Source organism: Zingiber officinale, chromosome 2B (assembly GCF_018446385.1).
Source record: "Zingiber officinale cultivar Zhangliang chromosome 2B, Zo_v1.1, whole genome shotgun sequence".
NCBI lineage: Eukaryota > Viridiplantae > Streptophyta > Magnoliopsida > Zingiberales > Zingiberaceae > Zingiber > Zingiber officinale.
In genome coordinates this window covers 137651099-137795277 of record NC_055989.1, presented here as the reverse complement: position 1 = coordinate 137795277, position 144179 = coordinate 137651099, and the positions used below count along the sequence as shown (strand labels likewise).

Here is a 144179-nt window from a genome sequence, read left to right as displayed (position 1 = left end):
AAGTTTTCTGACGTTCAACTGATCTAGTTGAATGGAGAAACTAATCTAGTTGAATGGAGACATCTTGGTTCATTGGAGGTGCCTCAATTCCAACGAAGGCACCCAATTTAATCGAAGGTGCCTCAGTTTGACTGACGTGGATTCCACTGCTTATCTCTTCGCCAACGGTCTCCAACTCTTTGAGGTGCCTTGAACCATCAGAGGCGCCTTAAGTCTGTTGCATGTGAGGTGCCTTGGAGTCATTGAAGACACCTCAGATCTTCACTTCAACAGGGCGCCTCTAGTCGATTGGAGGTGTCTTGGATGGCCATCTTCTGAGCTGACTATCACTCTTCGCAAGCCTGGGTGATGGTCCGGTTGTCCAGAGTTGAGCTCACTCAAATCCAACTCTGACATTCTCCTTAAGTAGGCTTCCTCCCGACTTCTCGTCCCGCGGATGTCCTACACACATCATTCTCGCTCCACTAGTGTACTCTTCCATAGGTCCTTATCCCTCAGATGCACCGATCCCGTCAAATCCCTTCATGAGTCATCCTTCTAGCTCACTGCCTCTTTTGCTAAACTTCTTATATTTCTAAGTCTCTGTACACTCAGACACAAGGCATTAAATACATAGAATCTAACTTAACTCAGCTAATCAATATCAAAATTAACCCGGACTACTTACAAGTTCTGGATGACTCCGCATAAGATCTCTTTTGATAGTCCTTAAGTCAATCGTCCCTTGATGGAGCTCAATTTATTTCTCCCATATGTCCTTTGATTTAGAAAGGTCAAAGCTTGCTAAGTTGCTTTTGGGTTAGACTGCATTGCAAGGTGGTTGTGGCCTTAGCATTGGTTTGAGGATTTCTTTTAATATCGCTTGTCGATGTCTCAAAGCCTAAGGTTTGACCACTTTTATCTCTTAGTAGATTGAACCTAACTTTGACTATGATTCAATTGTCAATCTTGTCCATTAAGTAGTACTCCATTCTACCCCTTCCAATGACAAAGTTATTGTCATCAAAGAGAGGAGGAGAGGTGGTAATGTATCCTTCCTGTAAAGACATCAAACAAAGTTTCTCTAAGACTTTGAAAGTTCTTGGGTAAGTAGCACAAATAATAATATAATAAAAATTACAATACAAGTGTTTAGAGCTTTAATGTTTAGGGTTTTTAGAGTTTAAGTTTAGATTTAAGGTTAGGTTTAGGATTAGGATTGAGATTTATGTTTAGGATTTATAATCTAGATTAAGGGTTAGATTTATAATTTAGATTTAGGTTAAGATCTCATGCAAGATTCAAACTTAGATTTTAGTTAGTAATGTGAGCATTTTTAGAATAGGTTTATAGGCAGGGTAAGTCTCAAAGGATCTTCTTAAAGTAGTCATGCATCTTAGTCAAAACCTTTCTAAAACAACAAGCTTAAGAAACTTATTCTAAGCCCCAGTCTAACCAATTTAGAATAGGGTGAGGTAGCTTTAGCTAGATCAACTGAGTCAAAATGCACCGGATAGGATAATTCCAACTTAGACATGTACTATAATCTCAACTTGAGTCACTCCATTCCCATGATTTCATGGTGTACGGAGAGTGGGGCCTAGTTGTACACAGCTAGGGCTAGTCACCATAAGTTGGTTACCTAGATTAACAAAAAAAAAAGGATCAGTTTACACTGGATCCATTAATCTATTGTGTGAATACTAGGATGTTCCTAGGAAAGAATACGTTGCAGGGTCTGACTATAATGTTTTGACAATAACCACTACATTTTCATGAGTATTTGAGTGTAGTGTTAAATATGCAAGAGTTATCATATCATAGGTTGAGTAAGAACAAATTGTATAGGAAATCTAATTGTCTAAAATTTAAAACATGGAATCTAAGACTATTGCTCATTGGTAAAATAATGGAGATAGTAGATATGATAATTATAATAAGAATTAATATTTAATGTATACAAGAGATAAAATGAGTAGAAAAGAAGACAAAAATGATAGAGAATTCAGATTTAAAGTTATGATACATAGGAAAGAGTAAAATAAGAAATTGAATAGGTATTATTGTCGATAGTTCGCTAAAAGATAAATTAGTAGAAGTAATTAGAAAGGGAAATAGGATTATAGCTCTCAAGATATATGCACCTCAAGTAGGATTAGATGAAGACACCAAATTTAAATTTTGGGATAACCTACAAAATATTCCACCAAGCGAAATGATTTTAATAGGAGAAAATCTAAATGAGCATGTAGGAATGAAATAATAAAACATTCCATCATGTTTAAAAGTAAGAATAATAAATCACAAATTAATTTTTCTTATGGTTAGAAAAAGAACATTTGTAAAGATTATAAAATCATCTTTAAAGAACTTAACTACCAAACATAGGTTAGTAGTGTTGGATATACACCTCAAGTATAGTATCAATAAAAGAAAATATACACGATTCCTAGAATTAAGTGGTAGAAATTAAAGGATGAGAAGTAAAATATATTTAAGGAATACAAGTACTAGGAGAATTATACGACGACTCGAATATGACATGAGATAAGATGATATTAAAGTTAAAAATAGTAGCCCAGAGTGTACAAAATACGTTAAAGGGACATGCACCTCTAAGTAAAGAATCTTAGTAGTGGAATGAGAAAGTACAAGAATATGTGAAGGAAAAATGAATAACCTATAAGGTATTATATACTTGTAAAAATGAGACATTTATTTAAAATATATAGTAGCCAAAAAAGAAGCCAAGAAAGTAGTGAATGCAACTAAAAATGAAACTTTAGATCACTTCTGTCAAAAATTGGATTAAAAAAAGGAAAAGAGACATTTGCAGAATAGATAAAGCGAGGTGGGGGGAGAGATCTGATACTAGTAAATGATGAGGAAAACAAGAGAGATGGAAGAGGTATTTTTATTAACTTTTAATGAAATATTAGTTGACCAACTTAACTTAGATAATTTAAGTAGATTAATGAGTATAAAAATTTAAATTTTTATTATAGAATTTAAACTTTAGAAGTAAAATAAGTTTTAAATAGAATGCAAAATGAAAAAATAGTTGGATTATATGATATTCTAATAGATATATAAAGTGCCTAGGAAACAATGTATCAAATGTCTTATAAAGTTATTCAACCTGATATTAAAAATTTAAAAATACTTGATTAGTAGAGGGTAAGTACTCTATTTCCCTTGTATAAAAATAAAGGATATGTATAAAATTGTATAAACTATAGGGGTATTAAATTAATGAGTCATACCATGAAACTTTGAGAAAGAGTAATAGAAAAAAGATTAAAGAAGAAGACCGCGGTGATAAAAAATTAATTTGGATTTATGTTTGAAATGTCAATAATATAAGTTATACATCTTCTTAGGTAACTAATGGAAAAGTATCAAAAACAAAAGCAAAACTTACATATGATATTCGTCGATCTAGAAAAAACTTATAATAGAATTCCAAGGGAAATTATACGGAGAATTCTAGAAAAAAGTGGTGTTAGCATAACTTATATTAAACTAATTAAAGATATGTGTGAGTATGTAATAACAAGAGTGAATAATTCAAGTGGATTAATCGAAGCGTTTACCATAAAGATAGAGTTACATCAAGAATCAATTCTACGTCTCTTTCCTTTTACACTAATCATGGGCAAACTCACTGGACACATTCAAGATATAGTACTATGGTGCATGTTGTTTGTAAATGATATTATTTTTATAGATGATACATGTGAAGGAGTAAATGCTAAACTCGAATTTTGCTAAAAATAGTGGAAGTGAAAGGTTTTAGACTTATTAGAATAAAAATAAAATATATGAAATTTAAGTTTAGTAATATTAAGTATAATAAGATAATTGTTAAGATAGGAGATGACGAGTTATCTGGAACTGAGAGATTTAAATATTTAGAATCATTTTTATAAAAGCATGGAGGGATTGAGAGAGACGTCTTATACAGAATACAAGCAGGATGACTAAAATGAAGGAGAGAGTCAAGTATTCTTTAAGTTCATAAAGTACTTCTAAAACTTAAAGGAAAGTTTTACAAAACGATGATTAGACCTACTATGTTATATAAAGTTGAATGTTAGGCTTTGGTTCGAGCACTTGAGCAACAGATAAGAGTTGTAGAGATGGGGATGTTAAAGTTGATGTACAGACATATGAGGATAGATAAGATAAAAAAATAAGAATATTAGAGAGAAAGTTAAAGTTGAATATATTGAGCAAAAATACCAAGAGACACGTTTGAAATAGTACAAACATGTACTATTTAGATAACTAATAAATATTATAGTTAGGTGGTGTGGAACTATAACAAATATTCATATTAAATAAAGAAGAGGAATACCAAAAATATTTAGTTAATAATAATAAAATAAGATAAAATTTAGTTAAATATAAATGATGATATAATAGGGGATAGATTTTAATGACATAAAAAGATTCTTATAGTCTGCCTCACCTAGTGAGATAAAACTTGATTTTTGTTGTTTATTATACAATGGAACATAAATCATAAACACAAGTATATGAAATAGAAATAAGACAACACACGTAGAAGAAGATAAGTTGATTTAACTTGGTTTGGCTTCCCATCAGGATTCCTACTCTAGGTGCAGTAATCCTTTAGGTGGAACAGTCCTGAAAAACACCTTCAATCTTCTCCTTTCTAGAACTATTCTGAAGGTAGAGAAACTTTTTATAATATTTGATGATATAGATATAAGATATATGCATGATAATCAAATACAAATAAGAATGCAATATAATTTAGCTAGTGAAAGATAATACCATAATTGAAGTACAATTGTCTAATCGGAACATTGAGAGGTTAGAGCACTTTTGAGTAGCGTAATGAGTATGAAGCAATATTTGATATCTGAGTTATGTTGAACATGACCTCTTGACCTCTTTTTATAGACTTCTACTGGGTCATTGACGTGACACCTTTCAATCGCTTGGAATAGATTTGATCACCTGGACTCTGCTAACTTAGCTATCAACTTCATCTATGAACATATAGGATCTAGTTAAGCTAGCTGATTTGATACCTCTTCAGTCATTTGGACCTCTTTGGTTGCTTGGAAGCTTGGTTAAACTTCATCTTCTAATCGTGTCACGTCCCAGGGAGTCCCTGCCAGAGAAAATTTCGGTAACATCTCCCCTGTACCGGTGACAATATGAAATTTCCTACAATGCCCTCAGGACCACATATACCTCGGCCAACATGACCGGAACATATGTATAATAAAAATACAACAAACAAACATCCACGCAGTTTAATAGTAAATAAACTAAACTAATGCAATAATAAAGAAAACTCTAAAAAATCCTAATCAGCTACACCCATAAAGCATAAAATCGATATCCTATTCAACTACACCCATAAAGTACAAAACTCCAGCATACATCCGAAAAAAACCCATCGTCAAATAACAAAATCTACAAGATCCAAATGTCAAGCTATAAGTCTGAAATAGGAAAACTCAAACTGTGCGAACTCGTCGCGACGCGCAGTGATGAGGGACTAGCGACTGGAACCTCCTAAACAACCTCAACCTGAAAATAGTAATAATGGGGTGTGAGTCCAACACTCAGCGAATACCTAGTTGACATGCATAGTAAACTATAACAAATAGCAATAAATATGCGTACAGTCTCCTGGATATAACATATGAAAAGTGCAAACTGTAAGGTAAGGAGTAATTGTACTAACCAGAACCTGGGTATAGGGATATCAAGGCCGTCAGACCCAGAGTATCATAAATCCTGTATGCATGTCAAACATATACATCCATCCAATATGCAGTATATAAAGTGCAGCAAACACAAGCAATAAGTGCAAATAATGCATATGATGTCAATAACATGTCCTGGTCACCCTTGACGTCAGTCTGCCATCTCACACACGATGATGAGACCGAGTGGGTAGAGATGTGACAACCGTGCACTCTGCTATCACTGCTCATGATGAGTGGCCGAGAGGACGGGATGCTGTCGGAGTACACCTATCCTCCTACCCCAAATCATAAGTGGGGGAGCTCAATGCTCTCATCTCCCTGAGACAATCCAGTGAAGGGACCCCTGACATGCTACCACGCTGCGTCACGTTACCCATGAGTGGACCATCGGAGCACTGACAGAGCCAGCACTACACCCTGTCTCATATACCACTAACCCGTGAGTGGTGGTGTGTGCAGATCCATGTAACTGGCGATGTGCTCAACAATAATGGAGTCGACTATCGCGCAGCAATGCAATCATACGAGATGGTGCATAACACTAAGCATAGAAATATCCTGAACCTATCTACCTCCATAAAAACAAATATGTACCAAAATACGTAGATCAAATAATATGATCTAGGTACATATGTCAGGTATAGTATCTAACCAGTCTGATATATCATAAAGCATGGTATGCCACTATATCCATAACATACATAACAAACAGGGCATGAATGCTAAACAAGTAACAAACAAAACATGCTCGGAAACAAATAGTAACATGTCGATGCAAATATAAACATATTTAGTACTACTTATTAAAATCTACTAAACATATCAACAAGACATATCAAAATAGATAGGTCAAGGTACCCACCTCCAAAGAAAGGTCTAATCCGGTCCAAATCCGACGTCGAGATACTCGTCTCGCGTCAAAGTCCTGTGTCACCAATAGATACATTTTTATTTAGCTACAACCCAATGAATAGCTAAATAAAATTAGGGTAAAACCCTAATCATATAACATTAACCCTACCAAATTCAACATGTAAACCTAATCATCTAACAAAATCCAATACACATGATCTACAACTAAGCAAATGCTAAATTCATATACCACATCACCCCTTCCTCCTATTTTTTTCCACACAAAAAGGAACGTTCTTGTGGAAATGAGGTTGCTGACCGCACCAGAAAGTCCACAGAACAGTCGTTTCTGTTGGATTCCTTCACTGAACAGAACAAAATGAGATCCGGCAAGAAGATCACAAATCAAACAATACTTGTTAACATCCTAATACCAAAACAATCTACGAATCAAGCTGAACAGAACAGGAAGAAGGTCACAAGCAACTGATCCGAGATCAAACAAGATCCTCAAATCCCTAACCTTCTCGTCAGTGCCTTACCTTGATTAGCCGCCTCCAGAGATCGTCACCAGATCTGGATTCTTGCCTCGGTGCTCTGAGCCCCACTCGACGTCGGTGATCTAGGGCACGGTGGCAACAAAAGTGCGACCACAATGAGGGAGAAGAAGAACCAAATCAAAAGCCTCCGCTCACCGATATGGCAGAGGAGGATCGGCGGTGGAGACGGCTAGGGCACCGGGCGATCGAAGTTAGCGTCGGGTAGTGAACCTAGGGCAGAGGGGCGATCGGCAGAAGAGAGGAAGAGTAGGCTCGGCTTCCTTGACCGAGGGCTTTGTACACAGGGAGAAACGGAAGGCGCGCGCCGGTTTGGGGAAGAAGAGGAAAGGGCACCGACGTCGGCAGTTTTGGGAAGAGGAAGAAACGACGACGGGTTGAGTGAGGCGCGACGCGGGTCGAGGGAAGGAAATGGCGTTTAGGGGGAAAAGAAATAGAAAAGGAAATGTATTAATAAATAAAACATTTCCTCACTTAAACGAGTATCCTAAACAGGCTTTATCCGTACCCATAAATTCGTCCCCTCAAAACCCGACGTACGAGCTTCGAAAATTTTCCAGAAAATTTTTAAAAATTCTGAAAAATTCCCTTATTGTTATTCGCCCTTTTTCAGTATTTTACAAATCGCCTCATCTAGATCGGCTTGATTTGGTCTTCAGGTCGCCCGGACACCTTTCAATCACCTAGACCATCAAGTCGCTCAAACCATCAGGTCACCCAAACCTGATTCCGGTTGCCTAGAAGCCCTATCAGATTGGATCGAGGACTAATTCATTCTAATCCTTGCCCAAAAATCTTTCGATTGCTTGGGCATACCTCTTATGAATCTGATCAGTTAATTTTATGCAACACAGAACTAGTTCACAAATACAATATATATGCAAACTAAACTTTAGACAACTATAGTTGTCCCCTTGACTTCAAAACATCGAGTGATTTCTATGTTAGGCTTGCTCCTAACTACTAGACTACCCTTAACCTAGAAATAGGATGCTTTCCTCATTACCTTATGTGTCAGAAGGTCTCTCATAACTTATCTTGCTTGGTTACCCTCGACTTACCTTGCCAGGTGTTTGGTCCAGTTGCCTTCTAACCCATCGGAGCTTCTGATGCTGCCTAATATTCGATCTCCCTGATCCATTAGAGCTTTTCTTACTTGGTATCTAATCACCTAACCTACCAAGGCTTTCGTTGCCTAGTGTTTGGTCCTACTAAGAATTTTTTTCTTCTACTTGGTATCTAGTCACCTAACCTACTAAATCTTTCGCTGCCTAATGTTCATTAGGACTTTTCTCTTCTTCTTGGTTTTTGGTTATGTGGCGTACTAAGTCTTTCATTATTAAGTTCCCATACACCTACACACTTGACAAATAAATCATATCACACAGAATTTTACTTTATACTCTTCTGCCATAATGGTCAGCATCTAGAGTAGTGGATTGATGTGTAAGATCAATTGAATGATGGTGGGATAAAAGGTATAGGAACCAACTCGATTAAAAAGTTGTTTAAAAGGAAGGTTTGATTTTATTCAATACAACTCTTGGCTCTTGAAATTCATGCTCAATACAAGTGCTCAAAGTTTTCATTCTTTAATTCGTTCTCTAAGCAAAAAGAGGAAGAGTTCTTGTGCTTAAGGTGTTTTTCATTCCTATCTCCTCTTTTGATGTTTCATTAAGCTAAAATTTGTAAAATACTATTGTTAGAGGTTTCTCCACCTTGTAAAAAAAAAAAGTTGTAATCATTAAACCACTAATTCAACCGTGGATATGTGACTATATATTTATGATACATGGCCTTTAGGATGAAACCCTTCGACCCTATTCCAGGGTTTATGGACTTGTAAGGGAGTCATTACTCAAAAATCCTATTATTATTTATCCTTACTGAAGATAGAGGAATCTCATACAAGGCAGTTTTCTCTTACAATAGAAATAAATCAATAAAACCATAAAAGACAACAAACTCTAAGATACTTTATAATTATCTATTTATCTTGTAGATATTTTATGTCATTGTTCAAAGTGGGACCTATTTTGTAAGTCAATTTGTGCCTTATAAATTAAATAGTTTGACCATTTTAAGGTTTTAAATATCTTAAATAGCATGCTAACGCTTCTTTTGTTCAAAAGACCTCATTTGATTAAAGAATATGACCGTGCGTAAGTTGTTTTATAAAATAATTTGCACCTATTTTATAGCAATTTTCTAAGTGCAAACCGATTTGTAAATTAATGTACAACTTTAGACCAAATATGTTAACATTATGAGCCTCCAAATCATAATATTAGTACTTTTATGCCTGATTCGGTCCCAAAACGGAGTTAAATGAGGGTATCGGTGTTGATGATGAGAACGTTGACGAAGAGAGAAATCTAAAGCTTGGAGGAGAGGATCATCGATAGTACCCACTGCCCTGCAAACACCACATATCAAGCATTAGGAAGCGTTAGAGTGAGCACCAGGAAAGAGGTCTCTGACGCAAATCCTCTAACGCTCAAGTTAGAAGAGAGGCCGAGCGAAAAACGATGAAGAACAATAAATATGCACGTAAGTAAAACTGTTGTCTAGCGTGTACCTGACCAACAGAGAAGACCTCTCTTTTTATATTGTCCTTTGTAACCTTCTCAATCATAAGACATCAGAGAATGTCACATGTCAGAGGGTGTCGGGTCAAAGAAAATGTACGACGGACTTCCATTGGGTAGAGGAGGTTCTGTGGTTTGTATGTGGCAGAGTATTGAAATATTCCCTGACGAATATATGATACTTTCTGACAAATTATTGTGATTCTTTGATAATGTTATCCCTCTAGGGATTCGACCGGCTAGGAGATCGACCCGGAGTAAAACTAGGATGGTGCTCAAATAAGCCCTAGGTCCAATCAGCTAAGAGGTCAGCCGAGATTAAATAAGGATCCCTGCTCATGAGAAGTGAAGGGATTAAACCTGGGATCCGATCGGCTAAGAGACCGACCAGAATTAGATTGGAATCTCTACTCATCAAAAGTGAAGAAATTGAGCCCTACAATCTGACCAGAGTAAAGTCAGCCGATATTAGGGGACTAGACTGCATGTCTGGACAGATAATATTTAACTGTCATATTATTTAACATGATGTCATGTTATTTTAAGTATCATTTCCATCCTTTTCATGAAGTCATTCACTATTTCCCGCATCAATACCAAATAAACTATTCTAATAAAAATATTATTGTAAACTTTTTTTAATACGGTAGTTTTGTCGTATGTTTATAATTGAGAATATATTAAAACATGCCTTCAAAATCAAAGAGTTTGACCATTTATCTTGATAAAAATATCTAACCACAAAGTAACTTCCATCTTATAATTAAAAATATTCTCGGAAATAGTAAGCATGATATTCTAGTAAATGAATTATGAAAAATATAATTTTATTGAAATTTTTTTTATGCGTGAAGAATCAATGATTTTTTTTTTAAAATGTTTTCTAGTGTTGCAAGAAGCTCTTGTTGTTTTCATTGTTTTCCCTTTTTCTTCTTCAAAGAATGGAAATAATAAATTTGTTCTTCTTTGAAAGAATACGTGTACGTTGACTAAGTTTGGTAGCATGCACTTTGAGGAAAGGAACACCATGAGTAATGCCTTTGGCTCTTCACCACTATACAACCAACCAACACAAGTGGAATATACCAAGAATAATGATAACTGCATGCCTTTAGGCTTTCCACCACTACGTGCCAACTACCTTTACATGTCTATCCACAAGCCGAGTCGACCATGGATCCACCCAATGCAAAATCAAAGAGCTAGCAATGATTTATTTTACCTAGCAATGCATCCTAGCACACAAGCATGGACCACTCCTTGATATCGATCGATTCATCTTCGCCTTGTCGCTAGACATTACATGTATGCCAATCATGGGATAGACAAAGTGTTCTTCAAAGGCCATTTATAACTAAGCAAAGGTAATGATGCGATTCGTACAAGTGAAAAACACTCGCATCGAGCTAACAAACTCATGTTAAAGTGCTTTATTTTCATATGCGTTTTATATGTTCAAATAAACCGGAGATGTGATGTAGGAGGATTTAAAGGTTTTTTTTTCCTTTTTTGTTAATTTTTTTCTGTTGCGATTAATTTTATCTTTTGCATCGTAGGATTTTGAGTCTATTTAAATAATTATTTAGTTGATATTACAATTAATTTTGGATGAATAATATTTTTCCTTTTTCCCTACTTCTTGGTATTCTTCCGAAACAATGGGTTTTAGAAGATTATTTTAACATTTGTGCTCGAATTACGAAATCAATATGGCTAGTATTATAATTACTATTTTGTCTAGCGTTAGTTGGCAAGAGCCTATCAAATCCCATGGATGGTGGTCATGGTCATGATGGTAAGTTCCGGCTGAAAAAGCCCCACACTATGATCATAATACCCGAAATAAGATACTTGAAGATCTACAGATACAAGTCGTAGAATTAAATAAGCGTCTAATGATGCCAGATCTTAAAGGTCGTAAATTTCTTTATCGTAATTATGTTTCCACTTTTACAAAATCTTATCACAATCACGAAAGTTATGGTTGAGAGGAGCAGTATACAGATATCGAGTTTTTAGTTGATCTTCTTGAATTTTCTGATACATTATAGATCGAGGAATTCATTGATTAACTTAATGAATTGGAGAGAATTTGTATTATAAGGAAGTATCCAATTATATGAAAATAAAGATGGTTTCCGTCAAATGAGCATGCACATAGTGGGAATAATTACGATGTTAGCGATATAAACAAGTGAAATCTAAGAAGATAAAGATGAAGCGTTATTTTCTTTCTTTAGACTACACTCGTACTTTGTTTCAACGACATCGGGCGTTAAGGTGGGAGTACGAGATTATTCAATGATATATGAAGAAAGACACCAAATGTAGAAGGAAGACACCAAAGGTGGCAGAGTTCGATCCTCGGGGTATCACGGTCTGGTGTTAACGTCTCTACCATGCGCTTTCAACTGTGTACCTGCATTTACCTCCCTCCATATCCGTGGGACCGACTCTAAGGGGATACTGATGTGGCAGTGTCCCCAGGGCATAATACAGTTAGGGGTGCATGGTTTCGTGATTGAGAAGTCCAGAGTTCGATCCTCAGGGTAATGAGGTTAGTATCCCGACTATGCGCTTTCAGCTGTGTATCTATATTTATCTCTCTCTATATCAGTGAGACCGACTCTAGGGGACTGCTAATGTGACGGTTTCATTTTTTTTTTTATGGAAGATAATAAATCCATTGATGAAAATATTTCAGGGGATGAGGGAGAAGAAGTTGATGAGAGTGATGAAGACAATAATGACTTGGAGGAGGATGAAGGTCAAACCTCCCATCCTGAGACAATCAAGAAAAGCATGAAATGGATGATAATATATTTGATGAAGATGTCTTGGTAGAAAGGATGATGACAATGAAGAATCTAAATTTGAAAGTGGTGAGTTTGTTGAGCTCGTTGTTGATATTTTTACGCAGGATATGGATCTTAGCAATATACATATTATAATACATGAAGATCTTGAAGAACTGTGTGATCTGGGTTCTACTTTATGACACAGTGATAATTCAAATTTGATGGTGACACCTTTTTTGTTCATGCCCAATGGAAAACTTGCAGCAACTATAAGCTTTTCACTGCTGTGGCCAACTCAGGATGTGCATTATGGGGGGAGAATACGCTCACAATTCCTTGTTTGGCATAGGGAGAACAAACAACGCTCTGCAAGGTTCACTGCTTGGTTCCATACACTAGAAAATTATTTTATCCATGAATTCGAAAAATACCGGCAACAACTTGCATTAACAAATCTTTGTGCTTCTACTGTGGAGTCTCCTCTGACTATACATGTGTTAAAATTTATTTCTTTTTATTAGGATTATTTCCATCTTTTACGTTATAGGATTATTTTTGGATCTATTTAACTAATTGTTTAGTTGATGTTTGAGTTAGTTTTTCGATGAATAATATTTTTCGGCCCTTCAATCTATTTCCCTTTTTTTTTCATTTCTTGGTATTCTTTCAAATCAATAAATTTTAGAAGAGTTTTTTGATATTCATGTTTGAATCATGGAATTAATATTGTCAGTAGGATAATCATTATTCTATCCAGCGTCGTCAAGATGCCACTAAAGTAATGAAGGTCAGCATGAGATTTACTTAGTTATGTTCCTCTTGAATCTCATTGACAGAAGTGAACGGAGGAGGATTTTATTTGGTTGAGACTCCAAAAGTTTTCTAGGGTTTATATCTGTGATAGTTGCAAAGGCAAAAGCTCTAGCACAACAAAGATGGTTTATTTTAGTTTTTCTTAGGCAATGTTTTATTATGATAATAGATCAAAATAAAAAATATAATAAAAAGAAATAACTAATTACATTTGCACTTTCATGGAAGTTAAATTAAATTACATTTAACCTTTAACTATTCATGTGACTTAGATATCTCATCATAGTGCAGACATGCTGATGATCAATCATAGGAAGAAGAATAACATGTTAATCTAGCAATGATATCTATAGGGGAAGGGATTAATAGCGTGCTTGCAAATTAAAATTTATTTATTTAGTTTTTACTATGATCTTAGTAAGGTTAAAAAAACTTATTAGAAGAGGGATCCAGTGATCCGGAGGAGACGGTCAAGATAGGCATTTTACCATTCTCCAAGCGTTTGAAAGGAGTCCAAGCAATCGGAGTTCGTTGAATCATTATCGACGCGGATAAAATGTTGCAGCCAAGTCAGTGCGCTCTAAGCGACCGAAAGAGTGTCAAGTCAATGTTTGATTGGGATTTTACAATCCATTATTCATTATCTCTTCTAAAGTTCTCCTGTTCTTCATGTGATGATGCTTTGGGCTGGTGCTCAAAGTTCAACTGTAACCTAAGGCTTGTAGCTTTTCTTACTTTTTAGTTTCCGTATCTTTTAATTTGTTTTCTATTTTTTGCTTAATTATCGAGATCTTGTTAAAAGGTTTCTTCACCTGCAAAGGCTTTTTGGAAAAAAGATATTAAATAAGAATCCTATTTTTATTTAACTAGTATCTTGCATGCTAATCTTGCTAAGTGTTCTATTAGATCATGCATTCTAATCTTAAGTTTAGTTAATTTGGTTCTAATTAATCAAGTTAGTCTTTACTTCAAAGTATTTATTTTATTTCTGATGCATACCCCTGGTGTGAGTAGACATGGTCCTACATCCTGCAAGCTATCATTTCCAACTTTGATTCTACCCTCAAGTTTGCCTTTTTCAGCCTGCAATCAAATACTAGTTTCTAATCAGTTGTCTAATAACATACTGAGTCAACCGATGTTCACTTATCAACCACACCAGTTGAATAAACATCAATCAACACAATATTAGTCAACTGTTATTGAACATCAGTTAACTATTATCTTGATTCGACAATGTTAGATTTTTAATAGTAATCTTAATGTTACCATTAGGATCACCAGCCGATTGGTCATCTATCACCAATCGACTTGTTTCAACAGTCAATTGGCTAGTTAAGTTGTGCAATCATTCTCTAAGGAGTACAGACTTGTTTCAACAGTCAATTGGCTAGTTAAGTTGTGCAATCATTCTCTAAGTGGTTGTACTCCATCAAGGTGTTTGTTTTATATTGAGCAAAGAGTTTAATTTAGGTTCGCCTATTTTGCTAATATGTGCACCAAGCACAAAGCTCATGGAGCTTGCAACTCAATGTGGTTATGTTGTGGTTGCTGACTATGTGGTTATGTTTCTATGGATCAAGGTCGATTGGAGATCAAAGAAGGTTAATATCAGAGATCCAAGGGGCCAAGAAATAGGAGTATCAAAGTGGCATCTTTGATTAAAGTGATCATAAAAGGTGGACTATATGGTGAATGAGTGATGGATGACATGATAATCGGGCTAAGGGCTTGGTGCATCCGAGGAATTGTGAACCTAACAAGAGATATCCACTTGGAAAAAATAAGGTTGCGGCAACTTTGATGAAGTTTGAAAAGGTGAACAAAGTTGGTGAAGGGTAAAGGATAGCACATGGAATGGGCTAGGGTATTAGTGCATACAAGAGACTAACGATTTGATGGGAAATGACCTTCTGGGTGAAGTAAAGCTATAATATGTAAATTCTCAAGTTACTTATGAGAGTCGAGTGAGTTATATTTTGTGATTCAAGAAGTACTTATAGGATGCGTCTTACGCTAGAAGGGGATGAATATCATATCTTCTTTTTGCTCTTCTTTTCTATCATATTAGTTATGCAACCGTAATAATAATAAACTAATAATAGATACAATAAGAAAAACGCACAAGGTTTAATGTAGTTCAGCAATCCCCTAGGTCACTATTCCACTTATGTCTCAAACGCGAGCATATATTAGGGTTTCCTCCATCTCAAAAACCTTTCGGCGGTGGAAAAACCAACAAGCACAGTCACAAAAACAAGAACTTAAATAAAAATAAAAATGTGGATTGGTTTGGAAGTCCTGAGTACAACATCGCCCGTCCAGGAACTTCCTAGATCACATGGGTAGAACTTGTTACATTTTTTAAACACCAAATGAAGGAGAACTAATTGTCATTGATGCGGGAAGCAAATGCCTCGACTCCCCTTTTATAGAGATCATCCAAGACTTCCATTGCTAAGTGTTCAGCTCCCAGTTAACTCATCATGACTTCCACCATCAAGTGTTTAGCTCCCAACTGACCCACTATGAACTAAATTAGATAGATCATCACTTTAATTGATTTGGTAGATCAAAGTCTAGATTAAACTGATTAAAGCTTTAATTAAGTAGATTGTTTTTAAATTAAATTTGAATTAATTGAATTTTGATTAATTAAAATATTTTTGTTAAGTATGTTTGAATTAATTGATTTTTACAAATTAATTAAACTAAGGTTATCAAACATATCTAATTTTCTATCAAAGTTTGAACTAGAAGAATTTAAATAATGCATATTATCATACAATTCAAATATTAAATTTTTCATAAAATGTAAAACTACTAACTTTAAGCACTCCCATATATATTTGGACTTCCTTTAAGGATGTTGGTTTTTTTGCATTGATGTATCCTTTTACACTTGAAGTACAAGACGGGTTCCTTTCCTTTTCGGGTACCTGTTATGGGTTCCTTTTTGGTCGCCAGTTGTATTGACCGAGTTTTATAAATTAGACATTTATTTGTATGATGTGCTCTTTTCTTGTACTTAAAATATATTATATGTAATTTAAAATTAGAATTAAAATACATATTTTTCCATGCCCTTAAAATATATTATATCTAATTTAAAATTAGAATTAAAATACATATCTTTTGAACCTTAGTTAGGATTCTCCCCCCGACCCTTGATGATTTAGACTTGGGCTTAGGTTTGGCTTGATTTTTAGCTTTGAGGGATTCTCATGAAGCTAGATCAACCGAGTCCAAAGGTCGTGACATATTTAAATCTATCTAATTTGCATAAAATGTTGTTAGCTAAAATATTTACAATTAAATTAATTACCTTCATATCATATTATGGTAGCAACTTTCAGATCATATTAGGGTGGCAACTTTTAGATCATATTATAGTGGTAAAAGGTGAATATCCTCGCCCCCAGCGCCCCCGCCAACCCGTCTCAGGATCAACACGGAGGAGGTAAATCACGGACAACTACTAGCCTTTAAAATAGTGACTAGCACATAAGAGAGACATTTACCTCGGTTTTGCTGAGATTCGAACCCCAGACCTCATGGTGACAATACCTCATCTGAAGAGACTACCTTCAGATCATATTATGGTGGCAAAAGGCGAATATGCTCGCCCCCAGCGCCCCCCCGCCAACCCGTCCTAAGGCCAACACGAAGGAGGTAAATCACGGGCGGCTACTAGCGTTTAGAATAGTGACTAGCACATAAGGGAGACATTTACCTCGATTTGTCGAGATTCGAACCTCAAACCTCATGATGGCAACACCTCATGTGCTAGCCACTAGACTCATCCGAGGGGACACCTTCAGATCATATTATGATGGCAAAAAAGGCGAATACGCTCGCCCCTAGCACCCCGCCAACCCGTCTCAGGGCCAACACGGAGGAGGTAAATCACGGGCGGCTACTAGCCTTTGGAATAGTGACTAGCATATAAAGGAGGCATTTACCTCGGCTTTGCCGAGATTCCAACCCTGGATCTCATGGTGGCAACACCTCATGCGCTAGCCACTAGACCCATCCGAGGGGACCTTTCAGATCATATTATGGTGGTAAAAAGGCGAATACGCTCACCCCCAGCGCCCCCGCCAACCCGTCCCAGGGCCAACACGGCTTTCAGATCATATTATGGCGACAAAAGGCGAATATGCTCGCCCCAGCGCCCTGCCAACCCGTCCCAGGGCCAACACGGCTTTCAGATCATATTATGGTGGCAAAAGGTGAATATGTTCGCCCCAGCGCCCCCGCCAACCCGTCCCAAGGCCGACATGGAGGAGGTAAATCATGGGCGGCTACTAACTTTTGGAATAGTGACTAGCACATAAGGGAGACATTTACCTCGACTTTGCCGAGATTCGAACCCCAGACCTCATGATGACAATACTTCATGTGCTAACCACTATACTCATCCGAGGAAACGCTTTCAGATCATATTATGATCCTTGAGAAGATTGCTTTAATGCGACCTAACTATCATATTATGGTGGCAAGTTAACATCTTGTGTCATGTATGTCTTTATTAAGTAGAAATAAACTTAATTGTGCTAAAAGTAGATTGGCTTGTGTGCCCAAGTCATACTTAGTTAACCAAATAGGATATAGCTTCTATTAGATTCCAAAACAACATGATCATTATGTGAGTCAAACTCATGTTAACTCTTGTATGGAAACTCAAATCTAGGGGAAGTTATAAAAGTTTTGAAAATGAAAAGAAATAAACTCCAGCTAGGATGCTCTTTCATATGTTAATGGCTTTTCACATGTTAATTATTATATTATTTACATATATTTGTTTCTTTTATTTATATATGTTGGTGTGAGAAATATCCGACGATCGAACTCAAGTTTTGATAATGGCAAAAGATTCAAAGTTAAGCTTATTTGTGATCAAACATGTCTGATGGAGATTGCAGGAAAGTCCTAAGTGTTCTTAGGAAAAAGTCCTAGCTGCGGTTAGACAAGGTGAAAACCCTAGGGAGTGGTAACCCTAGGTCCTAGGAGGTGGTAACCCTAGGTCCTAGGAGGTGGTAACCCTAGGTCCTAGGGGGTGGTAACCCTAGGCGAAGGAAAAACCCTAAGGGGCGACAACCTTAGGTCCTAGGGGGCGGTAACCCTAGGTGGAGGAAAATCCTAGGGGGGATAACCTTAGGTCCTAGGGGGTGGTAACCCTAGGTGGAGAAAAATCTTAGGGGGCGGTAACCCTAGGCAGAAAGTCCAGTCAGTCTGGAGGACCAAACTGGCATCAGGTAATCTCTCCTGAGGGGAGTAGGTGAGGACGCGTTCCCCGCAGAGGGAACAGTAGGCGTCGGGTTAACCTAGGGTTTCCGATCGGAAATCCGAAGTCAGACTCGAACAGTCTGATGACTGTCGATCACTTGATGTATCATGTTTATATCTGTTCTAACTTGTCTTGCAGAGTATGTTGTTGTTTTGGGACTAACGTGGCTTGCAGGTACAAAATGAACAAGCTAAGCCTCAGATGAACAGTGTCCGAGGCGCCTCCATGGAGCTTGGAGGTGCCTCGGGTGCAAAACAGAAGTTGGCTGCGAAAAGGAGTTGGAGGCGCCTCGGATGGAGCTGGAGGCGCCTTGGACTAGCCATGGAGGCGCCTCAAGCAGGATAAGCGACGAAGGTTTCTGCGTTGATCCACGCGGCTGACTCGGGAGGCTTGGAGGCGCCTTGGATGAGGTTTGAGGCACCTCCAGCAGTGCATAAAAGGGGTGTTCGAGCAACAATGTATATCATCAATCCAAAAGCTTTCTTTTGACTGTTGACTGCTCAAAAGACGACCCTGAAGTGTTGTAGCTATGCCCTGATAACCAAAAGCTGTTATTCTACTATTCCTTTGTTGTCGGTATAAGATTGTTATTGTTTTACTTGTATTAAATTTCTATAAAACTTTTCACGATTGTTATTGTTATTGTTTTCTACTATTCCTTTTTGTGTAATTGATATGCTTAATTCTTGTAAAAAGTTTCTCCACTTCTACAAAATTCTAAAATGGAGATCTTTTAGTAGGATTTCAGGATTGATTCACCTGACGGATCATACGTTGTAGACCTAGGAACCTTAGAGGAAAGTTGAACGACATTAAATCCTTGAGTACACTTGTGTGGTATTCTCTAATTTTGTTCTTATGGTTATTCCAAATCATATAATAAAATTTTCTCAGTAATTGTTTTGCAACACGTTAACTTAATATTAATTCCATTGCAAATTAATTTTAGTTCTACTACAAATTAGTTTAGTATTGATTTTATTACAAAGTAACTTAGTATTTATTTTATTACATATTAACTAAGTTAAGTAAATCTTTCCGCTGCAAATTAAGTTAATCTTTAAGCTGAAAGTTTAAGTTAATCTTTATTTCATTGCAAAGTTGTTTAATCATTATTCCGCTACAAACTCTGATTGATTTGTTTATTATTTTCTATTTTACTATCAACTCTTAAAATTAAATACACGTAATTCATCTCTTCCTCTGATGTAACTACGATCCTAAACTCTCCCTATCTAATATCCCCCATCTTTAGCACTCTGCTTAGTTTTAACCAACAAGCTCTCATTTTGACTAATTGCCCAAGTATCTCAAAGGGGGTTAGGGATACTAGTGGAATACAAATAAAGTTTGAAATAATATTATAGTCGTAGCTGACTCTGAAACTCTACAATACTTCTAGCATTATTGATTGGACTAACCTTTCTAACAATTGTTGTAGATTAGCCGACTAGTATTTTTAAGCCATTAGACTGCTATTTGAAACTTTCAATAGTCTAATTTCAAAAATACATAAATAATATAATTTTCAAAGAATCATGAAAATTTATAAAGCATTATTTATGTCAAGGAATATTAATGACAAATAATTTTAAGAAAATAATGTTTATTATCAAAGAATGTCATAAAATTAAAAATTATTAAATTTTTAATATTTCACTCAAACTTTATATTAATGACTTCTATCGACAACACTGAGATTTTCAAAAAATATTTTAAAATTAATTTTTAAAATAATTTTAAATCATGATCCTTGAAATGCATGCACATGACTTGTGCATGAATTTTCCCCATGATCGGTCCACGTGTAGTTTATTATGTGTATTGATGATAGTTCATTCGAATGCACTGCGTTAACATTTTGAGCTATAATCATTATCTTAACATTTCATTTATATATATGTGTCAATATACATTACAAATTAACTCTAAGATTTTTATGAGATGTAATAAAGGTTTTTCTTGAGACTAGGTGATCATACAATTCTACTTAAACATCCTTAATTAATACTCCTATATTGGATGTCAAATGATGTCATTTGTTCTTAATTGCATAAAATAAGCATATATAGAAATTTGTTACTAAGCATGACAAAAACCAAAAGGTATACAAGTCATATAGTAAATAAATGCATGTATTCACTGTTTCATGATGGCTAGCATGGCAAGAACAAATAACAAATAATGCATGACAAGTATGAAACCCGTGTAACATGGCATGACATGAAAAGCATCATGGCATGAGAAAATATAGAAGCTTTTGTAGCATAGAATAATCAAATCTATCTATACACCAATTTCTAGTGATGTGTCAAATACTAAATTTGACACATGTGTTGTTTGACTCCCTTGAATGTGTTGTAAACCCAAATTTAGCACAATCTCAAATTTTAAAAATTTGATATTTTCTTCATGTATTTTAGATGTAAGCCTAGAGCTTCTAGCTTATAATCCATTCTAATGTATAAATAAATCTACCCCATTGTGTCAATTTTTTAAAATTAAATCTTCCAAACATATTAAAATGCTCTAGAACTTATCTAATAACCAAGCATAATTCCTTAGGATCCAAAGACCATAAGCCCCTACATGCTCATGAAGCTCGCCCTAAGCTTCCATCTCTAGTCATCTTACTAAGTCCACATGACTTCTTAGCAATGCTCCCCCTAGATGGCTTCTCTATATCATAATCAAATGTCACCTCCTAAATGGAGTTCTTTGGGAGGTCCTTCTAGCATCACATCAAGACCCTTAGTTTTCTAATTATAGTTTCACATATCAATGGACAATGTTAATGATCATTTAATTTTTAAAATTAATTTTTTCTATATATGACTAAGAGTTTATAGTTAGATAAAGTGTTTTGATATATGACTAAGAGTTTATAGTTAGATAAAATAAGTGTTTGAAGTATGCGAGTGCAGATAACTTGAAAGAAGTCCTAATTGGTCTAGTGGACTAGATATTAGGTAGTGAAGTCTTGATAGGTTAGGTGGATTAGATATTAGATAATGAAGTCTTGGTAGGTCAGGAAGATCAAATATTAAGCACGAAGTCTAAATAAGTTAGGAAGACTAGATACGATGTAGGTAAAAACTCTAGTAAGTTAAAGTTGATTGGATACCATACAAAGGGTAAGTATAATAGAGGACCCTCTAATAAGTAAGGTTGTGAGGGGGTATCTTTGTATTTGGGACGTGGGCAGCCCTTGTACATCTAGGTGTCTGACTTGACTAAGAAATGAATAGGTATTTTACAGTCAAAATTAAATTAAATAGATAATTGACAACTAGTTAGCTAATTTATGAACATGTTTATGTGCTTTTTGCACCAATACTTTGTAGGAAAAAGTTATTTTTTGGCAACCGAAAGAAGTTTTCAGGCGACTAAAGCTTCAAGCAATCACAAATTTGGTCCAAGCAATTGTATAATCTAGCCAGCACAGACTCCATCTTGAAGTTAATGTGGCAAAGATAGAACTTCTGTTTGGTGATGGCAGATTGATCCAAGCAGTTGAAACCAATCAGCATATAAAAGAAAAAAAAATGATAATTCTAGTTAGTTTCATTAATTATTTTTGGGAGTGATCAGTCCGGTTCCATGAAAATTTTCCATCGGCTATCAAAATAAATCAAGAAGTGTACGCAACGGTTATCCCAAAACCCCAGCATCCTTTGATTACGCCCCCCATTTGGAAGAAATTTTTTTACAAATACGTCATAGCTAGGGTTCGAATCACAGGTAACTGGATGATAATCTGGATATCCTATCGCGACACCATAGTCCCGAAGACGTATAGAAAAGAGTAGCTTATCTAGAGGGATAACCCACATGTAACATACTTCGGGCAACTAGGTTTGGAGAAGGCTAAATTTTATAGAGGCAATGAGTTAAAAGTTTTGGGGCATGGTAAGACTCAAGAGAATGGAAGAACCTATATATTGGACTAAGTTTGAACTAATCTAACTTATTTAAGTCCATCAATGAGTTTTAGCAAAACTTATTGATGACTTAAATGCTTTTGAAATTTTGAGATTTCACAAGATAAGGAAAATGTAAGAAAACTATTGGTGATATCCTACCGTAAATTAGAGGTGTCTAGGTCCACATATAATACTGTGCTAAATAAAATTAAAGAATGTTGAATTTTTTTAAATCAATAGGGTCATGAATCAAGAGTTTTGGGGCATGGTGAGACTTGGGAGAGTGAAAAAACCTATTGGATAAGTTTGAACTGTTGTCTCCGGGTAGCTTCTGGAGTATGCAAACTGATCGTCGAGGCTAGTGTTCGACACTATCTCCGTAAATGATATTGCTCCGCTACGGTGCTTAACGGATTGTTGCAATTCGTTCCCAAGATACAACGACGACGAACGTCTCGGAATCGTAGCACTCCGACTTCCGAGACCAGCGAACCTTTTAGTAGACTTCTTGGACTCTTGAATGCACAAGATGAGATGAATGCTTGAGGAAGAGAAGAGAAGATTGAGTGAGTATTCCATCATCTGGAGGGTTCTATTTATACTGAACGAAGATGTTGAGTGTCCTTTGGGTGAGTGGATGTGTTCCTTGGGCTGGATCGATCTAGATCATCTATTCTGAAGGGTTGTAATCCTTTACCTTGCACTTCAATCTCATCCATCAGATCTGAGGAGTTGTGACCTTCAGATCCCGCCTATTGTCATCAGCCATCGGATCTGGATCCATTGATTCGATGCTTCATATCAAGTCTCATCTCAGGCCGTCAGATCGTTACTCTTTGCGATCCAACGCTCTAGATCGCATCACAAGAGATCCATCATATCTATTTGATCAACGTTGATCAACGGTAGCCATCCATTCCCTAAGTCAACTGTCCAGTCATCTCCCTTTCCCCACGAGGATGCCGCATAGGCACTGCCACGTCAGGTAAGAGCCTGACACGTCACCCGAGTGCCACGCAGGCACTGCAATGTCACCTGGAGCATAAATTTAAGCTCCTCAATGCTCCTCGCGAAGTGCAAAGTGTGCCTACAAAGCGCCCATTGCGCACGTGTGCACATGTGCACGTGCGCACGTGGCGGGCTCACAGGTGCGAGCACCTGCTCGCCCTGGGCTAAGGGGTCACCTGTCCTTTTATTTTTTGTGTTAACTCCATTAACACATCTTCATTAATAAGTAGAGAATACACATCGAGAATTTCCGATGTGGGACTATTCTCCTATGCACTTTATTAATGAATAACAAATGTTATTTTGGGTTGACTTTAAACATTAATTTCTCATTCACCCTTAATCGGTTTTGAGCAAATTAATAGTCTAAATCTGTCTACGCGAATCGTAGATTTCAATTTTGAAGTCAATTACGACTTTCAACAATTGATGGCTTCCTTCCTCTAAATCGTTTTGGTCCATTTAAGGCCCCAATATCCAACAATCCCCCACATGAATGGAAATTAATGCAATGCGTGCATGCATGCTGACATTTTACAAGAGTCCAATCGATAAGTCACTACATCGGGAGAGGTAGCTTGTGGCTTTGAACCTTCCGTAGTGAAATGCTATCGAGTATACTAGGCTGCGCAGTGAACGTGATGTCTTGAACTGCTCAGTTGTTGGTGTATACTTAAACAATAACACCCACACAGAGATCTATCTCACCTACTTTAGGTTCTCATGGTTGGTTCCGTTTCGGCCATGGATACCATCTTGGATTCATGAGTGTTTCATTGAAGCGGCCTGTCTTCACACTCACATAGGTGACACTTCTATCAAGAGTATCCTACCATACTCCACCTTATCAGGTATAGAAGTCACTAAAAGCATAAGCTTAACCTCACTACATGAGGTAGGACAGCACAAATTCATCCTAGGATTGGGATAGAGATAAACTATCTAATGTACTGGACCACAACTTCTGTAACTTCGTTGTCCCATTGAACCAAGATCTTGGGATCTCCAGTCAATAAGGTTGGGTTACCGCTACAGTCGTTTTTAGTTGTAGATTTTAATCTCATTCCTCTTGATGAGCAGTATACTTGATCTCGACTCAACCCCTTCGTTAGAGGATCTGCCAAATTATCTTTGGACTTAACATAGTTGATTGCAATCACTCCATTCGAGATCAACTGCCTAATGGTATTATGTCTACGACGTATATGTCGTGACTTCCCATTATACATATTACTCTGTGCCCTTCCAATCGTCGATTGACTATCACAGTGGATTAGTACGGCAGGCACAGGTTTCACCCAGCTAGGAATATCTTCCAAGAAATTCCGCAGCCATTCAGCTTCCTCAGCTGCTTTGTCTAGTGCTATAAACTCGGATTCCATAGTTGACCGAGCAATGCAAGTCTGCTTAGTGGATTTCCAAGATACTGCTCCCCCACCGATCATGAATACATATCCACTAGTGGATTTGGAGTCTTTTGTATCTGATATCCAATTAGCATCACAATATCCTTCCAACACAGCGGGATATTTTCCATAATGTAATCCATAGTTCATAGTATATTTCAAATATCTGAGAACTCGCATCAATGCTTTTCAATGGGTGTCATTTGGATTACTCGTAAAACGACTCAGTTTGTTGACCGTACAGGCAATATCCGGACGTGTGCAGTTTGTGAGATACATCAAACTGCCTATTATCCGAGAATATTCCAACTGCGATATGGTCTCACCATGGTTTTTTGCTAAGTGTTGACTTAGATCCATAGGTGTTTTCACTGTAGAGAGATTGTACGCATTGAATTTTTTCAATACAGATTCTACATAATGGGATTGTGTTAAAACTATCCCTTCTGATGTCCTGAGAATTTTAATTCCCAATATAACATCTGCTTGACCCATATCTTTCATATCAAAATTTCTGGTCAACATTTTCTTTGTAGTCATGATTACATCATGATTACTGCCCATTATTAGCATGTCGTCTACGTATAGACAGACAATTACATAGCCTTCATGTGTGTTTTTGACATAAATGCATTTGTCACATTCATTTATTCTGAATTCGTTTGACATCATTACTTTGTCAAATTTTTCGTGTCATTGTTTAGGCGCTTGCTTAAGTCCGTACAACGACTTAACAAGTCGACACACCTTTTTCTCATTTCCAGGAGTCATGAACCCTTCGGGTTGCTCCATATAAATTTCTTCTTCCAACTCACCATTTAAGAATGCAGTCTTAACATCCATTTGATGTATTTCAAGGTCATACAGTGCTGCAATGGCTATTAGCACTCGTATGGACGTAATCCTTGTCACCGGTGAGTATGTATCGAAGTAATTAAGGCCTTCCTCTTGCTTGTACCCCTTGGCTACAAGTCTGGCCTTATACTTGTCAATTGATCCATCAGCTTTATACTTACGTTTTAGTATCCACTTACAACCTAATGGTTTATTACCAGAAGGAAGGTCTACTAATTCCCAAGTATGATTATTCATGATAGACTCAATTTCACTATTGACAGCTTCTTTCCACATTGGAGCATCGGGTCTAGAGAGAGCTTCACTTAATGTTCTTGGTTCCATTTCTGACATGAAAGTCATGAAATCTGGCCCAAACGATTTCTCAACTCTAGCCCGTTTGCTACGACGTGGCTCTTCACTTTGATCGTCAATAGTCCTTTTATAACAGCTAAGTTCGGTAACGTCATTTTTGTTTGAACTTCCGTTGTTATCACTTTCAACGTTTCCCTTTTTATTTGGGAATACGTTTTCAAAGAATATCGCATTCCGAGATTCTATGGTTGTTCCCACATGTATATCAGGAATGTCTGATTTGTGAACTAGGAAACGATATGCACTACTATTATGGGCATATCCGACAAATATCGCATCGAACGTTTTAGGTCCGATCTTTACTTGCTTTGGTTTAGGTACTTCGACCTTTGCCAAGCACCCCCACACTTTCAGGTATTTGTACGATGGCTCGCGGCCTTTCCATAGTTCATATGGAGTTTTATCATTTTTCTTATGAGGGATTCTGTTGAGAATGTGATTTGCCGATAATATTGCTTCCCCCCACAAGTTTTGAGGTAAGCCTGAATTTATCAACAAGGCATTCATCATTTCTTTTAGTGTCCGATTTTTATGTTCGGCAACACCGTTTGATTGAGGTGAGTAAGGTGCCGTTGTTTGATGGATAATGTCAGATTCTGTACAAAATTTATCAAACGGTGCACCATATTCTCCACCTCTATCGCTTCGAATTATTTTAATTCGTTTGTCAAGTTGGTTTTCAACTTCTGTTTTATAGGTTCTGAACGCCTCTAGGGCTTCGTCTTTACTTCTTAAAAGAAAGACATAACAGAACTTTGTGCAGTCATCGATAAAAGTAATAAAATATTTTTTACCTCCTCTAGTTTGCACAAATTTCAAGTCACATAGATCACTATGTATTAACTCTAGAGGAGTTGTCGTCATTTCCACCGAATGAAAAGGTAGTTTCGTCATTTTCGCTTCCACGCACACTTCACATTTGAGTGTTCCGTCAACATTGACGTTTGGTAATAAATTTAATTTGACGAGACGTTTGAGAGTATTATTATTCACATGTCCGAGTCGATCATGCCATAAATTAAAACACTCAACAACATAGCTGGAAGCATTTATTTTATTACCATCAAAATTTCGGAGTACAGGCATTACAACCATTTTGAATAGACCCTTTTCTAGGTACCCCTTTCCTACGAAGACACCATTCTTCGTAAGTACAAAGTTGTCTGACTGGAACACTAGTCTAAATCCGGCCTTGACCAATGCCGCTCCGAAAACTAGGTTCTTACTGATGTCGGGAACATGGAGTACATCAATGAGTGTTAGCTCCTTTCCGGACGTCATCTTCAGAACAACCTTTCCGAGTCCAACAATTGGCGACGTCGTGGAATTACCCATATAGAGCTTCCTGCCATTTATCGGAGTATACTTGGAGAACATCGCTTTATCGGAACAGATATGACGAGTTGCTCCAGTATCAATGAACCACTGCTTCGGGTTGGTATCCACCAAGTTGGCTTCAAATACAACCGCAGTGAGATCCAAGTCCTCAAGAGAGGTTGCGACATGATTCGCAACATCCTTTGGCCCCTTGGTTGGCTTCTTTGGGCGTCTGCAGTCCTTGGATAGGTGTCCTGCCTTTCCACAGTTGTAGCAGGAGCCTTTGAACTTCTTTGCTTGAGCCTTCCTTTTGAACTGCTTCGGCTTTTTGGCGTTCGGCTCGACCAAGTTGGACATTTCGTCTATAGTCCGCTTGGTTCCTCTGGAGTCGGATAACTTTCGATTATCCTCTTCTATTCGTAGCCTCAGGATCAGGTCTTGCAGCCCTATTTCCTTTTGCTTGTGCTTTAGGTAATTCTTGAAATCCTTCCATGACGGAGGGAGCTTCTCAATTACCGCAGCAACTGCGAATGTCTCGTTCAGCTTCATGCCTTCGGCGTCCAGATCATGCAGTATTAATTGCATATCTTGGACTTGAGATGAGACGCTTTTTGAGTCCACCATCTTGAAATCCAGAAACCAACCGACGATGAATTTCTTCAATCCATCATTTTTGGTCTTGTATTTCTTCTCAAGGGATTCCCACAAAGATTTTGCCGTCTCCGGAGAACAATATACGTTATATAACGTGTTGTCCAAGGCGTTGAGTATATAATTGCGGCACAGAAAATCTCCATGAGACCACGCATCGCTAGCAGCCTTACTTCCTTCCGTAGCGGCTGGCGTGTCTTCGTGCAAAAACCGTACAAGGTTTAGCGTTGTTAGATAAAACAACATCTTCTGTTGCTATCTTTTGAAGTCGGTTCCGGTGAATTTCTCCGGCTTTTCTCCGTGCGGAATGGTTGTCGGAATGGCGGTCGGAACGACGGTCGGAACTACGGTCGGAACGGTCGTCGGAATGTCGTTGGTAGCCATATCAGTTTGCAGGAAATATCGTTTACGACTATTGTCTCCGGGTAGCTTCTGGAGTATGCAAACTGATCGTCGAGGCTAGTGTTCGACACTATCTCCGTAAACGATATTGCTCCGCTACGGTGCTTAACGGATTGTTGCAATTCGTTCCCAAGATACAACGACGACGAACGTCTCGGAATCGTAGCACTCCGACTTCCGAGACCAGCGAACCTTTTAGTAGACTTCTTGGACTCTTGAATGCACAAGATGAGATGAATGCTTGAGGAAGAAAAGAGAAGATTGAGTGAGTATTCCATCATCTGGAGGGTTCTATTTATACTGAACGAAGATGTTGAGTGTCCTTTGGGTGAGTGGATGTGTTCCTTGGGCTGGATCGATCTAGATCATCTATTCTGAAGGGTTGTAATCCTTTACCTTGCACTTCAATCTCATCCATCAGATCTGAGGAGTTGTGACCTTCAGATCCCGCCTATTGTCATCAGCCATCGGATCTGGATCCATTGATTCGATGCTTCAGATCAAGTCTCATCCCAGGCCGTCAGATCGTTACTCTTTGCGATCCAACGCTCTAGATCGCATCACAAGAGATCCATCATATCTATTTGATCAACGTTGATCAACGGTAGCCATCCATTCTCTAAGTCAACTGTCCAGTCATCTCCCTTTCCCCACGAGGATGCCGCATAGGCACTGCCACGTCAGGTAAGAGCCTGACACGTCACCCGAGTGTCACGCAGGCACTGCAATGTCACATGGAGCATAAATTTAAGCTCCTGCGAAGTGCAAAGTGCGCCTACAAAGGGCCCATTGCGCACGTGGCGGGTGGCGGGCTCATAGGTGCGAGCACCTGCTCGCCCTGGGCTAAGGGGTCACCTGTCCTTTTATTTTTTGTGTTAACTCCATTAACACATCTTCATTAATAAGTAGAGAATACACATCGAGAATTTCCGATGTGGGACTATTCTCCTATGCACTTCATTAATGAATAACAAATGTTATTTTGGGTTGACTTTAAACATTAATTTCTCATTCACCATTAATCGGTTTTGAGCAAATTAATAGTCTAAATCTATCTACGCGAATCGTAGATTTCAATTTTGAAGTCAATTACGACTTTCAACAATTGATGGCTTCCTTCCTCTAAATCGTTTTGGTCCATTTAAGGCCCCAATATCCAACATGAACTAAATCTAAATTATTTCGATTCATCAATGAATTTTGACAATTTATTGATGACTTAAATGCTTCTAACATCAAAACATTAGCATGAACAAGATTAGGAGAGTACAAGGAACTATTGGTACTATCCTAGAGTAAATCTTAAATAATTTCTCTAAATTGATAGACTTCATGAATCCAGAGTTTTTGAGCATGATGAAACTCAAGAGAATAAAAGGAACATATTGATAAAGTTTAGATTGCAATTAGCTTATCTATTTTTATCAATGAATTTTGATCAAAATTTATTAATGACTTAGATACTTCTGAAATCTTAAAAATTTAGCATGGACAAGATCAGAATGGTACAAAGAAGCTATTGGTGTTATTTTAGAGTAAATTAAAGATGTCTACGTCCAAATATGATATCGTGCTAAAATAAAAAAAGTTAAATATTTTAAATATTTTTTCTAAACTAATAGGAGTCGTGAATCAAGAATTTTTGTAGTATAGTGAGACTTAGCAAAATGAAAGGAAGCTATTGGATAAATTTAAACTAAAATCTAACTTATCTAGGTCTATTAACGATTTGATCAAAACTGATTGATTACTTAGATGCTTCAGAAATCTTAAAACTTTAACATGTATAAGATTAAGAGAGTATAAAAAAATTATTGTTATTATCTCAGAGTCAATCATATGTTTAGGTCAAGATATGACATCATGCCAAAAATAAAGAAAACTTAGGGGTCGTTTGGTTTGCATTTTTCATGCTGTTTTCTGTTTTCATTTTCTGAGAAAATGGAAAACGCGTTTGGTTTACGTTTTCCACGTTCATTTTTAAGAAAATGAGAGAGTGTTTTCTAAGAAAATGAAAAACGCAGAAAAGTCATTTTCTAAAAAATGAAAATGCACGTTTTTCAAAAAATGAAAATAAAAATGGGACAAACCATACACACCCTTAATTTTTTAAACAAATTCTCTAAACTATTACCAGTCATGAATCAAGAGTTTTTTTAGTATGGTGAACTTGAGAGAGTGGAAGGAACCTATTAGGTTTAATTTGGATTGAATTTGCCTTATTTATGAGTTTTGAAAAAAAAACCATTGATGATTTAAATGCTTTAGAGTGAATCAAATTAAGGTGTCTATCTCCAAATACGATTGGTGTCAAAAAAAAAAAATGAATTGTTTTTGAGACTCATAGGTCAAAAGATTTAGGGACATGGTAAAACCTAAGGGAGTGAAAGAAATCTATTGAACCAAATATCTTGATATTCTATCTTTAGAGCACTAAGTTAGTGTTGCTTTTATGAAAACAACACCAAGCTGATAATTTTTTGACGAAAACAATACCAAGGTGGTGATATTGTGATGTTTTGACAAAAGCAGCACAAAGGTAATTTTTAAATTTTTTTAGTTTTGTTTCGCTTTCTTTTTCCTTTTGTAATTAGCTATTAAAAAGATAAAAATAAAATAAAATTGGGCTCTTTCGGTCAGGTTTTTTGGTCAAAAATTATTAATGGATTTAAAATATATATAAATAAATTAAGGAGATTATCCTGAGTAAATAATATTAATTTGACAAAAAAATTAGACGGTCGCTATACTTTTATATTAAAGTTCTTGAAAAAATTAATTTTTTAATACTTTTAATTTTTTTTTTTTAAATGATTAAAACTCCAAAATTGAATATAAAAATATGGATAAATTTAGGGATCCTTACAAGTTTAATGACAATAAATTTTAAAAAAAAACCATATGAAAATTTTTGATGAAATATTTATTTTATTTTATGTTCGTTCAGTCCGATTCAATTTGATTCAATTTTTTTTTAAAAAAATATATTTTAATTTAAAACTAAAATAGATGCGAAGGATGTACAGAAATAAAAATTTAAAATATGGTGTGTCTTTTTAAAAATTATAATAGAGGTCAGTTGCTCTCGTTTAAGAATTTACCAACCTTGCTTCTGACTAATTAATCATGGGAATGAAAATGATCGGTTCAATTTCATAAAATATTTTTATGAATCATCAAAGTAAAACTAAAAATACTCGTAATAAACATCCAACAATCCAATATCCCAACTAATTTGTCATTCTATTGAAGAAAAACACTATACTAAGCCAGGGCAGATTTCAAACTGTTGTTGGATAGGAATGTGCGGCACTATGTCTTCCAAATTTCTTATGCTATTTTTTTTTTTAAAAGTTAAATAGTGCACTGTGCACCATACACTGCTGTTACAAAAGGTTAGGTTTGGCTGCACTGCCTGTTTAACGGAAGCAAATGGTCGAGGGATAGACTTTTGTCGGAATAAGGCTATGTGGCTGCCGCGCAATTGAGGCCACGTGACTTTGTCGGAAAAATCTTCTTCCATGAACAAAGACACACCAGTGGCGGTCTTGAAATTGCACCATCAAATTCTTGGAACGCCGCCTATTTAAACGATTGAATTGTTTTAAAATCCGAGCCAAGAACGGTAGAAGACGACGACCGACTTCAATTCTGCACCATGTCTCGAAAGCCTTGCCTTTTCTCAGTATTCTTCTTCTTCTTCTTCCTCTTCCTCGGGGCCTCTGAGCTGACGAGGCCAGCCAAGAAGAACGAGACGGAGTTCATCCGTTCGCGTTGCAACGCCACGCGGTACCCCAGCCTCTGCTACGCCTCGCTCGCGGGCTACTCTAGCACCGTCCAGCAGAACCCAGCCCAGCTCGCCCGCCTCTCCGCCAACGTCACCCTCTCCCGCATCGCCGTCCTTATGGTCCGCGTCGCTTCCCTCAGCCGGGCCTGCCGCCCTCGCAACGCATCCGCGGCCGCCTGTCCCGAGGCCGCGGCACTGAGGGACTGCGCGGAAACCCTTGGATACGCGTCCGACCTGACGAGGAAGACTGAAGGCGAGCTTGGCGGGCTGGTGGAGGGGCCGGCGGCGAGGCCGGCGGATGCGTCTTGGCGGGTGTCGAACGCCCAGACATGGTTGAGCGCCGTGCTCACCGACGAGGAGACGTGCGCCGATGGATTCGAGGAGGTGGCGTCCGGGAGCCTCGCAAAGGCTGACGTGAGCTGGCGGCTATGGCGCCTTAAGCAGTACACCATCAACGCACTTGCCTTGGTCAACAACCTCGCCGGCACTCTGTGATTTATGCATCGCGCTCTCTCTCTCTCTGTATGCACGTACTTGGTGATTAGTTAATTAATTACCAATTACTGATAAACTAACTAGTCATGTTGGAGTTTATTAGAGAGTCCTTTAATTTATTGCTTCTATGAGTATTATGGTACTTTTAAAATTATATCTAGAAGTCAACAAAAAAAGTTATAAAGATAGTTGTATAATTAATTCCAATACTATAGAAACTCTGTTTATAGTTGAGCGGCCTGTTAATGTCATTCTTGACTTCCCAAAGGTCAATGCCAATGTAAGAGCCTGAGGAGTTGATGTTGTTCCCTCGATGAACAAACCCCCGTTAGTTGGCTCGACAACTTGATGTTTTATAATAGAAACATTTGTTGGAAAAATTCAAAGTTTGATGTTTTATAATATATTTAAATTAATAGATCTTTTGATTCTACATTTTGTAGAAAATGCTAAGTGGAAAGTGACCCAAACTCATCTAGGTCAACATAGACAAGTTAGGTTGACCTAATCGTTATGGTAGATCAACCTAGGCAATCTAAGACAACCTAAAGTTGCTTTAGGATGACCAAAGTGTGTATTGGGGCAACTAATAGAATAGAAATTGGGTAGATCTAACACTTATCATAGATCAACCTAAGTTGTTTGGGGACAGCCTAAGGCTTTGTAGCTTAACCAACATTCCACCATGGCCACTTAGTATTCAATCAGTTTGGCACGCACTGAGAGACAAAATCTTTAGACTGCCAGATTTGATGAGTTTCGATAGCACTACATGATGTTGAAGTGATGGATCAAAAGGATAATTGGTGGAGGGGGTTGAATATCATTATTGTTTTACTTGCAAATAAAAACAGTCTACTCTTATAGCAATCTCGACAAGATCACAAAAAAAATGTTAGCAATAGACGGTTCGAATCTTAATTACAATGTATTATAAGATATTTTCCTTCAGTAGAATGAATAAAAAGTTTAAAATGTTGATGGTTGGACGAGGAGATACTCGTGCTTCCGAATTTGTCTGATGGCCGATTTGTAGGATTAGGTCATTCACCTCTAAAACTAGTTGGATCGACAGCCTGACACCTAGATTATCAAAATATATAGAGAGAGGGGATCATTAAAGAGGAAAGAGAGGTAAATATACTTGTTCACAAAAATTTTTTCTCTAAAAAACAAGTCACATAATGAAAAAATAATACAAAGATAAACATGACAAGAAGAAAATCAAACTAACAAAGCTTGGTGTTTAGCATGGTTTAGTTATCCTCCCAAGGACCCCTACTTCATGATTATGATTCTTAAGGCGGATAACTCTTTGAAAGAACCACTACTTTCTCTTTCTCTGTCAAGATCTAGATGGAGAAACCTCTCATATAATGTCTGTTACAAAGATGAGAATGAGAGTACAAGATATCCTATAATGAGCACTTCTAACAAGAAAGTGGAGTGGAGCACAATGATCACTTAGAGAGCAAGAGATTCAGCTTTGGTTCTTTCTCTCATGTCTTTTGAAATTGCCTTGAGCCCCTTTTATAGACAGATTTTTAAATCTAAATTCTGCTCAAAATCAGTTTTTTCTAGTGATCAATCAACATGATTGCTTCAAAGCAACTTTAATGGTTATCAATCAACATGATTGCTTCCTCTAGAATTTCTATCATTCAACTTGTGTCTTAATTTGACCGAGTACAAAGTATCTCATTAGATATTTGACTTTTCTCGTACAAAGAGTCACTCACTAAAGCAAAATACTCTCCATATTTATTTGCATGTATCTAACTAGGGGTCAGCAATACAGAGTCGTCTAGGTGAATATTATTACTTTTACTGCAACAGTATCTTAGTCTGACATAGACACATCAATCAACTTTAATGATAAGCTACAATAAATTAATATTGAAGCACTAGTCACTTGGTTGGTATAAAACTAGTCAACTAATTGACTGGTGCACATATCAATCGGCTAGTTGGCAAAGAGCTCAATTTTAGCCTTGGTTTGAGTTGACTCATCAGTCGACTAACCTTGCAATCAATTAGATTTAAGTACTAGTCGATTAGCACATTAAGTCAAACAATTCAAAGGCAGAGTTCTGACTAAATCTACTTTCCTTCATTCCCTAAGATATAGGTTCACTCAAACTCTGCTTATAGAGTTTTATTGTGGTGTCAAGAGGCTTTCTAAGCTTTTGGGACTTCTTTCTACTAAGAAGCTCCTCACCTGATCTGGGACTTTGTTATTGTGCATAACATCTGATTCTCAACAACTTGTTGGGATTTTTTTATCCTACTTAGTATTTGGTCGATCTCAACTTGATGGCACTTATATTGCCTAACATACATTAATCTGTTGGAACTTCCATCATGCCAAGTGTCCACTTGGAAATTTTCATGACAAACCTACTTAGACTTCCAGCACGCCAATAGCCTTCTTGGACTTCTTTTGTGGCACCTCCCACTCATGTCGAGCTGGACACTTGACATATATATGAGATCAATAATATTATTTAACGTAAACATTACTGAGACATCAAAACTACATGTAAACAAATGTTATGACATGATTACACCAACACTAGCACTTAAGATCGCTATAAGGGAGAGGTAAATAGCGTTCCTGTAAATAAATGTAATTTCTTTCTCCTTTTTTAATTGCTTAGCAAGGCCACACTCATGGTGTGTTTCTTATGTATATTTTTAATATTATTTTACATACATTTGATTCATAATTTCATCGCTTTTTTATTATTTTTATCTATTTAATTCAGAGAACTGTTCTTTTACATTTTCATTGATAGACAGTAAATTGCATTTTCATTGATAGGCCGTAAATTTAAAACTTAGTTATAGACAAAGATTATAAATTAAATAAAAAAATATAATAAAATAAATCCTATTTACTTAAAACTAACTATCATATATCTTATTTTTAATTCTGCAAACTAAACAAAACATTATAATTTTTATTAGTGTTCCCGGCAGGGGTGGATTTATATGTATGCAGTTGTATGCGTAGGTGGAACATGAACGTATAGTGAAGTGGTGGATGTAAGCGGCTGTATGTGACTGCTCTTTAATTTCAGCTTTACTCATCATCAAATCTGTAATCATCTGTAATCATCAAATCTCTTGATCTTGAAATGAAGTATGATTGCAATATTAGGATAAATCAGTTCCTGTAACTATCTTTTCAAATTCTAATGCTCCTTCAAAAGGAAAGTCATTGTCATTTTGACTTTTGATATGGTATCTCTTCAATTTGTTTCTGCCATAATTTTGTAAATATTGTTCTGCATGCTTAATTGTTACCCCAAATAATTAGTTCCACTGTCAAGTTATTTTAAGTTACAAGCTGAATGAATTACAAAGAGGCAAGCAATCCAGAACCTGATCAGTTTGCTGCGAACTCTAGCACGGAGATATTCGAAACCAAGCGATGAATAGCCAGTCTGAGCCAGGATATGAGAAAGAGGATGGTGACTGGTGAGATCCGTGAAACAATCTATTCAGTAAAGAGTAGTTGATCATAAAGGATGGAATTTGATGGTTAAAAATTAATATGGGAGCAGTTTGGTCTATGTATGGCGACGGATAGGATAACGATTATTCTGTCGGCTAACGAGAAGGAAGATTGGAGGAGAAATTCAAGAAAAAAGAATGCCAAATAAAAAAAAAAAATTCGTCGGATTTACTAGAAAATAAAACTTTATTAATAAAAGAGGAATTAATCCTCATACAACTAGACGTGTGTTATATAGACTCTACACCCTAAGATAAAGAAAGAAAATAAATCCTCAATATATGAACCTCAATTTCAATCTTGTACGGAAAAAAAAGAGATTTTTCTAGAAAAAGAAGTCTCTTGATAGAAATTAAATTAATAGATCAAAATGATGTTATATACTAATTATAACTCAAAATTACTAGGAATACCAAAAAAACCCTAAATACCATAAAAGTAGAAATTACTAAAAATAATAATAAAAACTTCGGAGGCTCGAATGAGGGCTTAAACGGTAGAATTTAGGCTTAAAAATTGGTAGTTACAAGTATCCCTATAATAAATGTAGATTTTCAAATTCTGCACGCGTGGTCATAGATAGAGAATAATTTTGAGTCTTGAGTCAAAAGTTTGACCATTTAAAGTTCAAAGGGTCATATTGGGTTGATCCTATATCAGTCTCTTCGAGTTAAAAAGAACTCACCCTCAAGTTCTTAATAGCCTCATCAGCATTCACTGAATAAAGAGTCAAGTGCTTCACATTAAAGACATCAAACATCTTCAGATGACTAGAAAGGCGCAACATGTATGCACTGTCATTGATCTTTTATAGTATCTCACACGATCCAATTTTTTGATCTTCACCTTATTGTACTCATCAATAGGGGAACAATCATGAGTTAAAATAACCTAGACAATCTTCGACCTCAAAAAGTACTTGACGATGATGATTGTCAACCCGAATTTTGTACTTAGTATTGCTATCCATAATTGCCAGTTTCACCTACTCATGAATGTTCCGAAGATGTTCTGTCATTTCATCTGCTTTAGGATTAAATCATCCCACACGTAGAATAGGGGCTAAGTTCAGAACCCTCAATGAGTTACACCCATACACAATCTCAAAAGGACTTAAACCTATGGTCATATTTCTCGATCTGTTATAGGCAAACTTTGCTTGAGGTAATGCCAAAGTTCCACTGCTTTGTCTTAGTTTAGTTAGACAACTCAAAAGATTACCCAAACTTCGATTCATCACCTTAGTTTGACTGATGTGCATAGATTATATATGTTTTTAGATATTATTTGACGCACATCTACTTGTATGTTATGGTATAATCTATGTTTATTGCACCTTATCCCATTACTATGTTATACTTCCATACTATTTACTCGAATATCTGCTCTTTGTTTGTTTTGATTATCAGAACATGATTTGGAGTGAAAATAGAGTGAAAAGGCACATTAGAGCAACTTTGGAAGAAGACCAGCAACTTGGTCATACCTCCTGGCATGACGGTGTGCCTCCACCCGCGCCACCCACAGGCGCAGCCGTGCCCTATCACCAGAGAGCAACTATGGGCAGGCCATGACAAATGACATAGCTATGCCATTTATCCATAGCTAAGCCATGGTTTAGCAGTGCGAAATGGCACGATCATGCCTCTCTATGTCGTGCGCCGTGGAGTCAGGGTCGTGTCATGCAAAAATAGAGTCATGTTGAATCCTAGGTAGATTGCAGATCAAAAGTAAAATGATCATAACTGTTGGTGCGGGAAGCATCCGACGATCGAACTCATGTTTTGATAATGGCAAAGGATTCAAAGTTAAGGTGTTTTGTATTCTAACAAGTCTACTTGAGGATTTCAGGAAAGTCCTAGCTGCGGTTAGGCAAAGGGAAAAAGCCTAGGAGGTGTTAACCCTAGGTCATAGGGGGTGGTAACCCTATGCGGAAAGTCTTGGTAGGTCGATGTCTTCAGGCAAAAGTCCTAGGGGGTGGTAACCCTAGGTGGAAAGTCCTGGTGTCGTGAACCAGGTGAAAGACTGGACTAGCCGAAGAAGCGGATGTCCAGCAGAAAGTCCGGAAGCATCGAGTGCTGAGCAAAAGTCCAGTCGATCTGGAGGATCGACTTGTAACAGGTAAATCTCCTGAGTGGAGTAGGTGAGGACGCGTTCCCCTTAGAGGGAACAGTAGGCGTCGGGTCAACCTAGGGTTTCCGGTTGGAAATCCGAAGTCAGACCCGGACAGTCCGGAGACTGTCGTAACATTTTTTATTATTTGTGCTGTTATTTTGTGCTAACCTGGTGTTGTAGGATGTTGTTTGGGACTAACATATCTTGCAGGTACAGAATAACGATGATTTACCTCGGATGAACAGTATCCGAGGCGCCTCCATAGAGCTTGGAGGCGCCTCGGGTGCAAAGGATGACCTGGCTGCGAAAGTTCATCGAAGGCACCTTCATGGGAGTATAAGGCGCCTTGGAAGGCGCCTTGAGAAGGCTATAAGGCGCCTTAAAGGGATGAAGTTCGACTAGATCAGATTTGATCCACGCGGAAGACCCTGCAGTATGGAGGCGCCTTGAACAGCCTTCAAGGCGCCTTGAACACCCTTTATAAGGGGGTTTCGACCAACACCTCAGAGAATCAAGTTTCAAGTTATTCCAGTGCTGCGTGCTGCTCAAAACAACGTTTCGAAGTGTTGCTACTTGTGCCCGACGACCAGGAGCTCCGAATCTTCATTTCTTTGTTGTCGGTATAATTATTTATTGTCGTTTATTGTACTTTAACTTGTAATTTTTTATCGAGCTTATAGTTGTTGCCCACCGGAAGCGATCAAGGATCGCGGGCCTTCGAGTAGGAGTCGCCTTAGGCTCCGAACGAAGTAAATCCTCCGTGTTCTTCTCTTGGTGTGTTTTGTTTACTGTCTGTGTTTGTCTTTTCTATTTCTGCTGCATTTACTCGTACGTTTTAAATCGAACGATTCTGATAATTCAAACAATATAGCCGCGAGCGCTATTCACCCCCCCCTCTAGCGCGGTCTTGATCCAACAATTGGTATCAGAGCGGAGTCGTTTTGAATCGGTGCAACCACTATTCAAGACAATTTTCTCGTGGTATTCTCAGATTTTTTTCGGGGTCGATTAGAATTTAGCCTCATAGCTATATTCTAATTCTTTTTCTTGAATCGATTTTCTGCTCAAAGTTGGTCAATACCACTTGAGTTTGTTATTTTTTCTACTTCCTCCCGCACTACTAATCCAAGACACAGTCTTGGAATAGATTTTTTTTGTTTTTTGCTTATTTAGGTCTAAAATGACTCAACAAGAAGGATATAGCACTGTTCGTCCCCCACTATTTTTCGGAGAAGACTTCGGATATTGGAAGGGGTGAATGGAGATATATCTGAAGATCTAGTTCGACACCTGGATGATAGTCAAAACATGACTGCAACTACCAACTGATACAGACGGTAAGCCTACATCCTGCGAGAACTGGGAGCCAACGTTTATCAAAAAGGTGGAAGCCGACGCCAAAGCTACCTGCACCATCCAGTGCGGTCTTACCAAAGAAGAGCTCAACAGAGTCGGTCCATTCTCCTCCGCGAAGGAGCTTTGGGAGAAACTGATCGAACTTCACGAGGGCACCTCGGAAACCAAGGTAAGTAAGCGTGATTTGTTACTTAATAAACTATACAATTTAAAAATGCAGGAAGGCGAGACGGCAAGTTCGTTACACGCTCGAATTCAAGATATTCTGAATTCCCTTCATGGAATCGGGCAGAAGGTAGAAAACAGAGACATAATAAGGTATGCTCTTAACTCGTTTCCAAGGAGTACATTGTGGGTATCAATGGTAGATGCCTACAAGGTCTCCAAAGACTTATCTTCTTTAAAGTTAGACGAGTTATTTTCTGAGTTTGAACTTCATGAACAAACTAATGCACAACCATCCAAGAAGGGTATTGCTTTGGTTGTAGGTACGAGTCGAACACGGGAATCAAGAGTATGGCGAAAAATTGAATCGGAATCAGAAGACGAATCCGACTCAGAAGATTCAGAGGATGAACTGACCAGCGAACTCGTAAACCTTGTGAAGAAGCTCTACAAGAAGAAGAAGGGCTTCAACAAGAAAGATCTGAAGAAGGCAGTTCAGTCCAGGGAGGCCCAACCGAACTCAAAGGTAAAGTTCGAAGTCACTTGTTACGGGTGCAACCAGAAGGGGCATATCAAAGCCAACTGTCTCAACCAAAAGGAGGCCAAAAAGCTAAGAAGAAAGAAGGCCCTGAAAGCAACCTGGGACGAATCTTCTTCAGAGGACGACGACGATGAACTTGATCAAACAAGTCTACTCGCACTGATGGCCCGGGACCAGATCATCGAGAGCAAGTTAGAAGCCGAGTCCGAGCAAAGCCACGGATCCGCATCCGATTCAGAAGGGTCAGACTCCACTGTAAGCATTCCAAGGCTTAATAATTTAGTTAATTACTTACTTCGCAAACTAGCTAAATCAAATCTTAGGATTAAATCACTTCTAAAGGAAGTAGCTGTCCTTAAAGAAGTGGCAAACACTAATTCTTTACCTGGTCAAGCTCAAACTGGAAATTCTACTCATGTTCAAAAACTTGAGGAAGAAAACTCTAGTTTGAGAAATCAGGTAAAAGATTTTAAAAAATATTTTAGAACGGTTTTCTCTGGGATCCAAGAATTTGGACCTAATTCTTGGAACACAAAGAGCCGTCTACAACAAAACTAGGCTGGGATACAAAAGTAAAAAGAAATATAGATCTTATTTATCCTTAATAAACAAACAAGGTAGTAAATTAGTCCAAGCATGGGTCCCCAAGTCTAAATTGATCAATCAAGTTGGACTTGGCCAATACTGGATTCCGAAGGATCAAATACACTATCTCGATAGACCAAATCGAGGCTATGATCCAGGGAAAGCTAAAAGGAAAACGATCTTAAAAATTTAAAATCAAAATTAAAAATTCGAAATTAAATTTTAAATTCAAAATCAAAATTAAAAATTCGAAATTAAAATTCAAAATCAAAATTAAAAATTCGAAATTAAAATTCAAAATTAAAAATTCAAAATTAAAAATTCAAAATTAACTTTTAATTCAAAACTCAAAATCAAAATTAAAAATTAACTTTTAAATTCAAAACTCAAAATCAAAATTAAAAAATTCGAAATTAAATTTCAAAATCAAAATTGTAAATTTAAGATTCAAAAATAGATGGTGGATCCAAACTAGCTGGCACCTCCAACTAATCTACCCGACAGGGTAACTGAACCTAATTTACCCGAAATGGGTAAAACAAGAGTAGATTACCCGGCAGGGTAATTAAGGCTAGTTTAAAAAGGGCTGAGCTTAACTTGAACCACAGTACCGGTGAAGTTTTTGGATGATAGTACGTTAGGGAAACTTGGGCATCGCATGTCTAGGAAGATATGGTTTCGACCTGGTGCATTTGGCCAAGTAGAACTTACCGAAGCTACCCTTAAATGGATCCTAACTAGTTAGACCAAGGATTAGTATTAAGTTCAATGGGTAGGACTATTTGGAAAACCTCGAAGGCATGGTTACTTTAATGAGCTCCGAGTCACTCACCATAGCCCAGAAGTTTATCCAAAGAATGCTTACTTGTTGAACCCAAAGCTAAACCTGAATCTAACACAAAGTTAAACCAGACCCTTAAACTCAACAATAATTCATCTCACAACAATTATAGAATTCCCTGATTGACAATCTAGATCAGGTGAGATGACTAAGAAATTAAAATTAAATTAATTATTTTTATTTTAAAATTATTTTAAACTTAAATTTTAAAATTATTTTAAACTTAAATTTTCAAATTATTTTAAACTTAAATTTTAAAATTATTTTAAACTTAAATTTCAAAATTATTTTAAAACTTAAATTTTAAAATTATTTTAAACTTAAATTTCAAAATTATTTAAAAACTTAAATTTCAAAATTATTTAAAAACTTAAATTTCAAAATTATTTTGAAATTTATTATTTTAAAACTTAAATTTCAAAATTATTTTAAACTTAAATTTCAAAATTATTTTAAAAACTTAAATTTCAAAATTATTTTAAACTTAAATTTCAAAATTATTTTAAACTTAAATTTCAAAATTATTTTAAACTTAAATTTCAAAATATTTTAAACTTAAATTTCAAAAAAAATTTAAACTTAAATTTCAAAATTATTTTAAATTTAAATTTCAAAATTATTTTAAACTTAAATTTCAAAATATTTTAAACTTAAATTTCAAAATTATTTTAAACTTAAATTTCAAAATTATTTTTAAAATTATTTTAAACTTAAAATCTCAAAATTATTTTAAACTTAAAATTTCAAAATTATTTTAAACTTAAATTTCAAAATTATTTTAAACTTAAATTTCAAAATTATTTTTCAACTTTAAGACTATCTAATTTTTAATTATCTTTATCAAAACTAATCTATATCATGTAAGAAATGTGTTGATTAATTCAACCAAAAAAAAAAAATTGGACACGTAGCATATGAAGGTGCCTCCATCTAAGAGGACCCTAAGCCCTCAAGCAGCGGCGGGAAATTTCCCGCCGCCCACTTAAGGCGCCTTAAGGATCCCTTAAGGCGCCTCCAAAGGCGCCCTAAAGAGACCTTAAGGCGCCTTAAACCTTTCTTTTTGTCACGAACAGAAGCATTTTTTGTTTTTGTTCGTGCTCTGCCGCAGGCGATTTCTTCGGATTCTTCCCAACCAAGGCGCCTTCTACCTATTTCCTGCCCTTTAATTCCTAGCTATGCCTCCTAGGTATAATCTAAACCCTCCTTTAATCGTTTAATTCCTACATTCTTCTATAGTTTTGCAATTTTTCCTTGTATAATGTCAACAATAGGAAACGTCGTATTGTGGATACCACACCAGCAAGGGCCCCTTCCACGGACCCGAGATTCCCCTCGGAACAGCATAGGATAGATTTCTCTAGGTTTACTTTTGAGTCAATTAAACCTAGATATATTGGTCGAGAATTTTTGTCCCAATTCTGTCAACCCACTATCGAGATGATAAATCACTATCATCTAGATAAATTGGTTGACTGTACCACTACAGTCAATCAAGATCTGTGTGCTCAGTTCTATCACAACCTTGAAAAAGTTGATGATAAAACTTATTCCACCAGAGTTGGTGGTACTGATCTTCAGCTGACACCCTCCCTACTTCGCACCAGCCTAGAGCTTAGGGAGTCTGAGTGTACATTCTTGTGTTACCCGAGTAGGACCCTACCCTTTGGTGATCCCTATTCACACATTACATTAGACGACATCTACATGCATTTCTTTGGGGAGGAGAGACCCTTGGGCCTGACAGAGTTCAGATCCACTCTTCTTCGAGTTCAGGATTATGCTATATACAGAGTCCTGACAGCTTGTATACTACCCTTATCATCTCGAGACGTCTCGAAGATGCGACCGTCCCATTCGTTCTTTTTGTACGCCCTCACCCAGCGCCTTGACATAGACATAGCCCTCCATATGTTTCATAACATTATCCTTGCATCCAGCACAGTTACATCTGAAGTAGTTCATATGCCTTATTGTCATATCTTGACCTAGATATTCTCCAGCTCTGGGATAGACATCACTAGAGGGGTACTCATCCCACTTACCATTTACGATGAGGTCGGTCAGCGTAGCCTTAGGTTAGCAGGGGCAGAGGTCACTGCCGAGGGGATTCTGGCCTGGAAGGGCCGACCACCACCAGTTGCTGCTCCAGAGGCCGAGGATGCACCAGATGCAGATGAGGAGTGAACTGATTTCCTAGCAGAGGACTTTTTCACAGATCCTTCCACCTCTGTCGGACCCTCCACTTCAGTCGGGCCTTCATCTTCAGCACTACTCTCTGTCGAGGACAGACTCACTCGCCTCGAGGTCCAGACCACTCAGACGCGACGGGCTGTGCTAGATAGCCATCGCTTTCTTCGATCTATGCGATCTGAGATGGTTGCTGGTTTCGCATCTCTCCGAGGTGAGCTTCAGCGTCAGGGACAGCCTCAGCCACCACCCGAGCAGCCTCTAGCCGATCCTCTAGCTGACGACCCACCGGCTTGATTCTGTTTCTTAGATATTTGGGCTATGCCATTCACTTCTTGGATCTGCCTCTCTTACTCATCTTTTTGACTTGTATCCTGGATCTATTAGACTGTTTGGAAATGTTATTGAGTACTTATGTATTTTATTTGAGAGTAGGTGTCTTATCATCAGTTCTATTATTGTTTTTTTTAAATTCTAGGAAAAGCAGTTTTCAAAACTCCATTTTTTTTAGATTGTTCAAAAAAAAAATGAAATAGCCTAGGCTTTTCCCCTAGAAATCATGTTCCCCTAGAATTAAGCCAGAGCATCTCACAAACACTTAGGTTTACCTTGATTGTGTTTGAAAGACATAGAACGACATGAGATGCATAGGAGATAGCCTGGACTCAAGAATGCTTATATCTGTGCATCAATATGAGTCTAGGCGTTAAATACGCAATACACATTAATCAAGTTAAGTCCTCCAGCTCTAGTCAAGTCTATCTGGACGAAAGTAATTTAACTTGACTAACCAAGTGAAAGCTATTGTCCTATAGGCAATCAGCAAGTAACTAAAGGTTAGACAGTTGGTAAAGGATACTCAATTTTCTAGTTAAAGATATTTTGATCTTTAGGGCTCTGATACCTAGTAAATCAATCTAGTGAACATGACTCATGCTTGGACTTAAGGACCAACTAAATTTAAATGAATAACCTCGTCCTAAAACTTAAATATTATTTAAGCTAAGTTCCAATCTTAACTTTCAAACCCTGTTGAACTTAGCTAACCCGTTGAACTTAGTACAATTTTTTCAAAACTTAAATCAGTATCTTCAAAGAGTAACAAATAATTTTTTCTCCTAAGTAAGATATAATCACTAACCTTTAAAATCTATCAAAGAGGTACACTCCCCAACAGTTTTAAAATGTAAAACCTAGTTATTTAAAATGTCTATTATTGCCCATTTTTGATATATGGCAAAGGGGAAGAGTAGCAAAAATGTAAAATTCATAAGAGGGAGAAAAAGTTAAGGGGTAGCATATAGGTTACTTTAGCAAATTTGCTTTGGTCATTTTGTACATCTATACTTAGCAGATTTGCCTGTGTTAAAAATGTTTATCTACTCGTTTGTTTACTTAACTTTGAATTTGAGTTACCATAATCAAAAAGGGGGAGATTGTTGGTGCGGGAAGCATCCGACGATCGAACTCGTGTTTTGATAATGGCAAAGGATTCAAAGTTAAGGTGTTTTATATTCTAACAAGTCTACTTGAGGATTTCAGGAAAGTCCTAGCTGCGGTTAGGCAAAGGGAAAAAGCCTAGGAGGTGTTAACCCTAGGTCATAGGGGGTGGTAACCCTATGCGGAAAGTCTTGGTAGGTCGATGTCTTCAGGCAAAAGTCCTAGGGGGTGGTAACCCTAGGTGGAAAGTCCTGGTGTCGCGAACCAGGTGAAAGACTGGACTAGCCGAGGAAGCGGATGTCCAGCAGAAAGTCCGAAAGCATCGAGTGCTAAGCAAAAGTCCAGTCGATCTGGAGGATCGACTTGCAACAGGTAAATCTCCTGAGTGGAGTAGGTGAGGACGCGTTCCCCGTAGAGGGAACAGTAGGCGTCGGGTCAACCTAGGGTTTCCGGTTGGAAATCCGAAGTCAGACCCGGACAGTCCGGAGACTGTCGTAACATTTTTTATTATTCGTGCTGTTATTTTGTGCTAACCTGGTGTTGCAGGATGTTGTTTGGGACTAACATATCTTACAGGTACAGAATAACGATGATTTGCCTCGGATGAACAGTATCCGAGGCGCCTCCATAGAGCTTGGAGGCGCCTCGGGTGCAAAGGATGACTTGGCTGCGAAAGTTCATCGAAGGCACCTTCATGGGAGTATAAGGCGCCTTGAGAAGGCTATAAGGCGCCTTAAAGAGATGAAGTTCGACTAGATCAGATTTGATCCACGCAGAAGACCCGGCAGCATGGAGGCGCCTTGAACAGCCTTCAAGGCGCCTTGAACACCCTTTATAAGGGGGTTTCGACCAGCACCGTAGAGAATCAAGTTTCAAGTTATTCCAGTGCTGCGTGCTGCTCAAAACAACATTTCGAAGTGTTGCTACTTGTGCTCGACGACCAAGAGCTCCGAATCTTCATTTATTTGTCGTCGGTATAATTATTTATTGTCGTTTATTGTACTTCAACTTGTAATTTTTTATCGAGCTTATAGTTGTTGCCCACCGGAAGCGATCAAGGATCGCGGGCCTTCGAGTAGGAGTCGCCTTAGGCTCCGAACGAAGTAAATCCTCCGTGTTCTTCTGTCTGTGTTTGTCTTTTCTATTTCCGCTGCATTTACTCGTACGTTTTAAATCGAACGATTCCGATAATTCAAACAATATAGCCGCGAGCGCTATTCACCCCCCCTCTAGCGCGGTCTCGATCCAACAATAACTTTGTGCTTGGTTGGAGTTATTGGTTGTTCTTATTATCAAAATGTAGATAACTTCAATATCTATAACTTATATTCAGAGGAAATAGCAAGAAAACATGGTCTAGTAGTGTCGGTGCGCCTCCCATCGATGGTCACGTTATATCCTCTACCCAGGCTACAGACCAAACTTTGAACCACCATAATTTTCGGCTCGATCAGAGACATAGCTCAATCCAAATATTAGAATGTAGATAATTTCAACATCCATAACTTTAGTTGAGAGTAAAATACGAGAAAATCGGGTTTAAGGGGTGGAAAATTTATTTAGACGGAGCCCCGCAAACCTGGCAGATCTGGACAGTTTGGAAGAGGTATAAAAGGATCAAAAAAATACATTCTTTAACTCATCTTGGATTTGGTACTTTGTCCCTCTCCTTGGTGAAGGGTGCTCCTCTTAGAGGGAACCCTAAAGCTTCCATCTTCACTGATCTGTATAATCCGTCCACCTCCAGAGCAAGAAAATCAGTGACGGATAGATAAACATTCATCTATTCTCTATCTCGTGTTTTGGATTGTAAGATGCTTAATTTATTTTTTTTATTGTAAATCTTTGTAATGGAGTAGATCTCCAGATATAAAATATAAGGAGTAATTATAATGTGACATTGATGTATGAACTATGTATATGTCAATTTCCTTATTCTATGATGTGTTAGTTGTTCTATATGTGTTATGCCTTTGTATGTGTTTGATGAAATGTGTAAATGGTGAATGCATATGAATGTGAAGGTTTCGTCACTATGTAGATGAGATGCTTTGGATTGTATGACCAAAGGGCCCTAGTGATAGATGATATCTCTTTAACCGGACTTTCCAAAGTCATCGCCTTGAAATGGGGGTCAAATCTCTACAAGGGATTAGCTAATTAGAGTTTAATGAATTTTTCCCAATCTAATATTGGGAAATGATCTATGTAATATATATTGTATGACTAGGGGGCCCTTAATGACAGAGGGTATCCCTTTAACTAGATTTTCTATGTTACCTCTTTTACTTAGTTGCATTGGAAGTCAACATGATAAACACTCTGGAACGAACTTCACGAGTTCATACCGAGAATTTGGTTAGAATCCCTATAAGTGTGTAGCATGGACATAAGGAGATGAACAATGTATAGGGACATTAACTAGTATTATAGTAAAACCAAAATCCTAGAATCACCCACAAAAAGCCTCTACTCTCTTGCTAACAGACTCTCTCTCCCTTGCTCACTCTCCTTCTCTCTCTAGTTATCTTGCATTCGTGAAATCAACTTTTGATTGTTTAGATAACTTACTTTGCAAAATCAACTAGTGCTTAATCAACTGTCCCTATGGGATTAATAATGTTTTATTACTGACGATATAACCGTGCATTCGTTGATCTTTTATAGTATCTCACATAGTCTAATTTTTTTTATCTTTAACTTATTGTACTCACCAACAGGGAAATTATCATGAGTTAAAACAACCCAGACAAAATCTCCAACCTCGAAAAGTATTTGACGATGATGACTGTCAACCTAAGTTTTGTACCAAATTGCCAGTTTCACCTAATCATGAATGTTCTGAAGATATTATGCCATCTCATTTGCTTTAGGATTAAATCATCTCATACATAGAGCAGGCGCTAAGTCCAGAACCCTCAATGGGCTATGCCCATAGACAATCTCGAAAGGACTCAAATCTATGATCCTATTTCTCAATTTATTGTAGGCAAACTTAGCTTAAGGTAATGCCAAGTCCCACTACTTTGGCTTAGTTCCTGTTAGACACCTCAGAAGATTACCCAAACTCCAATTTACCACCTTAGTCTGACCATCTGTCTGGGGTAATAGACACTGCTAAAGTTTAATTATGCTTCTAGTTTTCCATTTTTCAAAAATTGTTGATAAACTTGGTATCACGATCTGAAGTCATGGATCGAGGTATGTCATTTAAGTGTACGATCTCCTTAAAGTTAAAATGGGCAGTTCAAACATCATCCATAATCTTCTTGTAAGCTACAAAAGTGTGTCAACTTTGAAAACCTGTCAACCATAACAAGGATAAAATTCAAGTTTCATTGGGTGTGGGGTAATCCTAATACAAAATTCATGCAAACATCGAACCAAGGAGGTAAGGGAATTTATAAGCCTGCATTGATGAGCACCCCTTTAAATTGTTGGCATACATAACATTAATCCATAAAGTGGGTCACATCACTAGTTAATTTAGGCCAATAAAAATCGACAGAGATAAGGGTCAGGTCTTATCATGTCCAAAGTGTCACTCATGGTATGTTCCCTAAGAGAGAAATCTGAAATGCACAACTACAATCCACAAAATAGATAATCATTATGTCAAATAAAATTATGTTAGTTTTCATCATGTACCTCTTACAATATCTTTCTGAATGATGGGTCAGCTACGTACATATCTGAAAAAATCTCAAAGCTCGCAACATCGGTACTCATGGTGGTGAGTAATGAAGAATGATGACTCAAGGCATCTGTGACACAATTCAGACTTCCAACTTGGTATCTCAACATAAAGGTGAACTCATGTAAATAAGCCACCTGTTGGTGCAGCAGGGCCGGCAAGAGGGAGATGAATTGCCTGAAAGAAAAATAAAACCTCTTCTCGATCCTTGGACTTAGACTAGAAACGCAATTAAAAACAGAATTAACAATTTAAAGAAATAAGTAAAAGACCACTATTTACTTGGTTACAACCTAGTTAGTTGTTAATCCAAAGTAGTTAAAAAGCTCACTAAGAATCTCCTTCTCTGAAGGCGGAGAAGCCTTTTACATACACCAAAAGCTCAAAAATAACTAGGAAAGTGATTACAGAAGTTGTTGTTCTATTTCCTAGCTCGAGGGATCTTTTTATTGTTGGGTTCGGAGCGCAGCGGAAGACATATATTGATCATGGATCTTTTCGTGGTACATATAGTTTTACACAAAAGTAATATAAAAACATACCTTGAGTCTTCGATAGGTGTGAATGATATCACAGACAGATAGACAGATAAGAGTCCCACGTGTGACTCCTCTAGCGGTATCCATGCGCACTAGATCACGAACTTGATACGATCCATTAGGTGCTAGCCTCTTGGATCGACAAAGTCTTGGAAGCACTACCGATCTCTTCCGGTGGAAGGTCAACGAAGAAGAAGATGACGAGGGAGAAATTGAGAGAAGGAAGTCCTCTCTTGCATTTTTCCGAGGATGGCTACTTATAGCCTCCAAGGAATATGAAGAGTTAAGTTCTCAATAAATTCATCATTTATGATCTTCATTAATTAGGAAGATGAAGAGTTATATGCTCCATAAATTCTTCATTTATAACCTTCATTATGATAACTCTTCAAATTCTTCATTAATTATCATTATAATGACTCTTCGAATTCTCCATTAATCATCATGATTATGGCTATTCGAATTCTCTCTTCTTTGTATCAAATAAATTCATATTTGATCTTGATCTCGACTAGCTTCCGATACCAATGTTCATGTCTACGTGCTATGCGTGTGACCCTCTAGGTTTTATACACGAAGGCAGTGTAAATCCATACACAGACTAAGGTAACCGTCTAGCAACAGTTTTTAGCCACCCAATGCGATAAAATTAATATTAGTCATAAACTGTAAACCACCATGAACCGATTACTATGTAATTCAATCTCTTCATCTAAGCCAATATCCTAATTAATTCGGTACATTATGCATCATTACTAAATTAATTATTTTACTTGATTTTCAAGATATAATAGACTCCTCTTGAATGATAAATCATTCCTCCCATGACCATGGATTTCGAGTCACTAATATCTCTATCAAGCGGCCAGGATGTTAACTCCTAATCCAAGAGAGCGATGAATCCTCTATTGACTCAACACTATTCTCTCTACGTTTTGTCATACACCCAACTACCATATTAATAAGACTGCTTTTAACGACGTCAAAGCACATAACTCCACGTATAGAATAAATGAAGGTCTTAAGTCAAAAGATCAGTTACACTCGTTCATAAGAGGAATAACCAATGATGCTTAATATATGGTCTCCTCTTGAGCGGGTCGTGTCCAGTGTACCTCTAAACTCAAGGCACCTCCAAGTACAACTTAGATATCCATCCCTCGGTCTATCTCGACCTAGTCATACTCAGCATTGATCTAGATATCCATGTCCCCTTTAGATATCTGTCTGATCAAGGACTATTTTCAGATTAATATACCCATTAATCTGTGGGACTTTATCATTAATTATATACATACAGAAAAGTAAATAATCAATGATAAATACTTATCTTTATTAAATAATTATCCAAAAAATACATAAGGAGTGTCTTGGCACATAAATGCACACACTAACATTTATAGCTCCTGGGAATTCTATCCGTAGCTTGAGGGCGTCTCCAAAGGGCTTGGAAGGCGCCTCCAGCGAGGCGCAGTGGATAAAGCTTTATCCACCGCCAACAGTAACTTCTCCTGGTCGAAGGCGCCTTCCATGCTTACGGAGGGCGTCTTCCATGCTCATGGTGGCACTTTCCGCCTAAAGGTGGTAGAGGCACGCGGGCGCCTTGGAGGCGCCTTCAACTCTTGTTAAGGACACCTTAAGTAGTCTTTATCATCTTCTTTCGCTCTTCTGCTGCTCTGATCACCCGAGTGATTGCGACCAACCGAAATAGGGCTCACCCGAACCCAATTTTTGGCATTTTTCTCGAGCAGGCTTTCGCTCCGGTTTCTCGTCCCTTGAACATCGCGTATATTCTTCTCATCCACCGGTGTACTTTTTCGCAGTACCTCGTCCCTTGGATGCACCGAGCCCGTTGGCTCCCTTTCCGTGCCATCATTCTCGCTAGTTGCATCTTTCACTCGACTTCCTGTGCTCCTAAGCTCCTGCACACTTAGACACAAGGATCAAACCAAAATAGGACATAGCGTAATTTGGTTGATCACACCAAAAAAACCATGAGGTCCAACAATACCCACTTGGCATACCGCTTGCTCAGCTTGTGTTGACTACTGATGTATTTCAATGCTTTGTGATTAATAAACAAGATGAATTATGATGTCAATACTTTAACACTAAATAATGACATAGAACTCCAAGTCATAGATAAAATAATTCTTATTGGACTAGGATAACTTCTCACTAAACAAAGCAATTGAAGGCCTAAACTAACTCAGAACACCTCGTATACCAATTCAGATGCATTACAATTGACCTCGGACACTTGGTCAAAATTAGAAAGTGCTAGAACTAGTGCCTCGGTCATCTTCTTCTTGACCAGTTGAAAATTAGTCTCTATTGTTTTAGACCACTTGAAATCTCATCTCTTGAGACATTTGGCGATGAGAGCAATTAGAGTGCTAAAATTTTTGATGAACTGACGGTAGAATGAAGTCAAGACATGGAAACTTCTGATGTTGTGCAGGGTCCTCAACTACGGTCACTCCAAGACCGAGTCTATCTTTACTTGATTTACGTGTACATTATCAGTAAACACAATAAAGCCAAGGAAAGTTACCAATGTAATAAAAAAGAACACTTCTTCATGTTGATGAATAAGCACTCAGTCTTTAACTTTTCAAAAACAACATGAAGGTGATCAAAGTGGGATGCCCATGTTGGACTGTAGACGAGCATGTTATTAAAGTAGACTACCATAAACTTTCCCATGAAATGCCATATAATTTGATGCATAAATCTCATTAAGGTGTTGGGTGTATTGGACAATACAAATGACATGACCATCCATTCATATAGTCCATGTTGTGTCTTAAATGCGATTTTCTATTCATCTCTGGGCTTTATTTTGATCTGGTGGTATCCCCTTTTAAAGTTAATTTTGGAGAAGACCTTAGAACTGGATAGTTGATCCAACACGTCGTCCAAGCAAGGAATTAAGAATATGTACTTCACCATGATCTTGTTGATAACTCAACTGTCAACTCATATACACCACAAACCATCTTTCTTTGGCACTAGTAGGGCTAGAACTGCACATGGGCTCATGTTCTCACAAATATAGTCATTCTCTAGTAATTCCACCACTTGTCGCTATAATGCTTTAGCTTTCTTGGGACTGAGGTGATATGTTGGTCAGTTATGTAGACTTGACCCTAAAATAAGATCAATCTGATGCTGGATATCTCACATGGGTGGTAGCCTAGAAGGAAGATCCTCTGACATCAATTCATTATAATCTACTAGAAGATGTTGTACTTCAGCTAGTAACACAACGTCTATGACTATTGCTTCGTTTTGGCATGATAACAAAGCATAGACAGTGCCTTCATGCTCCATTTTATCTAAAAATTTAAATATATAAAGTAGATTAATATTCTTGGCTACCATAATTGGAATGGTTCCTTCTCGCCGTGGCGCTCATACAATCTTTTTCCCTTGATTTGAAGGGTATATGCATTCTTCTGCCCATCATGAACAACACTGCGATCATACTGCCAAGGCCACTCTAATAATACATGTCATGCATCTATGACCACCACATTATACCAAGCACTATTAAAATATTTGTCAATTGAAACAGACATGAGGCATCGTTGATCTACTGTTACCTCACCATTTTTGTTCAACTAAAATAACTTGCATGGTTTAGAATGACAATCCATTTTTAACTGTAATTTTTGGACAGTTTCAATGGAGACTACATTCTCACAACTATCACTATCAATGATCATTTTGCAGACTTTATCGGCAATGATGCAAATAGTATGAAAAATATTGGTTCTCAACCAATTTACCTCCAAATTGCCATTAGGAGTTAGCAGACTCTTACGAATGACCAATGTCTCTTGGCTGTCACCATAAATCACCTTGTTAGATGCATAGTTTGAGTGTAGCCGAACGGTAGAAAATGACCTTAGCTTCTTCTTCATCTTCTCCAAGTTATCTATTTTGGACTTGCCTTGTTGTTCTGTGAACGCTGCATTTGTTCCCACCATGCTGATGCTCGCCCCTTGAGTCTAATGGTAATCAGCTTCACCTTCATTCGATCTGGAACCTGCTTATATTCAAAGATTCACTCCACTTCGTTCATCTAATTGACAAAACTCTCTGCTTGTAATGTACCAAAAAAATCGAGTAGTTCAACTCAAAAACTAAGGTTTTCATAAGGTTTATCCCGAACGTGATGTTCCTGACTAACAATCTGACGGTAGTAAGGATTCTCAAAGGTAGACTCAGATCCTCAATTTGAAGTCTCTTGACCTTTAAGATTTTGTGCCACCACCATTGCTGTCATCTGCTGGGTTAACTCTACAACTTACCTCCGTAGATCCCCAATTGTCATCATGTCATGGATGATATGTCCACAGTGCTCGGCTTCCTCAATTTGAATATGCCTGTTGTTGTGACCGTGACCACAATGATCCTCCATTGAATCTAATGCTCAACTTTCTCAATCGGATACTGCCGGCTCTGATACCAACTGATGTGGGGTAAGATAGCGATTATCCTACGGGTTAATAAGAGAGAAGATTGGAGGAGAAACTCAAGAAGAGAGAACACCAAAAGAATAGGAAAAATTGTCGGATTTGCCAAAAAATGAAACTTTATTAATAAAAGAGGGATTAATCCTCATACAACTAGACATGTATTTATATACACTTTAGACCCGAAGATAAAGGAAGGAAAGAAATTCTAATATATGAACATAAATTCTAATATTGTAGAGAAAGAAAAGAGATCTTTCTAAAAAAGGAAATCTCTTAACAAAAATTAAAATTAATAAAACAAGATACTATTATAGACTAATTATGACTCATAATTACTAGAAATACTAAATGATCCTGTCCGACAGTCGATGAGATGGAAAGTTGGGGATGTGACACTCCCGCTGGCCGCCTGTAGATTCCGCTCCGATCTGCAACAAGATTACGTCAGTGCCGAGCCAGGGAAGGGGTCCTCGGCGTTGGCCCTCCGACGCTCAAGTCAATCACCGACGATAAAATAGAAGGCGGAGCAACAAGAATGAACAGTAGCGAGAACAATGTCTATCACGTATTGCGTACCTCCGCCGATGCTTGGACCCCTTTTATATAGAACTCCTGCAACGCATGTACACACTTCCCAAGGCGAGCACACTAAAAAGACATGTCGGTAAAGTGCCCCTGACACAGTACCTTAACAAGCTGAGCATATCTCTGAAGTGATAGTGGAAGCTTCCACCGTACGATCTTCTGGTTGTCCATGCCCCGGTGTCAGCGACACTAACTCCCAAAATGATGTTGATGGATATCAGAGAGAGTATGCTGGTAGGCCGAGCGGGTTGGCCGCTTGGTCGTAACTTCACTGTTCCTGTGTCTCATCTGCTCGGTCGACACTCCATTGTATTTGTGTCGGCCGGAACTACATCATACTTATGTCACGTCCGCTCGGCCGGAATTCCACTGTGCCTGTCGAGTCCCACTGCCTAGCCGAGCGGGGTAGCTGCTCGGCCCGGCTTCTGTACACCATTTCTTCTTCCGTCCGACGTCCAATACTCCATTAAGCGTCAGTCATTTGACACCTCCCCGTGTCAAAGGTGGGGTCGGATCGGAACCTTCTCCCCCCGGTCGGAGCATGATAGTTCGACCGACCGATGATATCTGAGCGTTGACCGCCTTGATTTTGACCTCCACCTTGACAGCTATCATTTGCGGGGGTGGGGCCCCTCCTTATCACCACATCACTAAAAATATCCTAAGTACTATAAAAACTAAAATTACTAAAAATAGTAATAAAATCTTCGGAGGCCCGGATGAGAGCCTAAATGATGAAATTTGAGTAAAAAAATTAATGATTATAGGTACCCTTATAATAAATATAAATTTTTAAATTTTGCACAAGTGACCATAAATAGAATCTGATTCTGAGTTTCGAATTAAAAGTTATGATCATTTAAAATTCAAATGGTCATGATGGATTGATTCTACATCAATGCCGCAATGCAGTTGATGTTCCACCATTGGCCATTGCTAGCTCTCTTGTTGATTCTTCAATGTGGTATAAGAGAAACCTTATTGTTGGAAGCATAATTAGCTATGAAGGAAAAAAATAGAAGCTCTGCTTATAAATTTTGAATTAGCATATGCCAATATAGGAAGTCATCCCACTTGTTATCTCTAGGTTGAGGTAAATTCTTGATAAATAATATAAGCTCAATTACATTTATAATATTTTAAAGAATTTTTTAACTTTTCTCTTGTGATAAAATACTAATATTAACTTTTAAAAATTTTATTTATTTTTTTAATTATTATATTTTTATTATAAAAAATTATATATAACATATAATAATTATTTTAGTCGGTCTTGTATTCATCCTTATTGATGACTGCCCTATGGAGTATCATTTTATCTTTTAAGATTCCCTTTGGTATGCATAATAAGATAAGATTGATTGATTAAGATAGGATAAATAATCTCTATTGAGATTTAGATGGAGGTATTATAAATGTTATATTTAATTATTCATAATTCAACTCTTAATCAATTCTATCCAATATTTAATTATTTTTTTAAAAATATAATTCTATTTCATCGTGCATAACAAACACAGCGTAAGAGTATTATTTTTAAAATTATAGCGATTATTTTAAAATATCAGATAAAAGATTTCGGTGCGGTTACGAATCCGACCGTTAAGGGGCCGAGCCGAGCTTTCCGTACATCGCCACCCACACGTGATACTACGGGTGGAACCAAGAAGGTTTTGAATACGTATGTCTACGCTTGCATGTTGCAATGTTCGGAGGGAGAGACAGAGATGGCAGGGCAAGAGAGGATGACGGAGCGACGGTGCCGCGCGTGCGGACCAAGCGAGACGATATTCGTGGGAGAAAGAAAGGCGCGAGACGGACGAAGGCAACGATATTCGCGGACGAGGGTTTGGTTTTCGCCGACGCTCCCTGAGGCAGAGTCGGGCTCTTGCGACTTCTGAACCCCCGCCCATCTCCAACCCTGTCTCGTTGCCGCATTTTGGTGGGTTTCGCATAGCAACGTTTTGATCTTGGCTTGCCAGGTTGGGCGCCCCTTTTCTTCCTCTACCCTTTGATACCACCTTTGACTACTTCTTGACGTCGCCATCTGTGATGGTTTGTCTCTGTGCGTGTGTGCTTTTTTTTTAAAGTTGAAAACATTGATCGTAGTTTATTGAGAATCCACACAAACAATGTTCGATTTAGGAAAAACAAACAAATGAATGACTCAACGTTGAAGGCTCAGCAATCTAGGGTTTGCTTTGCAAGAGTTCAAACACAGGGGCAAACTGATGCACGGATTTGTGGACCTATGGACCCTAAAAAGTAGTAACTGGAAGAAGTTCTGTGAACTGACTATAATCCCTAGTCTTTAGGTGTCCTGCTTTGTCCTTTGTTATGCAACATTTTTGATAGTCTAACCATGCGAGTTTGATATTATAAATAGATCTTGTTGTATAATTTTTTTCTTATTTTATTTACTTCTTCCATATTCTTCTGTCCAGCTGACAGAACATTTGGAATTGCTAATTTTTCTTCATTCTCCTGTACAAGTTCAAGTCAGTAGCAGATGGCCTCTTCTAATAGCAGTGAGAATGTGGTGCAATCCAAAGCTTGTGGGGAGGGAGATACAAATGTGTGGACAAAATCCTCTGAGATTCCTGACAAACAACCAAATAAATCTCCTAATTGCGATGTTAGTAAGATCTTTTATTACTTGAATGATACAATCTTTTGATTTTGTATTGTCTCACACTAGTCTCAAACAGATCAACTGTAGTTTGTGTTAGTTTTTACAATTTGTTTCAATATTGAATCTAATTGATCTTACTTTAGCAGTTCTAAGATGGTTTTCATGCCTGATTGGGTGATAAGTTTGTCATTTAACTTTCCTATCATGTGGCAAAGTCAGATTGACAACATAATGCCTTGTGACTAAAACCAGTGTCTTTGTTCCATAGTATGTTTGTTACTTGCAATTTCATTTTGATATTGAACTCCTTAGCTCATTTATGTACATCAGTTTTCCCCTCCATTTTCATTCTCAATCAATGAATTGAAAACTCTCTCTTTTCATTTTGAACATGGTAATATGTCCATATTCTTATCCATCATTTGTTTGATAATAACTTATTTGACTTCCTATTCTCATGGCAGAATAGTATGATAAGATTGTGTTCATAGTGAAACAAGCTCATTGACTTCTTTTATTTTGTATTATTATTATTACTAATATAGAACATGCTTTTTTATAGGCAATAAACATTGTTGTGAATTCAAGACAACAATAACAACAAGCAAACCTTTATCCCATTAAGTGGAGTCAGCTAGATGGATCCTCCTACTCCATTAGGCTAGATCTACTACAATATCCTTATTTATATTTAAATAAATTTCATCCTTTTTTATCGTTACTGATCAAGTCTTCATTGGTTCATCTTTCTCCATTAATGTGTGTATTTATCATAGTCTCACATTGCTTAATTGGGACATTAATTGGACGCGTAAGTATGTGCCTATACTATCTTAAACGTATCGCTCAAAGTTTTCTCTCAATAGGCATAATCCTGATATTCTTTCTAATATTCTCGTTTCTTATCTTCTCTATCCTTATATGCCAACACACCCACTTTAACATCCTCGCCTCTGCGACTCTTATCTTTTTCTCGTGTACTCATTTCATAGCCCAACATTCAGCTTCATATGACATATCATGTCTAACAGTTGTTTTGTAAAACTTCCCTGTCAGTTTTAAAGGTATCTTACGATCATAAAGAACACCAACCACTCTTTTTCCATTTCAATCATCCTTTTATATCCTTTGTAAAATATCTCTATCAACCCTTCCATTATTTTACAAAAATGATCCTTAAAACTCGTCATTTCTAACATTAACAATCGCCTTGCTATGTTTAATACTACTAAACTTAAATTCATATATTCTATTTTTACTCAACTAAGCCTAAAATGTTTTCCTTTTAGAATTTTCAATCTTATTTGGTCATTGAATGCCACAAAAGACTATATCACTACTGAGCTACTTTGGTTATGCTAGTTAGAGTTTTTTTTGGTCCCTCTCTTCCATTTACACCTTTAATTCTACTCGATAGACTATATCTAGCTATATCTATTCATCTTAACCTTTTTTCCCCTTATTTTATCATTATTGGAGTTCACTAATTGCTCAGGATAGTAGATTTGAATTTTAGCATTCTAATTTCTACTTCATTATCATATGTATTGTTTTCAAATTAGACCCATAACGTATGATAGGATACAAAGTTTTATATCTCATTGTCAATATTAGTCTTCTTCCTCACCAGTAATAATACTTTAACATTGTTGATTTGTATTTATACATGATATATATTGATGCCTGTGTGATTGTATCACTTAATAACTTTGCCTGAATTTGCACATTTTCGTTGACATAATTTCTTGACTTAATTATTCATGTACTTATTTCTCTTAATAAAATACTTGCCACTCTATAATTTGATTTAGGAATGACATTAAACCTTCCTAATTTTGTATCTGGTTACCCTACTAAATTTCCAATTGGCTTATCAATTTATGACTTCTTCTAAAAAGTATCAGATGTGGGGAAAAAATTAAAAGATCTTTCTGAAATTGCATACAGGTTAAAAATGAAAGGCAATACAATCTTATTTCAATTTGTAAATATTATCAGTAAACTAATAATATGACCTCAGTTTCCTAATTATTAGTTTAGTCAAATATTTGAGAATTTTGAAAACTATGATTTTAGTTTTTGATGCTACTTAGCACTTACATAAAAACTTGAATATAGATATCATGAAAATAATAATAACTTCATGTACTGACTGTTTTGGGGCTTATTGCATGTCAATCAGCTGGTAGAATGAAGGTTTTGCTCTTGCCCACAGACACTAAATATTTAAAACTTTTATTAGCCTTGGCTATGAATTATAAGGTATTACAGTACCATTATAGTTGGCCACCTTTATATTATCTGGTATTACCTAGATTAGATATTGAAAAACCTACTTGTTGCTCTGTGTTTGTACAGTGGATTCGTGAAACTACACTGTTGTTTACAATGTGATACTAGTTATCAGGTAATTTTATTGGTCTTGATTGGGACAACTAAACTTGGTCACCTACAATACCTTTAGCTTCCTTTGAATAAGACATGCAAATACCTAATTGTTGCTTAGTTTTGGTATGGTACAATTTTGTTTACTCCACCATTCTTCTAAACTATGATAATATTTTCTTAAACCATTACACATATCATGAGTGGTTGGATAGATGTGATATCACCAACAAGTTGTGTTAGTCCTACTCCTAACTCTTTGGTATCTAAGTATAGAATGTATTACTCTAGTCATGTTAAACATAATAATTGTTCGTTTTTTCCCTCTACTTCTACTCTTTGCTTCTTCCAAAATTCCATAGATGTATTGAGGATAACTTCGAGTAGGATCTAGATTGATCCATCATTGATAATATATTGTATAGCTCCTCTATATTGTTCCAGGAATAGTATTGCTAGTATTTTACATGTATTCAATGAAGCATGCTTTCATCTTAAATGTTTCGTTATAAGGTACAATTTTGTTAGTGCATTGTATAAGCAGTTGCTTCAATAACATGTCATGTCTGCATGCTTTCCTTTCAATCAGACTTTCTTCAAACAAGGTGATAGATAATGAATGCTAGATGTGTTTACTGCAGGTTTTCAAGAGTGGGTATCTCTTTATTTCATCTAAAGGTACACTTCTTTGCAGTTCCTAGCATTTTATTATTTTCAGTTTGTTAATGATGGAGCAAGTTCTTGTACATTTTCCTCAAAAATTCTCATTGAGTTTGTTGGTTTGATAATTACCACAAACATTTGGAAGATTTTTTTAAAATAATTTCTATGTTGTTTACTTCCTAAGTTTATACTCCCAAGTCACCTGGTGCTCTTTGTTGTGCTTTTCTTCTTGACCTCTCATTATCAGAAAATGATAATAGAATTGAAATAATGAGTTTACTTGAATTTGCTATAAAAGGGCAGCCCGGTGGCAGCCCGGTGCACGAAGCTCCCGTCATGTAGGGTCCCGGGGAAGGATCCCTTGTATGCAACCTTACTCTGCTTTTTTGCAAGAGGTTGTTTCCAGGATTCGAACCCGTGACCTTTTGGTCACATGACAACAACTTTACCATTGCTATCTCAATTTTATATTTCCAAATGGGGATGAGATAAACACAGTGAAGCATATTTTTTGTTTTCTAGAAATGCATCATCTGACATTTACTTAGCCCTCCATCTTAAAGCCTAAAAGTTGACCCAGGGGATGGAAGGGGCCAAATTAATTGTAGTAACTCAACTTCTTTAGAAAGTGAACATGTCACCCATAGGAAGCCTTAACCAGTGAACATGTTACCCATAGGAAGCCTTGACCATTTTAGATTGCATGTGTATAGTTGTCACTTTCTACTCAAGCTAGGCCAAATTAATTGTAATAACTCAACTTCTTTAGAAAGTGAACATGTCACCCATAGGAAGCCCTAACCATAGTGAACATGTTACCCATAGGAAGCCTTAACCATTTTAGATTGCATGTGTATAGTTGTCACTTTCTACTCAAGCTAGGCCAAATTAATTGTACTAACTCAACTTCTTTAGAAAGTGAACATGTCACCTATAGGAAGTCCTAACCATAGTGAACATGTTACCCATAGGAAGCCTTAACCATTTTAGATTGCATGTGTATAGTTGTCACTTTCTACTCAAGCTAGGCCAAATTAATTGTACTAACTCAACTTCTTTAGAAAGTGAACATGTCACCTATAGGAAGTCCTAACCATAGTGAACATGTTACCCATAGGAAGCCTTAACCATTTTAGATTGCATGTGTATAGTTGTCACTTCTACTCAAGCTAGGCAAAATTAATTGTACTAACTCAACTTCTTTAGAAAGTGAACATGTCACCCATAGGAAGCCCTAACCATAGTGAACATGTTACCCATAGGAAGCCTTAACCATTTTAGATTGCATGTGTATAGTTGTCACTTTCTACTCAAGCTAGGCCTACATAGAGGCAAGGTTGGCTTGTAGTGCATGGTCTATAATAATGTTAGAGCAAAGTGCAATATAAAATCTAAATATACTAAAATGCATATATCAAAAGAAAACATGACAAACATGACTAATAACATGACTATCACAATGCTACCTAGATGTCAAAACTCTTGAAAGTGACTACAAATTGCAATTTGGTAAAAATGAGGCATGTGCATGAATTTGTGTCTTAGCTGAGAGCTGGAAGGAATAACAACTAAAGTTCATATCGAAGTAATCTCATCTGACTTCTACTTTCATGTATTTCACTGTTTAAAATAGTTCATGCTTCACTTAAGTAGTTATGCCGTAGGTATTCAACCATGGGTTCTCATGTTATTTGATCATGTTATCTTCAAATAATGGTTGGTTACTTAGTTTAAGGGACCAACCTATGCCATTGTTGAATGGATATTATACTAATTTAACTATATATTAGAAGATGTCTCAAGATAGTGCTTATAGCATTAAAAAAGTGGTGTACAAGTACCAACATAAAAATCAACATGCATTATAAAGGGTAAAGCAATTTAAAGCTATGTATCAAATGAAAAGTGACTAGAGTTTCAATATTTTCTTTTGAAAATAACCTCTCCCTATGTAAAATCCCACCTAATCACCCACATATAACTAGGTGTGCTCCCCAAAGTGAGTATCTACAAATATAACTATATGAACAACTTAAAAAGGCTCAACATAAACTAAACACGATGATAACACGACATTTAGGAAATAATTAAAATTTAAATTCAATAGTTCCTGTCCTAGTCCAATTACCCTAGTTCAATCTCCCTTCCTAAATAAGATACACCATATATATAAGCACTAAGATAACCCTATAACAATAACAAAAATATAATAATAGCAAATTCTTACCTTATAACTCTTATTGGTCTAATAACCTGAGTGGGTGTTTAAATGATTTGACGCAATCATACCAAGTTAACTTAAACAAAGTTGCTAGTTTGAAGTAGGTATTGTTTTGTAGCACTAGCACAGAAGTTACAATTATTACTGTAAATTGATTGTGATGAGTGGTTCTTCAGTTTTAAAAAAATAATCTTAGCGGCCACAATTAGTTTAGACTTTGGTAGCAAGGTGGGAGGGAACTTCAAGGAAAGACACACTATCAATGGGAAATAGATAATAGACACAGTGATTCGTGCTAAGGCTTTGGACTGTTGGAGGTGTTTTCTGCACATGATAGTTGAGCACCGATATTACAGCACATGGTGTCGGACACTAGTGTTAGGTGCAATGAAGGCTAGAAGCATATAAGACATCTTTAGTTGTACTAGTGGTTAGGATTAGTGAGGCCAGCTAGAGTGAGATGAATAACGATCATAAATTTCCAAGTGATCATTCTATACTTTTGCTACTAACTAGCAAGACCACACAGACAAGATTAGCACAAAAAAAAAGCAATCACATTTACACAATAACTCACACATGGCATTTTAACTTGGTTTGACAACCCCAGGTTCTTACCCTCTTACCCCATAATCTACAATTTGTTGATGGATCACTCCTTGGAAAGTACTACTAATTTTCTCATGGAGAAGCCTCTTACAATCGTAAGTGAAGCCCAGGAATCACAAAAAAGTTTCAGTGCATGGGAGAAACTCTAATAAGATTTAACAAATTTTATTTTTGTGAGATTTAAAGCCTCCATCGAGCTCTCCTTTTATCAATCTTCAATCCTCCATCATCTCTAGTTGTCTACCGCCCAATAGTTGACTAGTTTGCATCATTAGTCGACTAACTAATCGGCTCAACTGTTTGCCATCAATGGAATCTTGACTTAGTCACGAATAAAAATCGCTGGCTTCCATGTTTGGTCGACCGATCAGCCTGACTTCCATGTTTGCTTCTGCGCAATCTCATTTTTACCACATCTAGGTTCAGTCGACTGATCCATGGGTTCGGTTGACCTATTAGATTGGTTCCTGCAAAACAATGTTAAACAAATACTCCTGCAAAACAATGTTAAACAAATACTCCTGCAAAACAAAGTTAGCACAATAATTTATGATGCATGAGTAGTAAAGTAAGATGTATGGGCAGTAATGGACAGTAAACCTGTCTTGATCTTAACTTGGAAACCTATTGGTTTTTTCAGTTGGATCAGCGACTTAAGGTTGTTCCTTTCCGGAACATTACCTCATCGTTGCTCCACTCCAGTTGCTTACCTCAATCTACCTGCCAAACATTGGTCTTCAGACCTATTTAGACTTTACTGCTTAGCATCGGATCAGCTCACCAGGGCTTCCTCTCGATACTAGGTCCTTTAGACCTACCGAGCTTCTCTGCTAAGCATCGGGTCTTCTCGACCCTCTAGGACTTCTTGCTTGGCTTCCACGATCTGCTAAGACTTTTTCGGTTGAGCAAACATCTTATACATTTAGTTAACTTGTCAGATCACAACAAGACTTAACTTGAACCTTTGACAACATCAAAACTCAGGTTTGATTCGGGTACATCATGCACCAATAAATAGTTGCACCAACTCCTAGCAGCTGTTGCATATTAGCTACATAAGCAACTCACTTTAGTCTCATGCAAGCTTCTTTTATCCTTTATGGATCTCATGCCATCAAGCTACCAACTTGATTGCACCAATATCTACTTTAGCACTACCAAAGTGCTCCTCATCCTGCGGTTCATTGAATGTCATATATCGTGCTTCTTGGATCTTAATTTCCTCCAAGTCACTGAGTATGCCACCTTGCCCATGCCAAGACAACATCAGTCATCACTCGACCTCAATAAGCTACGAGCTCTCCAAACTCCATGTTGATTCCTATAAGTCCCTGCACACTCAAAAATACATATCAAATACATAAACAAGATCTAATTTAAGTCCTTTCCCTATATATATATATATATATATTTGAGGTCATAATTGCACCAATAGTTGCACCAGCTCCTAGCAGCTGTTGTATATTAGCCACATAAGCAACTCACCCTAGTCCAACCTTCTTTGATAATTTATGGATCTCAAGCCATCAAGCTACCAACTTGGTTGCACCCATATCTACTCTAGCACTATCAAAGTGCTCTTGATCCTGTGGTTCATTGAATGTCATATATCGTGCCTCTTCGATCTTCATGAACCTCCAAGCCATCGAGTGTGCCACCTTGCCCATGCCAAGACAACATCAGTCATCACTCGACCTGAATTAACTACGAGCTCTCCAAACTCCATGTTTATTCCTATAAGTCCCTACATACTCAAAAATACATATTAAATACATAGACAAGATCTAATTTAAGTCATTTCCCTATATATATATATATATATATATATATATATATATATATATATATATAAAAGGTCACAATTGCACCTACTAGTAGCTGTTGCATAATAGCCACATGAGCAACTCACCCTAGTCTCGAGTAGCAGCAACAACGTGCTCGAGCTTTGGGTGAAGGTGGTGCATATAGGAATAAAACAAGGAGGGAGAGGATAGGGGAGACTAATGCTCTGTTTACTCGAAAGCGTGGATGAGGAAGGCAAAGAAATCTATAGTGGAAAATTATCGTTGGAGGAAGAGAAGAGAAAGGGTGAAGAAATCCGTTCCTTTGCATGCTTGTGTATTTTGATAGAGGAAGGTGGATACATGTGACGTAATTTTATAAATAAAAAAGGGTGCATGCGTCATTTTTTTGGTACATGGTGTAATTTTGTGAGTTAAAAAGGGTACATGCATTATTTTTTTTTTTGTATATGGTGTAATTTTGTGAATGAGAAGGGGTACATGCGTCAGTTTTTTCATCCGCCGCTTTTCGTCCGATTTTGAGGTGATCGATTTTGGCTCCAAAACTATTCGTTGATGGACTGCGTTTCTTTTCCATCTGAAAATTTCAATGAAGTAAACGACGGAAACTTTTCCACTATATAAACTTTATCTTAGTTTTGCTTTCCGCTCTTCTAAGTAAACTGACCCTAAGGGTGGGGGAGGACTGCCAGAAGAGACCGTAAGACGGAGCCAATCCCCATAGCTTGCCAATAGCTGTGGTCGGGAATGAGCAACTCGTATCAAAGGTTAGAGGGAGATTTCATTGCACGAGAAAGAAAGGAAGGATCTACAGAGGAGCAGAGAGAATGCATTGAGATAAGGTATAAATAATCCTCTAATCTTGATTCATTTTAAAACTAAAAACTAGCTAAGACTAAATGAAGCTTGGTTAAAACTCCTAATCACTAAGTGTTTTTGATGGGCTCCACCTATACTTAAATTGACTTTAAAAATTGGTTCCCAAAACCTAAAATGTGGTTTAATTCAGCTTGAATAATCCTCTAAAATTTTTTAAAAATAATTTGACCCAAAAATTTACATTTGATAAAATTTCGGCATCTAATAATACCAAGATAAACAATGAACTGTGAATCAGATAATGTGAATGTTTCTAATATGAATATTGGTCTTTAGGTGTCATGCCCTGGGGTATAACTTCCACATGTCAGGAGGTATCTCACTTGGGGACATTGGAATAAAAGAGAACCAAGAGCCATATAAGCAGTTATAAACTCAGCATATCTAATAAATTCAATTACACACACACACACAACAAAATTGTGTAAAACAAAAGATGATATAAACCATGGTTTGAAACCTCGTATTGTGTCGGATGATATGGTTGAAACATATTGTTCCAATCAATTACCAAAATTTCATACTACTCGGCACGTAATTTATCTATATTGTTGTGTCAATCATATTAATACTCAATACTACTCAACACATGTAATCTATCTTATGCTGTGTCAATCATATTAATGAATGCCATGTAATATTAGCACTCCACACTCCTTGCATGCTATAAAATATGTCAAGGTGAATTGAAATAATGTGTTATTTTTTGTAACTTTTATGTGCAGTACATTGTCAAAATTGTACTATTCTGGATGGACATAAAGTCCAACGTTAGCTATATAGTTGTGTTCTCTTCCTTTTCATCTTCGTCCTCCTTTTTCCTCTAATTCTCTCTCAACACTATACATTGAAATATTAGTATGGTATCAAAACATTATTGTTTTAGTTAAACTCCAAAACTCCAGCATGATTCAAGATTTTGAACCTTGATACGAACGGAACCAAAATACATTAAAATAAAACCAAATCAGGAATCAACAAATTGAGATTTCTCAGCAACTCGATATATTAGCTGAAACCAAATATGATATCAAAAGAGTATCTTTGCCTACAAAATTAGAGCAAATTTACTATGTGGGGGTAATTAGAAAAGATGTGATATGCATGAATTTGATGTTGTTTAGGAGGTTGAGAAATCAAGCAATCCAAATTTTATGTTACAACTTTGAATTCTCATTTTAGTTGCTTAATGTATATATATTATTAACTATTTTTATTCCTTTTCTTTTAATTATTTGTTAATATTTCGAGTTACTATTGTCACTCTAAAGTATCCTTTTATTAATCACCCGTTAATATAATTTTAATTATAATCATTTAGTCATTAGTTATATATCTATTATTAATGATAAATCTTGAGTAAATCTACATTAATAAGTGAACCATGAGCTAATGTCCTTAGAGTGTAATAACGTTATTTGACGTATGAGCTAAAAGTCCTCATCCATGTTATACAACAATATGCTCCTTTGTACAAATAAATAGTGATCTCAGGTGATCCCTCACTATCACATCCTTCGGATGATGGTTAGGTACATTGGTATAAATTAGAGTTTTCAGTTTTCAATATTTTTTTCTTTATTTAACATCTTTATTATTTTATTTTAATCTTTTTACTATAATTATTCTATTCTGGGTTCATATTTTATTGGTTAGTTAGTGACTAACCTAGATCAACTTTTGAAATGAATTTTGCAAATTTTATATATAGTAATATGTGATCTCTAGGTATGAAGTATATATTATAAAGTCTAGATATCAATGTCTAAGTGAGCATGAATCACAAAAGGTAGAGTAGATTTAACGAAGATATTAACTGAAGAGTAAACTAGAATATCCATTTTATTTTTTAAATCCTAATTCCCATATTGAAACCTCACATATGAATATGAATTTATTTAGCCCCTAATGGTTTAATTATTTTAAAACCCATTTCACTATTTTAATTATTATACTATTGTATTCTCTTTTTTGAAAACAGTTATATAAGCATTCATGTAATCTTTTATCTATTTATTAATGCACAAAGAATATAATGAGTCAAAGATAAAATTTATCCACCTTTATGTATAGCCAAAAAACCCTGAGTGCAAATCAATGTGCTCCACTCAAATTTGTATTGACAAATACAACATGAAAAATAACACACAAAACTCAAAATAAATGTCTAATAATAATGGCATAAAATCTAAAAAATTACTAAATTTGAAAGACGATGGAGCAAATCTTGATCTTGCTACCTGATTAAAATCTCAATTTCTAAACAAGACAACTATTGCTAAAAGGGTAGTCCGGTGCACAAAGTTCCCGCTATGCGGGGTCCCAGGGAAGGATCCATTGTACGCAGCCTTACCCTGCTTTTTGCAGAATGTTTCCAGGATTCGAACCCGTGACCTTTTGCTATTGAATAATAATTTGTTTTTCCATCTTAAACTAGATGTGTCAACCTAAAATAAAAATATGATAAAATAAGTTATTTACCTTTTCCCTTAATCAATGTAATAAGGTACATATTCCATTTATATGAATCGCTCAGGTCAATTAAACCTAAATTAACCAATTATTTACAATATCGACCATACAATTATTCACCAATTCCTACCCCTAATTGACCGATGTATAAACGACGATCTTGTTTAGACCAAGAGTCTTGTAGAATGAGGAAACTTAAGGGTTCTTTTTGGTTTAGGCGAAAATAGCTTGAATAAGGAGCTATGGTGTTAGAAAGATAGGAGGAGGGTTGATGGCTGTGGGCACAAGAAACATAGGAGAGAGGAAGGAAGAATGGTTCCTCTTGGCTTGTTATTAGTGGCAGCTAATGCTGCAGTGAACAAGAACACTTGTTGCATGAACAATAACTTTGTACACATCAGAAGGTGATAGAGGGAAAGAAAAGAACCACAAAAGAAAAAATTTATTGGTGACTAATGTTACTCATAGATGTGGCAGAGGCACAACTGTGATAGGAAATGGGGCAATGTTGCTGGTGTGATGGCTCGAAAGAGTCAGAAGAGAGGAAGGAAATGGTTGGTTTAGAGGTAGCTGGAAGAGGTCAATACGTGATGGAGGGAAGACTGTTTCTGGCTGGAAAAAACAAAGGAAGAAAAAGAAAATAAAGAGAGGAAAGATGACGAAGATATATTGTTAGGTTGGGATAACCGATGCATGGAGGGGAAGAGAGGTGGTGTGCAATGTGGTTTGGAGGGGAAGTGAGGTGGTGTGCAGTGTGGTTTGCATGCGTGGGAAGAAATCACAATAGAGAGAAAGAGAGGAGAGAGGAAATTAAAATTCTTAAATTCCTTTTAAATAAGTTTATTCTATTTAAAAATTTGGTTTGATCATAAATTGGTAAAAAAAATCCAAATCAACTTTGGTTTGAACTAAACCCTAATCAGCACGCCTACCTGATGGGTCCAATTTCACCTCAACTCGACACCCAAATTCCATTTTTAATGGTATGGTTTGATTTATTTTACTGGTTCAAAATTTTATAACACTTTTTTAATATGTGATTTTTTTTGTATTTAACATTATAAATTTCAATATTAATTTGGAAATTTAGTGCTTTCTTAACTATGTCGAGAAGGAAGAATTACTTTTGGCTATTTTCTAGTTGCATTTATTCTCTTAAGTGGTTAATTGATGAGCACCTCAAATGAAACATTGCTATGATTGGAATCCCTTTTTTGCTTAACCAATTGACCAAGACATTAAAAGGGTTGACATGTGCAAATGTGTCAATCCAAGGTGAATTTTTAATTATTTGTTTTCAGGAATTTGACATCATAGTATTTTTGAAGTGATTGACCCACTCAACTAACTACCCTAAAATGCCAATCTCGAGATCTATCATATTAATATGTTGTTTCATATATTCCAAGGCTTGAAATCTTGAGCCGTGCTAGTGTTTTGGTCTTTGACTAGAACAATGCTATTTTGGTGTCATGTCGATGTTCTAATGTATGGTGTTGGTAGTGAATTGGAGGTGAAAGGGGGAAAGATATGAAGAAGAAAAAGATAAATAATTATTTAGTTAATTTCAATATTTGCTTTCCATCTAGATGCTATGATTTTGATGTTATCTTGTAGTATGTAGACAAACTAAAAACAACAACACATTATCTAGTTTTTAGCGTACCAAGGGGTGTTGGATTTTGACATGAAATGATATTCGTCAACATTATTGACACAACAACGTAGGAGATAGTTTTGGTGCTGAATAGTATTGAGTTTCGTTAATTTACGTTTCAACTGTTTTATCTAGTATGGTATGAGATTTCAAAGCATGATATGTTCTATTTTTAATTTCTCTTTTGTAAGAATAAGCTGGTATGTGTCCAGTTATGCTTTTGACATGAGATAACTTTGAAGTTCTCACAAGAGATTTTAGTAACAGTAGTGCTAAATGGATGTATGGCTAGTAGTGCCCGGTTTGACCATCATATGAATGATGCATTATGAAGTAGATGCTTGTGGGGAATCTTTTCATGAGGAACTTCAGGCATAAAAATGATGACATAAACTTGTCCAAGTCCACCAAGTTCTATGACTTACATTGTTATTTTATTTAAAATATAAATATTCATTTTTATCCTCCCTTCTATTTTAGTCCTCCTTCATAGCAATACCTGTAGGTTTAGTTTGATGGTTTCTTTTAATATCTTGGATGCTTAAGATGAACTAGAAGTTTAATTCTTAACACTATTCATTGCTTCAGAATTAACCTAATCTGCAGGAATAGGTTGGACATCATGGAAGAGACGTTGGTTTGTCCTTACAGAAAAATCATTGGTCTTCTATAGAGCTGATCCTGTAAGTATTTGCATATGATCAACTTTATACACCTAATTCTCAGTTCTTTTTCTATGACTTGTTATCATTCTTCCTATCATTTATCAACAATCAACTCTGTCTCCATGTTCTTGTGAGTGAAGTATATTATGCCATATGCTACAGATTGACTCAAAGGACAAAGAAATTTTTTCAAAAAAAGTGCATTGCAATCATGATATGATTAATATAAATTATCAACTCTGAACTTTAATTTGGTTCTTTATATTAACTAAATATGAGATGAATATTCCCTTAAGAAAGCTTCTAAAAAATAATACTATGCCAAAAGCTTTATTAATTGCTCTTCATGTGCTATAAAGTTTTTATCATACCATTTACCATAAATATAATTTATGATCCTATTCTTTAACTAAGTAAATGTCATTTTCTTTCCAACTCTGCATTACTGATTTTTCCTTTTATTTATTTCACTTTATTGAATGCAAACTTAAGCTACAAAGTATTATGGTGATTTTTTTTCCTTTTGTTTATCCACTTTATTGCATGTAAACTTTTTGCACGAAATATTATTTTATACAAGTTTGTAGTGCCAAGTGTCTTGCACGGTGAATAAATCTTTTCTCTCAAGTTAGCATGTGTTCTTTTAGGAACCGTTGCTATTGACATGTTGCAAGAGCTAAGGTTTAAAATTTTGATTCATGCTGAAGTTTTAATCTTTGACTGTCACGATCCTATTTCGATATCGTGTGTGTGTTCCAATGCATGGTGTCGGTAATTGATTGGAGTTGAAGGGGATGAAGCATAGGAAGAAGACATTGTCTGTGTTGAGCATGATTTTAAATCTTGTACTATGTTGGGTGAAGCGGTCCAAATATCATTTTGGTAAATTATTGAAACTCAATACCACTTAGCTTCATCTCCTTCTTCCTTCAACCTCTAATTCGGTGTGTCACCGACACTATGTATTGGAGCATCGATACAATATTTGAACAATATCTTTCCTTTTGATCAAAGATAGAAACTACGATATAACTCGAGATTTTGAACCTTGATGTTGAATGATATGGAGTTTCGTCTCTGAAATAATACGTTTTGACCATTTTGTTTCGCACGGTATAAGATTTTAAACTATGATAGAAGTAGGGGTGAGCATTTGGTTAATTCGGTTAATTTGATATTAATTTTGTATAAATTATTTGTATTATTATTTTAAACAAATTTAGTTAATTCGGTGTTAACTGAAATAACTAATTCGGTTAATTCAGTTATAGTAAAACTTTGATTTGATTTGGTTAGCCAACACTAAATTGGTTTTCGGTTAATTCGGTTAATTTATGTACCGAATTAACCGAATGCTCACCCCTAGATAGAAGTGCATGACATTGTACAGGTTGACTAATTTTGAATGGGAGTAAAGGATATGTATGACATTGTACAATAAGACTAATCTTAAATGAACATTGAGGATCATAGTCATCAATAACAATAATCAAGTCTTATCCCATTAGGTGAGGTTGACTATATGGATCCTTCGATGTCATTGGGCTATCCCCTATTATATCATCTATATTTAAATAAACTTTATCTTGTTTTATTATTGCTAATCAAGTCTTTTTTGATCTTCTCCTTCCTCGTTTGATGTGTATATTTGTCATAGTTTTACATTGCCTAACTGAAATATTTATTAGCTGTCTAAGTACATGTCTGTAACATCTTAAACGTATCTCTCAGAGTTTTTACTCAATAGATGCAATCTCGACTTTCTCTCTGATGTTTTCATTTCTTATCTTGTCTATCTTTGTATGTCCACATCCACTTAACATTCTCACCTTTGCAACTCTCATCGTCTGCTTATATACTCGAGTCATAGCCCAATTTTCAGCTTCATATAACATAGCAGATTAATCGCCGTTTTGTAGTACTTCCCTTTATGTTTTAAAGGTACTTTACGATCACATAAAACACATGACGCTCTTCTCCATTTCAACCATCCTTTGCTTGTATTATATATAATGCATCTCTCTTAAGCCTTTCATAATTTTGCACAAAAGATCTTAAATACTTAAAACTCTCAGTTTTAGATAACTTATCATCCCCTATCTTAACAATTATCTTATTATGTCCATATAGTCTGTCTTTACTCTTTACTCTACTAAGTCTAAAATCTTTTGCTTCCGTTATTTCGAGTTTAACATTTACTCCACGTCTCATCTAACAAAATAAATCATCTACAAACAACAATGCACCTTGGTAGAGTTTCTTGGATGTGTACAGGGAGTTCGTCCATAATTAGCGTACAAAGATAGGGAGTTAGAGCTAATCCTTGATGTAATTTTATCTATATGGGAAACGCTTCAGTTAATCTGCCTCTTTACTATTGTCATTACATCCTCATGCATATTCTTTGCCATAATTAATTAGTTCAATATACGCTATACTAACACCTCTCTTTTATAGAATTCTTTATATAATTTTCCTTGGGATTCTATTATAAACTTTTTTTCTAGGTTGACGAATACCATAGATCTTGCTTTTGTTCTTGATAATTTTCAATTAGTTGTCTGAGAAAATGTATGACTTCTATTGTCGACTTTATAGGTATGAATCCAAATTGATTTTCGGTCACCGTGGTCTCTTTCTTAATTATTTTTCTATTACTTTTTTTTTCAAAGTTTCATGATATGACTATACCCTTAGTTTGCACAATTTTTTATTTTTCTTTTATTCTTATATAAGGGAACTAGAGTACTTACCTTCGATAAGACATTTTTTCATTTTCAATATCAAGTTAAATAACTTTGTAAGTCATTAAATACTTTGTTTCCTAGGTACTTCCATACCTCTATTTGAATATCATCTGGCCTAATTACTTTTCCCTTTTGTATCTTATTTTAATCTTATTCTACTTCTAAAGTTTGAATTATTCAATAAAAATTTAAATTTATATATTCCTTTGACCTACATAAATTACCCAAGTTAAGTTGGTCACTTAAACTTTAAAAAGTTGATGAAATATCTCTTCCACCGTTTTTTTATTTCCTCATTATTTACTAGTACCCTATTGCATTCATCTTTAATACATCTTATTGGGATAATATCTCGTCTTCCTCTCTCTCATACATGTTTCTTTCCCCGTCTTTTGTATCTAATTTTTGATATAAACATTTAAATTTTTTTATTTTTTTTTGCTTTATTCACTGCTTTCTTTTTAAGTTTCTCTTGTTCTTATAAGTATATAATGTCTTATAGGTTGTTCATTTTTTTTTCACTTTCTCTTGTACTTTCTCATTTCACCATCAAGATTCTTTACTTGGTGGTGCATGTCTCTTTGACTTATCGAGTACACTTTTGGCTACTACTTTAATACCATCTTATCCCATATCATATTTGAGTTGTCGTATATTTCTCGTAATACTTGTACTCCTATCATCTCTTTAAATATGTTTTGTTTCTCATCCTTTAACTTCCACCACTTAATTCTAAGAGTCGTGCATATTTTTCTTATGTTGATACTATACTTAAGGCGTATATCTAACACTATTAACCTGTGTTTAGTAGTTAAGTTTTCTTCAGGAATAAACTTGTAATTTTTACAAATCTTTTCTATCCTTCTTCCGACCATAAGAAAGTAAATTTTCGATTTATTATTCTCACTTTTGAATAAGACCAAGTCTAATATCTCTTTTCTTAAAAAAATATATTAACTAATATAAGATCATATGCTATTGCAAAATCCAATCTAGTTTTTCCTTCTTCATTTCTTGTCCAAACCCATAACCCCATGCAATCTATCATATGCCTCATTTTTCAGTCACATGCCCATTTAGATCTCCTATTAAAATCATTTCGTTTGACGGAATATTTTGTAATACCTCATCTAGGTCGTTTAAAACTTAGTTTTGTCATCTTTATCAATCTTCCTTGACGTACATATATGTTAATTTCGTTAATCGTTTTTTTCGTCACTATTATCTTGAGAACTATAATTTTATCTCCCTTTTCTAACTATAACTTCATCTTTTAACGATAGTTCTACAACAATACCTACTCTATTTCTTGTTTTACTTCTTCTTGTGTACCATAACTTAAAACCCAAATTCTTTAACATCTTTGCCTTCTCTCCTACTTATTTTATCTCTTGTACATACAAAATACTAATTCTTTTCCTAATTATTGTACCTAATTATCGTCTATTTCAAAATGTGGGCCAAAATTTATAACACATTTTCTAGATTTTGGAATTTTATTTTCATATCTTTATGTTATTCCCAGATATTTGAGGTCGGCCACATGGGTATTCTCCTCCGTTGAACTCTATTCAAGTCACTTATAATTTGTGGGTAATGATCAACCATGTGACAAATAAAATTAATGCTTATTGGTCTCAACACTTTTATCAACGTTGTCAAGATTTTTCTGTCTTCTATATATCTAATATGCAATGAGTCTGCAATTGCACATCTATTGTGGATCAACTATTAATCCAAAACTTTTTTTCCAATAAGGGCTACTTCTTTCCATCACTAGAGTGCATCGTTTTTTCCAATTGTGCTGCTCCCATTACTTTATATGAGGTTTAACATTGCAGATAACACTTGTGTGCCTGTTTAGGTACTAAGTCTTTGCATCAATCACTAGTCATTGCTAGTAAAGTGGTGATGTATCCAAGTTGATATCTGTTTATTTTATTGATATAATTTGGTTTGGTAAAATATAGAATTACATTTTCAGATGTCCAAAGATAGTTCATGTTTGAGAATAGAAATTATATTTTTCCAGCTAAATTTTTCATGCTTGAGAATAGAAATTATATTTTTCCAGCTAAATTTTTACCTAAATGTGTATTTTAAAGGTTAATTGAATCTTAAAAAATTGAGATTCTTCCTTATAGCATATTTTTTTTTTCATGCCTATGTGTTTCCTGATGTCACAATAAAAGTAGTTGGTTTGGACTTTGAACCAAAGATTCAAACCGCGAGCCAAGATGGGGTTTTGTTCCCTTTTCGATTTGAGATGGTGCCATTGGTGTCATATCAATGTTAGAGGTGTGCTGAAGGAGGAAAAGGAGGAAGGAGAGGAGGAACTAAGGAAGAATGCCGATGTAAGTTTGGCTAGCTAGGATGGTGTTGTTTTGGTGCAAAGTAGAATTGATGCAGAGGGAGGAGGAGCCAACACTTAGGTAGATCACGATGCAATACTTGAAGGTGATCATGATAAGGTGGTTCTGCATGATCTCTAATGCAATACCTATGGTGCCGTGGGATGATGAATGATCAAAGGTGCTCGCATAGAGAAGGGGAAGAAGAGGATTTACATCTTTGTCCCAAGGAGAGAAGGGGCAGGAGAGAACACATGTTGCAGTTGCGAATGCGTTAATGAGTGTCGGTTGTTCAGCATGCTAATCGGTAGGCGGAACTAAATATTTACTGGACTTCAAACAACAATTTAACTATGATTGTGTAGCAATTTTTTTGGAAAATGAAAAGAGGACCTAAACCATTTAGGGTTAATTTTTTAAGCTTCCAATAGTCATGATTTTATATTTCTACTCAGTAGTGCTTTTTTAAATGTAGCTTAGAAGTAGTCTTTCTAAGAGTTTTCTTTTATATTGATGTTAACATGACATGCCCTTGATTTACCATTTGTTAGGCGACCGTCCCTCAAAAAGGAAATGAGACAAATGCAAGCCTCGGTGGTATTGACTTGAATAGTTCTGGAAGGTGGGACTTAGTATTTAATATATGTTAGACTTATAGTCCACTTGTTTAAGAATGTTGCTTTGTTCTTTAATGTGATTGTATACCTAATTCAATGTAAAATCTGCAGTGTTGTTATAAAAGCAGACAAAAAGCTTTTAACGGTGCTTTTCCCAGATGGTCGTACTTTTACCTTAAAGGCAGGCATAATGCTCTACTTCTGTCCTTTTAGGTGTAACAGTGTCACTTTGACTTCATGGTTATTTGGTATCGCAGGCAGAAACTTCTGAAGATCTGTTCGAGTGGAAAGCTGCACTGGACAATGCTTTGGCACAGGCACCTAGTGCTGCACTTGCAATGGGGCAAAATGGGATATTCCAAAATGATACTAGTGAATCAATCGAAGCTTCAGATGATCCATGTACGCTGTTTTTTTCCCCCTTCTGTGGCATGATGCTATACTTTTCTGTGCTCCAAATGTTTTCTATATCATTATTCTGCTTCAGGCTCCCAGCCATCAGACTGAGTGATATCTGATTCATGAAGCTATGATATACATATAGGTCAGTTTGGAGTTTGTTATTGTATAATAATATCAGTAATGACTAATGATAGCACTCCCAAGAACTCTAATGAAGTCATTTTCAATTAATCCTTTCTTGAATTGGTCTTCTAGAGAGGATTGATATATTGCAACGTTTTACTTATTCAAACTTTCTTGTTCACTCTTTTATCCAGGATTTGTCTATGTTCTGGTGAAATAGCTTATTCAACGATCTCTCTCATTTTCTATCTAGATGCAATTATTTCATCATATCACATTTTAGAAAAATCTTATTGTTATTTCTAAAATCTTCATCTACCCTAGGTAAGGCTTGCTCTTTAATATCTCTTATCTAATTTCTCTCTCCCTATCCGGTCTCTCTCTCACAAACACACAGAGAATGAGAATAGAAATGCTCTTTTTGTCTTCTCTTTATCCATTCCTTCTTTCAGATTCAAATCATCATCATGACTAATAATCTGTGTTTGTTCTCTATTTTTTATTAGTTACATGGATCTTATCCTCCATTAAGCTCTATTTAAGGTGATATTAATCAAGTAAATCATTATGGATCTTTGGTCTCCCTCTACCTTCTAAACCTGTAAACCATGGTTTAAAATGCTGAGTCGTGATTTCGGGCATACCGTTCCGACATGGGACTTGCATCGGTATCCTATTGGCACCGCAAGACTGTCACGACCCCATTGTGGCCCTTCGCGGAGGCCATATGGTGCTGCAATCCTCCATGGGGGTGCGGAGGTTGCCATAATTTTTTTAAAAGGTTTTTATTTTTTTATAACAGGTATTAATTATTATATAACTGTTAAACATATATAATAATTATAAATATTATATATTATTAATAATAGTTATAAAATATTAAGAATTATCTTAAATAATTTTAAAAATTAATAAAATATTTTATAAAATAATTTAATTTTTTAATATATATTGAAAATTAATGTGAATTTGAAATAATTTTTTTTGCAAAAATGTAATTCTTAAATATTTCAAATAAATTTTTTAAAAATTAAAATTTTACAAATACATTCAAAAAATAATTTAAGACTTTCAAATACTTTTATAATTATCTTTGAGTCTTTCAAATAATTTTAGATTTAGTTTTAAATTTTGAGAATTACTTATTTTTTAAAATAACTTTCATAAAAATTTAATAGGATTATCTTTTTGAGAAAATATTGAAATAAATTTAAGACTTTCAAATACTTTTATAATTATCTTTGAGTCTTTCAAATAATTTTAGATTTAGTTTTAAATTTTGAGAATTACTTATTTTTTAAAATAACTTTTTTAAAAATTTAATAGAATTATCTTTTTGAGAAAGTATTGAAATATGAAATCAATACTTCAAAATGTAATATCAATAATAAGCATATTTAATAATCAAATATTAATAAAATTAATATACACTTATATTTAAAAATTAAAAATGTTTCAAAATTGTATCGTCACGGCATAGTACCAAAACCATATCATTCTAGTTTGGGAATGAGAATACAGGTCGAAATTTTAAACCATAATGTGAACATTAGTCAGAAGGGAAGTTTTAGCGCAACGATAAAATTACTGTCATGCATGCGACTTAGAATTCATGGATTCAAGTTGCAGAACAAGCTGCCCTTTGATGGAAATATTAGTCAATGTAACAAAAATGTTTTCTTAATTTTTAAATTACTAATGTAGTTATGTATGAAGCTCATTGGATGGTAATGATCCATGTAGCTAATCCCAAATGGTTGGACGAATACATCTCGAAAAGAGTTGAATAAAGAGGAGCACATCATAAGAAACATTTTTTTTTCTCATTGTCTCAATTTTGTTCGTGAAAAGAGACAGGATAGATAGAGACATAAAATAAAAATTTGTAAAACATTACCTAGCGGAGATGAAGATAGAAAGAAAAAGATATCAATAAAATTTGTAAGGCATTACATAGGGGAGATGAAGTTTGTAGAAAGAAAAAGGTTATTATTTCGAAAATGATTGTTATGATTGGATTATGTTGAATGTTCAGGATCTCTTTTCCAGTAATCATGAGGAAAATATGTGATCCAGTGATGTTAAGAACTCTGCATCTGATGTTACCTTTGGACAATGATAATGCACTGTTGATACTTTTTCCTCCTAAACTGAGCTGTTTTATCAAAGAATATTCTTTCCACAGTATGAATTAAACTGTGGAAAGAATATATAGTTAAATTTCTTAATACAACAATCAGAAGTAATCTGCAGAGGGGAAAAAAAAAATTAAATGTAGTAGATGGTTTTTCTTTGTATTTGTTGGATCAGAATAAGACACTGAAGCTGCCTCATTGGTTCCTTGAATCTTCTGTTTTTTCTTAGATTTACCTGATTTCTTTGAGCCATAGTACCTTCTCATTGGTATATTAAATTCTACTGATAATGGCAATCAAGAAGATGATGAGCATTGTCGCATTAATGATTCACCCAATCATGACATTTCTGATGGTGTTGGAAATCATGACCAGCATAATGGCCTTGAAGCAAATAAAGATGATTCCGAATGTTCGGGAAGTGGAACAATTAGTGAAAGCTATAGCAATCCTGGAAGTGATTCATGTGACAATGAGGTTATTTTTGTTCCTCTGTCTTCGTTAATTTTTATTTATCAAAGAAAGGATGCATCTTATTCCATGCTATCTGCATTTTATATAGTCATTTGATTGATAAAATTTATATCAGCGCGTAAGTTTCTTTTCATTGCAGATTTACTATATCCTTAGTTTTTAATGTTACTATGGCTCAATTTGCATTTTGCCCTTTATCTTCAGCTATATGTTCACCCTTACAACCAACTAATGTTTATCAAGATTAAAAATTCAAGTGGATTTTGTTACAATGTTGTATTATATATTGACATAGCTCCAAGACGAACGTGAACCTCACAAAATTTCATATTGAGAAAGAAAAATATAAATCTTATTTATCAAAATCTAAGCTTTAGATGAAATATGACAATACTTTTTCAAAGTCAATTCTATGAAAATTATAAAACTAAAAAATTTAGGAAATACAATTTTGAACTATGAAAATGCATAAATTACCAAATAACTCAACTAATTACCAATAATTCAAATTTAAAAATATAAATATTATTCCTGATATACATGATTTTTTCCCATTAAGAAGAAGTTGACTTCATCGAGGGGAGATCAAGGTCTGCATTGCCTTAAATAGGTGCAAAGTAGGGCTGACTCTCTAAATGGATCAAATGATTGTTGTTTAATTTCTTCAAGTAATTCAAGAGCAAGGTGTCAAAGCCGCCAATGTCGGTCCCAAGCCGGATGAAAAAGGGCAAGGGTTGCACGTTAAATTGCCAACTAACATAGACTTTCAGGCAAATGTTCAATAAATAGATTCAGCAAACTATTGTGCTAATGTTAGGATGTTCCCCGGAAGGAACGCATTGCAGGGTCTAACTGTGACGTCTCGGCAAGAATCATTACATTTTCATGAAAACTTAGGTATATTGTTAAATATGCAAGAGTTCTTATACCATAGGTTGGGTAAGAACCAATAGTATAAGAAAACTAATTGTCATAGATTTGGAACTTGGAATCTAGGAACGCTCACTAATTAAGCAAGGAGGTAATAGATATGATGATTAGGGGAAAAATTAATATTTTATATGTACAAGAAAAAAAATGGGTAGGAGAGAAAGTAACGATGTAGAGAATTTGAGTTTTATGTTATGGTACACACAAAGGAAGGAGTAAAATAAGAAATAGAGTAGATATTGTTGTTGATAGTTCGCTAAAGGATGAAGTAGTAGTAGTTAGAAAAGTAGATAGGGTTATAACTCTCAAGATAATTGTGGCAAAAGAAATTATTAAAGTAATTAGCATATATACACCTCAAGTGGGATTAGATGAACACACTAAATCTAGATTTTGAAATTACCTAGATGTGGTATTACGAAATATTCTGTCAACCAAAATGATTTTAATAGAAGATCTAAATGAGCATGTAGTAATGAAAAATGAGGAATATGATAGGGTGCATAGGGGTTACTAGCTAATACATTTTTTTAAGAAAGTGAAGAATACTTGTTTCATTCAAAAGTGAGAAGAATAAATCGGAAATTGATTTTTTTATGGTTAGGAAGGAGAATAAAAAGATTTATAAAGATTGCAAGGTCATCCCTAAGAAAATTTAACTATCCAACATAAATTAGTAATGTTGGATATATGTCTCAAACATAGTATCAATAGAAGAAAAATATACACAACTCCTAGAATTAAATGTAGAAGTTAAAGGATTATAAACAAAACATATTTAAGGAGAGGGTAGAAGTTCAAGTATAAATATACGATGACTCGAATATGACATGAGATTAGATGATTTTAAAATTGAAAATAGTAGCCAAGAGTGCATTCGGTAAGTCAAAGGGACGTGCATCAACAAATAAATAATCTTGGTGGTGGAATGAGAAAGTACAGGAGAAAGTGAAGAAATTGAACAGTCTATAAGGTGCTTATACTTGAAAGAAGCTAAGAAAGCAAGTTAAGAATGAACTTTTGAATGTTTATAGTGAAAATTAAATACAAGAGAAGGGGAAAGAGACATTTACAAGTAGCTAAAGCAAGAGAAAAGAAGACAAGAGAGTTTATCAACATAAGATATATTAAAGATAAATACAATAGGGTATTAGTAAATGATGAGGAAATAAAAGGGCGATATAATCAGTATTTTCTTCAACTTTTTAACGAAGTCTTAGGTGATTAACTTAACTTAGGTAATTTAAGTAGGTTAAATGAGTATATAAATTTAAATTTTTATCATAAAATTCAAATTTCGGAAGTAAAATAAACTTTAAATCGGATGCAAAATAGAAAAGAAGTTGTATACCGATATAGGTATGGAAATGCATAGGGAAACAAGATATTTAATAACTTACAAAGTTATTCTACCTAAGGTAAGTACTTTAGTTTCCTATACAAAAATAAAAGAGACGTACAAAATTATGCAAACTATAAAGGTATTAATTAAGGATGGAGACCGTGACAAAAATCAATTTGGATTTATGTGTGGAAAGTCAATAATTCTCATGCAACTAATTGAAAAATATCGAGAATAGAAGCAAGATTTACATACGGTACTCGTTGACGTAGAAAAAACTTATGATAGTGGCCCAATGGAAATTAGACGGAAAATTATAGAAAACATAGGTGTTAGCATATCATATATTGTACTAATTAAGGATATACATGAGGATATAATGACAAGGGTTAAGATTTTAGCGGATTGATCGAAACACTTCCTATAAATATAGAGTTACATCAAGGATTAATTCTAAAGCCATGTCTTTCTACACTAATTATAGACAAATTCACTGGATATATCCAAGATACGGTACCACAATGCATATTGTTTGTAGATGATATTATTTTGGTAGATGAGATACATGAAAGAGTAAATGCTAAACTCGAATTTTGGTAGGAAATGCTAGAAGTGAAAGATTTTAGGTTAATAGAGTAAAGATATAATAAAATATATAGAATTTAAATTTAGTAATATTATACGTAATGAGACAATTATTAAGATAAGAGATGCCAAGTTGTTTGTAACTGAGAGTTTTATAAGTATTTAAGATTATTTTTGTAAAAGGATGAAGGGATTGAGAGAGTTGTCTTACATAGAATACAAGAATGATGGTTGAAATGGAAGAAAGCGTCAAATGTTCTTTGTAATCGTAAAGTACCTTTAAGACCTGAAGGAAAATTTTACAAAACAACGGTTAGAATTTTTGTGTTATTGGACTCTCAAGCACATGAATAGAAAATGACAGTTGTAGAGATGAGAATATTAAGGTGGATGTGCAGATATACAAGGATAGATACGATAAGAAATGAAAATATAGATAGAGTGGGTTGCATCTATTGAAGGAAAACTTTGGGAGATACTTTTAAGATGGTATGAACATGTACTTAGATAACTAATAAATGTTTCATTTTGGTAATGTGAAACTATGACAAATGTGTATATCAAACGAGTAAGAGGAAGATCAAAAAAGATTTGGTTAGCAATAATAAAATATGATAAAATTTGTTTAAATATAAGTGATGATATAGTAGGGGATAGAGTCCAATGTGTAAAAGAATTCATATAATCGACCCCACCTAGTGAGATAAGACTTGGTTGTTGTTGTTACAATTTAAGTGTAGGTGTCAAATCTCGTCCTCAACAAGTTAACAAGCAAAAAAGAAGTATCTTATCCCATAAATTGTAGACTTATTCGATCAACTTGGCGCCGCAAGGTACTTCTCTAAACTCAACTAAAGGTTGCAATAATGGCAATGCAGATAGTTGAGGAGGACATTACCAAGACAGCATGTACTATCCGCTATGGATCTTTTGAATTCTCGGTGATGCCTTTAACCTCACCAATACCTCATAACTTTCTGTACACTTATAAATATTGTACTCCAACCTTTTTTAGACAAGTTTGTGGTTGTTTACCTTTATGATATTGTTATATAGTCACATGCTCGAAGAACATGTACATCATCCCACTTTGTTCTTCAAAGTGCTTTGAGCCAATGCACACTATATCTGAAGAAGGAAAAGTGTGCATTTGCAGAACCAGAGTATCCTTTCTGGGTAATATTATTAAACAAGGCTGCATGCCTATAGATGAAAGCAAGGTGTGAGCTATCCAACAATAGGAGGTGCCTACAAAATTCATGGGTCGTAGTTTTTTTTTGGTTAACTGACTTCTATTGGCACTTCACCAGAGGATATTTTTATACTTCTATTCCTTTGACTTATTGAAGAGGGTTGAGTTTGCAACTGAGATGATTAGTGCAACCAAACCTTCGAAAACTTAAAGAACGCTTGCACTCCTAGTCAAGCCATTGGAAGTGCATACTGATGCCTCGGACTATGCCATTGGAGTACTCATTCAGAGGGACATCCTATAACTTTCGAGAGTTGAAAGCTAAATGACACTGAGAGACAATACACCATCCACAAGAAGGAGATGATAGTCGTAGTTCATTGTTTACGAATTTGGAGGCATTATTTACTTTGGTCAAAATTCATGGTCATGACAAACAATATAACCATTGAGCTCTATCTCCTACTATATCATTATCTTAAATAAATTTTATCTTGTTTTATTGTTACTAATCAAATCTTTTTTGGTCTACCTCTTTCTTGTTCGATATGCATGTTTGTCATAGTTTCGCATCGCCTAATTGGAGCATTTATTGGTTGTCTAAGTACATGTCCGTACCATTTTAAATACGTCTCTCGGAGTTTTCCCTCAATAGATGTAACTCTGACTTTCTGTCTAATACTCTCATTTCTTATTCTGTTCATTCTCGTATGTCCACACATCCACCTTAACATCCTTATCTTTGCAACTCTCTTCTTCTGCTCATGTGCTCAAGTCATAGTTCAACATTTAGCTCTATATAACATAACATATCCAATTATAGTTTTGTAGAACTTTACTTCAAGTTTTAGAGGTACTTTATGGTCACATAAAACACTTGACACTATGCTCCATTTCAACCATTTTATTTGTATTCTATGTAAGACATCTCTCTTAATCCCTCCATCATTTTATAAAAATGATACTAAATATTTAAAGCTCTCGGTTTAAGGCAACTCGTCATATTCTGTTTTAATAATTGTCTCATTACGTCTAATATTGCTAAACTTAAATTTCATATATTTTGTCTTTATTCTACTAAGCCTAAAATCTTTCTCTTCTAGTGTTTCCGCCAAGATTCTAGTTTAGCATTTACTCCTTCACGTGTTTCATCTACCAAAACAATATCATTTGCATACAACATGCAACACGCTACTGTGTTTTGAATGTGTGCAATGAGTTCGTCCATAATTAGTGTAAAAAGATAGGGACTTGGAGTTAATCTTTGATGTAACCTTATCTTTATTGGAAATGCTTAAGTTACTCATGAAGTCTTTACTCTGGTCGTTACATCATCGTACATATCCTTAATTAGTTCAATATATATTATGCTAATATTTTTTTCTAGAATTCTCCATATAATTTCTCTTATGATTCTATCATAAGCTTTTTTTTTTTATATCAATGAATACCATGTGTAGATTTTGTTCTTGCTTCTGATATTTTTCAATTAATTGTCTAAGAAGTTGTATAGCTTATATTGTGGATTTTTCAGATATGAACCTAAATTAATTTTTAGTCACCGTGGTCTCATTCCTTGATCTTTTTTCTATTACTTTTTCTTAAAGTTTTATGGTATGACTCATTAATTTAATATGCCTATAGTTTGCACAATTTTGTATGCCTCTCTTATTCTTATATAAGGGAACTAGAGTACTTGTCTTCCATTGATCAGATATTTTTTTCGTTTTCAATATCATGTTAATTTTATAAGTCATTTAATACCTTATTTCCCTAAGCACTTCAATACCTCTATCGGAATATCATCTAGTCCAACGATTTTTCTATTGCACATCTCATTTAAAGTTTATTTTACTTCTAAATTTAAATTCTACGATAAAAATTTAAATTTCTATACTCATTTGACCTACTTAAATTACCTAAGTTAGTTACCTAAATCTTTATTAAAAAGTTGATGAAAATACCTGCTCTTTTATTTCTCGATCGTTTACTAGTGCTCTATTATATTCATTTTTAATACATTTTATTTGGATAAGATCTCTTGTCTTCCCTTTCCTCACTTTAACTATTTTATAAATGTCTCTTTCCCTTTCTTTTATAGCCAATTTTTGATATAATTGTTCAAATGTTTCATTCTTTGCTTTATTCACTACTTAGTTTCTTTCTTGACTATTGTATATTTTTTAAAGTTTTCTCGTTCTTACAAATATATAATTTCTTATAAGCTATTTGTTTTTTCTTTCGCTTTCTCTTGTACTTTCTTATTCCACTACCAAGATTCCTTACTTAGTGATGCATGCCCCTTTAATTCACTGAGTACACTCTTAGCTACTATTTTCAACTTTGATACCATCTTCTCGCATGTCGTAGTAGAGTCACTGTATATTTTACCTAATGTTTGTACTCATACCTTCTCCTTAAATATATTTTGCTTCCCATCCTTTAACTTCCATCACTTAATTCTAGGAGTCATGTATATTTTCTTTCTATTGATATTATGTTTGAGACATATATCCAACACTAGTAATATATGTTAGGTAGTTAAGCTTTCTCCAGGGATAACCTTGCAATCTTTATAAATCTTTCTATTATTCTTTCTAACCATAAGAAAATCAATTTTCTATTTATTATTCCCACTTTTGAACGTGACTAAGTGTTCTTTTTTCTTAAAAAACGTATTAGCTAATAAGGTCATATTCTATCGTAAAATATAATTTTCCTTCCTCATTTCTAGTTCTAAATTCATAATCCCTCATGTACCCTCTCACATTTCTCATTTTTCGCTTTGACATGTTCATTTAGATCATCTCCTATTAAAATCATTTCATTTGGTGGAATGCTTTGTAATATTTCATCTAAGTCGTCCCAAAACAGCCTCTTGCAAAAAGTAGAGTAAGGCTGTGTGGATCCTTCCCCGGGGCCCCGCATGGCGGGAGCTTCTTACACCGGGCTGTCCTTTTTTCATCCCAAAATCTTGATTTGGTAGCTTCATCTAATCCTACTTGCGGTGCATATATGCTAATTATGTTCATAATTTCTTTCGTCACTATCATCTTAAGAGCTATAATTCTTTCCCCTTTTCTAGCTACTACAATTTATTCTTTAACGAACTATCTACAACAATACCCACTCCGTTTCTTGCTTTATTCTTTCTTGTGTACCATAACTTAAAACTCAAGTTTTCTATCATCTTTGCCTTCTCGCCTACCCATTTTGTCTCTTGAACACACAAAATACTAATTCTTCTCCTAATAATCGTATCTATTATCTATATTGATTTACCAGTGAAGGTTCCTATGTTCCATGTTCCAAATCTTAGATTATTAGTTTTACTATTATATTTGTTCTTATCTAACATATGGTGTGAGAACTCTTGTCTATTTAACACTACGCCCAAGTTCTAATGGAGATGTAGCAGTCTTTGTTGACATATTACGGTCGGACCTTGCAACGCGAAACTCTTGCATATTTAGCACTACTCCCGAGTTATGGCGATGTAGTGGTTCTTGCTGAGACGTTACAATCGGACCTTACAACGCGTTCGGGAATAACCTAGCATTAGGACAATAGTTTAATGGGTCTATTTATTGAATATGGGTCATAGTTTTAACGCTGGTTGACAACCTAACGCAGCCCTCCTCCTTTATCTGGGTTTGGGACCAGCCATGACTGATTCATCATGGGCGGAGTAAAATAATGATGTGTGCCGAGCAATATTGTAAGCGATCAAGACCGCCTTTTTACAACAAATTTTGGGGTACGCAAAATTATTCAAGTTCCTTGGGTTAGAATTGAATTTCTCTACAAGCATTCACCCCTAGATAAATGGATAAACTAAGTGGGTAAATGTCGTGGTCGAGGCATACCTTCAACATTTCGTAAGTGCTAGCCAATGAGATTGGGCAAAACCCCTTGACATTGCCAATTTTCCTTCAACTTGCAACCAAATGAGTCAACAAGCAAGAGCATATTCGAGCTTGTCTTGGGCCACCAACCCATAACACTGTAAAACATTGTCACATGATTCACCAGAGCAAGCCCAACTACTTTTAAATTCACCAAGGGATGACAAGTAGAAGCGGACATCGCAAAGTCTTATTTACACAAGGTACTAAAGTGCACAAAGAAGAGGGAGGACAAGAATTAGATTCAGATGACTTTAAAGTTGGAGACTTTGTGTTAGCTATGATATATACTCAATAGAAGAATAAGGGACACCACAAAGGTTTGATTTAAAAATACGAGGGATCATTCTGTATTGTAGGGTAAGTGGACAAAGGAGCGTACAAACTTGAGTTGCTACCAAAACTCAAGAAATTCTATCAAGTTTTCCATGTAAGTTTGCTTAAGTCGGCATAAAGAACCCAAATATGAGCACCTCTAAAGGGCACTAAAGGGGGTGAAGATGTCATATGATCAAGAGGTGAAAACCATTATGGTTGATCCAGTTATTTGAAGGAAACATCACTTGCCATGCTAGTGTTATATCATTTTTTAAAATAAGAGAAATAAAAGGGTAAGCCGGTGTACGAAGTTCTCATCAATGTGAGTCATGGGAAATGGTTGGACCACGTTCAGTTTTACGCAACCTTACCTTGCATTTTGCAAGAGGCTATTTATGAGACTCGAACTCGTGACGCAACCTTATCAGGCTGGTGCATGAAACTCTCGTTAAAGCGGGATCATGGAAAAAGGTCGGACCATATTGAGTCAATTATATGCAACCTTACCTTGCATTTGCAAGAGGCTATTTTTGCGACTCGAACCGTGACCTTAAGGTCAAATGACAACAACTTTACGGTTGTGTGGCTCCCCTTCAAGAATATATTTATTTTTAAAATAGAGAGAAATATATTTATTTGCTTTTATCTAAATTGTTTGGCATTTTAAAACTTATAAACATTCATTCATGTGTGTGTCTGTGATTGTATATGTATATGAAATATATACATTATATCAATAAATCAAATTCGTACTCTTATTCTTTTACTATATAATATAAATTTCGGCAACACTTTTACATACTCTCAAAATACATAAATTACATTAATCTATGATTAATTTGAAGTTTCAAATAAATGTAACATAATCAATGCTTATAATCATCAAAATGTATCTGAAGATGTTGAAACTAAAGATCATAATCATTATAAATGTAAGTTCTCAAGTTTGATGCCTTTGCAATAAAACTTAAAACAAAAGATCAGTCTTCTCACTTTATAAATGCAAATTCTTGGACTTGATGCTGCAATAGAATTGTAAATAAGACTATTTAATTATATGCGATAATAATAAAAATCTAAATTTTAAATTTATATATTAATGAATAGTTGCAGAAAAAGATTCAATAAGTACCAAACATTGTATGAGAAAATATCAAAACTTGAACTAAACATTCGACATTTCAAATATAACTTAATTTTAATCATCTATAGCCATCAAATATTAATAAAAATATTTTTAATTAATATATTTTTATATTTAAAAAAGTATTGAAATTGTATTGGCGCGGGATAATGTAGTACTAAAACTATATTATTTAGGTCATAAATTGAAACTCTCGCATGGTTCGAAATTTTAAAGCTTGATAATAACCATGTGCATGTCTGGAAGTTTGCTTCCCGACAGTTTTTAAGAAAAATAATTTTTGTTACAGGAATCCACCATTGCTTATGTATGCCATCATTACAGAAGCATACAAAAATCTTTCAAAAGAATATGATAGATCTACAACATTGGTTGGTCCTTTTTTATGTTCCAACATGGAGAACCTTGTACGATCTGAAAATGCATGGCTGATTTAAGCATGATATGCAATTTTTTCCAGTATATTCATCTAATTTGTTTGATTAAAACTTAGTTCTCTATATATTTTTTTTATTTTTTTGGATATGTAAAAGTGATATATTATGTGATATATTACGTATTCAAAATGTACTAGAAGAGGTTTTAGGGTTTATTCATGTCTGATGAAGTATTAGATCAAAAGAAATGTTGATCTGTAATATATGTATCTGCACGCTTCTGAATATCCTCGCCACATCTAACTATTCCTCTATAAAAAAACTACGATTTCGAGTCCTCCATACATAATGTATCAATCATGGCGAGGCTAAATGAAGTGCCTTTGTCACTACGCTACTCCCACGATAATGCTGTCTAAAGACACAAATCGTCGGTCGATAAGTGGACATCTCTAGGCGCATATGAAGTCAGTCTCGAATTCTCCTTCATAGGTTTGCAATAGGCGAACATTGGAAGAACAAATGCTCCTTTATCTCTGGCACTTAGCCGCAAAAGGTGCAAGTCAACCTCTAAATAATATATGGTGGAAGCCTCCGCCGTGCCATCATCCATAAGGTGATTGCATAACTCAGTTGATCGTAGGACTTCCACACTATCTGGCCCATGGCACCCTAGACCAGGGCATCTGAAGAAGTCGTAAGCCCAATCTACTCCCTCCCGTGCAAACCACTCTGTGAGTCTCTGTCTAGCAGCCTTAGGTGACCCAATAACATCTAGGATGAGATCCCCCATATGTGCAGCAAGCACTTGATCAACGGGGAATCTGAATGAGCTGCCTGCCATGTCCACAAATCAATGTGCCTCAAGTAGGTATGATGGACCCACTTGATCCATAAGGCATCCTTCTTCTCCTAGATCGTCCATAAAACCTTAGCCAAGAGGGCTAGGTTCCACGCATGTAAGTCTCTAAATCCCATGCCACCCTCATCTTTCGGTGTACACATATTTGCCCATAATATCGGAGGGTGCTTAGACGTCCACCGACAGATGTTGTAGATGTGATCAATGATACCTTGTGGTAACGACATAATAGATTACTAGAAACACTCGATGTCCTGAAGCACTAAAGTGATAAGCTATGTCTTGCTTGCATAAGATAATGTCTTAGCCAAGTGTTGATTCATCGAGTCGGAGAGTCGGATATCCATAGGTGCTCTACAGCTAGTTGAATCCCAAGGTACCTGATGTGATGGATAGAAGCCTACTCCGTCATATCATCAACTCCAACAAGGTAAATATTGGACTTCAAGCAGTTAACCTGTAATCCTGCAGTAGCCTCGAAGTCTTGTAAGCATGTGATCAATGTGCCCACTGAAGCTGTATCACCCCGGCTGAAAAGGAGATCATCTGCATAAGCTAAATGAGCCGGTATGAGGTGCCCACACCGTGGATGAAAGCTAAAATCTGTCCAAGTTGTACTCTGCTGCAGCTAGTTCAAAATTTTAAAGCTCGATAATAACCACGTGCATGTATGGAAGTTTGTTTTCCGACTGTTTGTAACAAAAATAATTTTTGTTATAGGAATCCACCGTTGCTTATGTATGCCATCATGACAGAAGCATACAAAAATCTTTCAAAAGAATATAATAGATCTACAACATTGGTTGGTCCTTTGTTACGTGCCAACACGGAGAACCTTGTACGATGTGAAAATGCATGGCTGTAAAACCATCAGTTACAATTTAAGCATGATATGCAATTTTTTCCATTATATTCTTCTAATTTGTTTGATTAAAACTTATTTCTCGATATATTTTTTAGTTAATTGATTGGTTGACCTTGTTCTAATAATATTTTATTTACAGGTCATAGATAATAAGAAAGAACATTGTGCATCTATGCATCAAAGTAATGCTCTTGATGGTTCCAAATCCCGAGCAGATGTTAAACATCACAATTTGTCACAAGAAATTAATTATCATAAATCATCATCATCATCTGATATTGTAATTCCTGAGGATTCTACTCAACAGAAATATGATGCGATAATTTCCCATGGTGCCTCTCATGATTCTACTAATGATATTTGTACAAGTCGAACTCAGAGGCCAGTCAGTCATATGCTTCATTCTTACACTGAAAAAATTGCGGATAAGTCAAAGGAAGCAGTGATCCCTGCAAAAAGACCTACTGTATGGGGTCGAACTCCTGTGAGTATTTACTCGTATCTGAGCAATGCTTTGACAAATCAATCTCTTATTCTTGTATGTTTTTTGATATCCAGGCAAAGAAAAACCTTTCCATGGAATCAATCAACTCATCAAATGAAGATGAGTATGTGGTCTATTCCCTCATACCTTTCTTCATCTTTGATAAATGTGTTCTTTCTATATTTGTTGTTATAGGAATACTAGAATTAGCTACACCTATGAAGGCAGAATTTAATTCCAACATAAATTCCGATTTTGTATATGATATATTGAGTCAGGATTTCCATGCGATGGATTTTCTGCACTTCGATATCTACATTCCTGTTTCCATGCTTTTTTCCCTTTGTATTTCCCAAGTCACTTCATCGATACAAAGTTTCATTTTTAAGTAGCCAAAAAGAACAAGTATCCAATGTAATCTGAAGGAGATAAAACACTTATCTAGGTTTGGATCCATACTAATACTTTTTATCAAACGCAGTATAGCTTTTATTGTCTCTATCAAATTTCTTTTTAGTGTTAGTCTTGCTGTGCAATAGTGTCTTGATCATGACAGGTGATAAATGATAATTAAAACATCTCGTAACACTTATAAAATGTTATTGAGATGGCCAATTTGTTACTACACATTCGTTTAGCTCGTGAAAATTTTGCCAATGGAAGTTGAGAAGAAAAAGAAAATAAAAAACATTTGTCATCAACTTTTTGATGTTGTTGTCTAATAAAATTTTATTTTGTACACCAAATTTTTGTGAAAAATAAAAAACAAGTTACTACAGAAAATAGGACATCATATTTGTGTTTATAATTTTATATCATGGCATATGAATCTTATACCCTAATTGCCTTATGGATTGTTTTATATCTTATCACACTGCTTGATCTTTGTCCTACATATTGGGTTTCTACAATGCATGTAAATTTCATCTCATATTAACTTGTCAAAAAAATCAGAATAAATATGATTAGCTAGTTGTGCAAATTATATGGGTGCAATTATATCAATACTTGGCTTATATATTTATGAATCTTTCTATTATAATAATAATAATAATAATAATAATAATAATAATAATAATTATAATTATAATTATTATTATTATTATTATTATTATTAATGCATTAACAATTAATAAGCATATTTTTAATGAAAGTTAATTGTTATCAAGCATAGTATTAAAAAGGATATAAATGATAGACGCATGCATTTAGTCAATTGATTATTAAATTAATGCTACATAAATCAACTGCTATAATTATTTTTTAAAGTATTTATAAAAAAGTTGACTTGTCATACCATGAAGATTGGCAATCCACCTCTACTGAGAAAACAACACAATCCATGAAGATTAGCAATAATCTCAAAAAACAATCTTGAAATTGGCAATAGGGTAAGTGGCTAACCATAATTGTTCAGAGTGAGATAAATCCACTAGCAAAACAGCACGTGTATATTGCTGCAATATAATCAATTGCTGCTCCTCACATCCTTTAACATTGCCAGCGGTACAACATTGACATAGAAATAGCTTGTGGCTTCAGGCCATGTTAGGGTCACTGTTTGGGTCCACCTACAAGAAATCCATAAGACCGAAGGACACATTTGTAGATGGTATATCTACTACTACATCTACAATGCCCCTAATAGGTATAACATGATTGTTCACATAACTAACTTGACAAACATCTATTATTCATCATACTGTTGTCATGCACAATAAAATTCTTAGATCAGAAAAACATAGAATCAAGACATTGCAACGTATAGACATTGTATAATATCTGCATTATAATTCATAATCATATTACCATAACATGACTGCAAGGTAGAACCATAAAATATAATTGTTTGATTATTTCAGTATCATGCTGACATTTCAATATTTTCTAAATCCACCTTATCCTCAACCTTAGTCTTTGTCCGACCACCACATATCTTGGTCATACAACACATGACAGTCATGGCATTTACTATTTACTTTGCTAATCCACCGGTTGGTTGGATTGATCACTCAAACCAGATTCATTATGCAGCTGGACTTTGACTATAATTCATTATGGAGTTACACGCTACCAATGTACTGTATGATTCCCATCTCAATTGATTAGATACTTGAGAAGAAACATGTTTCACTTTTGTCATTACTAATCCTTTGCTCAATCACTTTTTAGAACCCCAAAAAGGATGGCAAGCCATTGTTGTTCCTAAATCATCATTGCTCTAATGTGGCTACATCTTTCAAAAGACATTACACACCATCATGACCCACTGTCTTAAACAGTCCCAAAGAGACGTGGGGTGGATGACTGGAAGGGCTTTTTAATGAGGATGATCGAAGGTTTGTTTTGCAATTAAAGGAGCCCATTGAAAGGCAAGGTATTTAAGGCTCATCGATCAAAGGAAGAGCACTATGAGTAAAAGGGGAGAGGAGTTGGCATAGGTAGGCGTCAATGAAGAAGGAAGAATTTGCTGGACTTTGAGGGAAAAGTAGACTGAGGCAGCACTATGAGTAAAAGAAGAGTTGGCTTCAATGGTGGCTGGTGAAGCGCAAACAGGAAGAGCAAAGCCACAATGAACAGGAAGAGTGAAGCCACAAGGTAATTGTGTGCAAGAGGGGAAGGACTGAAGACTATAATGCCACTGACAATGAAATGAGGCCTCCTAAGGAGAGAATAGGTTGACATTTCAATTGGGAGTTTGGAGGAGAGATGCATGGAAACATGAAGGGACAAGGGTTCCTCATTCAGGATGAATAGGAAAATAAGTTCTAAATTCTGCTCCATACAGCTCAACACTGAACCATACTGGTTTAGTTTGGCTATAAAAAAATTCACCTGACCCTTCTAAATTCTTAAAACTAGAATGAAAATTTGACCTTCAAAATGACATCACAATTAGAAGGTCACCCCTACCACTGGTGCTCTCCCTGACTAAGTATAGCACTCCCTATTATCCTTTCACTGTGCTCCAACTCAATCCACTCACAACTAAACCTAAGTAATAAGATAAATCCTTTAATACAGTAAACTTGTCTCTTAACAAAATTTAGAGTATAATGAGTCTGAAATTCACCAAAAACTACAATGGTCTTTAGACTTCTCATGATATAACACCTCCAACCAACCACCAAACTTACAAATTAGAATCCATAACTCGTTCTTGGCAGTGGAGTTAATTGTATAGATCAGCTCTGCCCTTGCTGATTGCAAATCTACAAGGTATCTGATCAATAACTGTTTTCAAAATGACTACTTGATTCGCATATAAACAAATCCAAAGCATTGATCAATCACTTGTCTCAAATTGATCATTCAACATTATAAGCCGAATGCAAATGATGAACAACTAGATGCATCAGGAAGTTAATCAACATGTCAACTATTTATAAGATCTGTGAATGTCAAAACCACATACAAAAACCACATATTCAACAGGATTCTGCATCAGTCCAACAACAGTAGCACAAAACAACTTCTTTTACACTTGTCTCAACTTTCTCCTTGACTCATCAGCTGCCTGTAGGACTGCCTACCTGTTCACTAAGTCAGTGCCAGCATTCTAGATAGCTGACACCTTGAAAATGTCATTATTATGTGTATATTTGTGCTAACAGTTGCAGAGTTAAGGTTGGATGACTTGTTCCCAAAGCATATAGTCTCCACCTCAAAAGGTTGCTAACAGCAGTAACAAATGTCAATAATATAATACCTTATCAAATCAAATCAAATCAACACCAGCCATGTCAACAACCATCTTATTGGATCAATAACCACTGAACAAAACAAGATAATTCTAGATTGAATCAACAACCACTTCACTCAACATACCGAAAATATTAGACCATGTCTCACAACAATCTATGTGCAAACTTTAATAACGCTTTGAATTTAATACTGTTACTACCTACTATTGCTTCTTTATCTCTATAAACCTTGAGCTTGAATACCAAACTGTCACACCCCACTTGTGGTCAATCCACCAAGTGGTAGCTATCTCTCGAGTTCTTGTGATTTTAATATAAACAATTACTAGATGCTAGTGTTAGTCCAAAACACTACACTTTAAATTGAACACAACAATCTTTAAATCTAAACCTAAAAATGGAAACAATTAACAGGGATAAGCACAAGTGTGCAAGCGATGATTGCAACAGCAAATGAGCACTTGATTACTATCCACTCAAAAAACAAATACGTACTCAGGTACTCACTAGGAAAACATAAAGATACCTAAAAGGGAGGACAAGAGTTTATTTGATATATTAACCAAAGGTCATAGGAGGTTTGAAACATTACAAAACAAATAGCAAAGAAAAGAAAAGAGAAAAGCATAACAGCAGAGGTTACTAGTTTCTAAAAGGCAGCAAAAATAAGAGAATGATGAATCAACCAATTCACTAGAATGTTTAAATAGAGTTTAGTGCAAGGCTTAATAAAATCGCAAGACGTGTTGGTATTTTAATATCTGATTAGAATGATGAAATTTTTGTACGGCATTGTGTCCATTGATATTTTTTTTATAGTAGTGTATAGATTTCCATTAATATTTGAGAACAGTAGATTACAAATTATTATGAGAATCTTGACCACCTTAAAATTTGAAAAGGCATTTCATGCATCAGTGAGATCATCAACCCTTGCAATATCCATATGAGATCAACCTCAGTTTTTTACGACCCAAATTGAATAATCACCACTACAATTAGAACTGTACAACCATATGATAAGGATACATATGCCTCCCATAGGTTTGATATAATGGATCACTGCATGATGCATCAAATCTTCATATGATAAGTCTCAATCAGAATTAATCTAACTAAACTTTCCTGCATATCTTGATAATAATCAAATTATTTAATTTGTTACCCCTATCAAATTTGTTGATACTAACTCATAATGTCTAGCACCCTGATTATCACATGTGTGTAACCTTATCACATGTCCACGGCTCATGTGTAGGAATTGAGGAAACATAAGTTTCACCATCATCTACTACATTTTCACTATCATCGCTTTTATCAATAGTTGCATTGTTATTAATGTTACTATCATTTTTTTTTAAACTTCCCATACTCATTTTGATCTTACTAATCAATAAATTGCCCTTTACCTTGTTAGTTTTTTTTGTCAAATAGGTTTGGAAATTTTCCCTTTTTCTTTGGTAGAGGGTGTAAGAGTTTGTCTTTCTCTTTGTCTATGGATTTTGGATGTGTTTAGGGCTGAGATATTTGAGAAGTCTCTATCGAGATCTATTCCCCAACATAGATGTTTGTGACAAAGTAACAAACTTTTGACCTTAAAAGCGCTCTACCAATCTATCGTTGGATTATCCTCATATAGATGAAGTCGAATCAAATGAGTCTACATAGCTGAACTTTTGGTGTTCCTTCTCCTATGTTATTACCATGATTTAAAATTTCGAGCCGTGCCGAAATTTGGTCTTACACCGGAACAATACGGTTTCGGTACCATATCATATCGTGCCAACATAGTTTCAATATTTTTTAAATAAAAAATATATTAACTAAATTTAATATATATATATATATATATATATATATAAAATTTTATTAGACTTTAATTAAGCATATTTAAATTATCCCAGTTATAACTAGGAGTTAATTAAAATTATTAAAAACTAAGTTCATTATTACATCCAAATTAAATTGCTTTCGTTGTCCCTGTTTCACGACGACCGTGAGCACGCTAGCCTATGTAATGCGTCTGGACTCATCGTCGGGTCAGGGTGACGAGTCTGAATGTGTCGTTGGGGTCGGGCAACAGGCTCGAACACGTCGCTGGACGCGTCGCTGGACGCGTCGCCTGGACGTGTCGCCCGAACGCGTCGTCGAGCCCCATACGTGTTTGGATGCATTGACGGGCTTGCGCGACATTTCTGAACTCATCGTAGGCTCATGGGACAAGTCCAGACGAATCGCCTAGCTCACGCAACACGTCCGGATGCATCGCTAGGCTCGCGTGACACTTCAGAACTCGTCGCCAGGCTCACGCTAGCTTTCAGACTCATCGTCAAGCTCACACGACGCTTCCGAACGCGTCGCTGCGCTCGCATGATGCTTTTGGAAGTGTTGCAGGGCCTGCACGACTCGTCGTGGCGTGCCAACGTTGTGCTAATGCCAGTCTGTAGGCTGAATGAGATGTTTCGCCGATATCGGATGAAACGAAACGAGATTTGAAACCATGGTTATAGCCTTTAATAAACCTAGACTATTTTCTCCAAACAATGATAAGGGTGGCAAGTTTGCACTTTAATATAAATGAGAGAGAAAATGGACAAGTTTCTTTCACATTCACTTAAAGACACCATCTTTTGAAAATCCATACTGAAATCTTATTCAAAATTGAGGTTAATTCTCTATATTATAATCACCACTTAGTTGATAAATAATTTAATTTTTAAAAGTCTTTTACTGTGAGTAAATAAATATTATTAGTTAATTATTTTATATCTACCAACATCTATTTTGTATTTGCATGAGATTACTAAAGGATCACCAAAAAAATTATGTCTCTTAAAATAATTGACAATTTTTAATAGCCTTAACAATTAATTGTCTATTTGATTATAGTCTTGATATTATACTTTTGAGGGCCATTAGACGATCATCATTTGTGGCTATGCTACTCAATGTTGATATATTTAATTAAGATAATAATTTTAGATAGTCAAAATAAATATTATTAATAATTTTTATTATTTTTTTATTATTGAAAAATTATGTATTTATCAAATGAGTATGTATTTCTATTTGGTTCTCTCATCTTCTAGTGATTGTTAATATAATGTTGATACTTGGTTGACAATTATAAGCATCTCTATATTTCCTCTATTGCTTTGTGAATTAAGTGATAGACATTGCCCATTTGTAACTTCATATCATGCTGATTTTTTTTAGAACTCCCTTTAAGGGCTTTATTCACATAAGAAACCCTATTCTATATAGTATCAAAATCTAATAGATATAATAAATTTTTTTCTTCTTATTCTTAAAAATGTTGGAGTACCGAGAGGCTTCTTAATCCTTGAAAGTGACATTTAATATGACATTTTTAGGGAATGGCTTTAGAAGGAGCAAGAGAATTGTAAAACTAGTTTCTCCCAATCATATAAATCCAATGATGATTAAAAATATTATTAATAATTGCCCCTTTTCACTATCTTCTTTGTCGTATCGAGGTTATCAATGCTTATCAGTAGTATTATATTACGTATAGTGTGTTCCAGACCAATGTTGTATTATTTTGCTCTTAAGCTCCCTCTAGCTCTATTAAAGTTAGTATTGTTTTCTGTGACGACCTGCACTGTATTTGTATGCCTTAGATTGTATTTTTTATTAGAAGATATATGAAGATACATTATTATGTTTTGTAGTTGCATGGATCACCTTTATATTATAGCATAGTAAAATGTTTATGATATTCATCTACCGTGGTTATCCTGATGTTATTCATCAACAAAACCTCATATATCCCTGTTGCTTCTTGTATGGCAGGATTTATGTTTTGATCTCCTTCACTTGTCTACCTAAGTATAAACCAACAATTTCATTTGCAATGAAGTGTTGGATTCTATACTTTTGGATGTTGGACACTATGCTGTAGTAGTATGTATTATTTACTGCATTGTGTGAAATTGAATTGAAGTGGAAAAATTTGACAATGCTTTGATCCATAGATTTCTTCTTCTATTTTATATAGAATTATTAATCCTGATTTACTTGCTAGCATGATTTAGGATGGTCATCTGATCAATTTTGACAATGTTTACTACTTGCCTTCTTATAGAAGAAAAAAATAACCAATGTCATCTTGTAATGAGGCAACACGAACACTTGTTGATGTAATAATTGAACGACTTCCACTAGCACCAATTTATTTTTTAGAATGTAAGCCAATGTGATTCTTGCTCTTCTTTCACAACTTAGAATATGATGATGATTGTGATAATGATGATGATGAAATTTTCCTTTTCTCTTCTTGCGCTTCTTGTTCTACCTTATTATCAATCAATTTATACTACTTCAAGCCTTTTGTTCTTATAAGGGCCTTTTGTAAAGGTTCACTATCTCATTCCAAAGATTCTTTGTAGCTTTATACTCTCTAATTTTGCTAAAGATGTCATCAGGCCATACATCTTTAATATATTTCATAACTTTCTCATTTCCCTAAAAAATCAACTTGTTAGTTGTCAATTTACTTTTTTTTTGATATTTTTCCTCTCATCTTTCAGAGCTTCAATTTCTTCCTCTATTGCTAGTGCTACTCTAAAATCGTTTCTCAAGTAGAATTTCATCATTATCTTCTAAAATTTAAAATTTGCCCTATTATAAAATTTGCAAAAAATAATTTTCACAATCACTCTAAGATGTTAACCTTTTGTTTTTGATAAGTAAGAATGATATATCATGTATCCAAATGTACAGAATAAGGTTTTAGGATCTATTCATGTTTGATATAGTATCAGATCTAAATAGATACCTAAAGATCTATATGCATGTATTGCGCGCTCTTGGATATCTTTTCTACATCTAACTGACTCACAAAAAAAAAATTATGATTTCAGACCCTCTATACATAATGTAACAGCGATGATAAAGCTAAATAACAAGCCTTTGTCACCATCATGTCCCTCTGTAATACCATCCAAAGACACGGATCATCTTTCGATAGGTGAACATCTCTGGATGCATATGCAGTCAACTTTGAATCTTCTGCCATAGGTCTGTAATCGGGGGGCATTGTCTCCTATCCTCTAAGATGTTAAGCTTGATTCTAGAGCAAGTTGCTTTGGTTCCAACTGCAAGGTCACTGAGATGATGGTTTAGACACTAGCTAGAGAAGAGGGGTAAATAGAAAATGACCTAAAACTAAAACTTTCTCCTGCAAAATACAAGCAATTTAATTGTTAGTTGCATAGAGTGATCATGTGTGGATTAGGATAGTTATGTTAAGTATTTACATAGTATAAATGTAATATAAAACAATAAGAAAAACAATGCCAACATGCTAGATTTCATATGGTTGGAAGTCCTACTTATACTCTATAATCTATTGATTTGTTGTTGAATCATTTTTGCAAGTCCATTAAGAATTTCTCTTTTAGTAGAGGTGGAGAAACTCTTCCTTTTTTATAAAGAAATATGCAATTAAGTAAAAGACAGAATATTTACCAAGAGTTTGTAAAGATAAAGCCTTTGCTTTGATTCAAATGCCCTTGAACATTGCTTACCATGAACACTTAGTCACTCAAATCTTTCAAACAATTTTGTGTACCCTAAACCCTGAACAATTTGTATGCACTACATAGAAAAGTCTCCAATAACTCTATTTAACCCACCTCTAGTCAATTGCAAAAAAACTTATAGTGTGGTCCATGGTTTAGAATCTCGATCCGTGTCGAGGTTTTGGTTCTGGACTGGAACGATACAGTTTCGAAACTGTATCATGTCGTGCCAACATAGTTTCGGTATTTTTTAAATATAAAATATATTAACTAAAAATTAAAAATTTAATCTAAATATTTTAAAATATAATATATATATATTTTAAATATATAAATATGTTAAATTAATGATATAATTTTATTAGACTTTAATTACGCCTATCTAAATTATCTCAATTAAGAGTTAATTAAATTTATTAACATAAGTTATTTAATTAAACCTAAGTTAAAACCTTTGGCTCCCATCTATTCTACGCTGCTAGCAACCGCGGGCCTGCGTAACATTGTCGGCTCACGTGATGCGTTTGGATGTGTTACTGGCGGCCTCTGGGTTAGCGGAACACGTTCGAATGCATCGTTGAGGGCATCATCGGACTAGTGCAACTCGTTCAGACGTGTCGCGAGGCCCACGTGATGTGTCCACCGCAAGGCTTTAGTGCCCACTTGCACTAAAGGCATGCTTGTGTCGGTCCACATGAACGAAATGTTTCGCTAGTATCGGGTGAAACGACATGAAATTTTAAACTATAATGTAGTCAACTGATAAGACACAATTAGTCATTCGACAACTAATGGCTAGTTGGGCAAGTAATTGAAATTCCTATCTAATTGATGGGATCTAATTTAGTCAATTAGAACTTGAATATAAACATTCTGTTTTATGTATTCTCGTGTTTAGTCCACTAATTCTTGAGTCAACTAGATAGTCTAGAGGCTCATTTTCAATCAATTGAATATATGCTCAAACATCATAACTTTACACAACTTACACCTTCATAAGTCTATAGAAAACTCAAAATCAAGCTTAACCATCAACTATAACCATTGACTTGTTGCCTCTTTGCTGAAGGCTTTCTTCAAACCACTAGGAATTTAGGCCCTGCCTAGTCATACACATCATCCTGATGATAATGACTATGAGGATGAACTCTAAGATTACATTTCACTTGTAATCTCTTACAACTTGCATTGCTTCCTAGTCTTTAACCATGTTGTTGTTTATGTGTTGGTCCAATCATACCTTAAGAGGTCACGTTCGTCCAAGTGGTTTTGATGTGCTTAGAAAAGGATTAGTTAAGCTAATGTTATGGTTTGTTGGAAAGTTTATAACTATTTTAGGATAGTTGATAATGGAAATCCCTTTATACGGGGAATCCCTTATCATAAATCCTTTGATATGAGGAATCTCTTGATACAGGGATCCAATTTAAGAATAAAATATTTTAATTTATTCTTTTATATTTTTTCAAAAGGTAGATCCGTTACCTTAGCGGCCCTCCTAGTGCCGACCCCATGGATATGGAGGGAGGTACATGCAGGTACATAGACCATAGGCGCATGGTGGGGTAACCTCAGGTCATCAGTTCCTGAGAATTGACCCCTGACCATTATGCCAGAGATGCCATGCGCCCACTGCCATGTGCCCACCGTCTGCGCTACGCTCTGGGGGCTTCTTTTATATTTTTCTAGTTTCTATACATAATCATTGTACAATGTTTATATACTCAATACTGGGCATAATGAAACAAATAAGAGAGAATTTTATTCCACGTTTCTTGACATGTTATCACAGCACTAGGGTTTTGTGCCTTTGAAATTTCCTTTTTTTCAGCCTTCATTGCTAAGTTTCTGTTTGATCTTTCTAGGCTTTTATTATCGATTTATTATTGACCTTCATTGTCGAATCCTTCTTCTTTCTTCTTCTTTATCGAGTTGTGCCGACCTTCATTGATGGTTTTTTTTTTTCATATTCTCCGATGTCTAAGATTGCAAAAATAAACAACCCTCCTCAATCAGATGGAGTGACAAGAACCCATCTTCCTAGCTGTGAATTGCAAAAATATCCACCACTATTATAAACTCAATGGGCAAAACTACTTGAAATAGTCTCCGCTGGTCTGTACGTACCTAAAAGGCAAAGGGATTCATATATTTTCAGCACGAGACCAAAATAAGATGATATGGATTTTGATGCTTGGGATGAAGAGGACTCCATAATTATGTCTTGGTTATGGAGTTCAGTAACACCAAAAATTAGTGATACATGTATGTTTCTCACCTTTGCAACAGATATCTAAGACACCTTTCACGAAACATACTTGAAGGCCAAAGATATTGCCTATGTATATGAAGTCAAAGTAATAAACTATTGCTGCGAAATAAGGCAACAAAATGGCAATAAAATATGCAAATATGTTGCAAAATCTATGACAATAACTCGAACATTATCGAGTCATTGAGATGAAGTGCCTTGAGGATGTTTGATTTTGAAGAAATTTATTGAGAAAGATCGAGTGTATAATCGTTTGGTTTCCTAAATGCAAAATTCAATCAGGATTCAAGTTCTTGGCAAGGAAGATAAGGTTATTGTGTTGATTCAGATTGAGAGTCGAAGAGGCATTTTGCTTGAACTGGTAACAACTGAAGTATGTATCATGGTTACACAAGAGAACACCAACCGAAGTATAACCAAGATGACATCCCAAAGCGACCCTCAAGATAATCTTTGGTGCACCTATTGTAAGAAGCCAAGATATACCAAGGATCCATCCTTGTTGGAAATTGCATTAAAACCTACTACTTCGCGCCAAGAATGAGGTCAACACAATGATAAAAAATCCAACAAGAATTTCATCAAGTTTTTTCCATAAAAGTCATTCCACAAAACTCGACCCAACAACCTCCTAGAGAGAATACTCACGGTTACTTTAATCATGCAAAGATTGAGAAGCTTCGAAGTTTATTGGGGTCATTAGAGCAACCAATGGCTTGGCTCCTGTTCATTAGTTTCTTTGGTAACTCTCTTGCTCATGGATTACATGTCTCAGATCGATTTATACAAGACTTTTGGGTTATTGATTCAAGAGCACAGATCACATGACACCTTCCCAAGTTCATTTTATAACATATATACCTTGTCTTAGCAATAGGAAAATTTTGTCGTCGATGGTTATATTTCTATGGTGACGGGTGTTGATAACATTTAGTTGAGTCTAAGGAATGAAATCTCGAGTTGTGCCGCTCGAGATGGACGGTTTTTACCATTTCAATACGGGACCGACACCGACATAGCAAGGGCAACAATTTTAGGTGCGTCATCATCACGTGCATCTTGTGCACACAACAAAAGGGAGAAGGGAGAGAAGGGAGAAGGAAGAACGAAGAAGGAATCAAGACCTGAAGCAACCGACGAGAGATTAGTGGCGACGAGTTAGCGAGGTGACGAGAAAAAATCGCGAAGGGGAGGAGAGGCGGATGCAAATTGGTGAGGAAAAGTTAGATTTTATTAAAAGTTTTAATTAAAATCATCATATTATATATATACTTTCTAATTAATTACTAAATTAAAATTATATATTATATAAATTAATAATTAATTAAATAAATTGTTAATTAAATATATATTTTTATTAAAATATAAAAAATAAAGTAAAAAAAAGATAATTTATATAATATAGTTATATAATTTTAAAATCAAACTTTAAATTATTTTTATAAATTAAATTAGATTAAAATTTTATGAAAATATTTTAAATCATTTTAAAAATTGATAAATAATTTTAAAATTTTATAAATAATTCTAAACAATTAATTATTAAAAAATTAAAAAATATAAAAATCTTTTAAATAAATTTGATTTTAAAATGCAATATATATATATATATACTATAATATTTAATATATATTATTTAGAATATTTATAAACTATAATAATATAAATTAATACATAAATAAATAAATTATAGAATTATTATATATAAATTAGGATTTTTGTGTTAATTTAAATAATTATTATAAATAATAATTTATTTATTTTTAATCTTAGAATCAAGATTTGGAATCATGAATATTAATATACTTTTTACGCTCAGGAAATACTTTAAATTAACTATCCTTTATTTTAGAAGTTTTAATAAAGATAAGTTATCAAGTTATATAAAATTAATATATAATTTATTTTTAAATTATATATATATCGAAATCATATTGGCACGGTACAATACAGTATCGCAACTGTATCGTTCTGGTCTGGGACCGAAACTTCGGCACGGATCAAGATTTTAAACCTTGGACGAGTCTATCCTTGTTATTAAAAGATATACTCTATGTTTTGAAATTGTCCACTAGTCTGCTGTCTATTCACAAATTAATCTGTGATATGAATTGTAATGTCTTATTTTATCTCTCTCATTGTGCATTCCACGATCATGTTTTGGGAAAGAGGATTGAACTTGCTAAGGAAAAAGGTGACCTCTACTATCTCAATGCATCAGTCGTATACTCACCTATTGTCAAGCATGTTTTTTCCAAGTCTTATTTTTTTATTTCAAATAATGATCTCATTTGGCATCAATATTTTTGTCTGAATCATTCTTCATTACTATTTTGAAAACAATATTCCCTTGTTTAATGGTGTTAAGGTTGAAGATTTTCATTGTGAGGTATGTGAATTTGCCAAACATAAAAGGGTTTCCTTTCCAATGAGCAATAATAGAAGTTCATTCCCTTTTTATTTGATTCACTTTGATATATGGGACCCCCCTAGAATTCCCAATATGCAGGAGCTCGATAGTTTGTTTCTTTCATTGATGATTGCACAAGAGTCTCATGGATTTTCTACTCAAACATAAATATGATTTATAGCTATCGTTCCAAACTTCATTGTCATGATAGATAACCAATTTGGTGTCAAAGTAGAAAGGTTATGTGATAATGCCAAGGATTATTTAACTAATTTCTTTCACTATATTTTATACGAGAAGGGATAATTCATGAGTCATCTTGCATAGATACTCCTCAACAGAATGAGACTCTTGCCATAACCTATGCTATGCTCTTCCAAAACTAAGTTCCAAAATCATATTGTAGGGAAGCCGTCCTTATTGCAACCCACATTACAAATTGACTATCCTCCAAAGTCTTGGTCAATTAAACTCCTATGCAACTCCCCTTTCAATTTTATACTAATTTTCGAACCATAAATAATTTCACTCCTCGACTCTTTGGTTGTTTCACTTTTGTTCATGTGTCTAGCCACAATAGAGGTAAATTAGATCAATGAGCAATCAAGTGTGTGTTTGTCGGCTATTCTCCAACATAGAAAGGTTACAAGTGTTATCACCGACCTACAAGAAAATTTTATATCTCTATTGATGTCACTTTTGAGGAAAGTCGTTTATTTTTTTCGTAGCCTTATCTTTAAAGAGAGTTTGATTATATTAATGGAAGATAAGGTAGAAGATCTACTCTTCCTTGACCTCATGTAAGAGCCTTACTCATCTCAATCCAGATCATCTTCATATGAGCCATCATTACAGCCTAAATTGCTTGCACAAGTCCAAAACTCAACTTCTACTCTTGAAAATGAGGTATGCACAAACTCAATTTCCTCCCCTTTTTTATCTGATTATGATTTTCCTATTGCCTTGAGAAAAGGGCTAAGAGAGTGCACTAAATATACAAGATATCTATTAGCCAAATCAGTGTCTTTTCACATATTTTTTCACCTCATCTCAAAGAAGATTTTTTAGCAAAATTAAATGTCATTCCAATTCCTAATACCTTATTTGAGGCTTTATCTAATAAGAAGTGGAGAGAAACTATGAGAATAGAGATGGAGGCACTTGAGAAGAGCAAAACATTGGAAATTGTAGAGTTGCCATAAAATAAGAGCAGTGAGAAATGGGGGTTTACTGTGATAGGTCTGAGATATAAGGCAAGGTTGGTCGCTAAGGGTTATACATAAACCCATGGAGTAAACTATCAAGAAACATTTGCACTGATAGCTAAGATGAATACAGTGATGTGAGGCTTCTATTGTCTTTGGCCACAAATTTCAATTGAGATTTACAATAGTTTGATGTAAAGAATACTTTCCTTCACAGTGACTTAGAGGAAGAGATATATATAGAGATTCCACCTAGCTTTGGAGGAGAGATCAAAGGGATCAAGGTTTGCAAACTGAAAAAGGCATTATATGGACTCAAGCAGTCTCTAAGAGTTTGGTTCGACATGTTTATGAAGGTGATGCTCAATACCGAGTATAAACAGACGTAAGGTGATTATACATTATTTATCAAACATGTGACTTTTCGGAGAGTTACTTCTCTTTTAGTATATGTTGATGACATAATTATTACTAGGAACGATGAGAAAGAAAAGGAGTTAGTTGAGAAGTTAATATATTTGGCACACACTTGATCAGTCAATGCTTATACCGTGAGTGTAATCTGATCACGTGGAGGTGTAAGAAATTAAATGTGGTAGCTCGGTCAAGTGCAAAAGTAAAGTTCAGGACTATGGTTCAAGGTGGGTGTGAAGTGTTGTGGTTGAAGATCATCCTTGAAGATCTCAACGTAAAGTGGGAGGAGCCTATGAGACTATTGAGACAATAAGTCAACTATCAATATTGCTCATAATCCGGTACAACATGACAAGGCAAAGCACATCGAGATCAATAGACACTTTATAAAGGAAAAGTTAGACAATAAGTTGATTTGTACTCCCTATATGCCTACGAAGGAGTAACTTGTAGATGTGTTTACAAAGAGACTTAATGGACACTATTTCTTGATGATTATATCCAAGCTGGAAATGGAAGATATCAATTCACCAACTTGAGGGGAAGTGTTGGAAAGATGACAACCATTTTAGGATAGTTGATCATGGAAATCCCTTGATATGGGATTCAATTTAGGAAAAAAATATTTTAATTGATTCTCTCTCTTTTTTTTTTTTTTTTTCAATTTCCTATTCAAAATCAATCTACACTGTATACATATTCATTATGAGTGGGTAATCAATTGGAGACTTGTCTCTATCAAATAGTAGCTCTTATGAGTGGCTGTAATTCAATTGAGGTAAGTCGATTGGTTAGTTTACCAATTTACTATATGAAATTTAAAAATAATACCATTAAGTGCATTGATAGGCTAATAGTTGATCAAGTTTGATTTGACTCTATTGGGTTTGATTTAAGTTGATTGTTAGGATTTTTTTAGTCAATTGTAATAATGATTACCCGAATGACAAGTCATGCAATCTGACCTTGTTGAGTCGATTGTAAAGCTATTGAGTTGAGTGTGATCAATTGTTTTAGTTGAAGAAGGATTTTTGAGTCGATTGGAATTACACAGAACAGGTAGTTGAAGCTTATCCAAGTTCATTTTGAAAACTATAAATAGAAGGGTAATGGGAACTCATCCAAGAATAAGAATCCAAATCCACTTCTCTTATTGCCTATATTTCCGACCTTGAGGCTTTATTTCTTAGCTTTACTGTTTTATCTTATTATAAAAGGCTTGTAAGATGTTTCTCTTCCAACAAGGAGAAAGTATAGTGAATTTTTTAGGAGTTACTCACCTTTAAATCCATAGGTTATGGAATAGGCATCTGTGGGTTTTGAACTATGTTAAAAGAATTTAGTTAGCATTGTTTACTTTACTGACATTTATTTTATTTTTGCTACTCAACTAATATTTAAATAAGCTTTGTGCTTAATTTTTATAGTTAATTAATTTTGGCTATTCACCCCATCCCTCTCTAACTGCTAACTGATCCTACATTATGTTGTCCTCGACTTTGCCTCATGCTAGCCCTTGGATGCACCAACCCTCTGCTTACTCAAACATGACATCCTTCATTGTGCACCTATGAAGTTCACCTTCTATTGGATTGTTCTCAAGTACACCTTGCTAGAAATTTTGTCTCTTGGATGTGCCATGCCATCCTTTGTCAGTCACCTACGTGCTCATCTCATTATGATTGTTAAACCATTTAAACAACAAATGCTCTATGCTCTTCATCCTAAAGTCCACCTCATTAGTAATTTTTGATTCCTCAGATGTCCCATACAATCCTTTGTCGATCACCTCTATGTCTACCTCAATAGGAACCTTTGAGCCATTAAGTGTAATTATCCAAGTTGACTGCATCAAATCATCCATTACAAACAACTTAGTCAAGTCATGAGCTTCATATGCGCTCTGCCAAATCCTAATACACATCACTAAACCTAACTCATATTTTTTGGTAAGCACATTAAAACAACTTGGTTGAACTTGACTACTTGGGAGGATCATTGCACCAACAATACATATTATACATGATCTACCACTAAGTAGACGAAACATATTATGCATCTCTACTGTATTCAATATTGCCTTAAAATTGCATTCATAGTTAAACACAATAATATGGATCATTAAATAATAATCCATTTTAGTAAATAATACATTAATATCTAATATTATTTAACAACTTATATTAATAAATATGATAATATTTATTAATATATTTTATAATGATTGGTTGATTGTTTTCATATTAATAAAATATGATTTATCATCTATTAATAATCTAAAAGTTATATATTTAATTTAATGATATAATATTATTTTCTATTTTTAGAATATTATTTTATTAGACAATGATAGAATAATATGATATTATTAATATTAGTAAGAATAATATAAAATCATAATAAATGACTAATCTTATTTTTTAACTATGCACTTAATTATTTATTGTGTTATTATGCTATTTCATAAGACATAATATATATTTTTTATTATATTTAACCATTATTTGTCATTTTTTATATCAAATTATTTATTTTTCACTTTGTTTTTTTTTCCTACTATTCTAATTTCACAAGTCCTACTAATCCAAACTGTTGATACTATAGATTTTTTTTACTATACCCATTTTGATTTTGACAACCTACCGTGCACAAATATCATAAACCCAATTCAAAGCCTGGTTCAACAAATCAACCGTTGCAATCCAATCCTCCATAGTAGCAGACCTCTGACAATCATGTTGAAAGCATGAGAACAGGTAATACCACCCAACCTGGAAATCTGTATTAAAAGACACAAATGTTTTGTGGACTCATCATAGAAGCTGGTTGCGAAAAGAACACATTTAGGATCAACCTCTAGAATTTCTTTCAGTTGCAACAAATCTATGTAGCATCTTCTCAATATTATCCAGGTAAGGATTTACATCTTTTAAGCACATTGGATGACCTAATAAAAGATTCCAAGCATACAAACAGCTTTGAACAAAAACTACAAAGCACTTCTATTCCTCAAGATCATCACTACATGAATGTGTCCACCTCTACAAATAATGCCTCATGATCCACAGCTTTAAACCATTCGGAAGGGTTCAAAGGAGGTTGTTGGTAAGTGGACTTCGACACGGACAAAAGGAGTGCTGGCTTTGCACAGATTTAAGGAAGAGCCAATGAAAGTTAAGGAGACCATAGTCTTATTTGGAATGTTAGTAGGTTAGAGAAAGAATTCAACAGGAGGAGAGTTGACACATGAGGGCAACTTACTAGGAAGAGGTCAAAGCAATGAAAATAAGATTCAATAGTAGCTAGTAATACAATAAGATGAAGAGGGAAGCAGAGGAGCAGTTGTGTGCATGAGAAAAAAGATTGCTATTTTATAGTTATAATAAGGAGCGAATTAAATGAGGAGTTATGACAAGGAGATGAATAGGGTTGCACACTAATCTGGAAGGAAGGGGTAAGACAACACACAATAAAGAAAAAGGGGAAGCAATGCATCATTTGGTATAAGGAAAGGTTTACATTTTGAGTTCTATTGCTTGGGTGGTTTGGAGTGTATGAATTTTGTTAGGGCTAATTATGTTTTTAGGCTATTTGGATAATTAATTTCATTCTTATTGTGTTTATTTATTTATTTGTTGTAATAATTAAATTTTGAGAAATTAAATCATCCTAATTTTATGTAACTATTTTTAAAAATCTAAAATTTCTTTTTTTTTAAAAAATCTAATCTCGCATTAGTTACATTTCAATTTGCCCTAATTTTATGTAGAATTGTTAAGATAAAATTATTTGTTAATCTAATTTATATTATAAATAAAATACATGAAATGAGCAAGTCCAATTAATTAATAATTAACAAATCATGCTTAATTTTTAAGAACAAATGGTTTTAATTTTCCCTAATCATTATAATTGTTTGATAAAGATTATAATATTCCTTACATAGAAAAGGCATAAGAGTTGTTCTATTAATATGCATGAAGAAATCTCTTTATCCAATCCCTTTCATCTTTTGTCGTCTCTCCACTCATCTCAGGCTTTACTTCCACTCTAATTCCCTATGCAATCTTAATTCACCATATACTACCCTGATCCCCCTCTATCATCTTATTCTCTCTCATCTGCCTTATCTTCCTCCACCAAACTTCTCTTACTACCTCCATTGACTTCATTACTTGAACTTTGTTACCGTGAGGACCTTTGGAAACACAAAAAGATATGTCTATGTCAAACTGGCTTTGGCACATGATATATCTGCGTGGTTCAATTTTTATTTAGGCCTTCCCAAAACACATGTATATTTAGATACATTATCGTGTCAAATTTTTTACTTAGTGAATGGCATTTTTATGTTTAATAGCAGTTTCATCCTTTTAACAGGTTGTCAATTCAAATTCTAGAGAATACCAAAAATGACTTGCAAGATAAAATCGCCAAAGAGGTATCTCCTTTGCTTTGTTAAACATATAGTTCGCATACAAGCTTGTATTATGTCAAACAAATATTTTTCTTTTTTTTTTTTCAAAGGTAAAAGAGAATGCAATTTTACAAGAGAATTTGCAAAGGCAAAAAAAGTCTTTGTTTGAGTGCCGTTTAGCTCTTGAGCAGGAGGCAAGTACTCAAATTATCATAACTCCAACATGTTTTATACACCATTTTAAATTTGTTTTAGTTTTCCCATGCTGTTCGTTCTTGTGAGTCAAGAGGCGTTTTCAAATTTTCTACTACAAGCAAGGTTCAATATCATCTCTGGTGTCACCTTTACCTATACTAGTAAATTTTGAACTGTAAACAACAGTTTGTCATTGTCCAGTTCAACCAGCAACCAAATGGGGCGGTTTGTATGGTGATCTTTGTTTTATGTGGTGCATGCCACCTGAAACAGTATGGCACGGCATTTCCAACCATGTACAGCTGCTCCTTGCTAATCAGGACATGTTGGTAATATTTGTCCAAAATTGAGTCCATTGGAATTGCATCTTGGATTTGCCTGTTCCTCCAGGAATTTGTATCATCAAGAATGCTTGTGCTAGTTGTCTCTGTGCACTAAATTCACTGAGACTGGAGAGAACCTACCAGTCTCAATCAATTATGGTACCATATTTGGGAGAATTCACAAGCCACGATTTGTTCTCTTCATTCATTATCCCATTGAAGAACTTGTTACCAATTCCATACCACTTACAAGAAACTGCAAAAGAAGTGACCTGTATATCTGGGCCAGCTTCACCCACAACTCATTCTTACATTAACTGCAATTACAGAATGCTGATGCATGACCTAGAACAAGACACATTACAACAGAAGACAGCTAAACCAGCATCTTGCTTAAACTGGAGACAACTAAACTCCATGTAACCTTTCTTCCTCATTCATCTCTCCCAGCACCCACGTGTGTTAGAGTTGGTAGGTTGTTTGCTCAGAAGCTTTGACCTGAGAGGGTTCCTCCTTGCACCCTCTTCTTGATTAGTATTTCTTAGTGATCAATAATAAAAAGAAAACATGAAAGTGAATTACTTTTGTGGAGTTTTGGATTAATTTCAGGCCCAAACTATAAGGATTGCTTCAAACAAAGTCAAATTTCACATTTAATGTCAATTCATACATAAACTTCTGTTGGAGTTTCAATGGCACCTCACCATAAACTTGACTAGGGAATCTTTAAACTTATACGATGTAAAAACATATATAAATAACTGCATGTTTCAGTTATACCACTTGGTTCTCATCATAGGCACCAAACCAAGGAATATTAAACTCTTCAATATAATATTATAGTTCAGGGCCAAGTAAACTAAGTTGTGCATTCTTCACAAATCATTTCTACAGAATTGAGAAACATATGAAGAAAATGCGAAATTCTATCTTGCAAATTCAAGCAAGAATGTAATTTCATTTGCATTTTGCACCACCCATCTCTATCAAGTAAAATAGCAAGGAAATGCTTGTATAACAAATGACAATACCAAAATGTGAGCTGCTTCTTAATTTGGAAATAAGAAAATAGATACTGATTATCTATACAACCTGTCCAGCCTACCTTTTCCTCTCTGTTCCTAGCAATGTGGCATGAGGTGTATTGTCTAGATATGATAGCGAGCCAAAAAACACATTTTTCTGTCCTTGGACAGTTGATTTTGTTACTCTACAAATTTCTAGGTCTTTATGGTATTGTATATAGCTAGTTTATGGCTGATCATGTTTTACATTGTGTAAATTTTCCTCAAAGTAGAAGCCTTGTAATAAATTTTCATCATTGTTAAAGTTCATCTTTGTTGAAATAGGTTAAAAGATTGCAAAACAAATTACAAGATGAAAGAGATTTAAGAGCATCCTTGGAGTCTGGACTAACGAGCATGCGACCTGAAAACATGACTTTTGCTTCTTGTATGGATAACAAGGTTAGTTTTAAGCTTACACAATTGAGTAGCCAATTTGCAATATAGTCATAATCTATTGTTGTGTTAAAGACAAGGGCAGATATAGAGGAAGTTGCTCTTGCGGAAGAAGATATTGGGGTTTTGAAGCAGAAGCTTTCTGATCTTCATGGACAACTTATTCATCCGCAACACCCAAGATATACTTCCTTATGTGAGTCATGCAGGAAATATCTAGACAGCAGCAATCACTCTTCTGAGTAAGGTTCCTTTTCGTTATGCATGTTGATATATGTTCCTCTGTTGTTTCTAATTCATCAAATTGATTTGGTCCCCGTGAAGTTGTGATTCAGAGTAGAAGACCTGCCATCACATAACTTGACCTAGCTTCTCCATTTTCCTTCCTTTTTTTCATGTTTATCTCAACACAATGCAATTCATCTTCAAAATTGGAATAAATTTCTTAGAGAACCTCCCAAATCTCGAATAATTTCGTTAAAAATGTAGGTGCATCCAATCTTTGTCCCATTGAGTTAATCAGCCATGCCAGAATTGGATTTATCTGCTTCCCGGATTCAGTACTTTAGTGTGTTCCATAAATGCAGGTGAGCAAGTCCCAGATAAATTATCGTACATCCCTTTCCCTTTGATAACAAGAAGAACAAACTAAAGTCATTCTTTGAAGTTTCTCCTCTGCTGTAAGTGTTGAATAATCTACAAAAGCATAGTTATTGAACGATAGAGAAGGTGGAGGATTAGGTAGGATGTTTGTTGATGTAATGATGCAGATAGAAAAAGAATCAACCATTGCTTTTGATTACATCATCTAGGTTGTTTCAGGAATCCATGAAATGAGAATTGGGTTTTGATAATATCTACAAGGAATATGTTCAAGATGCAACAACAACAACCAAGCCTTTTCCCATTAGGTGGGGTCGGCTGTATGAATCCTTTTACGCCATTGAGCTCTATCTCCTATTATATCATCATCTATATTTAAATAAATTTTATCTTGTTTTATTGTTGCTAACCAAGTCTTTTTTAGTCTTCCTCTTCCTCGTTTTATATGCATATTTATCATAGTTTCACATCGCCTAACTGGAGCATTTATTGGTCGTCTAAGTATATGTCCGTACCATCTTAAACGTGTCTCTCTGAGTTTTTCCTCAATAGATGCAACTCCTACTTTCTCTCTAATGCTCTCATTTCTTATTTTGTCCATCCCCGTATGTCCACACATCCACCTTAACATCCTCATCTCTGCAACTCTCATCTTCTGCTCATGTGCTCGAGTCATAGCCCAACATTCAGCTCCATATAACATAGCAGGTCTAACTGCGGTTTTATAGAACTTACCTTTAAGTTTAAGGAATATGTTCAAGATGATTGTTCTAAAATACGGAAATAAGAAATAAACTAGAGGCAAATCCCATATTTATAGGAGAATACATTAGGTAAATATAGCTTCTGAAAACAATAACAATTCCATAAATCCATGATCTCCTACCAACTCTCCAATTCATCCAGGATCCCATATTGAATTTCAAATAGTTTATTTAGCAAAATTGGTTTAATCTAATCAAATATTAATTTGATAATGACTTGGACTTAACAAGGTAGAGATTTGTATACCCTGCATGATCTTTATGCCATCATAAGAAGATTTTATATTGTCCATCATTTCAGAAGCTTATATGCGGCTATATAAGAAGCGTAGTCAGAGGCTCTTACAAGTAATGGGAAAAAGATACCGATTAGAGTTAGAGCTGATTCGTATCTCAACCTGTAGTCACAGGAAAATCATTGGTTACCTTTTAAAAGTTACAGAACTAATAACTACATGATCATAAATGTCCATTATATTGTATAACTACTTCATTTCTTTCTTTTCTAAAATCTTATATAAACCTCTGTCCGTGCTTCTCATGTAGCTAAGACAAGCTATTTCTAAGGCCAGATGCAAAATATTCTTTACTCTGTTCTCGTTTGTTAGTTATCTCAGTAAATAAGTAGCAATTATAGTTGTTGTTTGGGGGATGAAATCAATTTCTTTTCTGAATTTTTAATTTTTCATTCTTCTCATAGTGACTGTTTCCCAAACTTCATGGTATCACTAATCAACCTAGTCCCTCCATAATTAAGATAGCATGTGTATGTCATCTTTATTCTTACATTTTTTGTACTAGAAAAATTATCCTCTGTTTTCTACATTTTCTTGATTCACAAAATTTTGTTGAATAGGTCAACAAAATTATATTTTGTATCTACAAAACTCTTACAAACATAAATATCTATATCATTTGGAACTACAATTTATGCATCTAGCTTATTTTCTGTAATTATACAATATTAGGAAAGCTCCTAAAGCACTGAAAGTTTGTCATTTGTTAGTATATTATTGTGTGATTTTTTTTTTCTGAATGAACAAAAATTTAAAACAAGTGGCCAAAGAACTTTGTGGTTTGCTGTATTCATTCAATAAAGTTGCCATGTAGAGCAATTTAAACATGTGTATTAATTAGTATCTTATTTTTTGAAGATAAATAAATTAAATAAATAAAGGAGTTTGGTTTTCAACATCCCATGTACATTTATTTTGGAATCTGGAATATTCTTTCAGGTGATTTACTTTATGCACATCTTGAATATTGAAAGCATGATGAATCTTTATTTGATACAGGAAGGGTAAGTTGGAAGATGAAAAGCATACTGATCCTGTTCTTAAACAAGAAGAGTTTTTGAAACAAGCTGTGAGTTTGTCATATCAATTCTTGTTTGTAGTTTAAGCATATTCATTGCTAATCGACTAATATACAATGTTTACAATATGGTTAATTTAATTGACAAGTATCACAAGAAATCCATTAGATGATCATACTGGTTTTATTTTAAGCACAGAGGAGAATGAGTATTTGAAAATTCAGTGTGTATATCTAGTATAAGCACAGAATCTGGGTTGTTTCCATTTATAACATTTCAGATTTATTATTATTATTATTATTTTAGTTGACACCAAGTATCCACCTTATGTCGACTAATCCAGAGATAGCCGGCCCGGCTCCACGGAAATTTACCATTGGCCTAGGATAAATCATTGCTAATCGACTAATATACAATGTTTACAATATGGTTAATTTAATTGACAAGTATCACAAGAAATCCATTAGATGATCATACTGGTTTTATTTTAAGCACAGAGGAGAATGAGTATTTGAAAATTCAGTGTGTATATCTAGTATAAGCACAGAATCTGGGTTGTTTCCATTTATAACATTTCAGATTTATTATTATTATTATTATTTTAGTTGACACCAAGTATCCACCTTATGTCGACTAATCCAGAGATAGCCGGCCCGGCTCCACGGAAATTTACCATTGGCCTAGGATAAATTGGAAAGCGCTTGCAACGGGCGGCCCATTAACCCAACATTCTTAGGTCAACCGTCTATTAAGGGAAATTCATCCGTTAATTTGCCAAAGTTGGGATTCGATCCTTCGATGCTTGGGAAACTAAGAAGGCACCCTGCCCGCTGTACCATTGCCTCGGGAGCAACATTTCTGATTCTTACACTAATACTTTGTTGGTTAAGTACCTTCTTTTGTAAGTGATCCTCCTCCTGATAAACTTTGTAAGATAGTTTCTTGCACTATTGGATTTCAACGTAGCATGTAACAAATACTTCACCCAGTCATGTTGTCTTCATCAAGACCACTTTAATCATAGGTTTTCATGTTGGTTGCTGATTGTTTTCGTTGAAGATTAACCAGACTAAAAAGAACATCCTAGCGCATAGTCTGGTTTAAAATTACCCAACCATTGGTGATTTCAATATGGAAAATATTGACAACTTTGCAATGTTTCAGTTGTAATGCCCACGATGCCAAGTATGACGCAGTGACCCATGAAGTGAGGTTGAGTCCAACCCATCCCAAAATGATCGGACATTGAGGTTGAGTCCAATCCATTTGCACACGGTCACAGTCATTGGTGTGCACATATGATTTAAAGGGTGGAGGCACACATATCATGTGAGCATCATTGGGATTGTTGCCTCCACGAGTCATAGAGGTGTCATTTGTGTTTGATGCAGATTGTTATGGCTCTGTTGGTCCATGAAGGGAGACAGTTCAATCCATCCTCACCAGCCAAATTGATTTAATCAGATATTAATACTAATGTTAATATTAAATATTAATATAGTCTTGCAAAAAAATTTAGCGGAGAAATAAGATCTATGTAATGGATCCAAACAATTGGGATTCAAATGGCCTGATTATGATTTTAGCCTTATGCAGAACACAATAGTATTGATCATCTCATAGAAGGTTTATAGACAATTCCTAATTAGAGGTTTCAAATTCAACGGTTATTGTACGGATGAATGTGTGAAACCAAGCCAATAAAGGGTATGATTTCCTTTAGTTAAGGGAGAAAGAATGGATTAACTCTTTATTGCATAGAGGCGGCTAAGTATTGTCCACTATAATGATTAAAACAAGATGTTATGGGTTCCAACTATTTGAAATTTGCTGATTGTTGTGCAAATCTGATTTCAAATTCTGAGTTTCTGATCACAAGTTGATTTGGAAATTCAGTTGATGATCATCTTGTCCAAATTTGTCCAATCAAGTTGATTTTTGTCCAAACCAAAATGAATTGAGTAGGCAATGCAAGCATGTCCAAAATTTGTGTTGAGTAGGAGATCGCACGTTAGATTTTAAGTAGAATGTTTTCAAAGTTAATTTTAGAATCAGTTGGTTGTTATCATTTTTCACAAATCTGCCCTTGGCCAAAGTGAATTTAGGAAGTGAGAATCCTAAAATTCATATTTTAGGTTAGATTGAACTTACACAGTACATTTCAAGTGAAGATATTGTCACATGTTGATCTTGAAATTAGCTTGTAATCAGTGACATAAAAATGAATTTTTAAAAGGAAGGGTATAATGGGGGAAAAAAGAAAAAAAATGTCATATCTTGGTAAATTAGCAAAAAAAAAATGGTAATTGTCCTTTGATTTTTTTTTTGTTTTGCATGACGTATGTACACTTTTTTTATACATCTCTTGCACCATTACAATTTCTATGTTAATATTTATCTGCATACCATCATTACTTTATTTTTAGCAGAATATTGGGAAAGACAGTGTCAAAGAGGAATCTCGATCCCAAGAATTGTCTACTACTAAAGAGTCAGGAAATGCTATGGAAATTCCTGCTTTGAAGAAGGAAGACCAAGAGTTATCTTCATCCAACAAGCAGAACTCCCACCCTGAATGGCCAAGCAGCATAGCTTTAAACATTCTAAAAGCGCAGTCCTCTGAGACTGAGGTAAAATGTCTATTGCGGTCTTAATGCAGATATTAGTCATTTATCTTTTATATATATATATATATATATATATTCTTTTTGGAGATAAATTCAGGATGATTTGTGTCTTGTTAAACTCAGGAAACAACCTCCACATCTGTTCCAGCCCTTGCCAAGTTGACAAACCGCTTGAACTTATTGAGGGAACGGCGTGCAAAACTTGCAAATGAGGTGCAAAATGCTCAGAAAAATTTTACATCAGCTCCCGTTGGCCCTCCCCAGACAGGCAATTCTGGCTGATTGTGGATTCTATCGAACAACCTTTTCACAATTATCTACTTTCAAACTTCGAGATTTTTTTTTCATGTAGACGATGGTGATGGCGACGATGACAATTAGTGAACAAAAATCTCGACCATGGATTACTACCATTCTTGTAAACATGTACACCTCTGATTCTTAAAAATTACCCAATCACTTAGGATTAATGCTTATACCAAACGATCTGTTTGGTTGACCAATTTCTGTAGGCAGTTTGACCTCTCTCAGGTAACACGGAGAAAGGTGCACCGAAACTACCTGTGACACATTTTGCATTTGGAGGGAAATTTTTGAATGTATGTTATTCCTTGATAATAACTATGAAGGTGAATTTTTCCAATAATTTTCATAGTATGCTCATACTGTGGAAGTTTTTTTTCCTTCAAGCTGCGTTTGCCAATGAACTATATTCTATCTAATTGTATTGAAGCGGAGAACTGGAAAGACTGAAATTTACACCTCAAGTTATTTGGCAAATGAAATTACAGAAGCATCGTAGCCATGATCCTTAGAGTGAGTCTCTTCTCTCTAGCAAGAGCTATAAAGATGACACTAACTTGGCAGATACGACCATCACTAACTTTTGCAGCAACTACTAAACATAGCAAACTTTTAGGAGGATAATCTCGTTTCTGATTTTTGAATTAGGATAATTTAAATAAAGTGTTTGCTTATGGATCATAATTTCACATGGGTGAATACACTCGATTCCTAGGAAAGCCAATTTTCAACCACACAATGAAATCATTATGCAGTTACCAATTCTGATTCAATTTCCAAGTTCACCTGTTTACTACCTTGACTAGGCTTTATAATTCTCACTAAGGTTGTTTTATACACTCTCTAGCTCCTATCCTAATAGCAATGAGAATAAACTAACTTTATTCTCTTTGCTCAAACAGAATAAAGTCATTTTATAAACTCTCTCTAGTTCCTTTCCTAGTAGTAGTAAGAATCTTTAAATTTTCATCGCCTATATAGGATTCAATTTTAATTTGTAATAGAACTAGAAATTGTTTTCTCATTCTTAAAATCTCAGTTGGATTCTTATAATTTGCATTAATTCAGGTGAAGTCATCTTTCTTGAGCACATTTTATCTAGTCTTGTATCATCATTGATAAAGCTGAGATTTTGTTCGTATTGACTTATATATTACAAGTAATGATAGGTCAAGTACAAAAATTTGTCCTCTTATTTTTCCAATATGAAATTCTTCCACCGGAGATAGTGTAATGAAGTAAGACGGTTGTTCATTAAAAAACAGTTGTCGATACAAAATTTCTTTGATAGAGGATAATAATGTTTGTACTCTTTCTGAGTTGAATAACTATATGTAAATATTTTAACATCTTAGGTCTAGTTTTTCTTTTATATTTACTATGCACGTAAACAAATGGCACACATCTAAGTATCCTAGGGATAATATTATTTGTAGTATGTTTGGATAAAATATTCACAGTGTTTCTATCGGACTCTAAAATCTTAAGATTTCAAAGATAAATAAGTTATAAAATGAATGACCGTAAGAATTGCTTCCTCTAAAAAAATTTCTATATATTTTTCTAGCAAAAAAAAGATTACATTAACTATATGAGATGAACATTGTTCCTTCCTGCCATTTTATTTTTTTGTCGTGTATTCCTTCATTTTGAATATAAGAAATTAGAATTTGATCGAAATAATCCTTAGTATTATCTGTTTTATAGCTTTTGTATTGACCACATATTGATTTTTAATCATATAACAAAAAAAATTGAGAAGACATTATTGACATTAGATTTATATTTAAGTAAAAAATTAAGTAACATGAGTAAAATTATTAAATGAAGGACGCAAATCATTTTGCTCCAAGAACAACAGTAATTAGTAGAAGGACCCCAAATATCATTATAAATGGGATTAGAAGGAGAAGAAGAGTTTCTTGTATTATTTAATTGAAAAGATACATCTATGTTTAGCAAGTTCACACACTTCGTAATGGAAACTCTCAATCCTTAATACGTTGGAATAAAAATGAAAATAAAATTAATTTAAAGGTTCTAAATGATATATGTCCAAGTTGGTGGTGCTAAAGTTTTCTTATTACTATTAGATTAATAAAGTTCTAAAACTAAAGAGCAAAGTAACTTGTATTAGGAAATATTTGACTAAACAGTTCAACATAGTAGAGCATATTGTTGGAACTTCAAAATTATTTTGATATGATCAAATAAGTTATGTCATATTTAGTTTAACCCTTATGTCTAAGTGTGTAAGAGTTTAGGAGCACAGAAAGTCGAGCGGAAGACGCGGCTAGCGAAAAGGACGACATGGGGAGAGAGCCGACGGGCTTGGTGTGTTCGAGGGACGAGGTGCCACGGAAGAGTACACCGGTGGACGAGAAGAACGTGCGCGACATTCAAGGGACGAGAAACCGAGGAAGACTGCTCGAAGAGAAGGTCGGAACTTGGGTTCGGGTGAGCCCTATTCCGGATGGTCGAGATCACCCAAATTAGCGGAGCCGGAGTGGAAGATCCGGACCGACACGAGCAGAACCGGAGTAGAGGAACCAGACCGCACAAAGTCAATCCTGTTGACTTTTGTGGTCCGGGCTCCCGGAGCCTATAGAGTCCGGGCGTTCGGAACCCTTCCGGGCGCCCGAAACCCAAATGTTATCACAAGTGACGTGGACCCTGACCGACGCGTCGGGGATAGAATTCTATCCCCCTCCAGGCGCTCGGAACCCTTCTAGGCGCCCGGAACAGTGCTATAAATATAACACCGATTTTAAAAGTTTAGACAACAACTTGTAATTCTATTTCTTCTGTTTTACTTTTGTTTGTGAGCTGTGAACGTTGTAAGAGGCTACTTCGCCCGAAGGAGATCTTCAGAAAAGTACGTTTCATTCTCCTTGGATTAGTAATCTTCTGATTGTATACCAAGTAATTCTTCTTGTGTATATTTCCTTTTTATTAGTCTCTTTATTTTTAGTTACAAGTGTTCTTATTTAAGCTGTAAGTCGAGAAAGGGTTGATTTATTTTTGTAGGGCAATTCACCCCTGTCCTCTTGCCGACCTCCAAAGGGACCAACAAGTGGTATCAGAGCGAAGACGTTTCAGAAGTACTAACTGCCAACCGAAACAAAACAACCAATGGCCGGACCAAGCATCATTCCACCAAAATTCGAGGGAGACATCGCACATTGGAAACGTCGTATGGAGGTATTCCTGAAAACAGATTTTGAGATTCGTTTAATAATAAAATATGATTTTGTAGCTCATACGAATCAAAATAGAGGAAAAAGAAGAGAGTCTTTGGACGAAGAAAGAGCAAAATGATTCCGTAGCGAATAACCGAGCGGAGTATCACTTGCTGAGCGTACTGTCGCCTCAAGAAGTCAACCGCATCGGGAGCTACTCGTCGGCCAAAGAACTCTGGGAAAGATTCCTGAAACTCTATAAAGGCACATTCGAAGCCAAGCTCGCAAGAAGAGACATACTTCGGAACAAATTGACAAATATTCGTCTGGAAAGAGATGAGAAGATAGCCGATCTACACACCAAGGTAAAAGAACTAATCACCGGACTCGAAAACCTCGGTGAAGCGATAACCAACCGGGACACGATACGCTACACACTCAATGTCTTTCCCAGGACTCCAGAATGGAGCTCAATAATCGACGCCTATTACATCTCAAAGGACTTGAAGGTAAGTACCCTAGAGAAACTCTTTTCCACTTTAGAATTACATGAAATCAGATGTGCAAGGACAACAAAAGAATCAAGCCAGATTATGGCGCTAACTGCAACCAAGAAGGATGAACTCGAGTCAGACTCAGAAGAAAATCAAGAAGCTTATATGGTAAGGAATTTCAGAAAATTCTTTAGATCTAATAAATTTAAAGAAATGCAGAATAAGAAAAATCCAAGAAATAGAAGAAGAGTTCGATGCTACCAGTGTCAAAAGGAATGACACTTAAAAGAGGGTTGCCCAGGACTCAAGAAGGAAAAAGGCAAGATGCCCAAGAAACACAAGACTCTAACTGCTACTTGGGACGACAACTCATCATCAGAGTCAGAAATAAAAGAGTATGCCGAACTAGCACTGATGGCGAGCTATGAAGGGCAAAACACATCAGAAGTCAGCATCGATGAAGGGGAAGCGACATCAGATGAATGTAGCGAAGCAGGGGGAGAGTCAGACTTCAAGTCTGATATAGTAAGTGAGGTATATCTCTTACTTCCTGATCAACTTTATTATGGTATAGTCTATGGCAAAATCTATGTACAAATTAAAAAGTAAAAATAATAAATTAAAAAAATGAAAACTTAGAAATAAAAATAATTTTAGCAAAATCATGTCTGATAGAAGTTTTTGATAAAGTAAGACTTGAAAATGATAAATTAAAAGAAGAAATAGAAAATTTGAAAAATTATACTTATTCAAATATTTCTACTTTTAGAAACTATAAAGGATTAAACTGGTACTATAGGTTTCACAAAATTCAGATCAGAAAAATATCAAAAGCTTATATACTTAGAAAATACCTGATTAATCCTTTAGGAAGAAACCTATGTTGGGTTCCAAAAACTTGTTTAAATTGAAAATGAAATTAGACTTAGGACTTTCAGGTAGAAAATTGAATATTTGAATTCATTAAAAGGTTTTGTCTAGAAATGGTTGATGATCCAATAATCAAGAAGGCCTAGTGCCTCGCCATAGCCTGGAACCTAATTCCTGAATTAAATATTTAATTGACAAACTGATAAGCATAAAAATTAATTGCCTTCAATTTTTGTCAATGGTTTAACATTTGTTAAAATTTCTTCTATAAATAAAAAAAATTTACTTCACTTAGAAAACTTTTTCAAACTTAACTCAACAAATTTTTTATATAGCAGACTTCATTTAAATTATTTCTGTTAAATTTTTTTCCGTTGCACAAAATTTTTATTTTTAACTTAGAAATTTTTCTGCTTGAAAATTTTCTCACTTAGAATTTTTTTTAACACTTAAAACTTTCTAATTTATTACGAATTTTTTTAAAATTAACCTTAGACTTATTAAGGAATCCCATTTTTTATGTGATCAAAGTAGGAGAAGGATATTAAGTCTAGGGGAGGTATAATCCAATTTTTAAATTAAAAAATCTCTTTGCACTTATTTGCAAAATTAATTGTCTTTATATTGTATTTTTTTCATTTGTTTACCCTACCTTAACTTAGGTTGCTCACATCAAAAAGGGGGAGATTGTTGGAACCCCAAAGTTATTTTGATGTGATCAAACAAGTTAAGTTAGATCATGTTTGGTTTAACCCTTGTGTCTAAGTGTGCAAGAGCTTAGGAGCACAGGAAGTCGAGTGGAAGACGCGGCTAGCGAGAAGGACGACACGGGGAGAGAGCCGACGGGCTCGGTGTGTCTGAGGGGCGAGGTGTCGCGGAAGAGAACACCGGTGGACGAGAAGAACGTACGCGACGTTCGAGGGACGAGAAACCGGGGAGGAAGGCTGCTCGAGGAGAAGGTCGGAACTTGGGTTTGGGTGAGCCCTATTTCGGATGATCGAGATCACCCAAGTTAGCAGAGCCGGAGCGGAAGATCCGGACCGAGACGAGCAGAATCGGAGTAGAGGAACCGGACCACACAAAGTCAATCCTAATGACTTTTGTGGTCCGGGCGCCCAGAGCCTCTAGAGTTCGAGCGTCCGGAACTCTTTCGGGCGCCCGGAATCCAAATGTTATTACAAGTGACGTGGACATTGACCGACGTGTCGGGGATAGAATTCTATCCCCCTCCAGGCATCCGAAACCCTTCCAGGCGCCTAGGGCAGTGCTATAAATATAGCGCTGATTTCAACAGTTTAGACAACAACTTATAATTCCATTTTTTCTGTTTTACTTTTGTTTGTGATTCCATTTCTTCTATTTTACTTTTGTTTGTGGGTTGTGAACGTTATAAGAGGCTAGTTCTCCCGAAAGAGATCTTCAGAAAAGTGCGCTTCATTCTCCTTGGATTAGCAATCTTCTGATTACAAACCAAGTAATTTTTCTTGTGTCTATTTCCTTTTTATTAGTCTCTTTATTTTTAGTTACAAGCGTTCTTATTAAAGCTATAAGTAGAGAACTGGTTGATTTATTTTTTAGGACAATTTATCCTTCCCCTCTTACCGGCCTCTAAAGGGACCAACACATATCCCATTCTTTAGCATGTTCAATCATTTTTCCTAATTATTATCGCAAGCTGGGAGAAACAATTGCACCAATCAACTACTGATGATGGACAAGCAACCAACTGATGGTCCCAGATGAAGTCACCATTTCAAGAAGCAATTGTGAGCAAGAAAAATGATCATATCAGTCAACAGATGATTTTTTATTAATTGAGTACTAATGGATGTCATATCAGTAAGACTGTACCAGTCAAAGCACTTTATGGAGAACCTTAAAAGGGGTTGAGAGGCTCGAATTGTAGCATCATCTATAAACTAACATAGTCATATTGTTCTTGTATTATTGAGCCTTGTTGTTTTTACCTTAATTCCTCTTGTAAACCTCTTGTACAACATTGATTGCATAATAGGTTTAACTGACACCAACCTTTTAGTGAAGAGGAGAAGGTAGTGGATTTCAGGACTGACTTTCCTAAAGGGTCATAGGTCATAGACATAATGATTTTGAAAACTCATGAACTAAGTTAAATAATGTATTTTGTGGTATGTTCTTATTTCATTTCATTTTATTCTATTGCTAATAATTTTGTGTCATTACTAAGATCGCAACAAAAGAAAAATTATTCTAATTTGCAAATACATAGACTATCCAACCGCCTCTAGCACATCACTTTACCTACCGACACTAAAACTTGAGCCATCAAGTACTGCATATATGTATACCTAAGTCCTTATATGCTTGGACACACAAATCAAACACAAAGGTCTAACTTAAACATTTTGCCCAAGTATCAAAATTCATAGTCGCATTGAACCATTCATGGACTAAAAGTTCCAATAGAAAATTAGATTATGAAAACATAGGACTAAGAGAACAACTAAAAATCCTTAAGGATGCTTTAGAAGAATTTTTCAAATAATTCAAGTACAATCAAGCATTAGACATCAAAAATCAAATCCTGACATAGAAGAATTAGATATGAAAATCTAGGGATAAATTTCATAGTCAAATTACTAGGGACAATCTAAGATATGAAAGGTTTGGAAAAAAAATATTCTAAAGAAGTACATAGTTAATTCTACTTATCATAATTTATTTTAGGTGTTTAAATCAATCATTAACCCTTGAGTATTTTAGGAGTGTCAATCATCATGAACTAAGCTTAAAATTTACAATATGGCTTACTTAATATTTTATCTTTGTGTAGAACTACATAATCACATAGTTATTTCCTTTTTTCCCCTTTTCTTTTCTTTTATTTTTATAAGTGAATACTTTTATATCTCACAAAACTATAGGATGAACCTAATTTTTATATTTATAAACCTAGGAATAAAGTGAGATGTTATAATGACACCCAACATTGATTTTTTTAAAAAAACTTTTGGAAAACATTTAATTTTGAAAATTAATATGATTTGTTAAAGAAAAATTAATTTTAAATTAAATTGGCATGTAATAAATTTGCTTATAAAGTTTTATATTGTTAAAAAAATAGAATTTTTTGTTAAACTATGAAAATAAGTAAATTGATGTTGTGTTAGAATGTAGTTTGACTATTTAGGTAATTAGTTGATTGATATATTTATCAGTCGAGTGACACATTTATCAGTCTATTAGCACTTGGCAAGAGTCGACTAATTAATTGAAACATTCAATTTTGCATGAAAAACACAAGATTATTATGATATAATTTTTTTTTGTTATGTTGTCAAAGATGAATAAGGATAATAATTCAAGTTAGGAGACTTAGTATTCTTCTTATTGACCGTCTTAAAATAGGGAAGAAGGATGTTGATGTTTTTGCAGCTTAGGTGAAAGTGAAGCCTATGTTCAGGTCTTACTTTGCATTTATTGCATGTCATTATAATTTATTTGATATGTTATTTTCCCTATCTCAAATGGAATGCAAACATCAAAATGAGAAGATTATTGATGCAATTGGTCTCAAGTGGTCATGTGTGATATTGAATTTTGATTAGATATTTTTTTATAATTTGATATATGTGTCAAAGTATATAGGGACTAAGAAAATAATGGAGACAACTTGGTGCAGCTAAGGTCATAGTTACCTAATGGCTAAGATCCATAGAAATCGAAGAAAGGTGGTAGGAGACATCTGAAGGATTGTGGTTGAAGAGCATCAGAATGCAACTATGTTTGAATAGAGAATTACATAAGCGAAGTATGAAGAATGACATGAGAAGAAAGTCGAAGGCTTAGTACATCTAAAGAACAAGAAACTTGATGAGAGATGGATAAGGTAAATTACATAAGTGAAGCATGAAGAATTGCTTGGAGAGTGAATTGAGGGCCTAGTGCATCTGAGGGACGAAAAACTTGACTATTGATGATCAAGTGGTAGAGATAGTTGCATGGTAAACTAAGAGTTAAAAGAAAATGTAATCGGGAGAGAATAGTCTCAACTTAGGTGGATTCGGTCATTAGATTCCAGTCAACTAAAAGAGTCCTTAAGTCAATTGATGGTTGAATTGACTGAGTAGTTGACTCCGTCATCAAATAGAATGGTATGTATATGTAGACTAGTTGGTTGATGCTTATAAGTAATCAATTGGTTATAAGCCTCTTTATGCTATCTCTGATGGACTTGTAAGAGATTTTTTCACCTATAATGCTACCATGATAGAGAAAGTATAAAGGATTCTGTGAGTGATCCACCAAAGGATCATAAACCGTGAAGTAGGTTCTTAGAGATTGTTGAACCATATTAAAAGTTTGTGTGTTCTAATTGTGGTATGCTTTTATTTAATTTCCATTGGCTACATTTTTGTTGACCTTGTTGATATTATAGTAAAAGTAAATTGATTTTCTATTTGTGTATGAATGATATTCACCCCCTTAATTCCCTCTCTACTGATTGTCTTTTCAACCCACATATTCCAACAAAAAAATCTAACTTTACCTAGCTTATACCCTTATAAGCCTTTACAAAACTCACAATCAAACTTGACCTCCAACTGCAACTTGAAACTTATTGTTCCTTAGTCAAAAGTTCTCTACTAACCAACTAGGCAATCACAACATAGTTTGCTCACATTATCTCTGATGATGCTGTCCAAAAGTGTAAGCAACATATTATAATTGTAATCTCTCATAAATCAGATAACTTCTAGGTCTTCATCCACTCTTGCCCAAACACTATAAAAAAAATCTGGATTACCGACGGACTTACCGACGAAATTATCTTGTCGTCGGTATTCCCCAATGGATTTTTTTTTCGTAAAAAATTCACAGATATTTTTTGAAAACCTGGGTATTACCGACGGAATATGTGTTTCGTTGGTAATCTCTAAGGATTACTGACAGAATATGTGTTTCGTCGATAATCCCTTTTATGAATTATCGACAGAATAACTATTCTATCGGTAGTATAATGTTTTCCGAACAGAATAGTGATTCTATTGGTAATCCCAGTTATTAGGGTTTCACGACCGCGATCTTTCTCTTTACACACGCGTGCGGAAAATCTCCTCCGACTCTGGCGATTCTCTGGTATATCCTCCCCCCTCTCTCCCTCCCCCTTTCTTCCTCTTCCCGCGGCTTTTCCGACCGCTAGCTGTGTGCTAGCAGTTGTGTCGTTTGCCAGCCGCGTGCTGGCGGCTGTGATGTCTACCAGTCGCGTGCTAGCGACTGTGCAATCCACCAGACGCATGCTAGCGATTGTGCTATCCGCTAGTCGCATGCTAACGGCTGTGCCGGCCACCAACATGCCGCTGGCGGCTGTAACGGCCTCCAACATGCTGCTAGAGGTTGTGCCGGCCACAGGTCGCATGTTGGCAATTGTGTTGACCGCCAGCCGTGTGCTGGCATCTGTGTCGGTCGCTAGGCTAGCAGCTGTGCCGGCACGCGGTTGTGCTGGCACGCGACTGTGCAGTCTGTGCTGGCACACGACTGTGCAGTATGTGCCGGCACACGACTGTGCAGTATGTGCCGGCACGCGACTGTGTAGTCTGTGCTAGTTGTGTGTTGGCAGTTGTGCCAGCCACTAGCCACGTGATAGCGGCTATGCCGGATCAAATCGACTAGGGTGTTGACACTCATTAACTATTTTCTTAATGTTAGGAGCTTTTAAGCTAGCTTAGTCCTATCATGAAATTGTACTATCTTGTTATTATTTGTTATTAATTTTAGCTCTAATTTTTTAGGTATACTGCATTTACTGCTCTTCTCCGACCGTCCTACTCATTTTTAGGTATACTTTATTTACATCTAAGACAATTTTAAACCTCTTTCTTTGTTATTTAGGTTGATATATATTATAAGTTCAATGTGTGGTTTCACATATTATACTTTTAACTCAATTGAATAGTGTTAACAACGCATATACTTTGTAACAAACTGTATGAAATTGTATTCTCATTAGGTGACAATGTTTATGAACAAAGCTTGGATGTATAATCGATTAGAAAAAAGATTTATTAGAGATGATTTTATTGCTGAAGTTGAAGAGTTTGTGAACTTTGTTAAGAGTCATCCAGAATGTATGAATGGTGATGAGTTACGGTGCCAGTGTAATCATTTGAAATGTAGGAATAGAGTCTTCCGTAACGAGAATACCATGAAAGTACATATATGTAAAAATAATTTTGTGTCAAATTACTATAATTGGTACTGCCACATAAAGCCTTATTTGTATGAACCAATTGAGCCTTCTGGTGATTCATCATTTGCCACAACTTTGCCTGAATCATCAACTAATGATATTGCAATGCAATCAATGATTCACGATGCGATGAATGCTGCAGTTGATTATTCTAGTATAGATAAAACATTAACACTAAATATCAGCAACTATATGAAATGTTAAAGGCTAATGAAAGAGAAGTGTGAGAAGACATTCTCTCTGGTCATTCCCAACTATCAGATACTGCAAGATTATTGAATATGAAAGAATAACATCATTTTTTAGAAAGATATTACGATGACATATGTCAATTGATGTCAGAATTGCTTCTTGTTGATAATATAATGACTGATAGTTTTTACAGTATAAAGAAATTGGTTAGAGGTTTAGGTTTGCCTGTAGAGAAGATTGATTGTTGTATAAACAACTGCATGATATATTGGAATGAAGACAACGATCTGAGTGAATGCAAAATATGTACACACCCTCATTATAAGCATGATTCTCGCATACTAGGGCAGAAGAAGAAAAAAAATTATTTGAAAAGTGATGTATTATTTTTTGTTAACTGCTAGACTTTGTATGTATATGCTACTACAACTTGCCACATGATGTGGTATAATGAGCATGAGCACGATGGAGGTACAATGTGTCATCCTTGTGATTCTCCTGTATAGAAATATCTTGATGTTGTATTTCCCTCCTTTGCAATAGAACCATGTAATGTGAGATTGAGACTTTCTGCAGATGGATTTCAATCATTTGGTCAATCGGGGCAACAATATTCATCTTGGCTGGTTATATTAACATCGTACAATTTATCGCCATGGATGCATATGAAAGATAAATTTATGTTCTTTACAGTGCTTATTTCTGGTCCAACCATTCCCAAAGAGAAGATAGATATTTTCTTACAACTTCTTATTGCCGAGTTGAATGAATTATGGAATGTAGGATCGATGACTTATGATGTTGCAAGTAAAACTAATTTTAGAATGCATGCTGCATTATTATGGACGATTAGTGATTTTTCAACATACTCAATATTGTCGGGATGGAACATGGCTGGTAAATTAGCATGCCCACACTACATGAGTCATTTACCTTACAGTGGGAAGGTATCTTGGTTTGATAATCACCGTAAATTTTTACCACTTGATCACCCTTTCAGGCTAAATAAGAATAAAAAATTGTAATAAGAAAACCTCCTCCAGTCCATGTTTCAGGTGAACAAATCATTGAGCAAATAGATAATTATGGATTTTTACCAGTATCTCAATCTGATTCCAATGAGATAAATAAATATATTATTAGGATGTGCAAGTGTGGTGGGAAGAAAATGAGTATTTTATGTGAGTTACCGTATTGGAAGTATCTATTTATTAGACATAATTTAGATGTCATGCATATTGAGAAAAATTTCTTCAATAATATCTTTAAGACTGTGATGAACGTGTCTGTAAAATCACGTGAGGAATTAAAAGAACTAGTCAACAAACTAGAGTTGCATCAGGATAAACAACCAATAGATTTCCAAAGGCTTGTTATACATTAGACAAAGATGGTAAGTAAGTTTTATGTAATTGGTTGAAAGAAATCAAATTTCTAGATGGATATGCCTCAAATATGACTCGATGAGTGGATATGAATAGGTTAAAGATATTTGGAATGAAAAATCATTACTATCATATATTCATGCAAAGACTTATTTTAGTAGCTTTCGAAGACTTACTTTCTCAAAATTTTTGGGAATCACTCACTAAATTGAGTTTATTTTTTAGCGATTTGATAGCGAGGTGTATTATAATGGATGATATGCTTCTGCTAGAAACAGACATTCCTCTCATATTATGTAAGCTGGAGCACATATTTTCAACTAATTTTTTTATTCAATGAAACATCTACCAGTACATTTACCATACGAGGCACAAATAGCAAGTCCTTGCAGTATAGATGGATGTATCCATTTGGAATGATTTTTGAGAAAATTAAAGAACAATATTCGTAACAAAGCAAGAGTTGAGGAGTCAATATGTAATGTTTATCTGGTTGAAAAAACATCTTCTTTCTGCTCCTATTGATAATGTGCAAACAAGACATCGCAAGTATCCTAAAAATTCTGATGATACTTCTCATATACCCATCGATGCTTTCTATTTTTTCAAGTTTCCAGGTAAATCAATGGGTGCATCACTTTTTAAATGGTTAATCGAAGAAGAATACCATGCTGCAAGAACATACATACTCTTAAACTGTGAAGATGTCAAACATACATAAAGTGTTGGTGCAATCGACCTAAGTTTTGATCGGTACGATCATAGTTTTGATGTTTGTGTCAAAGAGTTTAAGTTAGGTTCACCCTTGTATTTGATATGTGTATTTGAGTTGTGCAGGTTTGCAGGATATACATGCGACTCAGGTTGATGGCTTCGGGTCCGGTGAAGGATGAAGTATCCTAGGGATCGTGGACAAGGCAGCGAGGACAAGGGCCGAGGGAAGCGACTTCGAGGCATACGCAAAAGATGACATTGGGGACGAGCCCCGGGCTTGAATGCATCCGAGAAACGAGAGCCAAAGGAAGTAGGCTTGAAGGCAATAGGTTAAAGCTGGAAAAGAAGTGTCAAATGAGTCATAAGGGTGAGGGTACGAGTGCATGAGAAATTGTACTCGAAGTAAAATTCTAGTTTTAGGGTTTCACTGTAGTAGTACTGTAGCAGTACTATAGCAGTCGACTGCATGTTTTAGCAATCGACTGGTGCAATCGACTGCGTAGTCGACTGGATGCGAATAGAATGGTTCTGTTCGTTCAATCAGTGTGGATCAGTCGACTGCATGTTTTAGTAGTCGACTGGTAAATGACCGTTGGCATACTGTTGGTGCTACGAAGTAGCCGTTGGCTACCTCCAACGGTAACACCAGTCGACTGATGGTTTTGCCAGTCGACTGGTGTCGAGATGAGTTGATATGATGATCAACTCTCTCCTCTTATTTAAGGGAAGCTTTGGGGCTTGAAGGAGACTACTCATGCTTGTTGAATAACTCCTTGTCATTGCCCAAAGCTTCCAAGCCTACTCTCTTCCTCCTAAACCTAAGTTCATCATTGTAAAGAGGAAGAGATCCTTTGTGAGAGGTTTGCTCCACCGAGAAGGAGAAAGCTCTAGCCAGAGATTGTCGGGGATTGATCCACCGAAGGATCAAGGGCTCGTCCACCTCAAGGACACACCGTGGAGTAGGAGCAAGCAATCTCTCAACCACGTTACATTGAGTTTGTTAGCGATTTGGTATTCTTTCTTTATTATTTTCATTAGTTAGTTGTATTTTCGCGTGTGCACTAATCTTTTGTAGAGAAAAAAAGAAGTTGGGGGTGACCTAGCTATCCAACCCCCTTCTAGCCGGCCACCGATCCCCCTATATAAAGTAAGTTAATTTTTCTAATCAAACATTTATCCTCCGTTTAATTATTTTGCTTGATATTCCAATTTTTATATAATTACCTTCTTTCCTAGCTTGTACAAACAACAACTATATCTACAGAATCCATCAATTAATGTAAGTGAGGTAACTACAAAGTTAGAGACCGAATTTTCATTATGATTTCAAATATAAATAAATTAGAGAATTTGTGAAATTTTTTAGTTCATGTCTATTAAGAAATGTCCTAATTTATATGATAACTATTTTTATAGGTTAAAGACCGTAGAATATCAAATGTGCAAGCAAGACCCCTTCGTAAAGTAAAGGTGTACTCTGGTTACTATATTAATGACCTCAAATTTCACGTGGCACAACGAGATTCATGGAGATTAACCTATAATTCTGATGTCTGCATCAAAAGATCTATGGACAACAATAACACTGAGTTTGATTACTATGGTAGACTTGACAAAATCATAGAGATTGAATATCCTACATTACCTATAAAGAGGTGTGTGTTGTTCAAATGCTCATGGTATGATTCGACCCCAAAAATAGGTACTAGAATTCATTCAAATTATAATTTAGCTGAGGTTAATACAAACAAGATTCAACAAGTTTGAACCTATTATTTTCGGGGTACAAGCGGGTCAAGTTTTCTATCTTAAATACCCTACGAAGAGAAGAAGATCTAGTGAATGGTTGTTTGTTTGTCAAATCAAGTCTTGCTCAACCATAGAGATGTCGAACACAATCACGACTCAAAACCATAATGCATTTCAAAATGATGAAGTGGAGAGACATTCAGTTGATTCACAACTCCAATCCACTTCTCAATTACTTGTAAATGCTAATATCACTTACGAGGAGATAGATGATTGAGAGATGCCCGGCAGTGAGAATTTTGTTGAACTAACAGAGTCTAACGATGAAGATTTAGAAACTATTAATGTAGATTAGTCAGATGTTAATGATGATTAAATATTAGTATTATTGTTCATCAAATAAGTTATGTTTCTATATTATTTTGTATTTATATTATCAAGTTAGTCAACTTTATTATAATGTGTTGTAATGTAATTTTGCATACATTATTATGGCTGAGTAGCAGGCAGTAGCGCTCCATGGCTACAAGGTTCTACGAGTTGTTGGAGACTCGTAAGTATTTTTTTATTAGTAATTCAAGTTCATATATCACTTCTTTTATAATATTTCTCATACCTTAATATATTTTCTTACAGGTTTACCCCTGAGAGCCACAGAGTTGTCACATATATAATGGGAAAATTTAAGGAACAAGTCTGTCCTTCACATAGAGACATGTAGACCAAGAGACCAAGTTATTTTTTATAATGAATTTGTGGTAAGTATATTTAATATACTTTGTATTCTATAATATATTTATCCTTATTATACTATAGCTTTAGTTCAACTTATAATTACAGAAAAGATATACATGGGAGGAAGGTCAAGAGCAACAATTTAAAGATACTTAGAATAGCTATTTGTTCCAAACTTTACAGAGACCTTTATTATATGAGAAAGAATGACATCAGGCCGGCGTATGTGATAGCCGAGTTATGGAGTGCATGGATGGCCTCCTGGACTGCAAAAAGGTATAAAGAAAATTCTGAAAAGACTAGAGTAAAGAGAAATACAAAGCTAGGTGGCCCGAGCACCAAAACAGCTTTACATATGTCAGGTTTCAGATCTATTGTTGAGCATGTCATAGATCTGGTGAGTTTAATTAAAATTTAAATAAGTAAATTTTGTATTTATTATTAAATTTGTATAATTTTGTACTAAATTATTTGTATATACAGGAGCATGACCTAGCCCGCCAACCTACTTGTATGAAGGTCTTTTTTTAAGACCCATAGAAGAAGAATGACATATTTATCGATACTAGATCTAAGGTCATACATGTAAGATTATTTATTTATTACATTTAATTGTTTTTATCTTGATTAACTTTAGTAATTGTGATCAAATTTAATAATATTCATATTATATTTTTTCAAATAGGATCAAATAACATATAAAGTAGCTCAGACATCTTAGCAGCAGGGGGAGTCACAATCTCTATCCACCGAGGCACTAATGAGATTTATTATGATGTTGTCGGTGAATGGACAAAAAACTCCACCTTCTACGACCTTGGCTCCCAAGTCAAAGTCGCATTTGATCCTTTGACTCCTAGGGGTCGTGATGGATCCTCTTCCTCTTCTGAGATGTAGTCTTTAAGACAGAAAAATCAAGAATTGTGCACTCAAATTGCCTCAATGGATAAAAAGATGGAACAGTGGATGGCTGCTGAGACGCAGAGAGCTGATGATGATAAGAAGCAACGTGAAGATCATGATGCATATGCGACGGTTCATAGCTAATTTGCCTCCGCCACCAATTCCATATGATTTTGATTCACATGAGACTTAGGATCCATTAATTTTTTCTAAGGTTTGTTCAACTAAAACTCAATTTTGTGTCATACATAAGTAATGTAAAATATAATATTTTTATTTATACATAAATCTGATATAAATCTATCGTATTTGACTTTCTGTAGGAGATTTTCTATTTCTATTTTATATATGGATGTATTATTCGGATTATGGATTATGGATAGTGTAATTTTTTTATATTAGATTGTTTGTATGGATGTTCAATTATCAGATTATGTTTAGATGTTATTTATTTCTACTATGGATTATGAAATGTATTTGTATTGTGAAAATATAAATATGATATACCATTATGAAAATGTAAATATGCAAAATATATTTATCATCTAAAAATTAAATAATTTCTAAATATAGTATTACTATATGTTTCAGTAGTCAAGTCTATTAATATTGATGATCTTCATTTACTTATTTCTTTTATCCAAGTATTAAATTTGATTATACATATATGTAATATTTTTATTTATATATAAATATGATATAAATTTATCGTATTTGCCTTTTAGGAGATTTCCATTTCACATGTGGATGTACTATTTGGATTATGGATAGTGTAATTTTTTTATATTAGATTGTTTGTGTGGATGTTCAATTATGAGATTATGTTTAGATATGGTTTGTTTCAACTATGAATTGTGAAATATATTTATATTGTGAAAAATGTGTTTGATGTGTTGATTGTGAAATGTGAATGTATGGATGAATGTGAAATATATTTGTGTGAATTATGAATGTCATCGTTTGTGATGATTTTATTTGTAGATGAAACTTGTAAACAGGGCAAAGCCTAATTTTGGTCTGCTAAGTTCATTTTTTTCGCAATACCGACGAAATACCTATTCCGTCAATAAATATCAAAAGATTTACTGATGGAATAAGTATTCCATCAGTACTTATTCCGTCAATAAATATTGAAGGGTTTATCGACTTATTCTGTCGGTAATCCCTTAATAGATTACCGACAGAAACACCTATTCCGTCGATAGCCACCGACGAAATAGGTGATTCCGTCAGTAAATCTTTTATAAATATACCGATGGAATATATTATTCCGTCGATGATATTTGCTACGAAAATAATTTTCTGTCAGTAAACATGACGGAGTTTATTTTCTATCGGCAAAGTATTTTCCAACGAATTATCTCCCGACAAAATATCTTCTGTCGTAATTCTGTCACTAAATCCCTATATCGACGAAATTATGATGAAAATTTCTATCGGTAAAATTATTTATTTTTGTAATGAAATGCTCCTTGCCTCTAGGTCTTTAACCTATTTTGCCCAAAGACAAGCATAAGCCCTATATTTCAATTCAAATATACTCATATCTTCTAGATCTTTAACTTCACTTACCGTCATTGTCTCTAGATTTTCAACCCCTTTTGTCAAAAGATGATTGTCTCTAAATCTCTAACAACTTGATATTCTCCGTCTTACATTAATCCACCTCGCTAGGAATTTTCAGTCCTTCAAATTTTTTAGTTGATACCAGATATCCAACTTACGTCGATTAATCTTGTGATGATCGATCCGGCCTTGTGAAAATTTTGCACCGATCATAAGGATCAATGGAGAAGTGTTTACAGTGGACTCCTATCAATTCAGTGTTCTTAGATTAACTGTTCATTAAAAAAATTCATACGTTAATTCGTCGAAATTTGGACTCAATCTTTAAATGCATGGTAAATTGAAAAGGCACCCACCACTCATCAATGCCAGGGGGTCGTCCATTCATCCTTCATGGATCACCTTCAAGTTCACCCCCAATACAAACCTCCGAGTCATCAAACCACCATCCCAACTTAATCACATCGAGTTATAAGTTTTTTGACCTTCATGTGCACTTTGTCAAATCCTTGCACACTCGATGTACATATCAATACCACGGACTATAGTCGATTTAAAGTCATTATCAACACATTAAAACAGGACATCAAATTAAAGAAACTTAGTCACACCAAACTAGTTTGGAGAATAGTTGCATTTAGCACTGGTGATACTTGTTAATGATAAGTTAATTAATAAAAAATAACATACACATGAAATTTATGAACTAAAGCAACTTATAAAAAAAATCATGAATGAATTATTGATATTATTAGCCTTGGCTCCTCGCTAAAAATCCTTAATTTTGTGCATTATGTAAGCTTCAGCTACTATATAAAATGTACATATTACACTGCATATGGTACATTTCATATTGGATGTATTATGGATAGTTTATCTATATGTACAATGCATACTTTACTTTTGGAGCACAATGCACACTTCACTCTTTCTGTTTCGTTTGTTTTATTTAGTTGACATTATGTATTAAATTATTCAAATCGACTAATCCTAATCCTAGGATGACTGATCTAACTCTACAAAAGTCTTTTACTAATCATCAGAATAAATCAGGAAACGTTCATAAAGACTCAGACGACCAATGTTCTTAGGCCTCCTTCTCACTGTAGAATAAAAAATTCTTACCGTGTACCACAGTTAAGACTCGGACCTTAAATTCCTTAATTATCTATTGAAAGGCCTAATCATTATACCATTACCTCGGAGACACAATACATACTTTACTAAAAAACAATGATTAATCAGGTCAGGTAACGCTTAACCTAGGGTGACTAGTCAGACCCACGAAAATTTTCCATCGGCCGCTAAAGTAAATTGGGAAGCGCTTATGGTGGGGGGCCCAGAAGCCCAGCATTCCTACTACTGATGCGTGTCTCATTTGAAGAAAAAATTTCTATAAATATATCATAATTGAAAATCGAATCGTGAATATCAGGATGACAATTGAACATCTTCACCTGCACCATATCTTCAAGGACACAATGCATACTTTACTGAGTGGATGATAAATTGTCTCATCTCTCTATATTAATTTCAAGATATTAAGTATTTTTGAAGCATAAAAGAGGAAAGATATTTTAAAGAGACAAATACTCAATTAAAAACTAGAGGGAGGTGGTATGTTTTGCATATAATATCCATAGTAATATTAGGTTGCTGGTATATATATAAAACATGATGGAAAAAAAAAACTAAACAATTGTCCGCATTTATTCCTCACTCGATTGGGCTAATCTTGAAAAACCTAAAATGAGCGCTAAACTAAAATGTTTATTAACATATCATTTATGATACCAAAAAATTAATATAAGATTAAAGAATTATTAAAATTTAATTTTTATAATCAATTAATTTGATGGGCCATGAACAAACTAGTCAGTAGACTGCCGTAAATTGATATGTTCGAACTAATTGGATAAAATATTGGCTCAAACACACCACCACCATCACAACAACGTTCGACCAATGTTTGCCACCCACGGGCCGCACGTGTCTATGAAGTCGTACCTTATTGCCAAATGGGTAACATTCCTTCTGAAAACTTGCCGCATATTTGATTTATCTATCTCTATTTTATTATATTATGAGGCGATAATACTGAACCATATTTACACTTTTTACTTATTCACATCATCGTTTTATCATCCCACTAATTTAAGCCGTTGAATTACAGAGGAACTGACTGGCCAAACTCGCACCTTAACCCAATCACATTTACTTCCAACATATCTATCTTATCCAACAAAAGTTTAACCTTTCTTTCCACTTACAAATCCAAACAAAGCGTTAGGAATTCATAAATTCAACTTGTAAATAGGCATTTTGACCCTTATTTCCCAAAAAGGAAAAAAACAATGAAATCACTCATCTCAAGAAATTAGGAGATGAGATGAGATGAGATGGTTTCTGATCGCAGAAGGAAAGGACCTGGTGCAAATGGGGCAAAATTCAAGCGAAAAACAAGGAGAAAAATTAATTATTACTCGGAGCGCGGAGGGGAGTCGGAGAATCGGGGGAAGAAGACGACCGGCTTGGACGGCTCCCAGTGCCGGAGGCTGCGCGATGGAGCGATGAAGCGGCGATCGGGTTCGGACTGTAGGAGCTCGGACTGGGTGCGGCGGTGCGACCAGCGGCGTCGGGTCTCTTGAACGGACTCGGGCGGCGAAACGGGCAGCGACACCAACTCCGCCTCCGGTGAGTCGAGAGCCTGGAAGCGAGCGGCGGTGGAGTAGTAGAGGTAGCTGTTCCGCTGCCTCCGCCTCTGCCTCCTGATCGCGTTGATCACCAAGGGGATCAGACCCTCCATGAGAATGAAGATGAGACTTGAGAGGAAGGAAGGAAGAAGGGCTAGGGATTTATCACGCCGCTCGCTGTATTCGTTGCGCGAGTTAAGTGACAGATTTACTACTTTTTAAGGTGAAAATTAAATTGGAGCCATTTTTTGCCGAATTATTTAGGTAATTAATTTATTACGATGGATATATAGGAATTAATTCCTAGCGGAAGTAATCAATAAAAAAAATTACCTTTTCATTTCTATAAATTCACCTCATAATTTACCTCTCTTGGTATTATCCGTACGGTTCGCATACTCATAATTTTTTATTTATCATCGAATTAATATAATAACATCCATTATTTTTCTATAAATTTAACTCTCTAAATTGGCAAATTGTGACGCCTATGAATCTAAAATTGTCTCATTGATGGGCACTAATATGGAAGCTTCTTTCAATGTTGTGGCTGAACAACCTGTATGGATTAACACGTTATTAAAGAGTACTGAATTGTCGAATAAATTTTGAGAGAGAAAAAAATAAAATATAAACAGAGAGAAAGAGATCTGAAATCCTTGTGCTGTTGTTAGTTTTATCTTGATCCGTTGTTCTATACTATTTGCCTGTTTTCTGAGAGAGGGTTTGTCGTGGTACAAATTATAAAGCGGATTTATCTGGTGATGGTTTAGACCTATCTGAATCCAACAATGCGCCGTTGCAGCTCAGTTTAATAGGATGTCTGTCTACAGTCCAATTGTGATATGTCAGTTCTGGTTGTGCCTCATTGCAACCCCTTTATGTAGGATGCGTGCCGGTCTCGCAATTTTGGTCATACCCGGCGGCGGTAGGGGCCAATTGTAACCGGTTAATTCGACACTATAGATAAGTGTTCTCACCTCTCATATTTAGATGGCCGAATGGAATCCACTCAGTGGGGCCCACCATCCAAATGTGAGAAGTGCTAATTAGAGAATAAAAAAAACGATGGTATTTATGACTCCAATGGTTTTATTGATATATATGAGAAAGTAAATTAATAAATTATAGTTGATAAGAAGATTGTTGGTTAGGAATGAAATCGATGCATCGTTGAATGTAACATGAGAATCTTGAGGTTGATCAGCACCTTCAGATCAGCAGCAGATCCAGTTTGTGATGTTTGCCCTGCTCGAGGATTATTATTTGCATGGCCGTGTCCCACATCATATGATATGTGTGATTGTTGCCTCTTGTTCCTATTCAGCGCCTGGTGAGACTTTGTCACGTGTTAATAAATAATTATTATAAATAAATAATTATTTATTTTTTAATTAGTAAAAAATAATTATTATTTCTTAATTATTAGAGAATAATTATTATTATAAAATATTTATTTTTTTAATTTATGTATTTTTTTATTTTTATTTATAATGATATTTATATATACAATATGCTATTATTAATAATATGTGTGAATTTTAGTATCAGAGCTCTAAGCTTAACAATAATTTTTTTTTCTTCTCTTTCTTTCTTTCTTTTCTCCACAATACCTACCAGCCGCATTTTGTAATGGTTGTCGCCGATGACATCACCCGCTGATTCTCCTACCTCTCTTGTGGTTCTCAACATCAATGCTCAGACATCATTGAAACTCACTATCTCCAATTATTCTGCCTGACGCTTGCAGTTCACGTATCTTCTATTCGGATATGACTTATTGGAGTTTGTTGATGGCTCACGTCCCTGCCCCCTGCGCAGATAACGCCTACAGATGTCACGCACCCTCAGACGAATCCTAATCATATTCTCTAGCTCCGCTAGGATCAACTTCTCCTCAACGCTATTATAAGTTTGATGTCTCCTACTCTTGTGCAATTTATTTCTTCATCAACTTCATCTAGAGACGCATGGCAGACGCTCGAGAGAACCTACGTCACTCCCTCACGTGGCAGGATTATGACTCATCGTCAAAATCTTGCCAACTTTCAACAAGGTAATAGGTCTATCACTGATTATATGCAGGACATCAAAAGAAATATTGACGCTCTTGCGCTTATGAATGTTAAAGTTGACTTTGATGAGCTCTCTATTCGTGTCCTGAATGGTCTTAGCCAAGATTACTGCAATATCTCACATGCTCTACAAGTTCGTGACGTCCCTATTACCTTTGATGAGCTATTCGAGCAACTCCTCAGCTATGAAGCTCAGCTAAAAGTCTCAACACCATCTCCATCTTCGATGCCAATGGCTGCTCTTGTGGCTCCAACAGGGAATTCTCGTAATCGGTATTCAAACTATCGTGGTGGTCGCTAGCAGGTTCCGCCTATATCCCATCAGCTACGCATGTCTACTCCTGGGCTATCTACGTGTCCTCCTGCACATCCAACTGTGTCCAGTCCCAATTATTATCTTGGGTGTTGTCAGATTTGTGGTGTCCAAGGTCACTCTGCTTGTCAGTGCGGTCATATGACTGCCTCGATGCTTGCTCTGATTCTACCGGCTCCTCCGCATGCTCCGCGTCCCACGTATAGTGTGTCATTTGCGCACACTGTCGTTCATTATACACCTTCGTTTGATTCTCGGGAATGGGTTGTTGACTCTGGTGCCTCTCATCATGTCACCATTGATCTCGCTACTCTCTCGTTGCATGAGCCTTACTCTGGGAATGATAGCGTCATCATTGGTGATGGTTCTAGACTACCTATTAAACACACTGGTTCTTTCTCTTTCTCTAGTCCATCTTTCTCTTTAGTTTTCTCCAATATTTTATTTGTGTCATCTATGTCAAAAAATTTGATTTCTGTCACAACACTTTATGTTACTAATCCTGTTACATTTCTTTTCTTTGATTCCTATTTTCAGATGTTGGATCGTCATACGAGAGCGACACTGGTCAGCGGGTCCATAAAGATGGTGTCTATTACTGGCTAAAATTTATGTCTACGCTATCATCGCCTTCCGCTTTTTCTATGTTTGTCTCGTCATCTATTTCCTTATGGCATAGTTGTTTAGGTCATCCGTCATTAGATGTTTTGCAACATTTTTTTTTATCCTTGGGTCTTCCGTTTCTTGCGAATATTTTGTCTAATTTTTCATGCACTTTGTGCAATATTAATAAGAGTCATAAATTCCCTTTTCATAAATCTAGTATTTCGTCTCGTGCTCCTTTGGATATTATCTTTTCTGATGTTTGGACATCTCCTATATCATCATTTGATGGACTCAAATATTATGTTATCTTTGTTGATTATTTTACAAAGTATATATGACTTTATTCTTTACGCAATAAATCGAATGTATACTCTACCTTTATTGCATTCAAAATTCTTATTGAAAATCGATTCTCGATTACTATAAAAATACTATTCACTGATAATGGCGGTGAATTCTTAGCCCTTTGCTCCTTTCTTACTACTCATGGTACTAGTCATCTTACCACTCCTCTGTAGGATAAAAAAGAATTTAGATATCTCCACAATTGCATGATATTGTCCACTTTAGGCCTAAGCCCTCATGGTTTTGCTCTTAGGCTATATCCAAAATGCCTCATACTAATGGAGATATCTTTTCTCTTATAAATCCATGATCTTTCCCATGTGTTTTCAATATGGGACTATGTTTGTAACCTTGCAACCCCAACAATCCCCCCCAACTCAAACAAAGGACCATAGGTTTCCCACGTACGATCCTCGACCCACCAGATCTTCCTGCCCCTCGGTCCACCCGACCTATTAGAACTTCCTGCCCTTCAGTCCACCCGACCTACTAGGACTTCCTGTCTGGTGTCTGGTCCTCTTGATTCGAACATAGGAGCTTCCACTTTCTTTGTTCGAGGTCAATATTGTACCCACATGGCTCAATCAGACCATAGCTCTTGTGCACAGTTGGTGGTTAAACCTTCTAGCAGTCCGGGCTCTGATACCAATTGTTAAATCGAAAAGAATTTATATATCTCCACAATTGCGTGATATTGTCCACTTTGGGCCTAAGCCCTCATGGTTTTGCTCTTGGGCTCTATCCAAAAGGTTTTATGCCAATGGAGATATCTTTTCTCTTATAAACCCATGATCTTTCTCATGTGTTTTCAATGTGGGACTATGTTTGCAACCTTACAACCCCAACATCCTCCACACACTCCTG

General features: G+C 35.3%; 3 protein-coding genes across 4 annotated transcripts; all 3 read left to right on the top strand.

The window, feature by feature from the left end:
• The first annotated feature begins 32138 nt into the window (after window positions 1-32138).
• On the top strand, window positions 32139-33059 carry LOC122049590 (pectinesterase inhibitor 9-like). Its single transcript, XM_042610962.1, has one exon. It carries the CDS (start codon window positions 32202-32204, stop codon window positions 32823-32825), a length of 624 nt encoding a protein of 207 aa, XP_042466896.1. The 5' UTR covers window positions 32139-32201; the 3' UTR covers window positions 32826-33059.
• Window positions 33060-56531: 23472 nt separating this feature from the next.
• Window positions 56532-77126, top strand: LOC122047419 (rho GTPase-activating protein 7-like). 2 transcript variants are annotated; one of them, XM_042608705.1, is made up of 8 exons: window positions 56532-56816; window positions 57368-57509; window positions 60533-60569; window positions 70801-70877; window positions 76509-76579; window positions 76686-76755; window positions 76832-76976; window positions 77062-77119. In XM_042608705.1, exons 2-8 carry the CDS (start codon window positions 57384-57386, stop codon window positions 77079-77081), a joined length of 546 nt encoding a protein of 181 aa, XP_042464639.1. In that variant the 5' UTR covers window positions 56532-56816; window positions 57368-57383; the 3' UTR covers window positions 77082-77119. The 2 variants fall into 2 exon arrangements, with proteins under 2 accessions (XP_042464639.1, XP_042464638.1); XM_042608704.1 differs by having other exon boundaries at window positions 56538-56856; window positions 77062-77126.
• A 626-nt stretch (window positions 77127-77752) lies between these two features.
• On the top strand, window positions 77753-119610 carry LOC122048755 (rho GTPase-activating protein 7-like). Its single transcript, XM_042610281.1, has 12 exons — window positions 77753-77829; window positions 79135-79147; window positions 79490-79711; window positions 91368-91712; window positions 91787-91836; window positions 111641-111701; window positions 111788-111871; window positions 113545-113661; window positions 113731-113897; window positions 116318-116387; window positions 118767-118967; window positions 119088-119610. Exons 1-12 carry the CDS (start codon window positions 77753-77755, stop codon window positions 119244-119246), a joined length of 1566 nt encoding a protein of 521 aa, XP_042466215.1. The 3' UTR covers window positions 119247-119610.
• The last annotated feature ends 24569 nt before the right edge of the window (window positions 119611-144179 follow it).

Coding starts and splice junctions, on each gene's coding strand:
- LOC122049590 (XM_042610962.1), top strand. CDS start 32,202: ATGTCTCGAAAGCCTTGCCTTTTCTCAGTATTCTTCTTCTTCTTCTTC.
- LOC122047419 (XM_042608704.1), top strand. CDS start 57,384: ATGGCCTCTTCTAATAGCAGTGAGAATGTGGTGCAATCCAAAGCTTGT. Junction 57,510..60,532: donor ATAAATCTCCTAATTGCGAT/GTTAGTAAGATC, acceptor TGTTTACTGCAG/GTTTTCAAGAGTGGGTATCT. Junction 60,570..70,800: donor TCTCTTTATTTCATCTAAAG/GTACACTTCTTT, acceptor CCTAATCTGCAG/GAATAGGTTGGACATCATGG.
- LOC122048755 (XM_042610281.1), top strand. CDS start 77,753: ATGGGACTTGCATCGGTATCCTATTGGCACCGCAAGACTGTCACGACC. Junction 113,898..116,317: donor AGCAGCAATCACTCTTCTGA/GTAAGGTTCCTT, acceptor TATTTGATACAG/GAAGGGTAAGTTGGAAGATG. Junction 118,968..119,087: donor CGCAGTCCTCTGAGACTGAG/GTAAAATGTCTA, acceptor TGTTAAACTCAG/GAAACAACCTCCACATCTGT.